At 47.9% G+C, this 143,774-nt stretch overlaps 1 protein-coding gene across 1 annotated transcript; it reads left to right on the forward strand.

Moving 5' to 3' along the window:
- Positions 1–1,443: 1,443 nt before the first annotated feature.
- Positions 1,444–58,954, forward strand: LOC132406653 (septin-7-like). Its single transcript, XM_059992472.1, has 12 exons — positions 1,444–1,601; positions 20,069–20,175; positions 32,953–33,053; positions 33,170–33,304; positions 39,653–39,770; positions 40,247–40,339; positions 48,603–48,699; positions 49,612–49,663; positions 50,928–51,053; positions 55,824–55,959; positions 56,246–56,391; positions 56,901–58,954. The coding sequence occupies exons 1-12, from the start codon at positions 1,466–1,468 to the stop codon at positions 56,938–56,940; spliced, it is 1,287 nt and encodes a 428-aa protein (XP_059848455.1). The 5' UTR covers positions 1,444–1,465; the 3' UTR covers positions 56,941–58,954.
- The last annotated feature ends 84,820 nt before the right edge of the window (positions 58,955–143,774 follow it).

Below are 143,774 nucleotides of genomic sequence, written 5' to 3' on the forward strand. Positions count from 1 at the left end.
AAATTCTGGTAATAGAGTACAGAGGAGATTTACTAGAATGTTACCTGGGTTTCAGCACCTAAGTTACAGAGAAAGGTTGAACAAGTTAGGTCTTTATTCTTTGGAGTGTAGAAGGTTGAGGGGGGACTTGATAGAGGTATTTAAAATTATGAGGGGGATAGATAGAGTTGACATGGATAGGCTTTTTCCATTGAGAGTAGGGAGGATTCAAACGAGGACATGAGTTGAGAGTTAAGGGACAAAAGTTTAGGGGTAACATGAGGGGGAATTTCTTTACTCAGAGAGTGGTAGCTGTGTGGAACGAGCTTCCAGTAGATGTGGTAGAGGCAGGTTCGATATTGTCATTAAAAAAAAATTGGATAGGTATATGGACAGGAAAGGAATGGAGGGTTATGGGCTGAGTGCAGGTCGGTGGGACTAGGTGAGAGTAAGCGTTTGGCACGGACTAGAAGGGCCGAGATGGCCTGTTTTCGTGCTGTAGTTGTTATATGGTTATATATATTCTTTTCCATAGCTGCTGCCTAACCTGCTGAGTTCCTTCATTTTATGTGTGGTGGCTCAGAACATATGTACTCACTTTGAAGGGCTCTTCATCTCATGTTCTCGATATCTAATGCTTATTTGTTTATTATTAGTATTTTTTTCTTTTGTATTTGGAGTTTTTTTGGTCTTTTGCACACTGGTTGTTCACTCTGTTGGCATGATTCTATTATGGTAATTGGATTTGCTGAGTATACGCATAAGGAAACAAATCTCAGGGTAGCATATGGTAATATATACTCTATGTATTTTAATAATAAATTAACTTTGAATTTTAAACCTCATTCCTTGAATTCTGAACTTGTTTAGATTTGGCTTTCCCAGTTAGAGTGAATTGTCATTTGTATGAAACGTTAAAACTGATTCTCCATAGATGTTATCTGATTCAATGGTATGTACTGTTAACACGTAAGTGCTTTAGTACCTAGTCTGTCCCTCGAAGCAACTACCTTGAAGTATGAACTAGACCATTTGTGAACTTGTTGCAGTATTACTTCTTGGGTTCTGCTTCTTGTCACAAATCCCTTGATCTCTACTTCTGCTGATTTTCATCATTATGACAATTGCTGCCTCAGCTTCAGCTAAAGCTAATCTGCTACTGAAGCCCATATCCATGCCTCGGTCACCACTAAACCAGATAATTCTTCTGCATCCCTACCTAATCTTCCCTCTATCTTCTGTAAACAGAAGTTATCTAAAATCATTACCCTGTCCTAACTGGCATCTGTTGACTGAGCAATGGTACTGATGACCCTCTCCCCTCTCTCCCCCCTGCTTTTTCTAATTGCTCTTGCTCAGCCTTTATTTCATACGAGAACTTTGGTTTGTTCTTTGAAACTAGGAAAAACATAGACCATGCATAAGAAGGTGAGAGTGAAACAGATTGGGAGTAGTAGCCAGGAGGGGCTGGAACAGGAAGAATGAGATGGATATAACTCTTCCCTCTTTTTACTTGCAGTATGCCCGTTCTGTGGAGGGATATGTGGGGTTTGCAAACCTTCCAAACCAAGTGTACAGGAAGTCAATAAAACGAGGCTTTGAGTTCACCCTTCTGGTTGTGGGTAAGTGTTTGGGGAAATAATTGGATGTTGTACACGTTTTATGAAATAACAAAATGCTGGGGATGCTCTTGAGTATACAAATTACTATGTTAATGAGGAGGGATAGAAACTCTGACTACCTTGCTTTCACACTTAATGACTTTGCCGAAGTTGAATATGCCATCATGTAAATCCTAAGGTTGTTAACTGGATAAACCCATAAATACTGTAGCTAGAAGATTAAGTCAGTAACCTTATACTGTGGCAGATGTTGTGCTCACTGGCTTACCAAGTTCTTCACTTGCCCAGGTGAATTCAGCTGTATTAGTGTCTGCATTATCATAGAACAGCGTAGTATAGACCCTACAGCCCACTATGTTGTGCTGAACTAATTGAACTGGTAACTAAATGCCTAACTAATCCCTTCTGCTTATACAATGTTCATATCCTTTCATTTCATGCACACATGTGCTATCGAAGAGCCTCTTAAATGTTTATTTAGTATTTAACTCCACTGCTGCGCCTTTGCATCCAAAATACCCACCACTCTCAATATAAAGGGAAGAAGCTTAACCTGCACATCTCCACTGAATTCCCCATCCTCCGTTGCTCCTGAGGAAGCAGCTCAAGTGTGCCCATCCTCTCCCTATAGCACATGCCCTTTATTCCAGGTGGCAATCTGGTTACACTTTTCTGTATCCTCCCCATCCTTCCTACAATGGGGTGACAAGATTGAATGCAATGCTTAAGATGCAGCCTAACTAGATTAATATAAAACTGCAAAATAAGTTTCCATCTTTTGAATTCATAGCCTTGACTCATAACACTGCAGTTAACTTTATATTTGAGCTCTCAAAGTGCAACACCTCACATTTGGCTGGATTACACTCCATCTTCCATTTCTCTGTCCAATATCTGCACCTAATCTATAACCCTTAATCTCTTTTGGCAATTTGTAACACTATCCAGAACACCAAACTTTCTATCATTTGCAGACTTACTAGCCCACCCTTATTCATTTTCTTCCAGTCCTTTATGTAAATCAGAAACATAGGTTCCAGCATGGATCCCTGCAGAGCCTCAGTATAGTCTAGCTCATTGAAGCACTGCTATCTGCAGATGGATCTCCAATTCGTACACTATTACTTTTCCAAGTTGTTGTTGGGTGTGAATTCTGTCACTTTAATGATGGATACAGTATTGGTAGGGATGGGTCTGTCACTAAAACATGATGCAGTACTGGCTAGTCTGTCACTTTAACATTGGGACACAGTCATATTAATGGGGCTACCAGGTATAACATGAAGTGCTGAGCAATTCTCTGTTACTAGGTTCATGTATGAGCTGATACGACTATGATCAACTTTTAGCTTCCTCAAATCGCCATCACTGCCACAAGCTCCCTCCCATAAGTTCCTCTAATTGGAGATATTTATCTGTGAATGAATGATAAATATGGACCTGATTGAGGTTAGAGAAGGTTGTGCCCAAATATTCCTGATTTTGAAGAGTGGATAATGTGTACCTTCTGAGAGGAACATGTCAGCTGAAGTTTGCATGTTGCATTATGTATTTTTATGAATGAGTTGGAGAAAACAAGACAGGCATGATTGCTCTTTAGAGGATGTAGTCAAAGTTCAGGAGGATGTTGCTGGGAATATCCATTTCAGTTATGAAGAGAGAGATTGGATAGGTTGATTTATTTTGTTTTAGGCAATTAGAGCACCAGGCACAGATTGAGCATGAGCAGTAGAATCAGTTTATCATCACTGACTTGTATGAAATGAAATTTGTTTGGTGGCAGCATTGCAGTGCAAAAATATTAAATTTCTATAAATTTACAAAATCGTGCAAAAACAATTTCAAGCTGGTGTTCATGAAATCTGATGGTGAAAAGGAAGAAGCTGTTTATGAATCATTGAGTGTGGAACTTCGGGTTCCTGTACCACCACCCTGATCTTAGTAACAAGAAGAGGATGTCCCAGATGGTGAGAATCCTTAATGATGGATGCCACCCACCTCAGGCACTGCCTCTTGAAGATCGCCTCAATGGTGCAAGGATTGCGCCCATGACAGCTTGCTACGGCCTCTTGTGTTCCTGTGCACTGGAGCCTGTATACCAGGCTGTGACGCAACCAATCAAAATGCTCTCTACTGTACAACTATAGAAATTTGTAGGAGTCCTTGACGTATTGAATCTTCCAAAGCCCATAACAAAATATAACCATTGGTCCACCTTTGTGATTGCATCAATATATTAGGTCCAGAATAAGTCCTCAAGGATGTTAGTACTCAGGAAATTGAAGCAGCTTACCCTTTCCACTGCTAACCCTTTTCTGAAGTCTGCAATTAATTCCTTGACCCAGCCAATCTATCTTACTCCAGTGTGCTGTCTTGTCAATGTTTGAAATTCTACCAGCAACAAGTGTGCCACAGCTGAATTCATAGATGACGTTTAAGTTGTGTTTAGCTTCACAGTCATGAATGTATAGAAAGTAAAACTCTGTAAGTAGTTTAGAGGGGATCTGAGGAAGCACTTTTCACTTGGATTGTGGTTGTAACCTGGAGAAGCCTGCCTGATGGGGTGGTGGAGGCAGGTACATTTAGGAACAGTGATTTGCTGCATTGCAATAGTTTTGCATTAGCATCAAGAAGGCACTGGTGATACAGGCCATGTTTTGTGGGCAGCTTACAAAATTTCTAGATAAACTTCTAATCTACTATTGTTGCAACCTGCAGCCTGTAATTTCCCTTTAAGAAACATACATTTGAACAGTTTAAACAAACTAGTGATTTTACTAGTTTCCTGAAGAACTCGGTCAACTTAACTCTCAGAAATGAAGGTTTGGCACCTTTAAGCGGATGAAGGTCCATCGCTATAGCTGGAAGAGAGGTTGGCGGAGATTACTTCAAGCCAAGCCAAAGTGTTGGGATATGAAACTTCCTCTGCACAGTAACTTGTTAGCTAATGTACATTTTCTGGAAAACAAGATAGAGTATCTAAGAGCAAAATTGCTGTATTGGAGGGAGATAGGGGATTACTGCATTTTCTGTTTCACTGAGACATGGCTCACTCAAGATATGCCTGATATGGTGATCATGCATGAGGGCTTCTCAATTTAGCAGATGGACTGATCTGCAAACTGATCGGGGAAAGCAAATGGATTGGGTCTGTGTTTCATGATAAGTTCTTCATGGTACTCAGATGTAGCAGTCTTGCAGCACTCTTGTTCTCCCAACCTGGAACATCTAATAATTAAATGCCGTCCATTCTGCTTACCAAGGGAATTCTCCTCCGTGATCCTGACTGTAGTTTACATACTACCAAAGGCAGGTGTTAAGCAAGCGCTTGATGTATGAGTGCCTTGAAAACATGTAATCTTTCACATCATTACTGAGACTTCAATCAGGCTTGCTTGAAGAAATCTCTGTCCAATTATCTTCAACATATTACCTGTAACACCGGAGATCCCAACATATTTTTTTTTAAGCCAATATGTTGTTGATTTGCCCTTGTTTTTAGGATCATTGTCTTGTTGCATTATCCAACTTCTATTAAGCTTCAGGTGATGGACTGTTACCCTGACACTCACCTGTAATATGTCTTTTGATTTCATTGCTCCCTCAATGGTTGCAAGCTGTCCAGGCCCTGAGCAGGAAAGCAGCCCCAGACCATGATGCTCTTTCCACCATGTTTCACAGTTGAGATGAGGTTTTGGTGTTAGTGTACAGTGCCCTTTTCCCCTCAAACATAGATAGCAATGTACATTTCTGCCAAAAAGTTCAACTTTTGTCTAATCTATCCACAGCACATTGTCCCAGAAATGTTGTAGAACATCCTGGTGGCCTTTTGCACACTTGAGACATACAGCAATGTTTCTTGTTTGGAGATCAGTGGTCTCCTCTGTAGTCGCCTTCCACGAACACCATTCTTTTTTAGTGTTTTTCTTATAGTGGACACATGAACAGAGACTTTAGCAAGTTCTTGAGATTTATGCAGGTCCTTTGCTGTTACCCTTGGGTTCTTTTTCACCACATTCAGCATTGCATGCTATGTTGTTGATGTGATCTTTGCAGGATGTCCATTCCTAGGAAGATCATCAGCAGTATTGAGTTTCCTCCATTTGTATACAATTTCTCTTACTGTAGACTGATGTGCACTCAGGTCTTCAGAAAAGCTTGTGTAGCCTTTTCTAGCTTCATGCAACTCTACATTTCTTTTTCTAAGGACCAGTGGAAGTTGTTGGATTGAGGCATGGTGCACAGAGATCTTTCTTGAGAAGAGCAGGCTCTGTCAGTAACCAGACTTACTGTGTCATTTTCATAGGGCAGGGCACCTATACAACACACACCTCCAATCTCATCTCATTGATTGAATTTGATCCCTTATTCATATAAACTCTGACATGAGCACAGTTAGAGAGTGAGAACGCAAAATAAATGCTATAAAATATAGGGTTGCAGGACATGCCAACAGGGTAGGCTGATGATGAATGTTAATGGAAAGAAGCAAAACTGAGCCAGTATCACAGATGGGTGATTTGGCTTATTCGAATGCTGGTGGAGTAAGCAGGTAACCTGAAGTTGTTGGATTTGATACTGAGTTGAGAATGCTCCATCATGTCTAGACAGAAGAAGATAAACTGCTGGTCAAATTAGCCTTATAGTGTAAGAAAACACAAACATATTTGAGTGGGATGGTGAATTAAAGTGACACTAAATGCCTACACAATATTTAAAATATTAAGAATCAACCTACTATGAACTAAAATCAGGATTTAAATAGCATTTCTTACTCAGCTCATCATGATGAGGCTTTTAAACAAACCCTTGTTAGTGACTGAGGCTTAGAGTAGTCAATCCTACATACCAAGCGCACTTAGAAAATAACCACATTTTCCAAAGTAACCAGAGATCAGCTCTGCTTGATAGCAGGTACCAACTGCAGACATTTCGCTCACATCTTTTCATTGAGTCTTTGAATGTTTGAGCTCTGGATTATTTCTTTCTTTTCTTTTCCAATCTTTTATGAATATCAAAATAGTAAATATAACATGGTATTGCTACACAATTATTGGGATTACATTGTTAATGGTTACATATAAAAATATATAATCAGTTAATACAAGGGTAATAAACCTCCCAAAATTATTCAAATACAAATTATACATTAAAAAAGGATTAACATATCCAAAAAGAAGAAAAAAAGAAAAAATATATACCCCCAAAAACGCTAATCTAAACAATACTAACCAAAAGGTAAGCAAATGAAAAGAACATGGGCTGTTTGTAACATCAAAGAAGAACCATTAGTGTCATGAACTCCGAACTTCTCTGCATATATTAAAACATGAGAATAGGTTTGGAAAAAGGTCAAATCACATCATATGAAAGTGTTGAATAAAAGACCTCCAAGTCTTTTGAAATTTACTGGATGGATCATATATAACACTTCTGATTTTTTTCTAAGTTTAAACATAACGTAGTTTGAGAGAACCAATGAAATGTGGTGGGAGGATTAATCTCTTTCCAATTCAGCAAAATAGATCCTTTATCCATTAATGTAAGAAATGCGATCATCCGACGCGCTGAAGAGGTTAAGTGATGTGGTTCTATCATTGGTAAACCAAATATTGCAGTAATAGGATGAGGTTGTAAGTCAATATTCAATACAGTTGAAATAATATCAGAAATATCTTCCCAATATTTTTTCAAATAGGAACATGACCAAAACATATGGTTTAAAGAGGCTGTCTCAGAATGTCATCTATCACACACTGGACATGTATGAGAATAATAAGCTAATTTATCCTTAAACATAAGGGCTCTGTGGACTACTTTAAACTGTATCAATGAATGTTTAGCACATATAGAGGATGAATTAGCTAATTGAAGAATTTTTTCCCATTTTTCAATAGGTAAGGTAAGCTTAAGTTCCCTTTTCCAATCATTTTTAAATTTTATTAGATACATCTAAACAGATTTTCATAATTATATTGTAGATAGTTACTATTGCACCTTTCTGAAAAGGGTTTAAATCTAAATTTTTTTCCAAACTATCCATAGAATATAGTTTTGGGAAAGTAGGAAGAACGGTATTTAAAAAGTTTCTAACCTGTAAATAATCTAAAGAAATAGGATCTAGGTAAATTATATTTGTTAGCTAATTGTTCAAAGGACATGAGACAATTATCCAAAAATAAATCACAAAATCATAATATACCTTTAGTTTTCCAAGTCAAATAGGCTTGGTTCATAATAGAGGAGTTAAAAAAAAAGTTAGATGCAATAGAACTTGCTAAAATAAATTGATACAACCCAAAAAATTTCCAAAATTGAAACTATATTTGTTAATTGTATGTAACTATTGGATTATCCAAATGTTTATACAATTTAGAAAGAACAAAGGAAAGTGAAGTCCCTAGAATAGAACCCAGTGAAAACCCTTGAACAGATTTACATTCGAGATGTACCCAATAAGGACTTGAAGTTGTATCCAAGTCCCATAGCCAAAATTTCAAATAGTGGATATTAATTGCCCAATAATAAAATCTAAAATTTGGCAGTGCCAGAACACCCTTTTTTTTAGACTTCTGTATATTTTACCTAGCCTAGGATTTTTATTCTGCCAAATATATGAAAACATTTTAGAATCAACACTATCAAAAAAAAGATTTCAGAATAAAAATTGGTACTGCTTGAAATAGATATAAAAATTTAGGTAATATAATCATCTCGATAGCATTGATCTGACTATCAATAACAAAGACATTGGTGACCAATAGGTAAATAAATGTTTAATCAATTAAAGGTAAAAAATTAGCCTTAAATAAATCCTTATTTTTTTTGTAATTTTAACCCCTAAATATATAAAATAGTCAGTAACCAATCTGAAAGGTAAATGTCCATAAATTGGAACCTGCATATTTAGAGGAAACAGTTCGCACTTAAGGTTCAGTTTGTAACCCAAAAAATTACTGAACTGAGCCAACAAAGATGAAACTGCAGGGATAGATTCCTCAGGATTAGAAGTATATAATAATAAATCATCTGCATGTAATGATAGTTTATGTATCTCATTCCCACAGGTAATACCAAATATACTAGGTGATTCTCAAATAGCAATTGCTAAAGGTTCCAGAGCAATATCAAATAGTAATGGACTAAAAGGACAACCTTGCCTGGTGCCCCGAAATAAACGAAAAAAGGGAGATCTTTGATTACCAGTAATAACCGAAGCTGCTGGGGTATGATATATCAATTTAATCCAAGATATAAATATCGAACTGATTAAAATTCTCGAGCACAGTAAATAAATATGGCCATTCAACTCGGTCAAATGCTATCTCAGCATCTAATGAAATTACACATTCTGGAATACTATGTGAGGGAGTGTAAACAATATTCATTAATCTCCTAACATTAAAAGAAGAGTAATGGTTTTTAATAAATCCAGTTTGATCCACATATATAATTCGAAGTAACACCTTCTCCAACCTAGTCGCCAATATCTTAGAAAAAAATCTTAGAATCTACATTCAACAAAGATATCAGTCTATATGATGTATAATCAGTAGGATCTTTTTTTTAAATTAAAGAAATGGAAGCCCTATAAAATGATTGTGGTAATTTACTTAATCTAATTGCTTCTTTAAAATCTCTACCTAACCAAGGAGAGAGAATAGAAGAAATACACGTAAAGAATTCAACTGTATAACCATCTGGACCTGGTGCTCTACCAGAATTCATTGAAGAAATAACACCTTTTATTTCATCATCTGTAAAGGGAGTTTCTAGTATTAAACGTTTTTTGGTTGATAGTTTCGGAAAATTCAATTTCCTTAAAAAGTCATACATGAAATTAGGATCATCGGGAAATTCAGAGTTATATAAAGAGGTACAAAACTCTTGAAAAGATTTGTTTATTTCATCATGATTAACTGTCAAATTATCATCTTGTTTATGAATCTTAATAATTTGGCGTTTAACCGAGGCAGTTTTCAGGTGATTAGCTAATAATTTACCCAATTTATCACTATGTATATAAAACTCACTTCTAGTTTTCATTAATTGATTTTCAATCGAGGATGTAAGTAATAAATTATGTTCCATTTGAAGCTCGACTCTTTGTTTATAAAGCTCCTTACTAGGAGCGATGGAATATTTCTTATCAATTTCTTTAATCTTATCAACCAATAATAATTTTTTTATTCTTAATACTTTTCCTCAAACCAACAGAATAGGAAATTAATCTGACCATGGATCTATGCCTTAAAAGTGTCCCAAAGTGTCCCGTTGGAAATTTCCTCTGTAACATTAGTTGAAAAAAGGAAATCGATCTATTCCTTCATAAACTTAACAAAATCCGAGTCTTGAAACAGATTAGAATTAAATCGCCATTGTCTAATACTAGGAGCTGTATCCATCCATTAATTTGTTAGAAAGTTTCATTGGAGCATGATCAGAAATGGCAATAATGTCATAGTTACAGTCAATCACAGATGGGATGAGATGTGAGTCAATAAAAAAAAAGTAATCAATTCTAGAGTAAGAATGGTAATCGTGAAAAAAATGAAAACACTTTATCCTTGGGGTGTTGAAATCTCCAAATATTGAAAATTCCAGAATCATTCATGAAGGAGTTGATAAGAGTAGCCAACTTGTTTGGTAAGGCTTGAGTAGATATAGATCTATCCATCAAGGGATTCAAACAACAATTAAAATCACCACCCATTATCAGCATATATTCATTTAGATCAGGGAAAGCAGTAAATAAATTCTTTAAAAATTCAGGATAATCCACATTTGGAGCATAAACATGAGCCATAACCACTTTTTTATTAAAAAGTAACCCAGCAATAAACAAAAATCTGCCTTTCGGGTCCAAAACAGTATCATGGTAAACAAATGTTATTGAGGACTCTATAAAAATTGAAACTCCTCTCTCTTTAGCATGCGAATTCAAATGAAACTTTTGTTCCTTCCAAAACCTGAAAAAACAGATTATCCTCTTTCCTCACATGAGTTTCTTGTACAAAAATAATATGAGCATTCAGTCTTTGGAATACTTTAAAAGTCTTCTTCCGTTTAATCGGATGGTTTAAACCATTTGTATTCCAAGAGACAAAATTAATAATCTGAGCCATAATTTCATAGAATCAACCCTTTGGTGTGCAAAGAGTTAACCATAATGCAATCTCATGAACCTGGAAGAGGAACAAAAGTTCGGGGAGGAACCGGAGGTGATGACACTGCAGACATGTTTGTAGTTCTAAGTCAGCCCAAATAAGAAAAATAAAAATAATATAGAAAACCCCCCACCCACCACCTGCAAAGACCCAAAAGTAAGCCTAAAGAAGGCCAGAAAGAGAAATAACATTAAATCTACCCCCATTTCTCTAGAAGGCAACTCCAAAAATATATGTTAAAAAAGAAAGACCATCCGAAATCCAAAAAAAATTAAGAATTATACTATAACAATCTTAAAGTGGTTTCTAAAAAAGGAAAAAAGAGTAAACGTCAGCATATTATTAATCAGAAAAAAAACATAAACAACTGAAAATAACACTTCAAAAAACTAAAACACATTATGGGAAGAAGGTGAAAAAAAGAAATAGCGAAGTAAAAGAACAAGAGAAAATATGAGATAAGAAAATCGAACCACCTTCTTGATTAAACGAAACAAAAAGAAAAATCCACTGTCAGATCATTAATCAAAATGTCAAAAATCAAATAATTAAAAAAAGATTAGGAAAATTAAAAAGAAAAAAAGACGAGTACATCAACCAAAAAAAAACTATAGTTAAAATGTACCAGTAACCACAGACGAGCTTAAGCTTATGAAGATCGAACTTCATAGGAAAATTGTAGGCTTTGAAAAAAAGCACATAAGTACAGAGCCAGGACTACAAAACCATAGATTGATTAAAACAGTGTCCGAAACAGATGGATAATGTTCATCCAAGAAACTTCGAGTTGCACTCGTAGAGAGGAAGAAATGGCGTCGTCCTTCCGAAGCGGAAATTCTGAGTCATGCAGGATATAATAACGCTGGTTTGAGACCCTTTTCATGACATTCTGCCATCAAAGATTTAAAAGCTAACTGCGCCTTCATCACTTCTGGGCTATAATCCTCCACGAGACGGAATTGATAATTTTAAAATTTAATCACACCTTGCCGATGAGTAATGCAGATAAGATGTTCTTTAACATGCACGTAATGAAACCAGACAATCACTGCTCGGGGTCTGGACCCGGGGACAGGTCTTCGAGGAAAGGAGCAGAGGGGCGCTGTCAAGTAATGGAGGGTTGTTTGGGAGTTCAGAGGTAAACGCATCTTTTAAAAGTTTAGAAAAGAATTTCAAAGGGTCCCCTTTCGCGACATCTTCGGGGAGACTGATTATGTGTAAATTCTGACTTCTAGATCGATTTTCAAAATCGATAATCTTGGATTTAAAACTCTCCAACTGTTTAGCTGTCGAAGACAGAGTTTATTCCAAGCAATCAATTTTCTGATCTTTCTTCCGAGCTTCGTCCTGTGGTTCTGTGATTTTGGATTGTTGTTGTTTAACTTCATGACCAAGCGCATCCAAAGAATCCTGGAGTGCCTTAAAATCGTCTTTAATATTTTGGTGTAGTTCAATAGATTGTGCATTTAAAAGTTCCAACATTGTACAATAAGTTAATTCAGTATGCTCAGGTTCACCTCTTTTCTTCTTATTGTTACCATCGGTGTCTTCCCAGTCTTTTGAATCTGGCCCTTTAGATCTTGTACTCATTGTACTAATTTCTGTGCTCATTTCTTCAAAAGTTCACAATTAAAACTTGGAAAAAAAACTTCAAAAATAAAAATCTGCCAGCGTAGATAAAAAAAAGATTAAATAAGGGTGATCATGGGTTAAAAAAATAACAGTAATGGAGAGAAGCCGAATCAAACCTCACTCCATGAGCACCTAGTGGAGAATCCTGGATTATTTCTTATCTTCAAATTATTATTTGAAATTAGAACTTAGTATAAATAAACTATTTGTCATGAAGACTTTGTGCCAGTGAAGACTGGAATATTTGGAGCTTGCAAAAATGTTGTCAGAGCTGATTTTGGAGTGGTGGAGGTTGGTGAACTTTTCAGATTGGATCAGTGAGGTTGATTACAGTCTTTGAAGAGAGTGGAAGACAGACAAATGAAGACTGTCATTATATTCAAACAAACACGAGGAAATCTGCAGATGCTGAAATTCAAACAACACACACAAAATTCTGGTGGAACACAGCAGGCCAGGCAGCATTTATCAGGAGAAACACTGTCGACGTTTCAGGCCGAGACCCTGGCCTGCTGTGTTCCACCAGCATTTTGTGTGTGTTGTTTGACATTATATTCCTTCCACTTGTTCCCTCAATATTCCAAACTTGGACAACTATAGTTGAAGCTGGGTTGGGTGTGAAGCAGTTAAAAATTTCCACCAAGCAGTGTGTTGTCTACTGCAGCACCGTCTTTGCTGAGGAAAGACACAGCCTGAATCTTGGGCTGTAAAGTTCGACTTCACACCGTGTTCCAATTCCAACCTCACTCCTTCCAAACGATCTGCTCTCTGCTCCCTCCGCACCAATCGCAACCTCACTATAAAACCTGCTGATAAGGGAGGAGCTGTTGTAGTCTGGCGTACTGATCTCTACCTGGCCGAGGCACAGCAACAACTCTCTGATACCTCCTCTTATTTACCCCTTGATCATGACCCCACTAAGGAGCACCAGGCCACTGTCTCCTATACCATCACCAACCTTATCAACTCTGGAGATCTCCCATCCACTGTCACCAACTTCATAGTTCCCACACCCTGCACTTTCCGTTTCTATCTCCTACCCAAGATCCACAAACCTGCCTGTCCAGGTAGACCCATTGTCTCAGATGCTTCTGCCCCACCGAACTTTATTTCTGCATACCTTGACACTGTTTTATCCACACTTGTTCAATCCCTTCCCACCTATGTTTGTGACACTTCTCACGCTTTGAATTTTTTGAATGATTTTAAGTTCTCTGGCCACCACCATCTTATTTTCACCATGGATGTCTAGTCCCTATATACCTCCATCCCCCACTGAGATGGTCTCGAAGCTCTTCGCTTTTTTTGGATTCCAGACCTAACCAATTCCCCTCTACCACCACTCTCCTCCGTCTAGCGGAATTAGTTCTTACTCTCAATAATTTCTCCTTTGGCTCCTCCCACTTCCTCCAAACCAAGGGTGTAGCCATGGGCACCCACATGGGTCCCAGTTATGCCTGCCTTTTTGTTGGCTTTGTGGAACAGTCCATGTTCCAAGTCTATACGGGTATCCGTCCCCCTCTTTTCCTTCGCTACATCGACGATTGCATTGGCGTTGCCTCCTGCACGCATGCTGAGCTCGTTGACTTCATTAACTTTGCCTCCAACTTTCACCCTGCCCTCAAATTTACCTGGTCCATTTCCGACACCTCCCTCCCCTTCCTTGATCTTTCTGTCTCCATATCTGGAGATGGCTTATCTACTTATATCTACTATAAGCCTACAGACTCTCACAGCTACGTGGACTATTCCTCTTCCCACCGTCTCTTGCAAAAATGCTATCCCCTTCTCACAATTCCTCCGCCTCCACCGCATCTGCTCTCAGGATGAGGCTTTTCATTCCAAGACGAAGGAGGTGTCTTCCTTTTTTAAACAAAGGGGCTTCCCTTCGTCCACCATCAACTCTGCTTTCAAATGCATCTCCCGTTTCCCTAACATCTGCCCTCTCCTCATCCGCCCACCACCCCACTCAGGATAGGGTTCCCCTTGTCCTCACCTACCACCCCACCAGCCTCCGGGTCTAATATATAATTCTCCGTAACTTCTGCCACCTCCAATGGGATCCCACTACCAAGCACATCTTTCCCTCCCCCCCCCCCCCCCCCGCTTCTCACAGGGATCGCTCCCTATGCGACTCCCTTGTCCATTCGTCCCCCCCATCCCTTCCCACCAATCTTCCTCCTGGCACTTATCTTTGCAAACGGAACAAGTGCTACACCTGCCCTTACACTTCCTCCCTCACCACCATTCAGAGCCCCAGACAGTCCTTCCAGATGAAGCAACACTTCACCTGTGAGTCAGCTGGTGTGGTATACTGCGTCCAGTGCTCTTGGTGTGGCCTTTTATATATTGGCGAGACCTGATGCTGACTGGGAGATTGTTTCGCTGAACATCTATGCTCTGTCTGCCAGAGAAAGCAGAATCTCCCAGTGGCCACACATTTTAATTCCAAGTCCCATTCCCATTCTGATAGGTCTATCCATGGCCTCCTCTACTGTCAAGATGAAGCCATACTCAGGTTGGAGGAACAACACCCTATATACCAGCTGAGTAGCCTCCAACCTGATGGCATGGACGTTGACTTCTCTAACTTCTGTTAATGCCCCTCCTCCCCTTCTTACCCCATCCCTGATATAGTTAGTTTTCCCCCCTCCTTTTTTTTTTCCTCTCTGCCAATCACTCTGCCTGTTCTCCATCTCCCTCTGGTGCTCCCCTCCCTCTTTCTTCCTAGGCCTCCTGTCCCGTGATCCTTTCCCTTCTCTAGCTCTGTATCCCTTTTGCCAATCACCTTTCTGGCTCTCAGCTTCATCCCACCCCCTCTGGTATTCTCCTATCATTTCTCATTTTCCCCTCTCCCACTACTTTCAAATCTCTTACTATCTTTCCTTTCAGTTAGTCCTGATGAAGGGTCTCGGCCCGAAACGTCGACAGTGCTTCTCCTTATAGATGCTGCCTATCCTGCTGTGTTCCACCAACATTTTGTGTCTGTTGCTGTAAAGTTTACTGTTTGATTTTCATGAGCAAGTCTTACAGTGGCCTCTATCAACTCATAAACTTTATGGATTAAGTTTTGAAATAACATGGCATTTTCCAGGTATTAGGGTATTTGTGAGCTGAAAAGTGCTGGCAGAGACAACTGTAAACAATAGCAGGCAAATAATACTAATGAAAGTTCAGACTTTTGGCAGTTGTTTTGGGAACACTTTAAAATGATGAGTCTTGTTTGTGGTTACCTGCTGAATGCCTAATAAATTAACATTGTATATGATGGGGTTAATGATAGGATGCTAACATGTGCCACATTTAAACATGAACATGTGGTGACCCACTTCCTAGCGCACTCGAACGGGCGCCAGCATAAAGGCCAGTCCCAAAAGGGTGCCAAGTCTGCTTCACCAGCAAGGGGAAAAGCCCGCGCGGGACTGTGAATACATGCCCCCTACAGCATCCGCGTGCGGGACAGGACTGTGAATACGTGCCTCCTACAGCATCTGTGCCCGGGGAGGGCGGGATCAGGAAGGCTTTAAGCGAGGCCGCAAAGTTCGAATAAAATCTTTTTGTAACTGCAGTTCATCGACTCCGTGTCGTAATTTCAGCGCTGCGTGTAGCACACCACTACAAACATTTAATTTTAAGCAGCGAATATTTTAGCATTGTTGGAGACATTGAAAAGCTATAGATGTTGTGAGCTTGGAGCAATGCAAACAGTGCTGAAGAAACTTAGTGGGTCATGCAGCATCTGTGGAGGGATATAAGCACTCAGTGTTTCGGTTGAGATTCTTCATTTGGACTGGGAGGAAAGAGGGAAAGAAGGCAGTATAACAAGGTATGGGAAGAAGGGGTGGTGCAAGAGCTGGGCTGTGGTAGGTGAGGGAGTAGGAGAGTGAGAATAATGTAAGAAGTTGGAGGTTGATAGATAAAGTAACAAAGTAGATGGAATCTGATAGGAGAGGATATTGGACCATGGAATACAGGTAGTCCCCGAGTTACGAACATCCGACTTACGGACAACTCGTACTTACGAACCAAGGAAGGAGAACGTTGTCTGCCATTTTAAGTCAGATTGCGATGCTGTCCGCCATTGTAAGTCGGTTCACCACGCCATCTGCCATTTTAATTCATTGTCATTGACACTGTGTTGTGTTTAACTTTGAATTTAGCGTAAAATTTTCTTAGTAAGATTCACCTTGACCCCGCCCCCCCCCCCCCTTTCCGGTTGGTTGGTGGCACAGTGAGATCAGTGTGTTCGATCCAGTGTCAGACTGCTCCCGTGCCGGGTTGATGTCGATCCAGTGACTCCGGTACCATCCTTGCTGGGTTGATGTTGAGCCTGCAACTCGACCTCATTAAAAAAAAGACTACCACCTCCAGTTTAAATACCCATGCAGAATATTGTGGAGGATCAAATACCCAAACCCAGCACAGCCCCCACCTGTCCCATTTAGCCTGTCTCAGTGTGGTGGTCCTTAGGACCCAGCGGACCTCGGGAGCCAGTGGAGGTTGGGACCCGCTGCCCGCAATGTTTCTGTTCCATTGATGGGAAGTGATCATGATTGAAAATAAAGTGGAAATAATAGTGTTTGGAAAGAGGTGAAATGCCATCAGTCATTGGAGAAGTGTTAGGCTACAGTCTGTCAACGATCGGAACAATTTTAAAGGTTAACGGATAAAGTGAGAATAATAGAGCGTGTGAAAGGCGCTGCCCCAATTAAAGCTACAATTATTACTAAGCAACGCAGTGGTTTAATTATTGGAATACATATGTTTCTTAAGTGTTTTATATGCATAGAAAGGTAAAATATATACTAAGACAAACGTTTGACTAGCTTACACTAAATAATACCAGATGTACTTGTTCCGACTTCTGTACAAATCCAACTTAAAGACGGACTCAGGAACGGAACTCGTACGTAACCTGGGGACTGCTTGTATTAGTATATTCCTGTCACATGTACTGAGATAATGTTTTCTTTTAATGTGATATGCAATTACATTGAGGTAGTACAAAAAAAAAGCATAATACAGAATATACTGTTGAATCTCGTAATAATGCATTTCCCTAGAGCAGGGGTTTAGATGGAGTGCAGTTAGGTGTTTTCAGGAAGGTTTCTTGACACAATATGTAAATAAGCCTACAAGAGTAGAGACTACTTGATTTGCTATTGGGAAATGAACCTGGTCAGGTGTTAGATCTCTCAGTGGGAGAGCGTTTTGGAGATAGTGATGACAATTCTATCTCCTTTACAGTAGCATTGGAGAGAGATAGGAACAGACAAGTTAGAAAACCATTTAATTGGAGTAAGGGGAATTAGGAGAGTATCAGGCAGGAACATGGAAGCTTAAATTGGGAGCAGATGTTCTCAGGGAAAGTTACAGAAATGTGGCAAATGTTCAGGGGATATTTGTGTGTTTTGCATAAGTACGTTCCAATGAGACAGGGAAGTTATGGTAGGGTACAGGAACCGTGGTGTACAAAGGCTGTAGTAAATCTAGTCAAAAAGAAAAGAAAAGCTTATGAAAGTTTCAGAGAGCTAGGCAATGTTAGAGATTTAGAAGATTATAAGGTTAACAGGAAGGAGCTTAAGAAGGAAATTAGGAGAGCCAGAAGGGGCCATGGTGAGCAGGATTAAGGAAAACCCCAAGTCATTCCACAAGTATGTGAAGAGCACTAGGATAAGACGTGAAAGAATAGGACCTATCAAGTGTGACAGTGGGAAAGTGTGTATGGAACCAGAGGAAATAGCAGAGGTACTTAATGAATACTTTACTTCAGTATTCACTATGGAAAAGGATCTTGGTGATTGTAGTGATGACTTGCAGCAGACTGAAAAGCTTGAGTATGTAGATAATAAGAAAGAGGATGTTCTGGAGCTTTTGAAAAGCATCAAATTGGATAAGTCACCGGGACCAGATCAGATGTACCCCAAGCTACTGTGGGAGGCGAGAGAGGAGATTGCTGAGCCTCTGGCAATGATCTTTGAATCATCAATGGGAACAGGAGATGTTCCGGAGGATTGGAGGGTTGCGGGTATTGTTCCCTTATTCAAGAAAGGGAGTAGAGATAGCCCAGGAAATTATAGACCAGCGAGTCTTACCTCAGTGGTTGGTAAGTTGATGGAGAAGATCCTAAGAAGCAGGATTTATGGACATTTGGAGAGGTATAATGTGATTAGGAGTAGTCAGCATGACTTTGTCAATGGCAGGTCGTGCCTTATGAGCCTGATTGAATTTGAATTTTTTGAGGATGTGATTAAACACATTGATGAAGGAAAAGGTAGATGTAGTGTATATGGATTTCAGCAAGGCATTTGATAGGGTATCCCATGCAAGGCTTATTGAGAAAGTAAGGGGGCATGGGATCCAAGGGGACATTGCTTTGTGGATCTAGAACTGACTTGCACACGGAAGGCGAAGAGTGGTTGTAGACGGGTCATATTCTGCATGGAGGTTGGTGACCTGTGTGTGCCTCAGGGATCTGTTCTGGGACCCTTACTCTTCGTGATTTTTATAAATGACCTGGATGAGGAAGTGGAGGGATGAGTTAGTAAGTTTGCTGATGACACAAAGGTTGGGGGTGTTGTGGATAGTGTGGAGGGCTGTCAGAGGTCACAGCAGGACATTGATACAATGCAAAACTGGGCTGAGAAGTGGCAGATGGAGTTCAATTCAGATAAGTGTGAAGTGGTTCATTTTGATAGGTCAAATATGATGGCAGAATATAGCATTAATGGTAAGACTCTTGGCAGTGCGGAGGATCAGAGGGATTTTGGGGTCCGGGTCCTTGGGACGCTCAAAGCAGCTGCGCAGGTTGACTCTGTGGTTAAGAAGTCATATGGTGTATTGGCCTTCATCAATCATGGAATTGAATTTAGGAGCCAAGAGGTAATGTTGAAGCTATATAGGACCATGGTCAGACCCCGCTTAGAGTACTGTGTTCAGTTCCGGTCACCTCACTGCAGGAAGGATGTGGAAACCATAGAAAGGCTGCAGAGGAGATTTACAAGGTTGTTGCCTGGATTGGGGAGCATGCCTCATGAAAACAGGTTGAGTTAACATGGCCTTTACTCCTTGGAGTGATGGAGGATGAGAGGTGACCTGATTGAGGTGTATGTGACGAGAGGCATTGGTTGTTTGGATAGCCAGAGGCTTTTTCCCAGTGCTGAAATGGCTGTTACAAGAGGACACAGGTTTAAAGTGCTTGGGAGTAGGTGCAGAGGAGATGTCAGCAGTGAGTTTTTTTACGCAGAGAGTGGTGAGTGCGTGGAACGGGCTGCCGGCAACGGTGGTGGAGCTGGATACGATAGGGTCTTTTAAGAGACTTTTGGATAGGTACATGGAGTTTAGAAAAATAGAGGGCTATGGGTAACCTAGTAATTTCTAAGACAGGGACATGCTCGGCACAACTTTGTGGGCCAAAGGGCCTGTATTGTGCTGTAGGTTTTCTGTGTTTCTAGTTCAAAGTCATATAGTAAATAGTTTCTTCAGCTGGGTGTAAATTCTATAGATGCACAGAATAGGTAGAGTTTATGCTAAACTGAGAAGGTTGTAACCAACTCCAAGCATCTTGTCAACTGGTTCTTTGGAAAAGGGTGAATGTGTGTTAGACATGGATAACCACATTAAACCCATGCTTGACTGTTTTTGACTGCATTATCTTTTCTCCAACAGGTGAGTCGGGTCTTGGCAAATCAACATTGATCAATTCACTCTTTCTGTCAGAACTGTATTCTAAAGAATACCCCGGTCCATCACTCAGGATCAAGAAAACTGTACAGGTAATCAAAAAACTGGAGATGTTGAGTATTTGAAATAAAAACAATGTGCTGGAAATATTCAGCAGATCAGGTAACATCCGTGGAAAGTGAAACAGTTCTAATGAAGGGTCGGATTGAGACATTAATAATGCTGTCTAATCTCCCAATATTTTCTGTTTTTAAAACTGTGCAAGAGATATGCTGCTGTCTGAGTTTTGCCTTCTACTTTCATGAGTGTATTTCATGAGTGTGTATTCACACCGAAAGGAAGTGGAAGTTTGTCACCACCTCCTCCATGGAGCTGGTCTTTCACCTTAGGCACTTTTCTACATTCTCTCTTCTTTCTGCCTTTACAGCTTTGACATCCTTAAAGTGTGGTCCAAGAATTCAGTGCACTCATCCAGCATTCTTACCTTAATTAAGAGTACAAGACCAAATGTTTTAACTTACCAAATTTCTCAGCTCCTGCATGTCTTTTGTATCGTGTTCATATTGACCCTTTTTTGTCTTTTAATCAACGGATGTCATTTTGTGTTCTGTGTTAAATTGTGTCCATTTTGAGTTTGCCCTTCCATTTAGTATCGTTTATGACCTCCTGAAGTTTATTGCAATTCTGCAGAGTATATTATGTGTAAGCTTTGATATTATGCCCTGTTTACCAACTCCAAATCAGCAATGTTATCAAAATACTAATGTAGCTACACTGGCTGATTAATTTGTCTGGATCTTTCCTCGCCTTTCTGCAAGTGGAAACCGCTCTTTGTCGCATGTTTATTTTCCTTGTGACTAATGGTGGTGCAGATAGATGTTCACTGTTCAAGTTCAATTATCTTTCAGCTGTCCATGAATACACCCAAATGAAACAGCATTACACTGGGGACAAGATACAAAACATGTTACCAACAGTCATATACAGCACAAAGCACAAATAGCACTTATAAGATGGCAATAAAATACAGGCACACAAAAAATATATAGTTAAAGTCCCCGAGTCGATGAATGTTGCAGCAGGCGGTAGTCAAACACAATACAACTTGTCTTTGGCTGAGCAAACTGGAGGGCAACACGGGTAGCATGGATGCTGTGCCATGCCACCTCCAGCACATACTCCAACACTTCTGTCCTCAGAGTTTGCAAGTAGGCAACACTACGGCTTGAGGCATAGCCTAAAGTATGACCAAAGCCACAAACTGTCCTGCTGTCGGTCTCACCAATAAACTAGTGAATCAGAATTGTAATGTGTGTAACATTGTGTAACATTCCACATTAGCTATGTGGTCATAAGAGTCTTGCGATCATAACAAAAGTAACTAAGACAATCAGTTGCTGTTAGATTGTACACCACCTTTGATATCTCTCTGTGGTAGGAGCAACATGTTCTGCACTAAGTCCAGCTTTTTCGATTTCTCTGCCAACGAGCAACTGGCTGATGGGGTAGACCTGCGGAACTTTAAGTTCTTAATGTTCAGCATAGTCTTGTGATCATACAAAAATGTTTTAAAAAGGGAATAACATCCTTGGTTGGCCCTGTAGAAGCCACTGTTTCCAAGAGCACCGCTTTCCTACCGGATGATTCACAATTTCACAGCAGCTCTGTGGAACTTAGATGTCAACCATGTCGTTGCTTAACTCGACCTATTGATAATGCTTTTGGGTTTAACATTTTCTAATGCAGCTCGGGAAGTTTGACACAGCTGCTTCTGGTGGTACTGTAACCATATATTTCTACACTTTTTGAACTGGATAATGGTATTATAGTGATGTGCTACATGCAGCGCTGAAATAACGACACGGAGTTGGTGAGCTGCAGTTACAAAAAGATTTTATTCAAACTTCGCGGCCTCGCTTTAAAGCTTTCCTGATCCCGCCCTCCCCGGGCACGGATGCTGTAGGGGCACGTATTCACAGTCCTGTCCCGCACGCGGATGCTGTAGGGGGCATGTATTCACAGTCCCGTAGGGGCTTTTCCCCTTGCTGGTGAAGCAGACTTGGCACCCTTTTGGAACTGGCCTTTATGCCGGCACGCTGGCTATTTGTGAGCCCATTTGAGTGCGCTAGGAAGTGGGTCGCCACATAACCCCCCCCCCACCCCAAGAACCGGCGATACACCCCCCCAATGTCCACAGTCTGGGCTGGAACCTGTTTGGGAGGTGGGCCTCTGCGCCGTGGTGCCGGAAACCCGACCGGTTGCACCAGGTCCACATGGGCCGGTTTGAGTCAGTCCACCGTGAAAACCTCCTCTCTTCCCCCAACGTCCAGCACAAACGTGGACCTGTTGTTCCAGTACCCCACCGACTGCCGTGTTAGATGTGTCCACTGTGAGGGCGGTAGGGACGTCCATTCTGGGGTGCACTAGCATCACGGCGTTTGCCAAGGCTTCTTTCGTTTTAATGAAAGCGGTGGTGGACTCCTCGTCCCACGTAATGTCCTTGCCCGGACCCGACATCAGGGCGAACAGGGGGCGCATGATTCGGGCAGCTGAAGGGAAGAAGCGGTGGTAGAAGTTTACCATACCTACGAATTCCTGAAGGCCTTTGATTGTGGTGGGTCGGGAGAAATGGCGGACCGTGTCTACCTTAGCGGGCAGAGGGGTTGCCCCATCTGTAGTGATCCTGTGGCCCAGGAAGTCAATGGTGTCGAGCCCGAACTGGCACTTGGCCGGGTTGATTGTCAGGCCATATTCACTCAGTCGGGCATAGAGTTGACGGAGGTGGGACAGATGCTCCTGACGACTACTGCTGGCTATGAGAATGTCGTCCAAATAGATGAAAGCGAAGTCCAGGTCGCGTCCCACCGCGTCCATTAACCACTGAAACATCTGTGCGGCATTCTTCAGGCCAAACGACATGTGGAGGAACTCGAAAAGGCCGAACAGGGTGATGAGTGCCGTTTTGGGGTCGTCATCCGGATGCATCGGGATTTGATGGTATCCCCGGACAAGGTTTACCTTGGAGAAGATCCGTGCGTCGTGCAGGTTTGCTGCAAAGTCCTGAATGTGCGGCACAGGGTAGCGGTCCGGTGTTGTAGCCTCGTTCAGCCTGCGGTAGTCGCCGCATGGTCTCCAGCCCCCTGTCACTTTGGGCACCATGTGCAGGGTGGAGGCCCATGGGCTGTCAGAACGCCGTATGATCCCCAATTCCTCCATCCTCTCGAATTCCTCCTTCGCCAGTCGGAGCTTGTCCGGGGGAAGCCTTCGAGCACGGGCGTGGAGGGGTGGTCCCTGTGTCGGGATGTGGTGCTGTACGCCGTGTCTGGGCATGGCTGCCGTGAACTGCAGTGCCAGAACCGATGGGAAATCTGCCAGGACTCTGGTGAAGTCGTTGTCGGACAGCGTGATGGAGTTGAGGTGTGGGGCTGGCAACTGGGCTTCACCCAGGGAGAACGTTTGAAAAGTCTCGGCGTGAAAAAGTCTCTGCCTCGGCAGGTCGACCAGTAGGCTGTGAGACCACAAAAAATCCGCACCCAGAAGCGGTTGGGGTACGGCGGCCAGTGTGAAGTCCCACGCGAACTGGCTGGAGCCGAACTGTAGCTGCACTGTACGGGTGCCGTAGTTCCTTACTGTGCTGCCATTCACGGCCCTCGGGGAGGACCCGGTGCCCTGTTGCGGGTGTCGTAACTCGTCGGAGGTAAGAAGCTGATCTCGGCACCAGTGTCGACCAAAAAAACGGCGTCCCGACTGCTTGTCCCACACATACAGGAGGCTATCCCGATGACCAGCCGCCGTAGCCATCAGCGGCGGCTGGCCCTGACGTTTCCCGGGAACTTGCAGGGCGGGCTACAGCAGCGGGCTTCTGCGCCCCACCACTGGTGGTAGAAGCACCATTGTTTGTTGGTCACCTCACCCCTCCCTCTGGGGCTAGTGGGCTCTGCTGCTGGGAGCGTGGCCTGGTGATCTGTGCGACGGACACCCCACTCTCCTTCTTGGAGTTCCACAGCATGTCCGCCCGGGCCGCCACCTTCCAGGGGTCGCTGAAATCTGCGTCGGACAGCAGCAGGCATATGTCCTCGGGCAGCTGCTCCAGGAATGCCTGCTCAAACATGAGGCAGGGCTTGTGTCCTCCGGCTAGAGACAAAATCTCATTCATTAAAGCCGATGGAGGTCTGTCTCCCAAACCATCCAGGTGCAGTAAGTGGGCAGCCCACTCACGCCGTGAGAGTCCGAAAGTCCTTATGAGCAGGGCTTTGAATTCCGTATATTTGCCGTCCGCTTGGGGAGACTGTATGAACTCCTCAACCTGGGCCGCTGTGTCCTGGTCGAGGGAGCTCACCACGTAGTAGTAACGTGTGTCCTCCAAGGTTATCTGCCGAAAGTGGAATTGGGCTTCTGCTTGCTGGAACCATAGGTGAGGTTGCAGCGTCCAGAAGCTTGGCAGTTTCAACGAAACTGCATGAACAGATGCGGCGTCGGTCATCTTTGGCCCAAATATCGTTTGGGCCGTTGGGGTGACCAATTGTAGCGATATGCTACATGCAGCGCTGAAATAACGACACGGAGTCGGTGAATTGCAGTTACAAAATGATTTTATTCGAATTTCGCGGTCTCGCTTTAAAGCCTTCCTAATCCCGCCCTCCCCGGGCGCGGATGCTGTAGGGGCACGTATTCACAGTCCCGCGCGGGCTTTTCCCCTTGCTGGTGAAGCAGACTTGACACCCTTTTGGGACTGGCCTTTATGCCGGCGCGCTGGCCATTTGTGAGCCGGTTCGAGTGCACTAGGAAGTTGGTCGCCATGGTATAGTGATTGATTTATCAGCTCATTATGCTAGAGCACAAGTTTCTGTGATTAATGGCCGTAACCAATTGGAATTGGTTTATTATTGTCACGTAGTGAAATACAGTGAAAAGATTGTCTTGTATACTGTTTATACACATCAATCATTACACAGTACTTTGAGGTAGAACAAGGTAAAACAATAACAATGCAGGATAAAGCATAATAGCGACAGAGAAAGTGCAAGTAAACAAGGTGCAAGATTAATGAGGTAAGATTGTGAGGTGAAGAGTATTTTATCATACTAGGGAACTATTTAGTCTTTGAATAGCAGGATAGAATCTTACTTTGAGTCTGGTGGTATATGCTTTCAAGTTTTTGTCCCTTTTGCCTAATAGAAGAGGGAAGGAGAGAGAATGTCATTAATACCCACTTTTTTGCTGCAAGATCTATTCTGAATTTGTCTCATGGTGAGCCCATGTGACAAGGTTGACGTTGCTCTTGGTGTAAGGATAGGGATTTGTCTCCACTGGGCAGTGGTCACTCTTAATACTGTCATATGTGGTATATGGATTAGTGAGATTTTGGTTGATTGTCTCACTTTTTGATGGACACCTATTATAACAATTTTGTTTTTCCGGAACATGATGGACTTGATCAGTAGTGTTCTTTGGTAATCTCAATAAAAAGCATTGAATCTCCTGCCTAGGGAATATTCTGTGTTCTTTGACAAAGAGCTCTGCTCTATCGGATAAAATTGGAATTTCCCTGTACACAATCATTTTAATCAGATTTCTATTGCCGTTCTGACATATCGTCCCTGACCACCTTGTGCTATGATGAAGCCACTCTCAGGATGGAGGAGGAACACCTCATATTCCATATGGGTAGCCTCCAACCTGATGGTATAAACATCAGTTTCTCCTTCCGGTAAAATAATCTTTCCGGGGTGGAGTTTCAAGATGGCGACGTAAACATCTGCCTTTAGGCGCTCTTCATTTTTTCAACTATAATCACCCCTTAATTAAATTTTTTCGAATTTAATCACATGGGTTGATACTTTTGATTAACTTTTTCTTCCTAAAATAATATTTGATCTAATCTCGACAAACTTAAAATGGCTACAAGCAAGAAATCGTCTAAGGAACCTGTATCCATTGACGCAATCTCTGCTCTTTTGGACGCTAAACTGGATATTAAACTTTCGAGTCTGGAAGGCAGATTGGATGGTAGATTGGGAAGCAGACTGACAAGTTTGGAAAATAAGCTTACCAGGAAAATATCCGAACTTGAAGAAGCTGATAGATCGTTTGAAATTAAACTTCAATCGCAGGCATCGGACATTCAGCGGCATGAAGATAACATCGCGACTCTTGAAAAATCCATTTGTGCAAAAGTACGTACAATTGAAGCGTTGGAGAAGAAGGTAGAGTCGAATGCTAAAACTATGGATCAGTATAAGTTTAAAATTACTGATCTCGAAAATCGATCTCGTAGACAGAATTTGCGTATCATCGGGTTCCCCGAAAAAGTTGAGTCCGGTGATTTAACTGAATTTTTCTCTAATTTACTATGGGAAACTTTCAGTGCTGAAGGTTTGCAAGCTAAACCTGTTATCGATCGTGTTCACAGAGTTGTGAGATTTTCGGCTCTGTCTGATAAACCACGAGCGGTGATTGTTCGCCTTCATTATCCTCGGGAGAAAGAGCTTTTAATTCGATTAGCTCGTAAAAAAGGCATGATTTCTTATAACACCAATTCATTTCGAATTGTTGAAGATTATTCTTTTGAAGTAATGAAATCAAGAATCGCTTTTAAACCAGTGATGGCAGAGATTTATTCGATTGGCCTTAAACAAGCTTTAATGTATCCAGCGAAGCTCAGAATTACGTTAAACGACAACAGTCAGCAATTTTTCAAAACACCGGAAGAAGCGAAGAAATTTGTTGAAGAATATAGATCTTCTAGTGCAACTTGAACTTTGTGTCATGTTGAAGATTCCTCGGAGAGAAGGTGCCATCTCATTTTAAGTAACCTACGAAGTTGGGTTATAACTTTCTATCCCGTTCCACGGGTCTGGCTCTTATTTTTCATTATTATCACTATTTTATGGATGCTTTTTTAACTTTTATAATATTTTTTTAATTCTTTTTCTGTTTTAGATATATACATCTATATCTTGTAATAATCATTTATTTTTTTCAAGATGTCGTTTCTTCTTCCCATAAGACTCTGCTTTTTATAAACATTTATTTGTTTGCCTGTACTTAGAAATGGGACGAATGTTTTGAATTTTTTTTTAGTTTTTTTTATATATATTGTAGTGTTTATTGAATCTTTTTTGATCCTATTTTGGTATTTTTTTACTATTAAACTTTTTTAATAGATTGTTGAATCTGCATTCATATTTTGTAAGATGGCTTTTTCAAAATGTCGTTTCTTCTTCCCATAAGTCTTTGCTTTTGAAACGTCATCTTTCTTGCATTTATATATGAAATTTTTTTAAAGGTATATTACACTTAAATTTTGATGTTTATTTTTTCTTGTTAAAGATTGTTTGTTTTATTATATTAGTTTTTTTCATTCTGATTGACATATATTTTCTTTTTGCAACCCTATATTTAAATATGGGTGTTACATAGTTTTTCTTTAAAAAACTTTTTATAGAGCTGCCATCTTGAAATGGGGGTAAGGTTAGTGTTAGATTATGCGCTTGCCGCTTGGCTTTTCTTCGAAGGGTGGGGGGAGGGGGTGGGGATCTTTTTTCACGCTTTTGCGTTTTTTTCTGCTTTTAGTTTATGGGCCAACTTTAAATTATTAATATTGTTGAGGTGTCATGTTCTCCGGTTGCTCCTGAATCTATTTTCCTTTTTCCTAAATTATGGGTTATGTGTCTTTTTAACCTATTATGATATACACAACTAATATTGGCATGATGGATAAATCTATTAATTTTATCTCTTGGAATACTAATGGTTTAAATCATCCGATTAAACGTAAAAAAATATTTAAGGTATTCCATAGATTGAATGCTAATATTATTTTTGCACAGGAAACCCATATTAGGAGGGAGGATAATCAAAGTTTTTTTAGGTTCTGGAAGGGTCAACAATTTAATTCGAATTGTACCACTAAAATTAGGGGTGTGTCTATTTTTATAGACCCCTCAATTTTGTTTATACATCACGAAATTATTTCTGATCCGCAGGGCAGATTTTTGTTGATAACTGGTTCACTTTTCAATCGGAAAGTGGTTCTAGTTAATATTTATGCCCCAAATTTTGACTGCCCTGAATTTTTTAAACGTTTATTTACTTCCCTTCCTAATCTGAATGAATATATGTTGATATTGGGTGGAGATTTTAATTGTTGTTTGAATCCTTTGATGGATAGATCTAAACCTATTCGAACTCTTCCGAATAGATCAGCCTTACTTATTAATTCTTTTATGGTTGATTCGGGAATTACAGAAATATGGCGGTTTTTGAACCCTAAAGATAAAGAATTTTCATTTTTTTCACATGTATATCATAGTTATTCTAGAATTGATTACTTTCTTATTGATCATCGGTTATTAACGGATGTTATTGATTGTAAATATGATTCTATTACTATTTCGGATCATGCACCTTTGAAGTTATCTATTAAGATTTCGGACTTTTCCAATAATGTTAGATCTTGGAGACTTAATGCTACTTTGCTTCAAGACCCAGAATTTGTCATCTATATAAAGCAGCAAATTGATTTGTTTTTCTCAACAAACTATACTGAAGAAATCGACAGAGGAATACTTTGGGACTCTTTTAAGGCTTTTATCCGTGGACAAATTATTTCGTATTTCGCTGGTAAAAGGAAACAAAGATATTTAGATATTGCTTTATTGGTGGATAAAATTAAGGAAATTGATAAGATTTATTCTGTGACTCCTACCATAGAACTTTATAAGAAGAGAGTTGAGCTTCAAATGGAACATAGTTTATTATTATCTTCTTCAATTGAAAATCAATTAATTAGGACTAGAGCTCAATTCTATATTCACAGTGATCAAACTGGTAAACTGTTAGCTAATCAATTAAAAGCTATATCGACCAGGCGACAAATTATTAAAATTCGTAAACAAGATGGTAATTTAACCACTGATCATAAAGAAATCAATAATACTTTTCAAGATTTTTATAAATCTTTATATCAATCAGAATTTGATGGTGATCTGTCCATGATGGATAATTTTTTTAACAATTTGAATATTCCTAAACTGATTGGTGAAGATCGTAGCTTGTTTGATGCTCCTATCTCTATGGCCGAAATAGGTGAGGCTGTCTCATCAATGAATTCAGGGAAGGCTCCTGGCCCTGATGGTTATATTGTAGAATTTTTCAAAACTTTTTCTTCTTTGCTTTCCCCTTGGTTATGTGAAATCTTTAATGATGCATTTGCTAAGAAGAGATTACCTCAGTCTTTTTATGAAGCTACTATCTCTCTAATTCTTAAAAAAGATAAAGATCCTACTCTATGTACATCTTATCGCCCTATATCACTATTAAATGTAGATTCTAAGATTCTTACAAAAATTTTAGCCACTAGATTAGAAAAGGTATTACCAAAGATTATTTCAGAAGATCAAACTGGTTTCATTAAGAATCGGTATTCTTTTTTTAATGTTAGAAAATTGATTAATATAATTCATACTTCATCACCCACAGTCCCAGAATGTGTTATCTCATTAGATGCTGAAAATGCCTTTGATAGAGTTGAATGGACATATTTATTTAATGCTTTGAGAAATTTTAATTTTAGTCCTAATTTTATATCATGGATTAAACTAATATACTATAAACCTGTTGCTTCTGTTCTTACAAATAATTATAGATCCTCCTTTTTTCAATTATCTCGTGGTACGAGACAAGGTTGTCCTTTAAGTCCTTTATTATTTAATATTGCGTTAGAACCTTTAGCCATTGCTATTCGTGAATCTCCTAATATTTTTGGTATTACTCGTAATGAGAAATTATATAAATTATCACTCTATGCTGATGATTTGCTGTTATATATTTCTGATCGTGATAGATCTATTCCCACTATTTTATCCTTGTTGGCTCAATTTGGTAGTTTTTCTGGTTACAAATTAAACTTAGATAAGAGTGAATTATTCCCTTTAAATGCGCAAACTTTATTGAATGACAGGATTCCGTTTAAAGTTGTTACTGATAATTTTACCTATTTAGGTATAAAAATTACCAAGAAATATAAAGATTTATTTAGACTGAATTTTTTACCTATGCTTCTTCAAATACAACATCTTACTACAAGATGGTCTCCCTTATTCTTATCATTAGTTGGTCGGATTAATGCTATTAAAATGATGATTTTACCGAAATTTTTATACTTATTTCAAGCCTTACCAATTTTTATTCCTAAATCCTTTTTTGACAACATTGATTCAAAAATTTCCTCATTTGTGTGGCAAAACAAAAACCCTAGGTTAAGTAAAAGGCAATTACAAAAATCTAAAAAAGATGGTGGTTTAGCTTTGCCTAATTTTAGATTTTATTATTGGGCGAATAATATTCGTAATTTAACGTATTGGAAATTGGATTTGGACTCATTATTGTGTCCGCAGTGGGTAAATTTGGAATGCAATGAAGTAAAGGGATATTCTTTATTCTCTGTTCTTGGTTCTTCTCTTCCTGCTGATTTAGTTAAATTTAATAAACAGATATCTAATCCTGTTATTAAACACACATTACGAATTTGGTTTCAATTTCGGAAATTCTTTACTTTGAAAAACATTGTGCTTGATAGCCCTATTTTATTTAATTTTTTCTTTAAACCTTCCTTGACAGATCAAGCCTTTAGCATATGGAAAAGGAAAGGTATAAAATGTTTTCGTGACCTTTTTTTTGAAGGTACTTTGATGTCTTTTGACCAACTTTCCAATAAATTTAAATTACCTAAATCTAATTTCTTCAGATATTTACAAATTAGAATTTTTTTACATAAAGTTTTATCATCTTTTCCCAACTCAACTTCAACGGAATTCTTAGATTTGATTTTTACCTTAAATCCTTGTCAGAAGGGATTAGTTGCTTTTATTTACAACATGATTATGAAGATACAACCAGAAATGTCTGATAGAATTAAACAACAATGGGAAAAAGAACTTCGCTACAATATACCAACAGATAAATGGGAAAAAATTTTACAAATGGTTAATTCTTCTTCTATATGTGCTAAACATGCTTTAATACAATTTAAAATTGTACATAGAGCTTATATGTCTAAAGATAAACTTGCTCGATTTTATTCTCATATTAACCCTCAATGTGATAGATGTCATTCAGAAGTGGCTTCACTGACCCATATGTTTTGGTCATGTCCTACTTTACATAATTATTGGAAGGACATATTCGTTACCATTTCCTCAATTTGGAACATTGATTTACAACCTAACTTTATTACTGCAATCTTTGGTATACCAAATGAGGATGGTAATCAGTTTTCTCCTTCAATCAGACGAATGATTGCTTTTGTAACATTAATGGCCAGAAGGTCTATATTACAAAATTGGAAAGAAGTAAACCCTCCTACCACGTCTCAGTGGCTTTTTCAAACTATTTCTTATCTGAGTTTGGAAAAAATTAGGAGCACAATTTTTGACTCGTCAATTAAATTTGAAGAAACTTGGGGACCGTTTATCCGACATTTTCATGTGAATTAATTTGGCCTTTCCCAGACCTTCTCTTTGTTTATTCTTGTTCAGGTATGGAGTTCCGGAGTTCTTTGACACTATCATATACTTATAAACTGTTATTATTGCCCATGTTAGTTTTAGTTTAGTGCTTGTTTCATATATATATTTTCTTTCACACATTTTAAATTTTTTTTTCTTTTTCTTTGGATGATTAGTTTTGTTTTTTTTCATATATAATTATATAGACTTGATTGATTAATGTACTTTTTTGTTGTTGATGTTTAATAGGATATTATTATCCTATTATTAATGTAATCTTAAGTCTATTGTATTCATAACCTATTCATTATTTTGTTATGTTTTTTTTATATTTATATGAAACTCAATAAAAAGATTGAAAAAGAAGAAAAGAAAATAATCTTTCCCTCTTTTTCTGTTCCCCACTCTGGCCTCTTAACCTCTTCTCATCTGCCAAGCATCCTCCTCCTTTCTCCCATGGTCCACTCACCTCTCTCATCAGATTCCTTCATCTCCATCCCTTCCTCACCCACCTGGCTTCATTATCACCTTCGAGGCATCCTTCTTCCCCACACCCTCACCTTTTTATTCTGGCATCTTCCCCCTTCCTTTCCAGTCCTGAAGAAGATCTTCCAACGTCAACTAATTGTTCAATTCCATAGATGCTGCCTGGCCTACTGAGTTCCCTCATTTTGTGTATGTTGTTTCGAATTTCCAGAATTAACAAAATTTATTGTGTTTATATTTGGTGTTCTTGGTGCTTTCCTTGTTTTTTTCTGTACTGTGCAATCAATGTAGGATATAGAGTAATCACTAAAGAGAGGCAGTTGGTGGTGATCAGCAAGAGGTTTCTTTGTCCATGATGGATCTAATTTCATGAGATGTTATAGGGACCCACTATTTCTGTTGTTAACTCTTAGGGCCACACCCTTTTGTTATATAGTGTTTGTCAGTGTGTGTCTGCTTGTGGAGATGTTCATGCTGTGTGTGTGTGTGGGGTGGAGAGCAATGTCTGATATGTTTGGGTGGGTTGCTTGTATTTGTGCAGGGACCGGTAGTGCTGATGGGTTAGTCCATTGCAGGAAGTTTTCAGCCTTTCAAATTGCTTTTGTGTGGTCACCCTCACCTGACCCCTGACTTGTTAGAGCTTTAGTAGGTATTTTTAGTTTGGGCCTGTGTGTCTCTAAAAGCTCCAAAACTCACCACTTAAACAGCACGTGTGTGCGCTGACTCTGTTTGGCTTCAGAATCCCATAATCGCCTGCCTATTCACTTTTATGTGTTCTTCTGCAGATTTGCCCTGCATTCTTCCTCATCGATTTGTCTGCAAAGGTTGCTTTAGTTGGCCAATCTCCTGAGTGCTGTTTTTCTATGTTTCCAGGTTGAACATGCAAAAGTTCAGATCAAAGAAGGAGGAGTGCAGCTTACGTTGACCATTGTCGACACCCCAGGGTTTGGAGATGCGGTGGACAATAGTAACTGGTACGTCAGGGTTTACTCCCATCTTATGTAAACTGCACTCTTGGAAAGTTGCCTTATCACCCAGAGGAGTGATTGTGTCTCATCAATGATTGATGCTTTATCTGGTTTCCTTGCAGTTGGCAGCCGGTTGTGAATTACATCGACAGCAAGTTTGAAGATTTCCTGAACTCTGAGTCCCGAGTGAACCGGCGTCAGATGGCAGACACACGGGTGCACTGCTGCCTATACTTCATTGCACCCTCAGGACATGGGTGAGCCTTGGGCAGGGCAGGATTAGGCACTATCTCACTGCTTCAACAGCTCCCTGGGTCAGTGGATCATTCTTGGTCAGTGACTGGAGAAGTGGTTATTGCAGATTGATGAGAAGTGACAGGATCAATTTTGTAAGAGGGGACTAGTTTGGGAAGCTTTTATACTTGCTCATTCCTATAATACCATGGGCTCTTATCTTGGATGCATCTTATCTTAGCAGGGATGATGGCAAAACAGTAGTGGTTGGAGTTTCTGGGTAGAATTTGGAAGATACAGGATAAATACATCCCAAAGAAGTGATATTCTTAAGGGGCATTGAGACAACTGTGCCTGACAGAAGTCAAAAACAGCATAAAAGCACAAGAGAGGGCATATACTGCAATATAGCAAAAAAAAAAAATAGAAGTTAGAAGATTAGGAAGCTTTTAAAAACCAACAGAAGGCAACTAAAAACAGCTGTAAGGAGAAAATAGCTGAAATATGAAGCCAAGTTAGCCAATAATTTCAAAGAGGTTACTAAAAGATCTTTCAGATATATAAAGAATAAAAGAGAGCAAGACTGGATATTGGACTGCTAGAAAATGATGCTGGAGAGGTAGCAACTGTGGACAAATAAATGGTGGATGAAATTAAGTACTTTGCATCAGTCTTTACTGTGAAAGACACTAGCAGTATGACAGAAATTTGGAAGTGTCAGAGGGCAGAAGTGAGTGACATTGCTGCTGCTAAGGAGAAGGTGCTTGGGATGCTGAACGGTGTGAAGGTAGATCAGTCACCTGGTCTGGATGGACTGCACTCCAAGGTTCTGAAAGAGGTAGCTGTGGAGACTGAATGCATTAGTAATGAGCTTTCAAGAATCACTAGATTCTGGAATGGGTTCATGAGGACTTGGAAATTGCAAATGTCACTCCACTCCTTAAGAAGGCAGGCAGAAGAAAGTAAATAGTAGGCCAGTTAGCCTGACTTCAAAGGTTGGGAAGATGTCAGAGTCCATTATTAAGGATGAGGTTTATTGCTACTTGGAGGTGCATAATGAAATGGGCCAGTTGGCATGGTTTTCTTAAGGGGGAAATCATGCCCGACAAATCTATTGGAATTCTTTGAGGGAATAACAGGCAAGAGATACAAAGGAGACTCAGTGGATGTTGTTTTCTTAGATTTTCCAAAGGCCTTTGACAAGCTGCCATATGTGAGGCTGCTTAACAAGATAAGAGCCCATGGTATTACAGGAAAGATAGGAGCAAGTATAAAAGATTGGTTGATTGCCAGGAGGCAAAGTGCTGGAATAAAGGAGGCCCACATTGGGATTGCTTTTTATGTTCTGTGTCAGTGATCTGGATTATTCAGTTGTGTCTTTGTGGCCAAGTTTGCAGACAAAAAAAAATAGTTGGAGAGGCAGGTATTACTGAGGAAGCAAGGAAGTCTGTGGAAGGACAGATTGGGAGAATGAGCAAGTAAGTGGCAGATGGAATAAAGCTGTAGACTATTTTCTAAATGGAGAGTAAATATCAGAGATGCAAGGGGACTTGGGAGACCTTGTGCAGGGTTCCCTAAAGGTCAACTGGCAGGTTGAGTTGGTGATAAAGAAGAAAAATTCAATTCAAGAGTACTGCTACAGAACAGGAAGTCTGTGATGTTAAGGCTTTATAGGGTACAGGTCAAAGCATCTTGGAGTATTGTGAATAGTTTTGGGGTCCTTACCTAAATGAGGTGTTGTCATTGAAGAGGGTCCAGAGGAGCTTCACAAGAATGATTCTGGGAATGAAAGGATTAGTGTATTGGAAATCCAGGCCTATACTTGTGGGTGTTTATAAGAGTGGTAGTGGATCTCATTGAAAGCTGTCAAATATGAAAGGCCTAGGTAGAGTGGACGTGGAAAAGATGGACCAGAGGGCACAACCACAGAATAGAGGGACATCCATTTAGAATAGTGATTAGAAGGAATTTCCTTACATGAATCTCTGGAGTTCATTGCCAGGGATGGCTATGGAGGCAAAGTCTTTAGACCATAAGATATAGGAGCAGAATTAGGCCATGTGGCCCCTTGAGTCTGCTCCACCATTTCATCGTGGATTATCCATTTTGTCTCTCAGCCCCAATCTCCTGTCTTCTCCTCATATCCCTCCATGCCCTGACCAATGAAAAAAAGTCTGTCAAACTCTACCTTAAATATATGTAAAGACTTGGTCTCCACAGACTCCTGCAGCAACGGTTTCCACAGATTCACTACTCTTTGGCTAAAGAAATTCCTCACCATCTCCATTCTAAAACTACACCCCTCTATTCTGAGGCTGTGTTCTCTAGTCCTAGACTCTCACACCATAGCAAACATCCTCTCCACATCCACTCTATCTAGGTCTTTCAACATTCAATAGGTTTCAATTAGGTCACTCCTCATTCTTCTGAATTCCAGTGAGTAGAGGCGAAGAACCATCAAATGCTTTATATATGACAAGCCGTTTGATGCTAGAATCATTTTCATGATCCCCCTTTGAATCCTGTCCAGTGTCAGCGCATCCTTTCTAAGATAAGTGACTCAAAATTGCTCTGAATACTCTGAGGCCTCACCAAGTAAAACCTCAACATTACATTGCCTATAAAAAGTATTCACACACCCCCCCAGAGGATTTTGGGTTTTATTATTTTACAACATTGAATCACAGTGGATTTAATTTGGCGCTTTATAACACTTATTAACAGTAAAATTCTCTTTTGTGTCAAAGTGAAAACAAATTTCTAAGAAGTGATCTAAATTAATCACAAATATAAAACAAAAATAATTGATTGCATAAGTATTCGCCCCCTTTGATATGCCACACCAAATCATCACTGGTGCAGCAATTGCTTTCAGAAGTCACATAATTAGATAAATGAAAATCACCTGTGTATAGATTATAGTAAAAGTACACCTATATCTGGAAGGTCCAGACACTGGTAAGACAGTATCCTGCTAAAAATTACTCCATCAAGACAAAAGAACATTCCAGGCAATTCCTCGAAAAGGTTCTTGAAAAACAGAAGTCAGGAGATAGATACAAGAAAATTTCCAAGTTGCTGAATATCCCTTGGAGTACAGTTGTCAATCATCAAGAAATAGAAAGAATATGGCACAGCTGTAAATCTGCATAGAGAAAGTAGTCCTCAAAAACTGAGTGATTGTGCAAGAAGGAGACTAGTGAGGGAGGCCACCAAGAGACCTATGACAACTCTGGAGGAGTTACAAGCTTCAATGGCTGAGATGGGAGAGCCTGTGCATACAACCACTGTTGCCTGGGTGCTTCATCAGTCACAGCTTTATGGGAGATTGGCAAAGAGAAAGCCTCCATTGAAAATATCTCAAAATAACACATCAAATCTCAGCTAGAGTTTGCCAGAAGGTATGTAGGAGACTCTGAAGTCAACTGTAAGAAGGTTCTATGGTCTGGTGAAACCAAAATTGCGCTTTTTGGCCACGTGACTAATTGCTATGCTTGACATAAGCCAAACACCATACCAGCAAGTGCACACCATCCCCACCATGAAGCTTGTTGGTGGCTGCATCTTGCTGTGGGGATGTTTCACTGCAGCAGGCACTGGAAGGCTTGTGAAGGTAGAGGTAAACTGTATGCAGCAAAATACAGTGAAATCCTGGAGGAAAACCTGACGCAGTCTGCAAGAGAACTGCGACTTGGGAGAAGATTTGTTTTCTAGCAAGACAATGAACCCAAGCATAAAGCCAGAGCTACACAAGAATGGCTTAAAAATAACAAAGTTAATGTCCAGGAATGGCCATAGTAACAGTCTAGTCCTCAATCTCATAGGGAATTTGTGGCTGGACTCAAAAGGTTATTCATTCATGATCCCCATGTAATCTGAATCTGACAGAGGTTGAGCAATTTTGTAAAGAAGAATGGGGAAAAATTGCAGGGTCTAAATGTGTAAAATTAGTAGAGACCTCTCTACACAGATTCAAGGCTCTAATTGCTGCCAAAGGTGCATCTACTGGGTACTGACTTGTTGATCAGTGTCAAAAAAGCCAAATTAAATCCACTGTGATTCAATGTTGTAAAACAATAAAGCATGAAAACTTCCGGGGTTGGGGCGTGAATACTTTTTATAGGCACTGTTTATTCTAGTTTTCTTGAAACGAATTTCCACATCACATTTATCTTCCTCATCACCAACTCAACCTGCAAACTGATCTTTAGGGAATCCTGCATAAGCTCTCCCAAGTCGCTTTTGTGCCTGATTTTTGAATTTTCTCTCCATTTAGAAAATGTCTTCTACCAAAGTGCATGACGATGCACTTCCCGACGCTGTATTCCATCTGCCACTTCTTTGTCCATTCTCCTAATCTGTCTAGATCCTCTCTTTGTATCATCCACAAATTTTGCAAATAAGCCATCAATTTTGTTATGAAAGTCATTGACATATAACATAAAAAGAAGTGGTTGCAACACAGACTCCTGTGAAACACCATCAATCACCGGCAGCCAACCAGAAAGGGTTCCTTTTATTCCCACTCTTTGCCTCCTGCCAATCAGCCACTTCTTTATCCATACTGGTATCTTTCCTTAATATCATGAGCTCTTAACTTGTTAAGCAACCTCATGTGTGGCACCTTGTCAAAGGCCTTCTGAAAATGCAAGTACACAATATCCACTCTTTTTTTTCTATCCTGCTTGTTATTTCTTCAAATAATTCTTACAAATCTGTCGGGCAAGATTTTCCCTTGAGGAAACTATGCTAATTACATCCTATTTTATCATGTGCCTCCAAGTACCCCGAAACCACATCCCTAACAATTGACTCCAATATCTTCCCAACCACTGAAGTTAGACTAACTGACCTATAATTTCCTTTCTTCAGCCTTTCGCCCTTCTTGAAGAATGGAGTGACATTTGTAATCTTCCAGACTTCCCAAATCTAGTGATTTTTGAAAGATCATTACTAATGCTTCTGCAATCTCTTCAGCCACCTCTTTCAGAAGCTGGTCCAGGTGACTTATCTACCTTAACACTTTTCCATTTCCAAAGAAGCTTCTCCCTGGTAGTGGCAACTTCTGACCCCAGACACTTTTAAACTTCAGCATACTGCTAGTGGTTACACAGTGAAGACAGATGTAAAATACTTATTCAGTTCATCTGGCATTTCCTTATCCACCATTAGTTCCTTTCCAGCGCCGTTTTCCAATGGTCCGATATCCAATCTCACTCTCTTTTACAATTTCTGTCTGAAGAACCCTTTTCTATCTTTCTAATATTTCTTTTGCATTACATATTTTCCCACTTAAAGACTTTTTTGGTTGCCTTCTCTTGGTTTTTAAAAGCTTGCTGCCAGTCCTCTAACTCCCCACTAGTTTTTGCTCTATTATATGCTCTCCCTTTGGCTTTTATGTTGGCTTTGACTTCTCTTGTTGGCCATGGTTGTGTCAACTTGCCTTTAGAATACTACTTCCTCTTTGGGATGTATACATCCTGTGCCTTCTGAACCACTTCCAAAAATTCCCACCATTGCTGCTCTGCTGCCATCCCTGCCATTGTTCTTTTCCAATTCATTTCGGCCAGCTTTGTAGTTCCTTTACTCTTATACTGATACATTTGACTTTAGCTTCTTTTCAAATTTCAGAGAAAATTCAATCATATTGTTATCACTTTCTCCTAAGGTTTCTTTTACATTAAGTTCTCTAATCAATCCCAGTTCATTGCACAACTCCCAGTCCAGAATAGCTGATCCTCTAGTGGGATCAACCTCAAGCTGCTCTAAAAATCCATCTCGTAGGCATTCAAGAAATTCCCCTCTTGGGTTTCAGAATGATTCTGATTTTCCAAATCTACCTGCATATTGAAATCCTCCAGTCCTCCATATTGTAATGTTACCCTTTTGGCATTCATTTTATAACTTCTGTTATAATTTATAGACCACATCCTTTCTGCTGTTTAAGTATATTTTAAAGCAGAGGTTGATAAGTTATTGGTTAGTCAGAGCTTAGAGGTTATGAAGAGAAGTGTTAGAATGGGTTTGAGAGCGATAATAAATCAGCTATAATATAGTAGCTGAGCAGACTCGATGAGCTGAGTGCCCTAATTATGTCTTCTGGTCCCTTAAAGCTCCCAACCCCCTTGCAGTTGGTATCTAATCTGACACTCCTCCTCATGTGCTTGCTATGCTCTCTCCATTCACCAAGCCCAGATCGAAGATATTCCACAACTGTGTTAGTGTCTAATAAGCCACGAGTCAGAGTTGCCAGAGTAGTCGGGGGTTATGAGGGTGGTTTGAAGAAGATACATGAAAGCCAGAGAGGATAGTGTTGTAACCCCAGCAGTCTCTATCACAGCTCTCAGTCTAAATGTCTCACTGTCTTACAGCCTGAAGCCACTGGATATTGAATTCATGAAGCGTTTACATGAGAAGGTGAATATTATTCCACTCATAGCTAAAGCAGATACACTCACTCCTGAAGAGTGCCAGCACTTCAAAAAACAGGTAACGGCAACCCTGAGAGTGTGATCTTAACAACAGCAACGGTATAACCAGAGTGTGTCATTTGGGGAGTGATCAAGGCGCGACTGGTGTCTGTCCCTGTGGTGGCAGTCGCAGAGACAGATACTACTTAAACTATAGTGATCACAGTGTAAAAGGTATATGTCCCTGGAGGTGTTCACAATGTGACATGCTTGTCACAATTTAAGTAGGGTCTGTTCCTGAGGGTGTAAGTGTTAGACAGTGAGCCTGTGAAACAGCAGCGAGAGCAATGTTTGCCCCTCATTTGGAGAACAAGTGCATTATCTAATTGTCATGTAGTGAATCAGACCAATATGTAGATTATTTCCTGTTGAGTGGAGGGAATTGGTGTTGGGCACATGATTTGCCTTGACTTGTGGAGTTAGCATTGCTATTGTTCACCTGTGAGACGAATATGGAATTTTTTCTGCTATTGTGAGTTTTCTGCATTGCCACAGATTATGAAGGAAATCAAAGAGCAGAAGATTAAGATTTATGAATTCCCAAATACAGAAGAGGAAGATGATAATAAACCTCTTAACAAGATTAAGGTAATGCTTATCTTCCTGTTTATTTTGTGCCCTTTATTGGGAATGTTTTACACTGCATTCTGATTGCAAGCATTTGATGAAAACGTTATTTTCACTTACATGTAACTGAGTTGAGCGTACTCATTTACTGAGCCCCAACTTCATAGCCAAGCCCACTACTCTGTTGTATTCTATCCATCTGAAAGCTGATTTGTGAATACAGATTCTTGGAGAGTCACCTGTCACATCCTGGCAATTTTAGTCCATGCCCTTTATTACTCACATTTTAATTTTCCATTAAGTTATTGATCTAAACTTACAGGTAACCTCTAATCGATACCCTGCCATTCATGTTCATAATCTTTTACCTGGAAATTAAATTCTTATTAGGATTCCATGTATAAATAAGTCATATGAAATATACTCTGGGTGATTGATAGGTTCATGGCCTAAGGTAAAAGGAGTGAATTTTAGAAAACCTAGCACATTTATTTTTCAACATAGTCCCCTCCTACATGTACACATATAGTCCAGTGGTCATGGAGTATATAGATCCTTTCTTTGTAGAAGTGGTCCATGGCAGGGGTGATTGATAGGTTCATGGCCGAAGGTAGAAGGAAATGAGTTATTAACTTCAAACTTTCTACATTATCAAAGAGTTGAACTGCACATGTGTGTAACGAGAGTATCTTGGACCTCCAGGTGACCCTCAGAAGGGGTGATTGATAAGTTCATGGCCTAAGGTAGAAGGAGATGAGTTATACAGCTCTCATTACATGCACGTGCAGGTCAACTCTGAGTGAAAATGCAGGAAGTTTGAGGTTAATAATTCTCCTACCTTAGGCCATGAACTTATCAATCACCCCTCATTATATTGAAATGAGTCAGCATATCCTTTACGTAACCTGGAGGCTGAAAATCTGTTTTGCAGCCTTGAACATACCTGGTAATTGGGAGCCCACAGTTTTGTGGGAAAAGGAACTCCAAGGATATCCATCCCATTCTTAGTCTGTTCTCTTCTCTAAGCTTCATCCTGAAATTATAGGCATTTTTCTTGGACCTCCTACCAGTGAAACCAGTCTCTACATTGCTCTGTTCAACCCCTTTTACATCTTGCATGTGTCATTTATTCCAAATTTTAGTGACTTCAGATACAGACAGTTCCCATATTTGGTATCATCTATCACATGCCAGCTTGTATTCTTTCCCTTTCCCCCACTTTCTTACTCTGGCTTCTGTCCCTTTACAGTTCTGAAGGGTCTCGGCCTAAAAAGTTGATCGTTTACTTCTCTCCATAGAGCTGCCTGAGTTGCTGTGTTCCATTAGCATTTTGTACATGTGGCCAGTGGAGACTAGTTTCCATAATGTGTTGAGCTGGATCTATAACTCACTGCAGTTTGTAGTCATGGGTAGAGCAGCCATGATTCATCAGGATAGGATGCTTTTTATAGTATATTGATTTTAAAAATTCCTGAGTGTTAAAGTGCACTTGCCAAATATCTTCAGCATCCTGGGGCAGAGGAGGAATTGTGCACTTTCTTGGTCATGACACCGACAGTGCCTATAAAAAGTATTCACCCCTCTTGGAAGTTTTCATGTTTTATTGTTTTACAACATTGAATCACAGTGGATTTAATTTGGCTTTTTTGATATTGATCTGAAGAAAAAGACTCTTTTGTATCAAAGTGAACAGATCTCTACAAAGTGATCTAAATTAATTACAAATATAAAGCACGAAGCAATTGATTGCATAAGAAGTGGCAGATGGAATACAGTGTCAGAAAGTGCATCGTCATGCACTTTGGTAGAAGACATTTTCTAAATGGAGAGAAAATCCAAAAATCGGGCACAAAGGGACTTGGAAGTACTTATGCAGGATTCCCTTGCAGGTTGAGTCGGTGATGAGGAAGGCAAATGCGATGTGGAAATTCGTTTCAAGAATACTAGAATATACAGTGCCTACAAAAAGTATTCACACCCCAACCCCAGAAGTTTTCATGCTTTATTGTTTTACAATATTGTATCACAGTGGATTTAATTTGGTTGTTTTGACACTGATAAACAAAAAAGACTTGCGTGGCAAAGTGAAAATAACTTTCTACATATTGGTTTAAGTTTATTACAATTATTAAATACAAAACTATTGATTGTGTAGTTACTCACCCCCTTCAAGTCAGCATTACAACCTTGAGTCTCTATCAGCTTTGCACATCTGGACACTTCAGTTTTTTCCTCATTCTTTTTTACAAAACTTCTCAAAATTTATCAAATTGTATAGGGATCATGAGTGAACAGCCCTTTTCAATTCCAGCCACAAATTCTTAATTGGATTGAGGTCTAGTCTCTGACTTGGCCTCTCCATGTCATTAACTTTGTTTTTTTTTAACCATTCTTGTGTAGCTCTGGCTTTATGCTTGGGTTCATTGTCTTGCTAGAAAACAAACCTTCTCCCAAGTCGCAGTTCTCTTGCAGACTGCGTCAGGTTTCCCTCCAGGATTTCACTGTATTTTGCTGCATACAGTTTACCTCTACCTTCACAAGCCTTCCAGTGCCTGCTGCAGTGAAACATCCCCACAGCATGATGCAGCCACCAACAAGCTTCATGGTAGGGATGGTGTGCACTTGCTGGTATGGTGTTTGGCTTATGTCAAACATAATAATTAGTCTGGTGGCCAAAAAGCTCAATTTTGGTTTCACCAGACCATAAAACCTTCTTACAGCTGACTTCAAAGTTTCCTACTTGCCTTCTGGCAAACTCCAGCTGAGACTTCATGTGTTATTTTATGAGTTATTTTCAACAGAGGCTTTCTTTTTGCCACTCTCCCAGAAAGCTGGGACTGATGAATCATCCAAGTAACAATTGTATGCACAGTTTCTCCCATCTCAGCTACTGAAGCTTGTAACTCCAACAGAGATGCCATAGGTCTCTTGATGGCCTCCCTCAATAGCCCCCTTCTTGTATGATCACTCAGTTTTTGAGGACGTCCTGTTCTTGGCAGATTTACAGCTGTGCCATATTCCTTCCATCTCTTGATGATTGACTTAACTGTACTGGAAGGGATATTCAGTGACTTGGAAATTTTCTTGTATCCATCATCTCATTTGTGCTTTTCAATAACCTTACATGGAGTTGTTTGGAGTGTTCTTTTGTCCTCTTATTGTAGTTTTTGCCAGAATACTGCCTCACCAGCAGTTAGATCTTCCAGCTGCAGGTGCATTTTTACTACAATCAATTGAAACACCTTGACTGCACACTGGTGATCTCTATTTAACTAATTATGTGACTTGTAAAACCAGTTGGCTGCGCCATGATGAATTGATGTGATATTAAAGGTGGATGAATACCTATGCAATCAATTATTTTTGTAATTAATTTAGATCATTGTGTAGAGATCTATTTTCATTTTGACATAAAAGAGTTTTTTCTTTTGATCAGTGTCAAAAAAGCCAAATTAAATCTGAAATTGAAAACTTCCAAGGAGTTGAATACTTTCTATAGGCACTGTACATGGCTGGACCAGGAGAGACTGGAATGTATGCTTTTCAGGATTTGGAAGTTTTCATCCTTCTTGACTTCATCTTTGCTATAGGTAGGAGCATGTGTGTCACCTCTCCTTAAGACAATGTACAGCTCTTTTGTTTTGCTGACATTGAGATGTCATGATATCATGTCACTAGCTTCTCCATTTCCTTCCTGTACTCTGGCTTATTATTTGATATTTGGTCCACTACAGTGGTGTCTAGCTAGAGGAGAATCTGACCACGCAGTCATTATAAGAGTTAGAGTGAGAGGTTGAAGATAATCACAGCAGTGATGTTACTGCCTGTCCTTATTGATTGTGGTGTGTTAGTCAAGAAACCAGTGTTCCAGTTGCAAAGCGATGTGTTGAGTCTCTCAGCTCCAGAAGTTTGGAGATGAGTTTACTTGAAATTAGAAGGTGGAATTGTAGTCAATAAACAATTGTCTGATACTGTTTTTACTGTTGAGATGCTTTAGATATGAGTGTAGAGCCCAGGAGATGGAGTTTGCCATAGATCTATTTCAACAGTAAATAAATTCCAGTTGGTCAAGATTGTGTGAGAGGCTGGAGTTGATGATGTAATGACCAGCTTATCTAAGCACTTTATGATGGTGAATATCAAAGCCATCAGGCAATAGTCATTAGGGGATATTATTTTTATTTTATTTAGAGATTATAGCATTGTAATAGGCCCTGGTGGCCCCAAGATCCTGTGCTACACAATTACACTCTTGTGATCAGTTAACCTGCTAACCCTCATACATCTTTGAAATATGGAAGGAAACTGGAGCACCTGTAGGTACAAACTCCTTACATTTAGCAGTAGAACTGAACCCAGTTGACTGGCATTGTAATGGTGATACACTTAACTGCTATGCTACCGTGTAGCCCTTAACTTTTTTTTAGATAAAAGGATGATAGTGTTTTAAAACAAGTGGAAACCCGAGATTGACCCAAGGAAAGGTTAAAACAGCCCACAAATATCCCCTCCTGCTGATCTCACAGGATTTGAGCATACTGTAAGGGACACCATCTGGGCCAAATGCTTTCTGGAAGACTAATCTCATGTCTGCAATAGCAACTGTGGATTCTGGTTCATTGAGGATGGGTGGTGATGTTTTTGGATAATGTCCAGAGAATGCATTGATTTCATTAGGGAAGGATGAGCTGTCATCAGCAATGCTGCCCGACTTGATTTTTTTAGTCCGTTATAGAGTGTAAACTCTACCACAATTAATCTCTGGACTCTGTTGGATTATTATTGTCACTTGGTATCCCTCATAGTTTTCAAAGGATATTTCTTGATTACTTGCGTAGATTAGGGTCACCTGATTTTAGCACTAAGGCCCTGGATGTCAGTAGGAAGTGGATCTTCTGGTTTATCTAAAGGTTCTGGTTTGGGAACACCTGGATTAAATTCTTCATACCCAAGAACTTATTGTGCAGTTTTCTGCATATTGCTAGTATAGTTGGTAATAGTAATGACATATTTTTCTAGATTGGCTGCTGACTCGCGTAATTCCTCAGACTAGCACTGTATGATGTCCTGTATTGGATCCTAGTGTTTAATTTTTGCATATACTTCACTCCTGGCTCAGTACTGGAAAAATGTCAGAGGATTGGGAAGTGGCAAATGTTCATATAGGGATGTAATGACTTCCCTGGCAACTATTGGCCAGTCATTTAACATCAAAGGTGATTAAAGTTTCAGAAATAGTCAGGGAACTAAATTAAGTTTTAATTTAGTTTTAATGAATTAAATTAAATTTTTTTATTGGACTTTTACTCTGACTTTAAAAAATATTAACAACCCTTAGAGAAGTTTATGTTAATTTTACAAAGCCAACACAGATTTGTAAAAGGTTAGATCATGTTTGACTGAATGGTTATTGCAGATCTAAAGGGCCAAAGTGCCTGGTAGCATGTTGATTCCAAAATTCTATGTTCAAAGTAAATTTGTTGTCAAAGAATAATACCATTTGTTACCATATGCAACCCTGAGATTAATTTTCTTGCAAACATTTCCAATAAATTGCTAATAGATTAATAAATATAATAGAATCACTGAAAGACTGTACAACTTGGGGTTTCAACCAGTGTGTAAAAGACACCAAACTGTGCAAATAAAAAGAAATAAATAATAATGAATAAGTAATAAATACCAGAAGATAAGTAACAAGACTAGAATATAAAAGTAAGGATGTAATGTCAAAACTTTATAAAGCATTGGTGAGGCCTCACTTGGAGTATTGTAAGAAAGGGTGTGCTGACTTTGGAGAGGGTTCAAAGGAAGATCATGAAAATGATTCTGGTATTGAAAGAATTCTCATATGAGGAGCATTTGATGGCTCTGGGACTCTACTCACTGGAATTCAGAAGAATGAGGGAGGACCTCATTGAAATATATCAAATGTTAAAAGGCCTCAACAGAGAGGATGTTTCCTAGGTGAGGGACTCAAAGACCAGAGGATGCAGCCTCAGAATAGAGGAATGTCTATTGAGAATGGAGATGAGGAATTTCTTTTGCCAGAGAGTGGTGAATCTGTGGAACTTATTGCCACAGGTGGCTGTGGAGACCAAATTACTGGGTATATTTAAGGCAGGGGATGATAGATTATTGATTAGTCAGGGCATGAAGGGATGCAAGGAAAAGGCAAGGGATTGGGGTCAAGAGGGAAAATGGAACAGCCATGATTAAGTGGCAGAGGAGACTCGATCAACCAAATGGCCTAATTCTGCTTCTATATCTTATGAAAAATGAGATGAAATGTCCTTGAAAGTGAGTCCATGGGTTGTAAGAGTATTTCAGTGATCGGGCAAGTGAAGTTGAGTGAAATTATCCCCTTTGGTTCAAGAGCCTGACGGCTGATGGGTAATATCTGTTCTCGAACCTTGTGGGAAGGGTGCTGAGGCTCCTGTACCACCTTCCTGATGGCAGCAGTGAGAAGAGAGTATGCCCTAGATGGTGAGGGTCCACAAATAAACTAAGTAACACATTACACAGTACCTTTCCTGCAAACTTCATATTCAAAGTATTGTACATTTTATTGAGGCCTTTTTTTTAAGCTATTACGCTGAGAATGATTTGTCAGAGGAGAAAATTGGCACACTGGCCTTCTACAGGTGTATTGAGAAATGCAGAGTTCTGGAGTGGAGAGAGAACCATGAACTAACTTCATGCCTGGATATCCTGCTTCTACAATTGTAAACTTGCACTGTCAGATTGACTTTACCCCCTTCAGACAGACAGACATACTTTATTGATCCCAAGGGAAATTGGGTTTCATTACACTCGCACCAACCAAGGATAGTGTAGAAATATAGCAATATAAACCATAAATAATTAAATAATAATGTTAATTATTCCAAGTGAAAATAAGTCCAGGATCAGCCTTTTGGCTCAGGTTGTCTGACACTCCGAGGGGGGAGTTGTAAAGTTTGATGGCCACAGGTCCATTACCGAGTGGATGGGAGACATTGTCCAAGATGGCATGCAACTTGGACAGCATCCTCTTTTCAGACACCACCGTCAGAGAATCCAGTTCCACCCCACAACATCACTGGCCTTACGAATGAGTTTGTTGATTCCGTTGGTGTCTGCTACCCTCAGCCTGCTGCCCCAGCACTCAACAGCAAACATGATAGCACTGGCCACCACAGACTCGTAAAACATCCTCAGCATCATCTGGCAGATGTTAAAGGACCTCAGTCTCCTCAGGAAATAGAGACGGCTCTGACCCTCTTGTCGACAGCCTCAGTGTTCTTTGACCAGTCCAGTTTATTGTCCATTCGTATCCCCGGGTATTTGTAATCTTCCAGCATGTCCACACTGACCCCTTGGATGGAAACAGGGGTCACCGGTGCCTTGGCCCTCCTCAGGTCCACCACCAGCTCCTTAGTCTTTTTCACATTAAGCTGCAGATGATTCTGCTCTCACCATGTGACAAAGTTTCCCACCGTAGCCCTGTACTCAGCCTTGCTGATGCATTCAACTATGGCAGAGTCATCAGAAAACTTCTGAAGATGGCAAGACTCTGTGTAGTAGTTGAAGTCATGTCCTTTACATTAAATTGAAGATGTAGTTTGTTGAATTGGTTTGTTCTTTGAAATTAAACCTCTTGAATTTGATCCCACAAAGAATTCTACTTTGGCACATACATTATGTACTGTAATTTCTTTTTCATAGAGGGATTTGCTATTTTTGTGGATTTATCATTGAAGTTATGTCTCTAGTTATAAATGGTGTTTGGGGAGGGGAGCAACATAAATCCATTGAAAATGCCAAACCACTGTTGGCTTGTGGCTTTGATGTCAAAATTAGCATTTGTTGGAAGTTTAATGCAGATTATAAACAATAAGTTTTATCAAATGATTGACTTTCTTGAGAATGGTAGTGGTAAAATACATACCTGTAAGCATTCCCTTAACTGCCACAGTGATTAGTTCTAAGGAACTTCCCTCTATTGGCTCAGGTACTTGTGTACCTTTATGTATAATTATATCTAATAACTTCTGGTCTAATAGGCCAACCATTTTAAAATTTGAAAAACATGAAAGAACTAGCCTATAGGATTAACACTATTGTTCATGTTCATTATGACCGAAAGTGGAAACACTGCTCAAAGTGTGTGACCACATTTGCCACAGTACTCCTGGACTAGACATTGGACCCTGAGTTTGTCATCCACTATTTATTGTGTACAGGCGTTAGAACCTGTGGTCCCTTGGATATGATAACTCATGATGGTATCTTCTCTCCTAAGGATCGAATACCTTTGGCAGTTGTTGGAAGCAATCTTGTCTTTGAGGTCAGTGGGAAAAAGGTCAGAGGTCGGCAGTATCCATGGGGAGTGGCAGAAGGTAAAAATTCTGTTCAGTTTAAGTTGGGCTCTCGATTTTCCTATTGTTCTGTGTTAAAGGTCATCTGGATTTCAGCCTTAAACCACTTTCCCCAAAACCAATTCACAATAGGAACAGGATTAGGTAATACAACTTCAGTTCAATTTCACCATTCAGTGGCCCAAAAGCACACCAATATAAACTAGTAATTAACTTAATAATTTACATTTGAGATGGTTTGATTGTAATTAAGTAATGAGGCAAAAAAAAGGTTTGGAAATATCACAGGTGACTGTAGATGTTGTTTTCTAGAACAACAAGCAATCTGCTGGATGAACTCTGGGTCAAGCTGTATCTGTAGGAGGTAAACACTCAACAGGATTAGGTAACAGTGGATCAGTCCTGATGCAGGGTTTCAAGCTGAAATGCCAGCAAGTTATTTCCTATCATAGATGCTGAGTTCTGAGTTCTTCCAGCTGATTGTGTCTTTGGGAATATGTTCTTCCCCAGTCTCTCAAGATCATGAATCTTCTCCTTGTATATATTTGTCCTGTAATTGATAAAATTGTCTCCTGATGAGTTTACCATTCGGTAGAGCAGCTTCAAATCAGTGTGTGATCATAAAAAAACAGAATTTTTGTATATAAATATTACATCCCCAGTTAAGCATTAAATCCTGTTACACTGTTTAGTAACAGATTCCTCTATATTAGTGGCACAGACAGAGAGAAGGACACAGAATAAACAGGCTCCTGTTCATTATTTATCCAAATTCAAAGTACATTTATTATCGAAGTATTATACATTATAGAACCTTGAGATTCATCTCCTTAGAGGTAGCTACGAAAAAACAAGAAATTGCTAGTATCAGATATATAGCTCAGTCTGTGTGTTGAAGATATAAACAAATTTATTTTTCTCAATGTTTTACAGTTGAAAATGGCGACCACTGCGATTTCTCCATTTTACGCAACCTGCTGATCAGGTAAAGCTCATCAAACAAGGAACAATGAATCACTGAATCATATTTTTTTCATCAAAGGCTGCCTGCTTTGTAGCTCTATTTAGTGACACATTATTCTTTCACTGCAGCCAACTAAATTGTTTTCCTTTTATTAACATTTTAATTTTCATGTGAAAGTACTTCAGCATCCTTAAATGCAACCAGTTGTTTTACATAACACTAAATAATCTCTGACCATGAGCTATGTATATACAGTATTTCACTGTCATTTACTGGGCTGTGTTTTTGGGTTGTAGGGAGTAAGTTGTTTGCCCTGAAGGGTGAAGTTGATCTGGTAATAATCTGCATTTTTGGCATGTTTTATGTAAGAGAATTGGGCCATGTTTCTTGGAAGGGGGATCTCTGTTCCTAGGATAATGTTGTTCTGATGTACAGTGCTGTGTTCCTTGAGAGCTGATGATCTGATAGTGAACACCTGTGAATATTAGATCAGGGACGTATTTATTTCCTGTGATGCTATGGATTATTGAGGAATGAATTGTAATCCTGAAAATCTGAAACAAAATGAAAAAATGCCTGAAGCACTTGGCAGGTCATTCACAATTATGAAAGAGAAACTGTATTAATATTTTTGTGGAGCCCTTGATCAGAACTGAGTGATAGAATGCAGAAGAGATTTGCCAGGATGTTGCCTGGCATGGAGGAGTGTAGGTATAAGGAGAGATTGGATAATAGGAGTTTATTCTCACTGTAACATTGCAAACAGAGGAATGTCCTTGTAATTTGTAGTCATGAGGAGCATGGGGCCTTTTGTCCTCATGCCAGGGCAGTCTAGAACTAGAGGATCTAGGTTTAAGAGGAGAGAAGAAACTTGAAGGTGGTCTGAGGGATAAGCTTTCCACAAAGAATGGTGAAAATTTGGAACAAGCTGTCAGGTGAGGCATTTGGTCAAGTACTTGGTTAGGAATGGCAGAGGGATACAGACCTAATGCAGACAAATGGATTAGTGTAGATAGACTTCACAGTGGGCATAGATAAGTTGGACTGTATATTTCTGTATGTTGTTGGGATAATTTTGGCCATTGGAGAATGAGCAGTTGAAGTAGATCGACCATGATATTGCTAAATAGTGCTGCAGATTTAGGAGCTTTGATTTTGTGGGCGCTGTGTGGGCTGTGTTTCTAGGCTTGGCACAGCTACAAATGAAAGTGCATATAGTGTTGAGTTTTGTTCTGTTCAGATATTTCAGGAGCTTTAAGCTGTGGTATTTGTACTCCTATTGTAGGACACACATGCAGGATCTGAAGGAGATCACTAACAATGTCCACTATGAGAACTATCGAAGTCGGAAGCTGGCAGCTGTGACGGGTAATGGGGTTGATGTCAGTAAGGCAAAAGGCCGCCTTACCAGGTAAGTCAGTAACAAGTCCCGTGAGGAATACATGCTGTCTGTAACCAAGTTATCTTGCTACACATGTCCAACGTAATTTTATGCGTGTGTGCCAGTAAACAATAAGATTATAGGGATAACACACGCAAAATACTGGAGCAAACACAAGGAAATCTGCAGATGCTGGAAATTCAAACAACAACACACACAAAATGCTGGTGGAACACAGCAGGCCAGGCAGCATCTATAGGGAGAAGCGCTGTCGACGTTTCGGGCCGAGACCCTTCGTCAGGACATACTGGAGGAACTCAACAACTCAGTCAGCATCTATGGAGAGGAATGAAGAGCCAACATTTTGGAGTCAGACCCTTCAATGGAACTGTCTTAGGGCATTATAATTTTCCCAGTTTTGACTGAAATTTCCAGTACAAAGGGCTTAGGTGGCAAGGAATTCATGAGATATGTTCAAGAGGATTTTCTAGAGCAAAATGTAGAGAACTCAAGCAGGGAGAGTCTATACTTAACCTGATGGAATGAGAATGTACAAGTAATTCAAGTGTCAATGGAGGAATCCTATGAGAACTGTGGTCATAGTTCAGTAAGCCTTGTGATGGAGAGAGATAAGGTTGTTCCTCAGATTAGGACCATAAACTTTGGGAAGGCGGATTTTGAATGTATAAGACGAAACAAGCGAGACGTAGAATTGTGAGCAGCTGATGGGGAGGAGACAAGCAACACCGTTAAAAGTGGAATAGTAAATGTTCAGAGTCAACATGCAAAGCTGAGAAGCAAACATAGTAAGTCAAGGAAACCACGGCTAGCAAAAGATATTGAAGGTTTGATCAGAGAAATGGAAACATATCAGGTGTAGGAAATTGGTATGGAATAAAGTTTATAGGAGATACAGGAGAAAACTTAAAGGAACAATGGAGGGCGAAAGGGGCCAGTAAATGATTTTGGCGAGTAGGATTAAAGAAAATCCTAAAAACACTAATACGTATAGTAGAAGAGGGAGAGCAGTGGAGGTGATGATCACAATTCTACCTACTTTACCATTGCACTGGAGAGGGATAGTAACAGACGTTAGAAAAACGTTTAATTGGAATAAGGAGAAATATGAGGCTATCAAGCAGGAACTTGGAAGGATAAATTGGGAACAGATGTTCTATGGGAAAGGTACAGCAGAAATATGGCAAATGTTCAGGAGATATTTGCTTGGTGTTCTGCATACTTATGTTCCAGTGAGACAGGAAAAGGATGGGAGGGTACAGGAACCAAGGTGTACAAAGACTTTTGAAAATCTAGTCAAGAAGAAAAGAAAAGCTTTTGAAAGGTTCATAAGAAATGATGTAATGATGAAGATGAAGAAAATTATGAGGCTAACAGGAAGGAGCTTAAGAAGGAAATTAGGAGAGCCAGAAGGCGCCATGAGAAGGCCTTGGCAAAGCAGGGTTAAGGAAAACCCCAAGACATTCCAGAAGTATGTGAAGAGCAAGAGGATAAGATGTGAGAGAATAGGACCAATCAAGTGGGACAGTGGAAAAGTCTGTATGGAACCAGAGGAGATAATGGAGGTACTTAATACTTTACTTCAGTATTCACTATGGAAAAGGACCTTGGCGATTGTAGTGCAGACTTGCAACGGACTGAAAATAGACATTAAGAAAGAGGATGTGCTGGAGCTTTTGGAAAGCTTCAAGTTAGATAAGTCATCAGGATCGGACGAGATATACCCCAGGCTACTGTGGGAGGCAAGGGAGGAAATTGCTAAGCCTCTGGCAATGATTTTTGCATCATCAATGGGGAAGGGAGAGATTTTGAAGGATTGGAGGGTTGCAGATGTTGTTCCCTTACTCAAGAAAGGGAGTAGAGATAGCTCAGGGAATTATAGATCAGTAAGTCTTGCTTCAGTAGTTGGTAAGTTGATGGAGAAGATCCTGAGAGACCGGATTTATAAACATTTGGAGAGGCATAATATGATCAGGAATAGTCAGCATGGTTTTGTCAAAGGCAGGTGATCCCTTACGAGCTTTATTGAATTTTTTGAGGATGCGACTAAACACATTGATGAAGGTAGAACAGTAGATGTAGTGTATATGGATTTCAACAAGGCATTTGATAAGGTATCCCATGCAAGGCTTGTTGAGAAAGTAAGGAGGCATGAGATCCAAGGGGACCTTGCTTTGTGGGTCCAGAATTGGCTTGCCCACAAAAGGCAAAGAGTGGTTGTAGATAGGTCATATTCTGCATGGAGGCTGGTGACCAGTGGTGTGCCTTAGGGATCTGTTCTGGGACCCCTTCTCTTCATTTTATCAATGACCTGGATGAGGAAGTGGAGGGATGGGTTAGTAAATTTCCTAATGACACAAAGGTTGGGGGTGGTGTGGAGGCCTGTCAGATGTAATACAATGTGATGTAATCAGATTGATAGGATGCAAAACTAGGCAGATGGAGTTCAACCCAGGTAAGTGTGAGGTGGTTCAGTTTGGTAGGTTAAGTATGATGGCAGAAAATAGTATTAATGGTAAGACTGTTGGCATTGTGGAGGATCAGAGTGATCTTGGGGTCCAAGTCCATAGGACACTCTGCTACTGCAGAGGTTGACTCTGGTTAAGAAGGCATACCGTGCATTGGCCTTCATCAACCGTGGGATTTTCAAGAGCCAAGAGGTATAGGGCCCTGGTCAGACCCCACTTGGAGTCCTGTGGTCAGTTCTGGTCATCTTACTGTAGGAAGGATGTGGAAACTATAGAAAGAGTGCAGAGGACATTTACAAGAATGTTGCCTGAATTGGAGAGCATGCCTTATGAGAATAGATTGAGTGAACTTGACCTTTTCTCCTTGGAGTGTTGGAGAATGAGTGGTGACCTGATAGAGGTATATAAGATGATGAGAGGCATTGATTGTGTGGATAGTCAGAGGCTTTTTCCAAGGGCTGAAATGGCTAACATGAGAGGACAAAGTTTTAAGGTGCTTGGAAGTAGGTGCAGAGGGAATATCAGGGGCAAGTTCTTTTTAACCTTGAGAGTGTTAAGTGCGTGTGGAATGGGCTGCTGGCGACTGTGGTGGAGGCTTTTTCAGTAGGCGCTTTTAAAAGAATCCTGGTGATTGGTGATTAATGGTGATTAGAAAAATAGAGGGCATGGGTAACTGCAGATTTCTAAAGTAAGTACATGTTCATCACAGTATTGTGGGCCGAAGGACCTGTATTGTGCTGTATGTTTTTTATGTTTCTATTTTTCTAGAAGCAAGGGGATAGCTAAGGAATGGATTCATCCCGTCAGAGATGTGAGGTGTAATCTATGGAGCCAGGGGATATGAGCGAAGTCCCAAATGAATACTTGGGTCAGTGGTGGGGAATTTGTTAGAAAAGATTCTGAGGGATGACATTTATGTTGACTGGAGAGACAGGGTTTGGTTAGAAAATGTCAGCATGGTTTTGTGCAAGGATATCATTTCTCACAAATCAGATTGAAACTTTTGAGGAAGTGATAGCAAAGTGGTTGACTTGGTTTACATGGGCATCATTAAGGCATTTCACAAGGTTCCAAGTACTAGGCTGGCCTAGAAGGTTCAAGCAAGAGCTATCTGAAGTGTTGGCATACTGAATTTAAAAACATTTTTATGAGGGGATGTACAGGTAGTGGTGGATGGGTATTTTTCTGATTGGAAGCCTGTATAGCAGGGATTGTTGCTGGGGCCTTTATTATATTCTAATATAAATCACTTGAATGAGAATATATGGGCTATGATTAGTTAATATGTAGACCATATGAAAGCAGGTGGAGTGGTAGCACGAAAGATAGTTTATATACAGTGGGACATGGATTAGCTGGAAAGTTGAATAAGATGATGGTAGATGAAATTTATTCCAGATATGTAGGTAATATACTGGGAAATCAAGTTCTGTTAGGACAGATGGAGTAAATGGTTAATAGCACTGAGGGATCTCAGCTGACAAGTCCATAACTCCCTGAAATTGGTAACATATTGTAGATAGACAAGGTAGTGATGCTTGGGGCATCATGTCGCAGCTGTACAAAATATTGAGCAAGCCCTGTTTGGAGTATTGTGTACAGTTGTAGTCATCACCCTAGAGGAAGGCTGTTGTAGAAGTAGAGTGCAGAAGAGATTCACCAGGATGGAGGCTTGAGTTCTTTGGAGGCATTGGATTGGCTGAGTTTGTCTGACTGGAGCATGGGAGGCTGAAGAATGACCTTACAAAGATTTGTAAAATTGTAAGGAGCATAATAGAATTTTTGTTCCTCAAGGAAGAAAGTTTAAATCTAGAGTGATATAGGAATGAATGAATGATCTTTATTGTCATTATACATAGATACAATGAATACAGCCTAGAGCAGACAAGATAGGGTCAGTGTAAACAGGCATCATACTTGACATGGAAAAATGGGCTGAAAGGCCCATTTCTCTGTTTTACAGCTCTTGATTTTTTCAGCAGCATTGAGTTGCTGAGCTGTATACATGACCTTGCTGTACCAGGATTGGAATGCTTGAAGGGAAACCCTGAATGGAGCTCCCCAATTTGAGGATCTCTGCCTGAAACTTCCTCATGGAAAGTTGTTCCAAGGATTAGTAATGGGTTGCTTAGATACTGCCATTTTGGCTTGACTTTGTTTGGTAACCCTTGATCTGGTCTGTACTCTTTTCCATAGATGCTGCCTGGCCTGCTGAGTTCCTCCAGCATTGTGTGTGTGTTGCTTGGTATATCTCATTTACTGCCTGCCCAACACAGGTAAAAGTTAAGAAGATAATTGGCTTTCATTAATACAGGAGCCCTCTGGCTGAGATGGAGGAAGAGCGTCAAGAGCATGTGGCCAAGATGAAGAAGATGGAGATGGAGATGGAACAAGTTTTTGAGATGAAGGTCAAGGAGAAGAAGCAGAAACTGAAGGACTCAGAGCATGAGGTGAGCCATCCTCTTACTCCCTCTAACCATCTTTTCATCATCGTATCCTCACTTCCTGGAACCCCTCCTTCCCATGCCATATAGCTCCTTCTCCCTCACTTCTTCCTGTCTGTTGCGGTCAATCCTCTTGCTCTTTGCCTCGCTTTTCTTCCCATCTCCCATCTTGTTTCCTCTACCTCAACTCTACATTTTCTCCCTCCTCTCCCTTCCCCACCACTGCAGCGCCTTTCCTGCCATTGCCTAATTGTCTTCCACCCCCACCCTCATTACCACTATGCACCTGCAGCTGCAGCGTCGACATGAACAGATGAAGAAGAATCTGGAGGCTCAGTACAAGGAACTGGAGGAGAAGAGGAAGCAGTTTGAGGAAGAGAAAACATCCTGGGAGGCAGAGCAACGTATACTGGAACAGCAGAAATTGGATGCATCAAAGTTAGTGGTATTTGTATCAAAGAGAGTCAGTGTGCATTTAGGATGAATATGTGAAAGAAAGGTGGATTGACGTGTAGGTGGGGATCATGTGTGTGTGTTGGAGTAAATTGCTGAGAGGTTTGTGTGAGGAAATGGAAGGTGTAATGGTGAGTGTGATGGGCTGCGTGTGTTGATAAGGAGTGGGAATGGGAAGAAAATGTTCTGAGCTAAGAACATAATGGAATAGAGGGAGCAGTGTACAATAGTGACTGAAGGGTGAAGTGGAAATAAGGGAACATGTGGGGCATCAGTGTGGGTAGGGGAGAGGGAGAGGTAAGCATTAGTTGGTAGCAATCTGTTGTAGGACAGAGTGAGGATGTGTCCATGTGAATGTGGGCAGGGATACTCATGCAAGCTATGTTCTCACAGCCCTATCCCACTGCTCATCCGAAACTGTCTCTGCTCTGTGTGCCAGGTGTAGCTAGGTCTGAGAGATTAAAACCCTTTCTTTCTCTTTCTGTCCTCCACAGAACAATGGAGAAGAACAAGAAGAAAGGGAAGATCTTCTGAAGACGTTTACTTTGAGTGCAAATATTTGAAGGCTCATGCGTTTGGCCACACTGCAGTGTAGGGACATTGCTTATACCTGCTCATCAGATGGCTACTTAGCTTGCTGCAGGCCCAGAACTGGTGAAAAAGCAGTAAATCTTTATAGGATCCTTTGCAATGGGCCTCGTATTGTGCATCTTAAAATCCTGCAAATCCAAAGCTGTGTAGTGGTGGTGATGCTCCTTCTACTAGCCTCCATTGTCTGTGTTGGTAAGTGTGGAAGGCACAAAACTTCATTTTCTGTCTGCTTGGTGTCTGAATGCATCCACTCACTCACACAGCCCAAGGTCTGCAGTGAGGCTCCATCCAATTTGTCCATTTGATCCTCTCCCAGTAAAATTTTGCTGAGAGTGTTGGAGCCGAGTAGTTCCAATGCTGTCAATTGTAACCTACATGGGGTCTGCAGTCTAATTATAGAGACAAGCCACTGTCAAGATCACAGTGTTGATGTTGATTATTCCACACAACATAACTGAACAACTTCTGTTAGTGCTTGAAGTTGGGTAGTGTTTAGTGAGTAGGTTAAATGTGGCCTAGAAGCTCACACAATAAGAATCACTTCAAGTGGAATGGGCAGAAAAGAATAGCTAATTCTCTGTTTGAACTAGTGTTTTACCTGCTCAAATGTCCCATGGATTAAGGATTGGTTAGTTATAAAGGGGAAGCTGTTTGGTCTCCTTGGTGTGGGGTACAGTGATGCAATGGTATCCTTATATTGTGGAGTTCCCTGGGTAGGGGTGACATCTTCTCTAATTGGGTTGGCAATCCGTCCTCCATTAAGAAGCAGTTCTAGGCTGCCCTTCACTTGTCTTGGCTGCAAATGCATATGTTGATCTGTAGCCAAACATCAACAAATTTCACATCCAGTCTGAAGGAGCTAATGCTTTTCTGTCCAGACTTTATTGGAGGCACATATGTTGTGGAAGCTTGCTGTGCATCTCTGCAGCCTATGAATCCTGGGAAGCCCCCTAACTTCCCTTGCCGTTATACTTACTGTGTCTATTGAAGTGGCAGCATTCCTACTTCTCCCTTCAGTGTTTTGCTATTTCCGTGCCTAGTTTTGCATGCGAAGAACCAAGTGCAGGCACTGATTATATCCGAGTGCTTATTGATCAGTCCCAATCAATGTGCTAGTGAAGTTGGTGTTATCTCGTGACTCAGCTTTAGCTGCAGACGATATTGAAAACCATGAATGACACAAGAGCCAGAAGATTTGCAGCATTTTTCTCTCACTGATATGGCATATGAAAAGTTGGAAAATGTTTCTGTTCAGCCAACAAACCTCACCTCGGCTCTGCTTTGTGACTACGTCTCCACCCAAATCATTTTGCTGTGGTTTCTCTGCACTGGGTCATGCCTTGACTCTCCATCTTTGCCCCTATTTTTTGCCTTTTTAATATTATCTATATTTTCTGATTTCAACTTGTCCATATCTGCTTCTCTCGCTGCACTGGTTGCCTCCTTATCATTGTTGGTACATCAGCCCTGGGATGGGTACCTCTAACCTTTGTGCTATTTCATGCATGCTCTGCATTGGGGTCGCTCTGTATCTGTTTCAGTGTTGGGAACAGGGACCTCCTTTCTTTACTTCCTGCTCTGGGTCTCTCACCAATACCCTCACCTATTCACCACCTCCTGGCAATGGTTTTCATTGTCTGTACCATGGTTCTTTTGATTTTAGCTGACTGGGCAGCAAGCTCTCCCTTTGTGGTACACTCTGCTGTGTGAAGTGCCATAGTCCCTTGCATTGTCTGCCAATATTCCAGTGCTGCACTATAATGAACTACTAGGGAGAGTGGAGGAAGAGATGGGGTCATACTCAGGAAGGAGTCCTGGAGCAGACAAGTTGAATAGGGATGCATGTATTATTACATGTATTATTTTTGTTTAAGAAATAAGCTTTACCTAATGTTTTATTGTTATCACTACCACATAGTATAAATATAAAATAAATAGTAACCTCTGGTATTATGCATTCACTTGGAGATATTTCTGTTTTTGTATTATACAAGTTCAGTCTGCACCTCTGGGGTGGAAGGAGTGGATATTTTTCCCAACAATTACTTTTCCTCACTCTACTCTGATCATCTGACTCTCTTCCCAGTACCCAACAGACACTTTTGGCAGCAATCAATAAAACAGGTGGATGTCTATGTCTTGACAAACTGCAGGAATTGGGGATGCAGAAAGTTATGTAGAGTCGATATTGAAGGTATGGCAGAGAAATGGACAGAATGGTAAGTTTAGTCTATCTGGAAGATGTGAATTGTCATCCAAAAGTCTGAGGGTGCAGAGAAGCAACTGTGTATACATCTACTGAAAGTGTGAAAGAGTTAGATTGCACCTTGCAGATCGTGCTGTAAAAGGAGTGGCTGTGCAGATAAAGGAATGGTAAATGATGGAGCTAGTGGGTCAGCTGATGATGTCAACCCAGAGGATCCAGTACAACCAAGAGCTTTGCTAGTGATAAATACGAGCATCTCACTTGTACAGCAAGTGAGGAAGGCAAGAGATTGGAGCCAAGAGGAAAATCAGATCAGCCATGATGAAATGATGGAGCAGACCCAAATGGCCTAACTCTGCTCCTATATCTTGTGGTCTTTTGATTAATGGATTTCCACAACACCTTTGTGCGAACTCCCAACATTGATTAATTTTATTCAATGCTGATGGCCTCTAAATGCTGGCATTTGTTTATATGAATGAGCAGCAGTTCACTCAAGGAAGTTTTTGGGGGAGCAGTTCTGTTTTGCCCTCAGATATCTGTGGATTACTGAACAAGGTTAGCTGACTGACCTTTGTCCAGTATATGGATGATGTCTTGAAAATTAGAATACTGCAGATGCTGGAAATGAGAAATAAAATTGTCCACAGCCTGGTCTCCCAGAAAGACACCATCTCGTCTCTCTAGGGAGGTGGAACCCCTTTTCCTGCCCTGCGAGATGGTGGCACAGTGGAGTGCTCTTCATTTGCACCTCACACAGGTGATGGCTATGAGTTTGCCCTTTAATTGCTGCTCAGGTTGTAAAAACTGCATGTTTATACTGATCAAAACAATGCAAAGTGAACTGAGGTAAAACAATGAATTTGAATTTATTTAAATCTTACATCTGTCCCACAACACAAGGGAGTAAAAATCTTTGCGGTATGGCTCCATCGCAATGTACAGACGTGAATTTAAAAGTCTAATGGCTTGTAGAAAGAAGCTGTCCTGTAGCCTGTTGGTCCTGGCTTCAACGTTGCGGTAGTATTTGCCAGATGGAAGTAGCTGAAATAGTTTATGGTTGGGGTGACTGGTGTCCACGATGATCTTCCAGGCTTTCTTTCTGCACCTGCTACTGTAAATGACCTCAATGAAGGGAAGTTCACATCTACAGATGCACTGGGCTGTCCCATACCACTCTCTGCAGTGCCCAGTGATTAAGATTAGTGTAGTTCCTGTACCAGGCGGTGATGCAGCAAGTCAGGATACTCTCAATGTTGCTCCTATAGAAGGTCTTGAGGAATTGGGGGTTCATGTCAAACTACTTCAGTCACCTGAGGTGGAAGACATAAGGTTGTGCTTTTTTTTGTCACACAGCCAGTGTGTACAGTCCATGTGAGATCATGGGTGAAGTGTATACCAAGGAATGAGAAAATTTAAACTACTCACCCTCTCAACTGCAGTCCCATTAATATTAATTGGGGTGAGCCTATCTCTGTTCCTCTTGTAATCGACGATCAGCTCTTTTGATTTTTGGACATTGAGGGAGAGGTTGTTATCTTGGCACCACTGTGTTATGGTGTTAACCTCACCTATGTAGGCAGTCTCATCACTGCTAGAAATCAGGCTGATCAAAGCTGTGTCATGTGCAAATTTGATCATCAGATTGGAGCAGCACAGTCATGGTGTAAAGGGAGCAGAGGACGGGACGCGACACAACCCTGTTGAGATGAGGGAGCCCATCCTTGCCACCTGTCAGTTACCCAATAGAAATCTAGAATCCAGCTGCACAAGGTCTGCTTCCTGTCAAGTCTGGAGGGAATTATGGTATTGAATGCTGAACTGTAGTTCAGGAAAGTATTCTAACATATACATCCCTCTTCTTCAGGGTAGTGAGAATGTAGTGCTGTGGTGTCATCAGTAGACGGTTCCGTCGGTAGGCAAATTGCAGGGGTTTCAGTGTGGGTGGTAGCATGCTGCAGATGTTGTCTTTAACCTGCAATGGTAATGCAGAATGAAGTGTAAAGGCTACAGAAAAAGTGCGCTGCAGGTGAACAATAAAGTGGAAGATCATAATGCGGCCAATTGTGAGGTCAGGTGTCCATCTTATTGTACTGTAAATGCATTCCAGGGTCTGATAACAGTGGGGTAGAATAACTTTCACTTCTCATGGATGCAGCTGTGACATTAATATTCACAATTTAATTCATTTGCATTAGTTGTTCCAGTGTTTTGTAACCAGCCCAGACTGGCTTCCTTCAGTGAGAGCCCACTGGGCTGGGCTTTGGGTTGTGGATTGCCCTAACCTCATTGAAGAACCCATGCAAATCATGCTTGCCAACAAATTGCTAGGCTCTGGACTCCTTACACTGTTTTAGGTCACAGTGGTGTTTCTGCTGTGATAACCTATTGGGGGATTAGAACTTATGACAAAGAGGACACCTTGAGCCTGCACGCAGCAGTCAGACCACAAAAGATGCTGAAACGCCAGAGAAATGTACAAATTTTTCACTGGTGTTTGCAGTTTTATTGGATAAGGTTCCCCGTACAAAGCTCATTCAGAAAGTAAAGAGTCATGGGATCCATGGAGACCTCGCTTTGTGGATCCAGAATTGCTTGCCCATAGAAGGGAAAGGGTGGTTGTAGATGGTTCATATTCTGCATGGAGGTCGGTGACCATTGTTGTTCTGTAGGGATCCGTTCTGAGACCCCTCCGCTTTGTGATTTTTATAAATGATCTGGATGAGGAAGTAGAAGGGTGGATTAATAAGTTTGCTGATGACAAAAAGTTGGTGTTAAGGATAAGCTGGAAGATTTATCAGAGGTTACAGCAGGACATTGATGGGATGCAGAACTGGGCAGAGAAGTGGCAGATGGAGTTCAACCCAGATTTGTGTTAAGTGGTTCATTTTGGTAGGTCAAATTTGAAAATAATATAGTATTAATGGTAAGACTCTTGGCAATGTGGAGGATCAGAGAGATCTTGGGATCCATATCTACAGGATACTCAAAGCTGCTACGCAAGTTGACAGTGTTGCTAAGAAGGCATATGGTGTGTTGGCATTTATCAACCGTGGGACTGAGTTCAAGAGCCGTGAGGTAATGTTACAGCTGTATAAGACCTTGGTCTGACCCCACTTGGAGTACTGTGTTCAGTTCTGGTCACTCCCCTACAGTAAGGGTGTGGGAAGTATAGAAAGAGTACAGAGATTTACAAGGATATCACCTGGATTGGGGAGCATGCCTTATGAGAATAAATTGAGTGGACTTGGTCTCTCTCCTTGAAGTGACAGAGGATGAGAGGTGACCTGATAGAAGTGTATAAGTTGACATCTCCCCTGTACCTTCTTCCTAGCACCTTAAAACTGTGCCCTCTTGTGTTACCCATTTCAGCCCTGGGAAAAAGCCTCTGACAATCCACATGATCAATGCCTCTCATCATCTCATACAACTCTATCATGTCACCTCCTATTCTCCATTGCTCCAAGGAGAAAAGGCAGAGTTCACTCAACCTGTTTTCATAAAGGCCCCCAATCCAGTCAACATCCTTGTAAATCTACTCTGCACCCTTTCTATAGTTTCCACATCCTTTCTGTAGTGAGGTGACCAGAACTGAGAACAGTTCAAGTGGAGTCTGACCAGAGTCCTATATAACTGCAACATTATCTCTCAGCTCTTGAAAATCCCATGATTGATGAAGGCCAATGCACCGTATGCCTTCTTAACCACACAGTCAACCTGCGCAACAGCTTTGAGTGTCCTTTGGACTCAGACCCCAAGATCCCTCTGATCCTTCACACCGCCAAGAGTCTTACCATTAATACTATATTCTGCCATCATATTTGACCTACCAAAATGAACCACCTCACTCTTATCTGGGTTCTTAGCCCAGTTTTGCATCCTATCGATGTCTCGCTATAACCTCTGACAGCCCTCCACTCTATCCTTGGTCAGGCCCCAATTTAACCACCCTATTCTTGCCATAGAGAGAGTACAAAGAAGGTTCACCAGGTTGATTCCTGGGATGGCAGGACTTTCATATGAAGAAAGACTGGATTGACTAGGCTTATACTCGCTGGAATTCAGAAGATTGAGGGGGGATCTTATTGAAACGTATAAAATTCTAAAGGGATTGGACAGGCTAGATGCAGGAAGATTGTTCCCAATGTCGGGGAAGTCCAGAATGAGGAGTCACAGTTTAAGGATAAAGGGGAAGCCTTTTAGGACCGAGATGAGGAAAAACTTCTTCACACAGAGAATGGTGAATCTGGAATTCTCTGCCACAGGAAACAATTGAGGCCAGTTTATTGCCTATATTTAAGAGGGATTTAGATATGGCCCTTGTGGCTAAAGGGATCAGGGGGTATGGAGAGAAAGCAGGTACAGGGTTCTGAGTTGGATGATCAGCCATGATAATACTGAATGGCGGTGCAGGCTCGAAAGGCGGAATGGCCTACTCCTGCACCTATTTTCTATGTTTCTATCCACAACATCCCCAAACTGTCCTGTATTATGCTCTGTTCTTCATTTCAACAACTCCTAAAAATGACATCAAGGAGCATTTGAGTTGGAAAACATAAATAAATATGAAGAACAAAGGTTTAGAAGGGTCCTTTCAACAAAATAGTTTGCAGGTCCATATCTCCCTGAATGCCATTCTATTATCTTCCAGGAAGAGGTGACACAGGTGGATAGGGTAGTGAAAGGGGCATTTGACATTTTTTTAATTCATAGGTTCAGGCACTGAGTTTGGAGAACTGTACAAAACATTGGTTGGACTGCACTTGCATTATGCGTCCCACCACGGCCAATGTGACAGTAACAGGAAAAATGTAGAAGAGATTCACCAGGCTCTTGCCTGGAATGGATGTCTTTACTTACTAGAAACAATAGGACAATCTAGGTTTATTTTCATTGGAAAGTGAGAGTAACCTTGAGGTTTATAAAACTGAGGCTTGTAAATGGCCTAGACTAAATATTTTTCCCCAGGGGTGTCCTGAACTAAACAACATGGGTTTAAAGCAAGGGGGAGATGTTTAACAGAAATACAACAGGTTTGTTTCTCATTCAAGGGATGGTGGTAATTTGGAATGCAATGCCAAAAGAAGGAGTTATAATGTTCATTGTTTGGACAGTTAGTGTGATATCTTTAGCATAGACATCAGGGTTGATCCCATTCCTATGCTGTACAATTCTTTAATGTTGGAAGGGATCACTAGCAGCAAAGTTAACCATCCAAGAAGAATTACTTTGAGATTAAATGGAATAATATGATAAAATGGGTTCACAAATGGATGCTTGATCTCACGATCTTACCTAATTAGTAGGGTAATTGGTCATTGGAAGTTCTCCTGTGATTAGGCTAGGGTTAGATAGATGGGTTGCTGTGTAGTGGGCCTCGTCCGTGCTGTATCTCTAAATAAATAAACAATCGTAGACATAGCACCCTCAGATTCCCTCTGCAACTTAAATTTTGTAACCATTCACTTGGCTCACCCTAGATCTCGTGATCAATCCCCCAGGACCATCCAAGGGCCTTGTAAAAAGCCTTACTCAGGATGTAGAATCCTTCTTCATCGATTGCTAGGGTCCCTGCAATTTCTGCATTAGACTCACAATTTCAGAGGGAACACCTTGTCAGATTTTAGGGCGTTAACTACCGCAATTTGCTGCAAGACAGCAAACACCTCCTCTGTCATCTGTACACCGTCCATGACTGCACTGCCTCTTTCACTCATTTCTGTAGACTCTGTATCCTTCTCCTGCATAAATACAAATACAAGGAATGCATTTAAGATCTCCCCCAGCTCTTTAGGCTCCACTCTGATCTTCAAGAGGGTGAATTCTGTCCTTTGCAATCCCTTTACTCATAATAGTGTTACATACCCCATAACTGGGTGTCAGACCAGCAAAGACAGAAGAATCCGTTGGAGTCTGGTGGTACCAAAAACTAAAGATGTTTATTAGTAAACTACACAGTACAGTATCAAAAATGCAAATATACATATAAAACAAGTTAGCAGTAATAAACCTAAAAGTGTAGGAATAATAATAAGCAATAATAAACAAGCTCTATCGATGTCTAGGGGTAAATGAATTGTCATAGAAAAGTATAAAGTTCAGTGCAGTTCATACATGCTGAGGTAGTTATGGTTGTTGTGTTGAAATTGTTGGAGAGAGAGAGAGCGAGCGAGAAGTAACAGCTACAGCAGGCAAACCTTCCGTTGCTTTCTTAATCCATCGTGTCGTTGTGGCCATTCAGTTATGACCCCTCTGTCCTTCAGCTAGACCGTTCTTCTGTGGTGGACTCGTCACTCTGGCATGAGTGGACACACACACACACAAGTCCCCACCGGCCCTGCTGTAACACTGTGAGCTTTACTGACCGATCTCCTGTTTCGGTCTCCGAAGCCCCCACCTTCCTTGTGGGTTCACAACACTCAGTCAGTGTCCACTGGTGTGTCTGAAGGGTGTCTCTTCAGACCTGTCTTTTATCCCAACTAACGGGGTCTCAGCTATCCATCAACTCTGATTGACTGTGTCCATCAAATCAGGCCACTCCTGCTGTCTCCTGAGGAATGTTAATGAGCAAAGTAAAGTCCTTGTAGTGAAAGGTAGATAATCCAGGAAGAGTCAAAATACAATAAATCAACAGCCCTTCTCTCTCCCTCTTATCTGTAGCAGATGTTCTTGCCTGTGTTTCATCTCTCTCTCTCTCATGAGCTGCGTAGCAACAGCAATAGTTTGTGGTTCTCGGGGGGGGGGGGATGGTTAACTCTGCACCCCATTGTCCATCAGGTCTGTTCATCACTCATAACAATAGGTACATTTAATGTCAGAGAAATATATACAATATACATTCTGAAATTCTTTTTCTTTGCAATCCATGAAAACAGAGGAGTGCCCCAAAATAAATGTTAAAACCCCTAACCCCCCTACCCCAGCATCCCCCTCCCATACATAAGCAGCATCAAAGCAATGGCCCCCCTTCCCCACCAGCAAAAAAAAGCATGTGCACCCTCCCCCGAGCACTCAAGCATGCAGCAAAGCATCAATAAAGACACAGACCTGCAGTAGCCGAAAGACTACGCATTAACCCGGTAATTTGACATACCACTCACACTCACTCACTCCCACTCTCACACACTCTCTCTCACTCTCATTCACACACTCTCTCTCTCTCTCCTGCCCTCCCCCTCTCCCTCTAATAAGGGAAAAAGGAGTGTCTCCATTTCAAAGCGAGAGGGGGAGACATAACAAAACAACTCGCTGATATATGGTGCTAAAAGTTTGTTGCGTTGCTTTTTCCAAGCTCTGTGCCCAAAGAACTTGGGTCTCTGGGCACACAGCCAGCAGTCAGCTCACTGCTTTCGATCTTCTGTGTACTCCCAAGACACATCAGGCAGCGACACTGACCTAAAATCCGCCTGCCTCCAGAGCCACAAAAATCTGGCACCCTGAAGGTGCGCTAGTCTTTCCAGGCTGTGTCCTTGGCATATCGAAAAGTGGTCGGTCATGAGAGAGGGTCCCATTTCCACAAAAAAACCAAAGTCAGCATATAACTCCAATTCAGGGTCTTAAAAAGAACCCTGAAAAGGAAGAAAAGAGATATTAAAGATAGATGCTCTTGGGATTCTCCTTCACCTTGTCTGCTAGAACAACCTCATGCCTCCTTTTAGCCTCCCTGATTTCCTTAAGAGTTCTCTTACATTCCTTGTACTCCTAAAGCAACTCATTTGTTCCTTTCTGCCTATACCTGCTATGCAACTCCATCATCTTAACCAGGGCTGCAGTATCTCCCAAAATCCAAGGTTCCCTAAACTTATTAGCTTTGCCTTTTATTCTGACAGGAAGATACAAGCTCTGTTGTCTCAAAATTTACCTTACGGCCTCCCACTTCCCAGCACATCTTTGCATGAAAACAACCTGTCCCAATCCCATTTGCCAGATTCCTTCTTATGCCATCAAAATTGATTTTTCTTCAAATTGGAATCTCAACCTGAAGACCAGACCTACCCTTGCCCATAATTATATTGAAACTAATGGTATTATGATCACTAAATACTTTGTGTACTTCTGTGACTGACCTGTGTCATTCCCTAATAGCACATCTAGTATCCATAGCCTTTTGTTGGGACCTCAATGTTTTGATTCAGGAAACTTTCCTAAATTGATTTGGCAAACTCCATCCCATCCAGCCTTTTTACAGTTTTTGGAAGTTAAAATCTGTGAGATTAATTTGTGAGACTATTTCCTTTCTGCTAAGTGCTACTGACTTATTCATAATCCTTCCTCATCTTTTTGAAGGCAGGTAGGTCCTGTCCTTTCTATAGATCCCTGGCCGGACCTTAAAGTCATTCTTAAAAACACAACGTTAACTCTGGCTTTAACTGGAGTAATGCATGGAAGCAGGCCCCATGGATTTATTCTTGCTCAATGTGCCGTAAGACAACCAGTACCTTCTCTGTTTTAGTGTGGATATGTTCCAATGCATTACCATTTTGTTGCCACCATATCCTTCCTCACTGTGACAGTAATATAGAAATATTTAAGATCTCCCCATCACTTGTGATACCACACATCGTTGGTCATACTGATCCCAAAGGAGACCTATTATTTCCTTAGACCCCTGTTTGCTCTTAATGTATGCAAGATCTCTAAGGAACCTACTTCACCTTATCTGCCAGAGCTACTGAGTATGTCCTGAACTGTCATTTTACTCCTGATTAGAGTTCAGTCTTCCTGAGTATAACGGTGTGAGAATCTGTTAAAGGTACAAAAAAAAATCACAATCGCGATATTTTTCTGTGATGCTGTTGATTATAATAACTCCTATTTTAAGTTTACTTACTTCATACTGTAATCAGTTATAAAACTCACAAGATGATTTAGTATGCCAATGATCACTGCAGGAATGTCTTGCAAGCTTGATAATAATTTTGTTCATCAGTATTCTGTTTTATTGAATGCTGTAAAGTACTCTCAGTTGGATCTAAACACCCGGCGGTCTCTGCTGATTCGCAGATGCTGAACAAGCCACAACATCATCGAATTTCAAAGCATGAACGAGGGCACAAGAATTCCACTCCTGCTCCCATTCCATATTTTTCTCCTATCTTTGTAACATTTCTTTAGATTATGAGGACTCTCAGTCCTCATTTATCGTCATTTAGTAATGCATGCATTAAGAAATGATAGAATTTTCCTCCAGTATGATATCACAGAAACACAAGACAGACCAAGACTAACTGACAAAAACTACATAATTATAACATATAATTACAACAGTGCAGAGCAATACCATAATTTGATAAAGAGCAGACCATGGGTACAGTAAAAAAAAGTCTCAAAGTCCCCGATAGCCCATCATTTCACGCAGACGGTAGAAGGAAGAAAAACTCTTCCTGCCATGAACCTCCAGCGCCGCAAAACTTCCCGATGCAGCCTCTGGAAGCACCCGACCACAGCCAACTCCGAGTCTGTCCAAAAACTTCGCGCCTCCGACCAGCCCTCCAACACCAAGCACCATCTCTGTCCAGCGCTTCGACCCCAGCCCCAGCTGCCAAGCAACAGGCAAAGCCAAGGATTCGGGGCCTTCCTCTCCGGAGATTTTTTGATCGCACAGTAGCAGCGGCAGTGAAACAGGCATGTCAGAAATTTCACCAGATGTTCCTCCGTGCTTCTCACGTCCGTCCTCATCAAATCAGGATTGTGCACGGCACGCTACTTAACAGATAACAGATATTCATCCTGGCGTGGCTGCTGCGTGCTGACGTCACACCACCATCTTCTCAGATCTTCTAAACTACTGATGCCGCGATCAATGAAAAGAATGTTTTCTCAACGATCCACAGCCATGCTCACGGGCTGTTTGTAGTTACCATTTATTCAGCTGACAATGTGTGCTCTGGGTTGTGCACTGGTCATCGGCAGAGGGCATCTCATTGACCTTTCATCATGCCTCACAAACCGCAGCTGACCCTCCCTTGTCTGCTGGTATCCCACGTGCGGAAATGCTCAAATGGCAAAAATGGAAATACTTAAAGCAGCTGAACCAGCATGTTGGGCCCAGACAGCTCATCTGCACAAAGATCTTTTTTTACTAAAAGCAAGGATCATGCGTCTTTCAATCTGTTGTTGTAAGCAACCATTGCATTTTCATCTGAGCTCTAAGATTCTGTTGCTTCTCCAACCTGGCTGCTCCCGGTGCAGTCTGTTGCCGTGCCTAAAGTGTCATAGAACACAGAAGAGTACACCACAACAATGCTAAGCCGAACAAGCTAAAAAGCGAATCAAAAACACACATTTCATTCAACCACGATTCAGAGTAAAAACTTGCCCCTTACATCCCCCTTGAACCTATCCCATCTCACCTTCAATGAATGCCCTCTGTTATTAGACATTTCAACCCTGGGAAGCAGATACACCCTGTCCATTCCATCTATGCCTCTCATAATCTTGTAAACCTCTATTAGATCTTCCCTCAGCCTCCGATGCTTCAGAGAAAACAACCCACATTTATGGTGCTATCACTTCTCTCACTATCACCAGTAAGGCTTATTCCAGCACCTTCATTAGTACCTTAAGTGACATACGTGGTTAAAAGAACAGCTGCAGGGAACTTGCACTAGCTGCCTGCCCCTCCTGGTGAATCCCCATTATCTGACTGTACCTATTGTGTAGCCACTTCCCTGGAACTCCTACTTATAACATGCTCTGTCTCCTGTCTGCTCCTCAGTGAGTTCAACAGCTCTACAAACTGATCCATGCGGCCTAAGAGGAACTGCAGTGGGAGACACTACCCACAAATGTAGTCACCAGGGGCACTTTTACCACATCTTATCTTCCAAATCTGACAAGGCGAACATAACAATGATGTTACTGACCTGTTAATAAATAGTGGAATAAAAAAAAACAGAAAAAAAACCTTGCCTTCCCTGGTTGCTACTTGCTCATGTCACCAAAGCTCGGCTTTCATCAAAGTCAGCAATTTGACCTCAGCAGTAGCCGTTTGAAACTCAAGCCAACCCTACTCAATATATTTACTCTCTCCGTCTGTCTCTCTTTTTTTGCTGATAGGCCCCGCAGTAAACAATCCAATATTTCATCACCTCAAACGAGCCTATTATGTTGGAGACCAGTGTAAAATTGTAGAAATGAAACCAATGCCTTTTCATATTTATACCCAAGATTTCAAAGTTCATTTATTTATTTCTTTTTCAATTTTCTGGTTAGCTTTTGTCATTCAGGAGCAACAACAACAATTAAAGGGAAGTGGTTATATGGCATCACATATATAAACTATGGTTAGTGGTAAACTGTAAATCAGCATATTATAACATAGGAACATGACAACTTTTATTCATCCATTTAAAAGAGGACCAGGAAGCTCTATGATCAAGTCCTGCACCATCAATTGTATGACCTATATTGACTTCCACACCTTCTCCAATTCACTTAGACTACTTCTGACACCTCTCTCCATCTGAAGGGACATCTATTATGAACCCACTGACTCCAACAGCCCACCTTGTCTCTTGTATGGTTGCTGTATTTATTTCTGTCAATTTCTCCATCTCCTTTCTAAAACATTTGAAAATTTTTTTCAAGTAACATGATTTCCCCTTACTGTGTTCAATACTGTGTTCATTTCATCCATTTCTCAGAGTTCTGTTCTCACACTGACATCAACCCCCACCCCCCCAAAATTGCAAAGATGGAGTTTCCCTTAATTCTCAATAATCACCCCGTCACCAACTCCAATAAGATTCTGTCACCCACCCACCTCTTCCCCTGCCTTGCCTTTTCCACCTTTCAGAGGGTCCACCCCCTCAACATCCCTTCCCCTCCCCCCCCCCCCCCGGGCATTTCACCTGCAACCAAAGGGCAGCATTTCTTTCTGCAATGAAGACTCGGATCCTGGAAGTACATTCTTGATATATTTCAGCACAGAAGGTCTATTAGTCCAAACACTGAGTCATGCAGCTGCAGTGCAAATTCTTCCTCAATAATGTGTTCATATGGCTTGTCATTGTATCAGCTCTGAACTCCACACGAGGCATGAAAACTGAATTCAATTGAGCTACCCTAGATTGCTATTCCTTTTCATGCAATGTGACACATCGGTGGCATTTTTGCCAATTCCATAGCATTTATCTTATTTATGAGGCTGATTAGCTAGCTCAATGTTCAACACAGCAGGGATGGAAAGCGTGTGAGGAGCCAATTAGATTCAAACTCTGGACCATTCGCCTCGAAGTCTAGTGCTCATGCCGCCACACTACCGGCCAGCTATCCCTAGATTTTTCCATGATAAGAGCACTGTGCACCTGAGTGTGCATGTTGTGCAACAATAGGTAGGTCACTGCTCCATAAACATCTGTGTTTGCATCTGTAAAGTGGTGCTGAGGCTGTGCAGCAGTAACTTCAAGATATATGGGCTTCAAACATCTAACAGCCTTGAAGTTTTCCAACTGGCAGAGATCTTCTACTGATGAACAACTGATGTTGGTATAGTGTCATCCCAGTCAAGCTCTTTCCTGCATAGGTTTTATAGGATCATCTTAGCAAATGTCATCACTGGAGTGAAGATTCCTAAAGGATCATAGATGGAACTCTTTCTTTTCTCTTTTCAATATTTTTATTAATTTCTACATAGAAGAATACAGAGTTCAAGAAAATACATATAAAACAAAAGAAAGATATAATATCAAATACATTATATTTGAACACATTGATGAACTCCTTACCCTATATTCATGTAGATTAGATTAATTTGTATGTTGAGATATAAATAATTTTTTATGTATAGAAAAAAATATACCTACTACCAAAGCAGAAGCTGTTTGGTAAAGAGAAAAAGGGGAGAAAAAACCTTATCAGATAGTGAAATATGCTATTAACCAGCATCTGTACTTTAACGGGAAATCAAAGGTTTTGAAAATAATTCAACTACGGTCCCCACAAATTTTGAAAATCTTGGTTACATTCAGAAATTGCACAATGAATGTTTTCTAAATTTAAGCATGCTGTAACATCCTGTAACCACTGAGCATGACTAGGCAGAGCAGCATCCTTCCATTTAAACAAGAGCGCCCTCCTAGCCATAAGAGAGATAAAAGCCAGAATGTGCAAGTCAGATGTTTTCAAAATGATATCTTTCCCTCCAACAATACCAATTAAGGTGGTCAAAGGATTAGGCTTAAAATTTACTTTAAAAAGTACAGAAAAAGTTTACAATACTTCCTTCCAATATTTTTCAAGACATGGACATGTCCAAAACATATGAATGAATGATGCTTCTCCATTGTTACACCTATCACAGTAGGGAGATATATCCATCTAAAAACGAGATAGCTTATCCTTGGTCATATAAGCCCTATGGACCACTTTAAATTGTAGGAGGGAATGACGGGCACATAATGATGAAGTATTAACAGGTTTAAAAATTTCATTCCAAGTTTCTTCAGAAATTGAAGTGTATAAATCTTGTTCCCAAAGATTTTTGATTTTGTCTAAAGAATCATTTCTTATTCCCATCAACACATCATAAATTTTGGACACTGAACCATTATAAAAAGGTTTCAAATTAAGAATTTCATCCAATAAGTTCTTACCAGGACTTTTAGGAAATGTATATAATTGAGATCGCAAAAAGTCTCTCATTTGTAAAATTGAGGAAAGTGGGTTTTTGGTAAACTGTATTTAGTTGACAGTTGTTCGAATGAAGAAAGACTTCCTCCAACAAACAGATCCTGGAAACATTTAATGCCCAGTCTATCCCAATGTTTAAAAACTACTTCAGTCATGGAGGGCTTAAAAAATAATCTCAATAAACCAAAGTGTTTTCTAAATTGTATCCAGATCCTCAAGGTATGTTTAACTACCACATTTTCAGTTATTTAAAGATAAAGCAAGTGAATATCCCAAAAGAGAGATGATAGAGAATTTACTAACAGAGTTAGCTTCTAAAGAAACCCACCCTGGACAGTCCTCATGATTAATATAATATAGCCAAAACATAAGATTCTGTATATTAGCTGCCCGATAATAAAACCTAAAATTTAGTAAAGCTAAACCTCCATTCTTTTTAACTTTCTGGCGATGAACTTTATTCTGTCGAGGATGTTTATTTTTCCATATATAAGAGGATAAAATAGAGTCAAGAGAATCAAAAAAGGATTTAGGAATAAGGACGGGTAAGACCTGGAAGAGGTATATAAATTTGGGTAAGATATTCATTTTAATAAAACTAACTGTGTAGAGGATCCCCCTTCTGGAGAGTGATTTATTTTGGATTGTGATCTTAAACTTGAAAGTATCAGAGTGAATGCATGATTGCACACCCAGGATGGTCTCCACTGAAGGTATATCTTGATCAAGTCCAAATCCTTCATATCTTTAGCTCTTTGCTCTTCTGGTGTCACAACTAGCACTCTATGTCTATTACTTATCCGCTTTGATAGTCGAAAACCACTTTTAGCACAAATGGATACAAGATCTTGATAGACACCGCTTCTCCTTAAGAGGACATTGACACGTCAGTCATCAACATAAAAGCTACGAAAAACATTATCCATCGTCTCATAGCTGAAATGCTCTTCATTGACTTCTGTGCATTTCCTAAGGGTGAAGTTGGTGATGAAAGAAATGCACCACCATTCTAAAGTCCATGATATCTTGACTAATGTTGCCATGAAGCCACGGGAGAAACCTCAGCAGATCTGTATCTTCTGCAGATTCTTTAACATGAAGAAATATTGATTCAATATCTGCCATGATCACCACTGGTTCATTTTCTGAATATGGTTATGACTCCATTTAATGAACTAGTAAGCTCATTAATGCTGAGCATTAAGTGAATTCCCCTGAAAAGTGGCTCCGCAGTCAAATGCAACATGAAGTTCCCTTTTTCTGGAGTGGTAAACACCATGATGTGGAATACACTGGACTTCCACATCACTGTGTTCAAGATCCTCTGCTGGCTCTCTTTTAGCATAACCTTTGAAGACTATGTTCTTAATGAAAGCTGTGTAGTTGGTGTGAAATGACAAATCCTTTTTGAACTTCTTCCTTGGATCTAGAGCATGCTATTCTGCAACCTTATCATTTGGCATGCTAACTTCCTTCTTTCTCAAAGGTAAACTAGTCTGGTAGTGGGCATGCACCAGATTTGCTGAATTCATAGCCAGCTCAAACCAGGTTGATCATCGTGACTACATTCATGAAGTCTGCCTCAAACTGCCGCTGCAAAAGCTCATCAAAGTTCAAGACTGAGATCCCGTTAACTGTCAGCTCTGCCTGTGCACATTCTCTCATATCACCATTATCACTTTTCAGTGTTCCATTCATAGTCCAACTCAACACTATTCTAATTGCATGAAGTCCATTATTAACTCTGTGAATCATTTGCAATATCTCCACATTTGTCCATGTCAGCAGCTCAATTTCCATATCAATCTCTGGTAAATGGGTATGTTTCAGGGGTGACCATCCCTGGAGGTTCCTCTGTCGGGTGTTCCTTTCGTGGAATGAGATACCTTCCTGTGTATTGTTATGAACCCCGTAACTGGGTTACTTACCAGCAAAGATAGAGACGTGCGTTGGAGTCTGATGATACTATTTTTAACAGTATTTATTAGTAAAAACACACAAAAATAATATCAATGCAAATATACAGATAATATACGTCGTCAATACTAAACCTAAAAGTGCGGGTTTAATAATAATCAATAAGAAAGAAGCTCTATCGTTGTCTAGGGGATAATGAATTGTCCGATGGAAATATAAAGTTCGCTGCAGTTCATACAAGCTGCCACCGTTTGGTTGTCGCTGTGTTGCAATTGTTGGAGAGAGAGGAATCGAATGGGAACAGTTACCGCTATGGGTTTTGCCAACCTTCCTTTATGGTTTAGATCCGTCAGGTGTCTCGTTGGTGTGGCCATTCAAGTGTAACCTTTCCTTTAGCTAAACCGTTCTTCCGTGATGAGCCCGGCACCCAGGCAAGGGAGGACGCACACGAGCTCCCACCGGCTTTCGCTATAAAACGCTGTCACTGGATTTCTAGCGTTTCTCCTGGAGCATCTGAAGGGGTGTTTCCCAGACCCCTCTTTTATCCTTACTCACGGGGTCTCAGATGTCAATCAGGTTGGGATGATGCAATCCCTCAACCAGACCACTCTGGTTGTCCCCTGAGGGGTTTCAATGAATAGTACAGTACTCAATACACAATTCCTTCTCCAAGAGACAATAGCAGTAGTCAGTGGTTCCGTTCCCCTTATGTCAGGAGATATTCCAAACCTTGTGTATTCTGCGTCTCTCTCTCTCTCATGATGTGTATCTCTCTCATTTCCTGGGTCTCAGACCCGAAATAATAGCGATCTTGCGATTCTCAAACAGGAGGGGGCGACTTTGCACCCTTCGGCCCCTCAGAGTTGCTCCACATTCGTAACAGTATAGATATTCGGTAGTTCACAATAGTTTTCACCATCTCAGCCAGCCACTCCAATTCTGAAACAATGAAGCCTTGATCCATGCTGCATTAGAGAATGCATATCATTTTTCTTGTGAGGTTGAGCTTGTTAATGAAGTTCTGTGCACAAAACCACTGTACTCCCTAACCTACTAATCACTGTATTCACTGTCTTGTTACCCTTCTTGGACTTCACTTGTACTACAATTATCCGAAGCTTACAAACATGATCCCCTGCCCCTGTAAGGCCATGGGATACCTGGACACTACTGCACTGCTGTGTTTGATACTTTCATGGCTTGTTTTGATTCTCCACATCTTTCTTGAGTGAATATGAAGTATGCTGGGATGCTTGCTACTGCATATGTTGCATGAAAGATGCTACTTATAATCCTTCTCGTTGTGTCCTGTACACAAACAGCCAAAACATACACCATTTTCTCTCAGGAAGGCAATCTTCTCACTATGAGCCATTTTCTCCAGCTGAGGACGCGAAACCAATGTGTATTCACCCTTGCAGAACAGTCAGTGCCCTTTCACTAAGACCATTTCCCTTCTATTAGTTCCAAGTTCCGTTTTAGCTTTACTTCTCACAGTAGCCACAATAGTGGCAAAGCTGCTTCCTTGAGCTTCATGGCAAAATTGAGACTTAGTTTTTTTTCACACCCTTGGTTATTGCTGGTCTTGGAGCATCCTGCATATTCCCATATCCTGTGTCTGTATCATAGAACATAGAATAGTACAGCACATTACAGGCCCTTCAGCCCACAATGTTGTGCTGACCCTCAAACCCTGCCTCCCATATAACCCCCACCTTAAATTCCTCCAAATACCTGTCTAGTAGTCTCTTAAACTTCACTAGTATCAATCTTTACTTGCCTTTCAATAAAATCTTCCATGTCAGTGAAAGTAGTCTTACAGTTGTGCAGTTTATAGACCAGTGTTCTCCATTTATCCCTAGGAATATAGGGTGATTTCTTTACAACAATCAACATATTAGGAGGCATATCCAACTCATCCATTTCTTCCATGGGATTGCAACAGCCTCTAAGAAAATGACTGTAATCTTCAAGACCTTTCACATCAGCTTTCAGATTTGATAGGTATCAAGAAAGAGCCATTTGCATGTAGGTGGATGCAAGTTTTCTGTTCATTACCAAAATGTTGCTGTAGTGAAGTATTAGCTTTGCATACAGTATCCTTTCTTAGGGTTGATATGCTGGCAACCTCTTGTGGCGACCCATTTCCTGGCACATCCGAACCGACTCACAATTAGATAGCCTACGGGGGTTTGCGAGCACAGAGCTTTGGAGCCTCTGCGCCATGGGGGGGCAGGTTGAGGGAGGCTTAAAAGTGAGGCTGAAGTTTTCGAATAAAGTTTTTTCCTTCGACTGCAGTTACCGACTCCGTGTCGTAATTTTAGCGCTGCGTGTAGCACACCGCTACAATTGGTGACCCCGACAGTCCAAACGATTTTTGGACCAGAAATGACCGACGCCGCCTCTGTTCATGCGGTTTCGTTGAAACTGCCGGGTTTCTGGACACAGCGCCCGAACCTATAGTTCCAGCAAGCCGAAGCCCAATTCCACGTTCGCCAGATCACCTCAGAAGACACCCGCTACTACTACGTGGTGAGTTCCCTCGACCAGGACACAGCGGCCCAGGTCGCGGAGTTCGTACAGTCGCCCCCGGCAGACGGCAAGTACACGGAATTCAAAGCCCTGCTCCTCAGGACTTTCGGACTCTCACGGCGTGAGTGGGCTGCCCACTTACTGCACCTGGATGGCTTGGGCGACAGACCTCCATCGGCTTTAATGAATGAGATGTTGTCTCTCTCCGACGGACACTCACCCTGCCTCATGTTTGAGCAGGCATTCCTGGAGCAGCTGCCCGAGGACATACACCTGCTGCTGTCCGACGCAGATTTCAGTGACCCCCGGAAGGTGGCAGCCCGGGTGGACTTGCTGTGGAACGCCAAAAAGGTGAGCGGGGCGTCCATCGCACAGATCTCCCAGCCACGCTCCCGGCAGCAAACCAGTCCAGGCCCGGCCACAGAGCCCGCCAACCCCCGTCCCAATGAACACTGGTGCTTCTACCACCAGCGGTGGGGCGCAGAAGCCCGCCGTTGTCGCCCGCCCTGCAAGTTCCCGGGAAACGCCAGGGCCAGCCGCCGCTGATGGCTACGGCGGCTGGCCATCGGGATAGCCTCCTGTATGTGTGGGATAGACGGTCGGGACGCCGGTTTTTGGTCGATACTGGGGCTGAGATCAGCGTTTTACCCCCGACGAGTTACAACACCCGCAGCAGGGCACCGGGTCCCCCCCTGAGGGCCGTGAATGGCTGCACAGTAAGGACCTATGGCACCCGTCAGGTGCAGCTACAGTTCAGCTCCAGCCAGTTCGCGTGGGACTTCACACTGGCCGCCGTAGCCCAACCGCTTCTGGGTGCGGATTTTTTGTGGGCTCACAGCCTGCTGGTCGACCTGCTCAGGAAGAGACTGGTACACGCCGAGACCTTTCAGATGTTCTCCCTGGGTGCAGCCCAGTTGCCAGCCCCTCACCTCGGCTCCATCACGCTGTCCGACAACGACTTCACCAGGGTCCTGGCGGAGTTCCCATCGGTTCTGGCACCACAGTTCACAGCGGCCATGCCCAGGCACGGCGTACAGCACCACATCCCGACCCAGGGACCACCCCTCCACGCCCGCGCTCGGCGGCTTCCCCCGGACAAGCTCCGACTGGCGAAGGAGGAGTTCCAGAGGATGGAGGAATTGGGGATCATCCGGCGGTCCAACAGCCCATGGGCCTCCCCACTGCACATGGTGCCCAAAGCGACGGGGGGCTGGAGACCGTGCGGCGACTACCGCAGGCTGAACGAGGCTACCACACCGGACCGCTACCCTGTGCCGCACATTCAGGACTTTGCAGCAAACCTGCACGGCGCACGGATCTTCTCCAATGTAGACCTCGTCCGAGGGTACCATCAAATCCCGATGCATCCTGACGACGTCCCCAAAACGGCTCTCATCACCCCTTTTGGCCTTTTCGAGTTCCTCCGCATGCCGTTCGGCCTGAAGAATGCCACACAGACGTTCCAGCGGTTAATGGACGCGGTGGGACGGGACCTGGACTTCGCGTTCATCAATTTGGATGACATCCTCATAGCCAGCAGCAGTCGTCAGGAGCATCTGTCCCACCTCCGTCAACTCTGCGCCCGACTGAGTGAGTACGGTCTTACAATCAACCCCGCCAAATGCCAGTTCGGACTCGATACCATTGACTTCCTGGGCCACAGGATTACTAAAGACGGGGCAACCCCTCTGCCCGCTAAGGTAGATGCGGTCCGCCTCTTTCCCCGACCAAAAGGTTATGATCAAAGGTTATGATTCCCACGATCAAAGGCCTTCAGGAATTCGTAGGTATGGTCAATTTCTACCGCCGCTTCCTCCCTTCAGCTGCCCGGATCATGCGCCCCCGTTCGCCCTGATGTCGGGTCCGAGCAAGGACAATACCTGGGACGAGGAGTCCGCCGCCGCTTTCGTTCAAACGAAGGAAGCTTTGGCGAACGCCGCAATGCTAGTACATCCCAGAATGGACGCCCCTACCGCCCTCACAGTGGACGCATCTAACACGGCAGTCGGTGGGGTGCTGGAGCAACTCATCGCAGGTCGCTGGCAACCCCTGGCGTTTTTCAGCAAACACCTGCGACCACCCGAGCTCAAATACAGTGCTTTCGACCGGGAACTGTTGGCGCTCTACCTGGCAATCCGGCATTTCAGGTACTTCCTAGAAGGTCGGCCCTTCACCGCGTTCACGGACCACAAACTGCTTACCTTTGCGTTTACGAAAGCGTCCGACCCCTGGTCGTCCCGCCAGCAACGCCACCTGTCCTACATCTCTGAATACACCATGGATGTCCGGCACGTCTCGGGTAAGGACAATGTCGTGGCGGATGCGCTCTCTCGCCCTACCATTCATGCCCTTTCCCAAGGAGTAGACCTTGAGGCACTGGCAGAGGCACAGCAGGCAGATGAGGAGATTCCGAGTTACAGAACCGCAGTCTCCGGTTTGCAGCTCCAGGACCTCCCCGTAGGCCCGGGTGAGAGGACCCTACTCTGTGACGTCGCCACCGGCCAGCCCCGTCCCGTCGTCCCGACAGCCTGGCGGCGCCGCATTTTCGACTCCATTCATAACTTGGCGCATTCCTCCATCCGGACAACTGTCCAGATGGTTTCCAGCAGGTTCGTTTGGCACGGACTCCGCAAACGTGCATGCACTGCCAGACGGCCAAGGTGCAGCGGCACACCAAAGCCCCACCGCAGCAGTTCCATCCCGCCCACCGGCGTTTCGACCACATTCATGTGGATATCGTGGGCCCCCCGCCAGTGTCGCGCAGAGCGCGGCACCTCCTGACTATTGTGGACTGGTTCACAAGATGGCCAGAGGCGGTCCCGCTCACCGACACCACCTCCGAATCTTGCGCCCGAGCCCTGATCGCCACCTGGATATCTCGCTTTGGTGTACCGGCCCACATTACCTCCGACAGAGGCGCCCAGTTCACCTCCAGCCTGTGGTCAGCTATGGCCAGCCTTTTGGGGACTCAGCTGCACCACACCACTGCCTACCACCCACAGTCGAACGGGCTAGTGGAGCGTTTCCACCGTCACCTGAAGTCGGCCCTCATGGCCCGCCTGCGAGGAGCCAACTGGGCGGACGAGCTTCCCTGGGTCCTACTCGGCATCCGCACAGCGCCCAAGGACGACCTGCACGCCTCGTCGGCCGAGTTGGTATACGGCGTGCCCCTGGTCGTCCCCGGGGAGTTCCTACCAGCCCCAAAGGGGCAAGAGGAAGATCCCGCAGCAATCCTGGGCAGACTACGCGAGAAGCTCGGTAACCTGGCCCCCAAACCCACTTCACAGCACGGGCGGCACCCGACCTGCGTACCCAAAGACCTACAGAACTGTAAGTTTGTGTTTGTACGAAGGGGCGGGCAGCGGCCATTCGAGGGGCAGTTTATGGTGCTCCGGAACAACGGGTCCACGTTCGTGCTGGACGTTGGGGGGAAAGAGGAGGTTTTCACGGTGGACCACCTCAAACCGGCCCATGTGGACCTGGCGCAACCGGCAGAGTTTCAGGCACCTCGGCGCAGAGGCCGACCTCCCAAGCAGGTTCTGGCCCAGACTGTGGACATTGGGGGGTGTATCGCCGATTCTGGGGGGGTGGAGTGGGGTTATGTGGCGACCCATTTCCTGGCACATCCGAACCGACTCACAATTAGATAGCCTACGGGGGTTTGCGAGCACAGAGCTTCGGAGCCTCTGCGCCATGGGGGGCAGGTTGAGGGAGGCTTAAAAGTGAGGCTGAAGTTTTCGAATAAAGTTTTTTCCTTCGACTGTAGTTACCGACTCCGTGTCGTAATTTTAGCGCTGCGTGTAGCACACCGCTACACTCTGACATGTTCTCTAGGACAACCCCTCGTGTACTGTTTAAGGAAATAGGCAGTCACTATGATATCAGTCTTGCCTTCAACACTCTTTTCAAAAACCTTCATGAATGCATGAAACTACAATGAAGCTCCATCAAAGATTTGAATCTCGCTTTTAGGCAGATATGAAATGCATTGTTGATGTGCCAATAAGGATATTATTATTTTAGCTTCCTCATAATATCAATAATACTATTTTGACTTCTATCGTCTGAAATGAGAGTGTTTCCATGCTGTAAGTGATTGTCCCCATGAACCCCTTGAGCTGTTGGATATGACACAGGTTTGGAGTGACTCATTAGTACAGGCTGAGTGTAAGCATCCTGAACTGGGGATAGAAACACAGAAACATAGGAAACCTACAGCACAATTCAGGCCCTTCTGCCCACAAAGCTGTGCCAAACATGTCCCTACCTTAAAACTACCTCGGCTTTACCATAGCCCTCTATTTTTCGAAGCTCCATGTACCCATTCAGGAGTCTCTTAAAAGACCCTATCGTTTCCGCCTCCACCATTGCCACTGGCAGCCCATTCCGTGCACTCACCACTCTGCGTAAAAAACCTACCCCTGACTTCCCCTTTGTATCTACTTCCAAGCACCTTAAAACTATAACCTCTCGTGCAAGCCATTTTAGCCCTGGGGAAAAGCCTCTGACGATACACACAATCAATGCCTCCCAATATCTTGTACACCTCTATCAGGTCACCTCTCATCCTCCATTGCTCCAAGGAGAAAAGGCCAAGTTCACTCAACCTATTCTCATAAGGCATGCTCCCCATTCCAGGCAACATCCTTGTAAATCCCTTCTGCACCCTTTCTATGGTTTCCATATCCTTCTTGTAGTGAAATGACCAGAACTGAGCACACTACTCCAAGTGGGGTCTAACTAGGGTCCTATATAGCTGTAACATTACCTCTTGGCTCTAAGCACAATCCCATGGTTGATGAAGGCCAATGCACCATATGCTTTCTTAACCACAGAGTCAACCTGCGCAGCTGTTTTGAGCGTCCATATTGCCAAGAGTCTTAACATTAATGCTATATTTTGCCAACATATTTGACCTACAAAAATGAACCACCTCACACTCATCTGGGTTAAACTCCATCTGCCACTTCTCAGCCCAATTTTGCATCCTATCAACGTCCCTCTGTACCCTCTGACAGCCCTCCACACTATCCACAACACCTCCAGACTTTGTGACATCAGCAAATTTACTAACCCATCCCTCCACTTCCTCATCCAGGTCACTTATAAAAATCACAAAGAGTAGGGGTCCCAGAACAGATCCCTGAAGCACACCACTGGTCACCAGCCTCCATGCAGAATATGACTCGTCTACCACCACTCTTTGCCTTCTGTGGGCAAGCCAGTTCTGGATCCACAAAGCAATGTTCCCTTGGATCCCATGTCTCCTTACTTTCTCAATAAGCCTTGCATGGGGTACTTTATCAAATGCCTTGCTAAGATCCATATATCCTAAATCTACAGCTCTATCTTCATCAATGTGTTTAGTCTCATCCCCAAAAAATTCAATCAGGCTTGTAAGGCACGACCTGCCTTTGACAAAGCTATGCTGACTATTCATAATCATATTATGCCTTTCCAAATGTTCATAAATCCTGCCTTGCAGGATCTTCTCCATTAACATACCAACCACTGAAGTAAGACTGTCCTGGACTATCCCTACTCCCTTTCTTGAAAAAGGGAACAACATCTGCAACCCTCCAATCCTCTGGAAACTCTCCCATTCTCATTGATGATGCAAAGATCATTGCCAGAGATTCAGTAATCTCCTCCCTCACCTCTCACAGTAGCATGGGCTACATCCCGTCTGGTCCTGGTGACTTATCCAACAATGCTTTCCAAAAGCTCCAGCTCATCCTCTTCCTTAATATCTACATGCTCAAGCTTTTCAGTCCATTGCAACTCATCCCTACAATCACCAAGATCCTTTTCTGTAGTGAATATTGATTCATTAAGTACCTCTGCTATTCCCTACGGTTCCATACACACATTTTTCCACTGCCACCCTTGATTGGTCCTATTCTCTCACTTCTTATTCTCTTACTCTTCACATACTTGTAGAATGCCTTGGTGTTTTCCTTAATCCTGTCTGCCAAGGCCTTCTCATGGCCCCTTCTGGCTCTCCTAATTTCATTCTTAAGCTCCTTCCTGCTAGCCTTATAATCTTCTAGATTCCTATCATTACCTAATTTTTTGAACCTTTTGTAAGTGCTTCTTTTCTCCTTACTGGATATTCAACAGCCACTTTGTACACTACAGTTCCTATACCCTACCATCCTTTCCCTGTCGCATTGGAACATACCTACTCAGAATGCCACGCAAATATCCCCTGAACATTTGCCACATTTCTTCCATACATTTCCATACATGAGAACATCTATTTCCAATTTAAGTTTCCAAGTTCCTACCAGCCTCATATTTCCCCTTACTCCAATTAAATGTTTCCCTAACTTGTCTGTTCCTATCCCTCTCCAATGCTCTGGTGAAGAAGCCATTGTAAAGGAGACAGAATTGTGATCACTATCACCAAAATGCTCTCCCACTGAGAGATCTGACACTGGACCAGGTGCAATTCCCAATGCCAGATCAAGTACAGCCTCTCCTCTTGTAGGCTTATCTACATATTGTGTCAAGAAACCTTCCTGAACACACCTATCAAACTCTACCCCATCTAAACCCCTCACTCTAGGCAGATGCCAATCAATATTTGGGAAGTTAAAATCTCCAACCACAACAACCCTGTTATTATTACTCCTTCCCAGAATCTGTTTCCCTATCTGCTCCTCGATGTCCCTGTTACTATTGGGTAGTCTATAAAACACACCCAGTAGAGTTATTGGTCCCTTCCTATTCCTATCTTCCACGCACAGAAACTCCATAGACAACCCCTCCATGACTTGCTCATGTGTCCCAAACACCCGAGGAAGAAATAAATCAATGTTAATATTGCGCAGTAGCGGTGTGCTACATGCAGCGTTGAAATAACAACATGGAGTCGGTAAACTGCAGTTAAAGAAGATTTTGTTTGAACTTCGCGGCTTCGCTTTAAAGCCTTCCTGATCCCGCCCTCCCCGGGCGCAGATGCTATAGGGGGCACGTACTCACAGTCCAGCACAGGCTTTTCCCTTTGTTGGTGAAGCAGACCTGGCGCCCTTTTGGGACTGGCCTTTGTGCCGGCGCGCTGGCTATTTGTGAGCCGGTTCGAGTGCGCTAGGAAGTGGGTCACCACAGCGCTTTTGTTTTTCTCTGTACCATTTCAACATTGGACATCACACCATACTGCTCCCTGCTGGAACAATTTTAGCACTCTCCACACTTTAGCCATTTGTGTGCCCACTCCATATTTCCATAGCAATTAATCGTTCCTCTTGCTCCTCCAGCGCATGTTTTCCCTTCAATAATTCTTGATGTACTATTAATGCAGCTAAATTAGTCTGTTTTAATGTGTGCAGACGAGGTGGTAGATACAGCATAATTTTTTCCTGTGGCAGAGCTTCAAGTGCTGACATTTAACACATTGTAACTCGAATTCACATCATCTTGTGGGTCATCTGCTATATGCGTAATGTGAACAATTCTTGCGATTTGTGAAACATTTTCTGTTGGAAGGTGAAACACATTCACTTTCCTACAGCCACATGATCTTCACTATAACATGTTTGGGTCAAACATTGTTTCACACCCAAAATGAACGCACTGCTATAGCTCTTACTGCTTGAAAAATGTTCATTCTGTTTTTACCTTTTCATCCTTGTGAAGTAATCTGAGGAAAGACATTCTTGCCATAGAGGGAGTACAGGGAAGGTTCACCAGATTGATTCCTGGGATGGCAGGACTTTCATATGAAGAAAGACTGGATCGACTGGGCTTGTATTCGCTGGAATTTAGAAGATTGAGGGGGGATTTTATTGAAACGTATAAAATTCTAAAGGGATTGGACAGGCTAGATGCAGGAAGATTGTTTCCGATGTTGGGGAAGTCCCGAATGAGGGGTCACAGTTTAAGGATAAAGGGGAAGCCTTTTAGGACCGAGATGAGGAAAAACTTCTTCACACAGAGAGTGGAGAATCTGTGGAATTCTCTGCCACAGGAAACAGTTGAGGGTGGTTCATTGGTTATATTTAAGGGGAGGTTAGATATGGCCCTTGTGGCTAAAGGGACCGGGGGTATGGAGAGAAAGCAGGTACAGGGTTCTGAGTTGGATGATCAGCCATGATCACACTGAATGGTGGTGCAGGCTCGAAGGGCCGAATGGCCTACTCCTGCACCTATCTTCTATGTTTCTAAGTAGTAACATTAATATTTGATATTGCTCAGAACAACTTCACAGAGATTATTCAAGCTCTCAGAACAAGATACCCCTGTGAGGTATTTTCTTTATTTTTCCTAGCATTCTTAATTGATGGTATTAAACATTTAGTTTTGTTCACATTTGTTTTATACTTCTTTTGAGATTTTTAAATTCTACCCGCAAAACTAACAATAAGTTTAACGTCTCTTTTGCCAGGCCCAGCTTCAGGGTTGCTGATGCCAGTTTCATGCCTTGACTCACTCATGTTACATTCTTCCTATTGTGTAACTTGCAATTAACTCTTTGTTCGCCCAGGAAGAGGACAGGGTTTAGAAAAAATTAGAAGTGTTGTTTTTGATCCTTCAGTTAAATTTGAAGAAACTTGGAGACCATTTATTCAACATTTTCATATGAGTTAAATTGTCTTTTCCTAAACCTCACTTTTATTATCCTTAATTATTTGGATGGAGGTTCAGAGTTATTGGCACTACTGTATATATCTGACATTATGCAATGGCCCATTTTGGTTAGTGTTTTTTTCTTCTCTTTTTTTGGGTATTTTTTAAAATTTCTTTTGTTCATAAATACTATGAGTTTGGGAGGTTATATATATTGATTCTCATATGTCTGAATGCCTATTTAAACTATTAACTATGTACTCTCAAACTGTCTGTATTCATGTTTCATTTATGTTTGCTTAAAAATTAATACAAAGATTTAAAAAGAAAGGAAGAGGACAGGGAAAAAAAACCTGAAGTTAGTGGAGAACAGTGAAATAATTTACCTACGTGACAATTTAGCTCAGCAACTGAGAAGTGTTGGTGTTCAGAGAGAGCTGGATGTCCCTGTAATGGATGATGTTGACGGTGTAAGTTCAAATTTCAAAGTTATTCCTTCAGAAGTTTATTAATAAATGAATACATGTATCACTTGTAGAAACATAGAAAAGCTACAGCACAATACAGGCTGTTTGGCCCACAATGCTGTTCCAAATATATACTTACTTTAGAAATTACGTAGGGTTACCAACTTTTCTAAGCTCCATGTACCTATCCAGGAGTCTCTTAAAAGACCCTATCGTATCCGCCTCCACCACTGTTGCTGGAAGCCTATTCCAGGCTCTCACCACTCTCTGCGTAAAAATCTTACCCCTGACATCTCTGCACCTACTTCCAAGCACCATAAAACTGTTCCCTCTTGTGATAGACATTTCAGCCCTGGGGAAAAAAGCCTCTGACTATCCACTCAATCAATACCTCTCATCATCTTATACACCTCTATCAGGTCACCTCTCATCCTCCATCGCTCCAAGGAGAAAAGGCCAAATTCACTTAACCTATTCTCGTAAGGCATGTTCCCCAATCCAGGCAACATCCTTATAAATCTCCTCTGCACCCTTTCTATAGTTTCTACATCCTATATGTAGCGTGGTGACCACAACTGAGCGCAGTACAGCAAGCAGGGTCTGAGCTTCATCTACTCTACCTTTCGTCAATTTGTTTAGTCACATCCTCAAGAAATCCAATCAGGCTCATAAGGCACGACCTGCCCTTGACAAAGCCATGCTGACTACTCCTAATCATATTATGCCTCTCCAAGTGTTCATAAATCCTGCCTCTCGGGATCTTTTTCATCAACTTACCAACCACTGAAGCAAGATTCCATACACATCTTTGAGATTAGTTTTTCTTGTGGGCATACAAAATAAATCCAAGGATCACAATAAAATAACTCAAAGACAACATCCAACAGGATGGACAACCTAAATGCAAAAGACATGAAACAGCTACAAAATAATTAATAATAGTAGTAGTAATAATAATAATAATAATAATAAAGACAGGGTCAGGCAGCAGCAGCACCAGTGCGACAGAATGAGACGACAGCACCAGCCTACGCCAACAGAAGGCACAGTTTGGATGACTCACTGGACGGTATGCCGCCTGGACTCGGAGGACAGGTGAGGATCCAGCACTTTTGGACTCTGCTGGATGGTCTGGGATGCTGCGACAAGGTGCATGGAGTGGACATCTATTGGTGTAAAATCAGCTGCCCCCCCACCTCCCAAAGTCCCGAAACAGATCCAGTCATGTCTGTACCCAGCTCTGGTCAGCATCTGCTCTCCATGTTAGGGACAGCTGAAACTAAAACCTGCTTATAGGTGTGAAAAGCAATATCCTCTTGCTTTAGAAATGGAGAGAATTTGACCAAATAGAATGATAAAGACACTGTCTGGGAATCACCAGGACATGGCTGGAGTGAGTGTTGGGTATGACAGTAAGTGAACCACTGGTGGTGCCCTGCTGAATAGACAAGCAGGTACCGGGAAACCCAAAATAGATACTGCCAACATTCAAAGTAGCCAACCAGCATCACATGCTGCGACTGCTGCAAGTGTTTCTCAGGGGAGCAGTTGACTTACAGCATTAATGGTAAAACTCTTGGCAGTGAGGAAGATCAGAGGGATCTTGGGGCCCGATCCCACTAAGACACTCAAAGCTGCCATGCAGGTTGACTCTGTGGTTAAGGAGGCAAATGGTGCATTGGACTTTATCAATTGTGGTATTGAATTTAGGAGTGGAGAGGTAAGACCCCACTTGGAGTATTCTGCTCAGTTCTGGTAGCCTCACTACAGGAAAGATGTAGAAGCCATAGAAAGGGTGCAAAGGAAATTTACAAGGATGTTGTCTAGATTGGAGAGCATGCCTTATGAGAATAGGTTGAGTGAACTCGGCCTTTTCTCCTTGTAGTGACGGAGGATGAGAGGTGGCCTGATAGAGGTGTACAAGATAATGGGAAGCATTGATCAGGTGGATAGTCAGAGGATTTTTCCTAGGGCTGAAATGGCTAACACAAGAGGGAACAGATTTATGGAGCTTGGAAGTAGGTACAGAGGATATGTCAGGGGTATGTTTTTTATGCAGAGAGTGGTGAGTGTGTGTAATGGGCTGCCAATAGCAGTGGTGGAGGTGGATACGATAGGGTCTTTTAAGAGACTCCTGGATAGGTACATGGAGCTTAGAAAAATAGAGGGCTATGGGTAAGCCTAGGTAGTTTTAAGGTAAGGACATATTCGGCACAGCTTTGTGGGCCAAAGGGCCTGTATTGTGCTGTAGGTTTTCAATGTTCTGCTTTCTATGTTCTATGTCTTACAATGGAAACACTCAAGCAGTTTAGACAAGAAAGACGCATATGAAATGTTCATTAGAGGTAAACCCATTCATAATGCATGTATATTATCAAGTAATGGAGCTTGAGACTGATCTGACAGCATATCATCAACAGTTTATAGTGCAATATCTCTCCATGCAAGTAAGTATATAACGAATTGCAGATTAATGTAGAGTAATAGTAAAAACTAACTTAATCCTTATAGATATGCTAATCCAAATAAAACATTAAGTTGCATAAGAGCTAGACAAACTAAAGACCATGACAACACTGGGCAAAAATATAATAAAGTTGCAACCCACCAAAGCACTGATGAAAATGCAATTGTTTCAACTGCTTACAATCGAATATTGACATCAACAACACAGATCTAGACCCTTCGCAAAATGCTCATGACGAAATTGAGGTTACAGACAAAATTATCCTAATATCTAACACCACACAACCAGAATATATGGAGATCACCGAACCAAAAAAAAATCCCACCTCTGTACCTAAACAAAATAAATCATCAAAATTTGCAAAAGTTGTTAATACTCTCAACAATATTATATTACCATAATATACAGGCAAACTTGAAACATTTGAAGAACTACTGTTATGAATGTGCCACAACTCTGAGGGGCCGAAGGGTACAAAGTAGCCCTCTCCTTTTTGAGAATCGCAAGATTGCTATTAATTTGGGTCTTTTGATCTAGTATTGATGACGTATAGTGTCAGTATGTTTGCATTGATACTATTTTTGTGTATTTTTACCAATAAATACTGTTAAAATAGTACCATCAGACTTCAACGGACCTCTCTATCTTTGCTGGTAAGTTACCCAGTTATGGGGTACATAACAACCTGGGGGCTCATCCGGGATTTGATACCAAATTGGGTTAGGGTGAATCGGGCTTGTAAGTCCAAACTTGGATCTGGTTGCGCAGGTAGCCAGACGGGAAACCAGAAAAGATGGATGTGGATGAATTTATAGAAAACCCGACTCTGGAGGCGCTAGAGGCGGCCACCAAGTCAGAATTAATAAATATTGTGAAAGGACTAAGTCTCGCAGAGGTGAGGTTGTCGATGAAAAAGCGGGAGGTGTGGAGGGCCATACCTCAGTATTATATTGTGAAGAATGTGTTTTCTGCTGAGGTATTGGAAAATATCCCTGAAAAGGTACCAGCCAGTGGGATGGCTCAGTTAGAGTTGGAGAAATTAAGGTTGGAACATGAAATTAAATTAAAGCATCTGGAAGCAGCTGAGAAAGAGAAAGAAAGAGCCGACAAGGAAAAAGAGCAGCAAAGAGCCGAGAAGCAAAGGGAGCATGCCCTCCATCTAAAGGAGTTAGAGGTGAAAAGGGAGCAGGACAGAGCTGAGAAACAAATGGAGCATTCAGTTAAAACAGCTGGAAGCAGCTGAAAAGGAGAGAGAAAGGGCCGAGAAAGAGAAGGAGAGAGCCGAGGAGAGAGAGTATGGGGAGGGAGACAGAGAAACAGAGGCAACATGACTTGGATATGGAGAAGTTAAGGCAAGAGGGAAGAGCTCAAGGGTCAGACCAAGAGGAGCGGTTTGATGTTAGTCGGGAGTTGAGGGTAGTACCTCCATTCGAGGAGACGGATGTTGATAGTTATTTATTGCTTTTTGAAAAGGTGGCAGTGAATCAGAAGTGGCCCAAAGAGCAGTGGGTGGCGCTGTTACAAAGTGTGTTAAAAGGGAAGGCACAACGGGCATATGCGGCCTTGTCCCTGGAGGAGGAAGAGGCGGAGAGTTATGAAAAAGTAAAGGAGGCCATTCTTCAGACTTACGAATTGGTACCTGAAGCGTATAGACAAAAGTTCAGAAATTTAAAGAAAGGGTGGAATCAGACGTATACCGAGTTTGCCTATGAGAAGGGTGTGCTGTTGGATCATTGGTGTGCAGCAGAAATAGTGGATGAAGATTCAGGGAGTTAATTCTGATTGAGGAAATTAAAGGTTGTGATTCGGAGGATATCCAGATGTATTTGAATGAGAAGCTGAATAAGTCCATCTCCGAATTTGCTAAGTTCGCAGATGAATATGCCCTAACCCACAAGACAAAGTTTTCCTCGAATAAAAGTTCCCAGAGAGACCGTGGGAATGATAGAGAAAGCCCACCAGCTGAGGCAGAGGTCCCGCCGGGAGCTAGTGGTAAGATTAAGGAGGAGAGGCAAGATGGCCAGAGATTTCCGGGCTTGACCTGTTTTAATTGTGGAAAGGGGGGACATATTGCATCTAGGTGCTTTGCTCTGAGGAAGGAGACAGGAAAATGGAAAGCAGCAGTCCCTATAGGATGTGCCGTGGTGATCAGTAAATTGACAAGAGAGCCCCGGGTAGACAGAGTACGAGAAGGGTCTGAGACTTGTATATTAAACGGAACCGTGTCTGTGAGAGAGGGAGACCCACCAGTTCCAGTGTGGATCTGGAGAGACACGGGTGCTGAACTGTCATTGATTAGCAGTAAAGTACTGGATTTTGGTTGCAAGACAGGAATGGTAGCTTTGAAAGGAATAGGAAAAGGGACAGAAATGGTGCCCTTGCATAGGATCATTATAAATTGTGAGTTGGTATCTGGACCAGTTGAAATAGGGGTGCGATCAGAATTCCCGAGAACTGACGCGGACGTCCTTCTTGGTAACGATTTAGCTAGTGGTAAGGTTTGGTCAGCAATGAAGCTGACAAGCCAGCCTGTGAGTGTTGAGGTCCGGCCCCTAGATTCCAAGATCTACCCCGGATGCACGATCACTTGCAGCATGTCAAGAAAGGCAGCTGAGAATGAGAGCAGTTTAAATCCGGCCAGTATCGATTTGGCCGAGACATTTTTTAACGACCCTGTACCACGAGGGTTTAGAGGGTGGCAAAACGAAGACTAGTAAAGTGAAAGAGAGTAAGGGAAAGGAGGGCAGGAGGAGAAAAGTTATAGAGGCACGAAATAAAGATGAGAAACAGATAAAGCTGTTAAAAGGTCCAGAGTTGGACATGGATGATCTGTCTGGTTTGGTAGAATTGTTTGAAGAAGTTGAAAATTCTAAAGGTGTTCCCGATAATGAAATGAGGGCAATCCTAGATGAAAAGGGTGCCCTTGCCTTGAAGAAGTCTGCTGGGTTGGCAGATGAGGTTGTTTCAGCCCGCGGGGTTGAGTTTACTCCGGAAGGGAGTTGCCCAGAGAGTAGCTGGGAGGATCAGGGGAATTTAGAATTTGAAAAGGGTATGGGTATTGAAAGCCTGGAAGAGGCAAATGTCCTGCTTGAGTGTGTCCAAGATGTGGGTGCACGTGGTACTGAACCTAGTAATGGAGCTCAGAAAAAGTCTGAGGTATTTGATTCAGTTGAAAAGGAATGCAGTCCTTGTGGGTCAGATGGACTTGGTTCAGTGAAGAAAGGGTTAACCTTGGTAAGAGTGGGAGTTCCCAGTTGTTTGTGCTCGAAGCTTCGTTAAAAGTTAGTTAGGAGATCAAAGGTGGTGAGCTGAATATTATTATTGAAGGAAAAGGGAAGAGTGTAGTTCCCAAATTGAATGAAGAAAATTTAAAGTCTGGACTGATGTCAGAAGCAGCAACCAGACTACAGAGACAATGGCTTGGTACCGCGGTACCTGTGAATCAATTACAGGTTGAGTTGGAAGGTAAAGGGGCCCCACAAGCTATTGTTATTCCAGAGTGTGGTGTGAAACCGCAGAATTCGAAATGCTGTTTGAACAAAGAGGGATCGCTGGCATTGAAAACTAATAGCCTGAAGGGTCCTGAAGAGAAAACTAGCAACTTGTGTAAAATTAAAGAATTGTGTGGAAATTCAGAAAATGGTCTAAGTTTGGAACACATTGTTGATAAAATAACTCCTATGAAAGGAGCGGGCGAAAGCCTATTTCACCAGGGTGCACAAGCTCCCCACGTGGGAATTAACTGGAAAAAAGGCGAGGGTTAATGGGACGCCATTTTTAAATAGCAGAAGCCGGTCTTAAGGGATTTCGACAAAGCATGTGAATAATAAAGACAACCCCCATGGAAGCTTGACTGTTAAGTTTGAAAGTAACATAAAGATTAGTATTTGCATGAACTTTTGTAGTATACACGTAAGCTAAGATCACAACTCTTTAGTTTTTGTTTGCTGAAGGAAAGAAATAAAAATAGGTGGTTATTAAATTGAAGTCTGATGCTACAGGACTTTAGTAAGGTACAAGATGTTAAGATATTAAAGGAAGTGACACTGTAATCGTTAACTGTTTAGATGCTGAATTGAATGTATAACTGTATTACTCTGTAGAAAAAAAAACGTTTGTATTGTGTTAGATTCCAAAATCCTGTAAGACTCTGTACTTCTTCATTTTCACCGCTGGTGAAAACGCTTTGAAGAAAGGGGGTGCTATGAATGTGCCACAACTCTGAGGGGCCAAAGGGTGCAAAGTAGTCCCCTTTTTGAGAATCACAAGATCGCTATTAATTCGGGTCTGGGACCCAGGAAATAGGAGAGAGACACGCAGGATCCTCAAGGTTTGGAATGTGTCCTGGGCCTCCGAAAGACAAAGCCACGGATAATGGCCATTGTCTCTGGGAGATGGAATTGTGTATTGAGTACTGTACTATTCATTGAAGCCCTCAGGGAATGACCAGAGTGGGCTGGTTGAGGGATGGCATCATCCCAACCTGATTGACATCTAAGACCCCGTGAGTAAGGATAAAAGAGGGTCTGGGGAACAACACCTTTAGACGCACCAGGAGAAACGCTAGAAATCCCGTGACAGCATTTACTAGCGACAGCCGGTGGGACTCGCGTGCGTCCTTTTCCTTTGCCTAGGAATTGGCGGGCAACCACGGAACAATTTAGCTAAAGGACTGACTACAAAAACGGAACTCTCAAAGGATCGACATCATAAAAAGGAAAAACTGGCAAGTTCTAAAAATCTGTCTCCCTCTCCAACCAAGAGCTGCAGCCTGAATGAACTTGAGTGACTTTTATATTTCCATCGGAAAACACATTATCCCCTAGACAACGATAGAGCTATTTCTTATTGATTATTATTATACCCGCACCTTTTGATCTAGTATTGAAGACATATAGTATCTGTATGTTTGCATTGATATTATTTTTGTGTATTTTTACCAATAAATACTGTTAAAATAGTACCATCAGACTTCAATGGACCTCTCTATTTTCGCCAGTAAGTTACCCAGTTACGGGGTACGTAACACTACACACAATGACATAGAGTGCGGTATTAACTGCAGTGCAGTGCAATGCACCAAATTAGAGGCACTCAAAACTGAGTAATGAAATGAGAACACTGAAGTGACAGAAGAGATTAAACACAAACTTGAAACCTAAAGAGCACAAAGCCTGCCTAATGGAGTATAAAATGGATAACCTGAGCAAGAAAGTTAAGGGAAAAGCTAAGGAAATATAAGGTCCATAGAAGATACGATCAACCTAACAAAAGCACTGTAGAATTTTTTAGGTACACTAGAACAAAACTTTGGTGCATATTAAAGCAGAACTAAACAGGTACATGAAATGCACCAGATGAAGAAAACGGAATTATGAGTTCAGAAACAATGAAAATCGTTTATACAGGGCAATGAAGTGAAATTTGACTTACTAAGATTTCATCAACCCAGGCCACAGAATTACCAACAAACACAGAGATGATGAATTTTGTTCAAATATCTGGTCAAACAGGGTGATGCACAATGAAGAAGCAAGCTGGATTAGGGAGGAATAAGTATCCACACATGATTGAAGAAATGCAAATACCTGAAGTTACAATGGATATGCTGAAAGAGGTTATAAAGAATACCCACAGTTGGAAAAGCACTGGCAGTGATAATATTCTTAATTGTTGCTATTAAAAATTGACTGGTCTTCGTCAACAATTTTCTTAAAAATCCTGAAAAAGTATCTGAATTTTTGACAGAAGGTACAACATATCTTTTCCCTAAAGAGGAAATCAGAAAAGATTCATCAAATTATCAGCCTATTATCTGTTCACAAACTTTATGTAAAATTGTAACATCATGTATCTCACAACTAATCACCGTTCACTTAGATAATCACAATATACTCACAGAAGGGCAAAAAGGATGCCATGAGGGTATGAAAGGATGTAAAGACCAACTGATAATAGATTTTGTAATTTTCAATCGAGCCTGGCGGAAACGCAGAAATACTTCATGTTTCTACATTGACGACTGTGGAGGAATTTTACCATACTAAGGGCTCATACCTTTGCACGACTATAGCCCTGCTCTATGCATAGATCAGCAGAAATTGGGTACTGCCCTTCAGTCTACTGGTGTCAGTCACAAGATTATATGAGTGACTTGAGTGGTTTTGGGTGTTTGTATTCAGTTGAACAATGTCTGGGGTAAATTTCCAATTTTATCACTAATGATCATACTTGCTAAAATGTGTAATTATGCTGTCCGCATGTCCGACATACTGTATTATATAAAGGGACTCTCTGTAACAAAAGGCAATGTCTCTGCTCTCAGGAGGGATGCCTCTACGTGTCACGTACAATAAGGAGTCTCTTGAATACCTGGCTCTGAGTCTGGTGTGGAAATAACATTTCCTTAGCAATCTGTCGATGAGGATGGGATCCCCTATATATGGGATCTGACTGTACACCGACCGAGAATTTGGCCGCTCATGAAGGATTTGAGACCCTACCTGTGAGACATCTCCAAAAGATGGGAGTCAAGGTCAGGCTCAGCGTGAGACGTGAGGTACATTGTCCATAACCAGCCAGTGTATCAGTTCCTGAGTCCAGTTAGAATGAAAAGGAAACTGGGAGAAGGAGATTAGACCTAATAGACAAAATATTTTATGAACTTTAATAGGATTTGGGTATTCATTTAAGGTAATCAGCTAGAGTACTAATAATTAAAGGGTGAGTATACGGCAAATGGGTAAGCCCCCATTGTAAAAGAATAAGTGACCCACACACGAGCGACAACCGGCCAATCCGATCACGAAAGCTCCAATGAATAAAGACACAGACAAGAATACTGCAAAGGGAAGAAGCGCAAAGTGACAGTTGTGCGACCTTCCAGTTCCCTGACAAAGTTCAGTTGGCTCATGCAGACCTGCAGATGTTTAACCCACTGCCTGGTGACTTACGGACGCCCCTCCGTATAATCTATGGAACCATATGGGGGGGGGGGGCTGGAAGCCATTTTCCACGAGTCAATGAAACCCCCATGAGTGACTGGAAGTTGGCAGCCCCACAGGGGTCAGGATGGCCATAGAGACATGGATGCACATTAAAGACTCCATTCCTGTGGCAGCCAGCAACACAGGGACTTCGGAGAGGTTACCTACTCTAGGCAAAAAGGCAGCAGGGGTAAAGGGTCACTGACTTCGTGGGCCAATTCAAACATAGCTGAGAGGAGAGTGTCATGGTCCGGTCCAGGAATTCTGCGTTCTGGTTCACCGTCTGGTCCATGGACTCCAGACTTCGCGTCTTCTGGCTGTCTCTTGTTTCATTTGGGCTTAATCACAGGCACCTGATTCTCGTCTTGGGGCGGGGAATGTAAGAGGCCATAGGTTCAAGTGTAGGTGCAGCTTCATCTCATCGGTATCCTGCCCTCACCTCTGCTGGGTAAGCCAGGCCGTTTTTACCGTTACCCTGAGGATGGACTGTTCCCTTGCCTTACTCTTCTTTCTGCAAACCATGCCTGAAGCCTTGCCTGCAACATTGCCTGTGTCCTCACCTGTATCGCCGTCAAGTTCAGCTGCTGGAGTGAGACCGGAGCCCTGCCACGCCAACAGAAGGAACTATCTATCGTTGAGCTTGGAACTGTCTCTTTGTGTCCCCGTGTATGATTCCCAGCCCTACATCCTGTCCCCAAGGAGGGGTCCTGACTCTGTGTAAAGCCCCGGCCTACATCCTGTCCCCAAGGAGGGGTCTTGACTCTGTGTAAAGCCCCGGCCTACATCCTGTCCCCAAGGAGGGGTCCTGACTCTGTGTAAATCCCCGGCCTACATCCTGTCCCCAAGGAGGGGTCCTGACTCTGTGTAAAGCCCCAGCCTACATCCTGTCCCCAAGGAGGGGTCCTGATTCTGTGTAAAGCCCCAGCCTACATCCTGTCCCCAAGGAGGGGTCCTGATTCTGTGTAAAGCCCCGGCCTACATCCTGTCCCCAAGGAGGGGTCCTGACTCTGTGTAAAGCCTCGGCCTACATCCTGTCCCCAAGGAGGGGTCCTGGCTTTGTGTTCCGTGTATGAGTACCGGCCCTACGTCCTCTCCCCAAGGAGGGGTCCTGACTCTGTGTAAAGCCCCAGCCTACATCCTGTCCCCAAGGAGGGGTCCTGACTCTGTGTAAAGCCCCAGCCTACATCCTGTCCCCAAGGAGGGGTCCTGACTCTATGTAAAGCCCCGGCCTTGCATCCTGTCCCCAAGGAGGGGTCCTGACTCTGTGTAAAGCCCCGGCCTACATCCTGTCCCCAAGGAGGGGTCCTGACTCTGTGTAAAGCCCCGGCCTACATCCTGTCCCCAAGGAGGGGTCCTGACTCTGTGTAAAGCCCCGGCCTACATCCTGTCCCCAAGGAGGGGTCCTGACTCTGTGTAAAGCCCCAGCCTACATCCTGTCCCCAAGGAGGGGTCCAGACACTGTGTAAAGCCCCGGCCTACATCCTGTCCCCAAGGAGGGGTCCTGACTCTTTGTAAAGCCCCGGCCTACATCCTGTCCCCAAGGAGGGGTCCTGACTCTGTGTAAAGCCCCAGCCTACGTCCTGTCCCCAAGTAGGGGTCCTGACTCTGTGTAAAGCCCCAGCCTACATCCTGTCCCCAAGGAGGGGTCCTGACTCTTTGTAAAGCCCCGGCCTACATCCTGTCCCCAAGGAGGGGTCCTGACTCTGTGTAAAGCCCCAGCCTACGTCCTGTCCCCAAGTAGGGGTCCTAACTCTGTGTAAAGCCCCAGCCTACATCCTGTCCCCAAGGAGGGGTCCTGACTCTTTGTAAAGCCCCAGCCTACATCCTGTCCCCAAGGAGGGGTCCTGACTCTGTGTAAAGCCCCGGCCTACATCCTGTCCCCAGGAGGGGTCCTGACTCTGTGTAAAGCCCCGGCCTACATCCTGTCCCCAAGGAGGGGTCCTGACTCTGTGTAAAGCCCCGGCCTACATCCTGTCCCCAAGGAGGGGTCCTGACTCTGTGTAAAGCCCCGGCCTACATCCTGTCCCCAAGGAGGGGTCCTGACTCTTTGTAAAGCCCCGGCCTACGTCCTGTCCCCAAGGAAGGGTCCTGACTCTGTGTAAAGCCCCGGCCTACATCCTGTCCCCAAGGAGGGGTCCTGACTCTGTGTAAAGCCCCGGCCTACATCCTGTCCCCAAGCAGGGGTCCTCACTCTGTGTAAAGCCACAGCCTACGTCCTGTCCCCAAGGAGGGGTCCTGACTCTGTGTAAAGCCCCAGCCTACATCCTGTCCCCAAGGAGGGGTCCTGACTCTTTGTAAAGCCCCAGCATACATCCTGTCCCCAAGGAGGGGTCCTGACTCTGTGTAAAGCCCCGGCCTACATCCTGTCCCCAAGGAGGGGTCCTGACTCTGTGTAAAGCCCCGGCCCTACATCCTGTCCCCAAGGAGGGGTCCTGACTCTGTGTAAAGCCCCGGCCTACATCCTGTCCCCAAGGAGGGGTCCTGACTCTGTGTAAAGCCCCAGCCTACATCCTGTCCCCAAGGAGGGGTCCTGACTCTGTGTAAAGCCCCGGCCCTACGTCCTGTCCCCAAGGAGGGGTCTTGGCTCTCTGTAAAGCCCTGGCCCTACATCCTGTCCCCAAGGAGGGGTCCTGACTCTGTGTAAAGCCCCGGCCCTACATCCTGTCCCCAAGGAGGGGTCCTGACTCTGTGTAAAGCCCCGGCCTACATCCTGTCCCCAAGGAGGGGTCCTGACTCTGTGTAAAGCCCCGGCCTACATCCTGTCCCCAAGGACGGATCCTGGCTGTGTGTTCCGTATATGAGTCCCGGCCCTACGTCCTCTTCCCAAGGAGGGGTCCTGACTCTGTGTAAAGACCCGGCCTACATCCTGTCCCCAAGGAGGGGTCCTGACGCTATGTAAAGTCCCGGCCCTACATCCTGTCCCCAAGGAGGGGTCCTGACTCTGTGTAAAGCCCCGGCCTACATCCTGTCCCCAAGGACGGATCCTGGCTGTGTGTTCCGTATATGAGTCCCGGCCCTACGTCCTCTCCCCAAGGAGGGGTCCTGACTCTGTGTAAAGCCCCAGCCTACATCCTGTCCCCAAGGAGGGGTCCTGACTCTGTGTAAAGCCCCAGCCTACATCCTGTCCCCAAGGAGGGGTCCTGACTCTGTGTAAAGACCCGGCCTACATCCTGTCCCCAAGGAGGGGTCCTGACTCTGTGTAAAGCCCCGGCCTACATCCTGTCCCCAAGGAGGGGTCCTGACTCTGTGTAAAGCCCCGGCCTACATCCTGTCCCCAAGGAGGGGTCCTGACTCTGTGTAAAGCCCCGGCCTACATCCTGTCCCCAAGGAGGGGTCCTGACTCTGTGTAAAGCCCCGGCCTACGTCCTGTCCCCAAGGAGGGGTCCTGACTCTGTGTAAAGCCCCAGCCTACATCCTGTCCCCAAGGAGGGGTCCTGATTCTTTGTAAAGCCCCAGCCTACATCCTGTCCCCAAGGTGGGGTCCTGACTCTGTGTAAAGCCTCGGCCTACATCCTGTCCCCAAGGAGGGGTCCTGATTCTGTGTAAAGCCCCGGCCTACATCCTGTCCCCAAGGAGGGGTCCTGACTCTGTGTAAAGACCCGGCCTACATCCTGTCCCCAAGGAGGGGTCCTGACTCTGTAAAGCCGCGGCCTACATCCTGTCCCCAGGGAGGGGTCCTGACACTATGTAAAGTCCCGGCCCTACATCCTGTCCCCAAGGAGGGGCCCTGACTCTGTGTAAAGCCCCGGCCTACATCCTGTCCCCAAGGAGGGGTCCTGACTCTGTGTAAAGCCCCAGCCTACATCCTGTCCCCAAGGAGGGGTCCTGACGCTATGTAAAGTCCCGGCCCTACATCCTGTCCCCAAGGAGGGGTCCTGACTCTGTGTAAAGCCCCGGCCTACATCCTGTCCCCAAGGACGGATCCTGGCTGTGTGTTCCGTATATGAGTCCCGGCCCTACGTCCTCTCCCCAAGGAGGGGTCCTGACTCTGTGTAAAGCCCCAGCCTACATCCTGTCCCCAAGGAGGGGTCCTGACTCTGTGTAAAGCCCCAGCCTACATCCTGTCCCCAAGGAGGGGTCCTGACTCTGTGTAAAGCCCCGGCCTACATCCTGTCCCCAAGGAGGGGTCCTGACTCTGTGTAAAGCCCCGGCCTACATCCTGTCCCCAAGGAGGGGTCCTGACTCTGTGTAAAGCCCCGGCCTACATCCTGTCCCCAAGGAGGGGTCCTGACTCTGTGTAAAGCCCCGGCCTACATCCTGTCCCCAAGGAGGGGTCCTGACTCTGTGTAAAGCCCCGGCCTACGTCCTGTCCCCAAGGAGGGGTCCTGACTCTGTGTAAAGCCCCAGCCTACATCCTGTCCCCAAGGAGGGGTCCTGATTCTTTGTAAAGCCCCAGCCTACATCCTGTCCCCAAGGTGGGGTCCTGACTCTGTGTAAAGCCTCGGCCTACATCCTGTCCCCAAGGAGGGGTCCTGATTCTGTGTAAAGCCCCGGCCTACATCCTGTCCCCAAGGAGGGGTCCTGACTCTGTGTAAAGCCCCAGCCTACATCCTGTCCCCAAGGAGGGGTCCTGACTCTGTGTAAAGCCCCGGCCTACATCCTGTCCCCAAGGAGGGTTCCTGACTCTGTGTAAAGCCCCAGCCTACATCCTGTCCCCAAGGAGGGGTCCTGACTCTTTGTAAAGCCCCGGCCCTACATCCTGTCCCCAAGGAGGGGTCCTGACTCTGTGTAAAGCCCCGGCCTACATCCTGTCCCCAAGGAGGGGTCCTGACTCTGTGTAAAGCCCCGGCCTACATCCTGTCCCCAAGGAGGGGTCCTGACTCTGTGTAAAGCCCCGGCCCTACGTCCTGTCCCCAAGGAGGGGTCCTGATTCTGTGTAAAGCCCCGGCCTACATCCTGTCCCCAAGGAGGGGTCCTGGCTTTGTGTTCCGTGTATGAGTCCCGGCCCTACGTCCTCTCCCCAAGGAGGGGTCCTGACTCTGTGTAAAGCCCCAGCCTACATCCTGTCCACAAGGAGGGGTCCTGACTCTGTGTAATGCCCCAGCCTACATCCTGTCCCCAAGGAGGGGTCCTGACTGTGTAAAGCCCCGGCCAACATCCTGTCCCCAAGGAGGGGTCCTGACTCTGTGTAAAGCCCCGGCCCTACATCCTGTCTCCAAGGAGGGGTCCTGACTCTCTGTAAAGCCCCGGCCCTATGTCCTGTTCCCAAGGAGGGGTCCTGACTCTATGTAAAGCCCCGGCCCTACATCCTGTCCCCAAGGAGGGGTCCTGACTCTGTGTAAAGCCCCGGCCTACATCCTGTCCCCAAGGACGGATCCTGGCTGTGTGTTCCGTATATGAGTCCCGGCCCTACGTCCTGTCCCCAAGGAGGGGTCCTGACGCTTTGTAAAGCCCCAGCCTACATCCTGTCCCCAAGGATGGGTGCTGACTCTGTGTAAAGCCCCAGCCTACATCCTGTCCCCAAGGAGGGGTCCTGACTCTGTGTAAAGCCCCAGCCTACATCCTGTCCCCAAGGAGGGGTCCTGACGCTTTGTAAAGCCCCAGCCTACATCCTGTCCCCAAGGATGGGTGCTGACTCTGTGTAAAGCCCCAGCCTACATCCTGTCCCCAAGGAGGGGTCCTGACTCTGTGTAAAGCCCCAGCCTACATCCTGTCCCCAAGGAGGGGTCCTGACTCTGTGTAAAGCCCCGGCCCTACGTCCTGTCCCCAAGGAGGGGTCTTGGCTCTCTGTAAAGCCCTGGCCGTACATCCTGTCCCCAAGGAGGGGTCCTGACTCTGTGTAAAGCCCCGGCCCTACATCCTGTCCCCAAGGAGGGGTCCTGACTCTGTGTAAAGCCCCGGCCTACATCCTGTCCCCAAGGAGGGGTCCTGACTCTGTGTAAAGCCCCGGCCTACATCCTGTCCCCAAGGACGGATCCTGGCTGTGTGTTCCGTATATGAGTCCCGGCCCTACGTCCTCTTCCCAAGGAGGGGTCCTGACTCTGTGTAAAGACCCGGCCTACATCCTGTCCCCAAGGAGGGGTCCTGACTCTGTAAAGCCGCGGCCTACATCCTGTCCCCAGGGAGGGGTCCTGACACTATGTAAAGTCCCGGCCCTACATCCTGTCCCCAAGGAGGGGCCCTGACTCTGTGTAAAGCCCCGGCCTACATCCTGTCCCCAAGGAGGGGTCCTGACTCTGTGTAAAGCCCCAGCCTACATCCTGTCCCCAAGGAGGGGTCCTGACTCTGTGTAAAGCCCCAGCCTACATCCTGTCCCCAAGGAGGGGTCCTGACTCTGTGTAAAGCCCCGGCCTACATCCTGTCCCCAAGGAGGGGTCCTGACTCTGTGTAAAGCCCCGGCCTACGTCCTGTCCCCAAGGAGGGGTCCTGACTCTGTGTAAAGCCCCAGCCTACATCCTGTCCCCAAGGAGGGGTCCTGATTCTGTGTAAAGCCCCGGCCTACATCCTGTCCCCAAGGAGGTGTCCTGGCTTTGTGTTCTGTGTATGAGTCCCGGCCCTACGTCCTCTCCCCAAGGAGGGGTCCTGAATCTGTGTAAAGCCCCAGCCTACATCCTGTCCCCAAGGAGGGGTCCTGATTCTGTGTAATGCCCCAGCCTACATCCTGTCCCCAAGGAGGGGTCCTGACTGTGTAAAGCCCCGGCCTACATCCTGTCCCCAAGGAGGGGTCCTGACTCTGTGTAAAGCCCCGGCCTACATCCTGTCCCCAAGGAGGGGTCCTGACTCTGTGTAAAGCCCCGGCCTACATCCTGTCCCCAAGGAGGGGTCCTGACTCTGTGTAAAGCCCCGGCCCTACATCCTGTCTCCAAGGAGGGGTCCTGACTCTCTGTAAAGCCCCGGCCCTATGTCCTGTTCCCAAGGAGGGGTCCTGACTCTATGTAAAGCCCCGGCCATACATCCTGTCCCCAAGGAGGGGTCCTGACTCTGTGTAAAGCCCCGGCCTACATCCTGACCCTAAGGAGGGGTCCTGACGCTTTGTAAAGCCCCAGCCTACATCCTGTCCCCAAGGAGGGGTGCTGACTCTGTGTAAAGCCCCAGCCTACATCCTGTCCCCAAGGAGGGGTCCTGACTCTGTGTAAAGCCCCAGCCTACATCCTGTCCCCAAGGAGGGGTCCTGACTCTGTGTAAAGCCCCGGCCCTACGTCCTGTCCCCAAGGAGGGGTCTTGGCTCTCTGTAAAGCCCTGGCCGTACATCCTGTCCCCAAGGAGGGGTCCTGACTCTGTGTAAAGCCCCGGCCCTACATCCTGTCCCCAAGGAGGGGTCCTGACTCTGTGTAAAGCCCCGGCCTACATCCTGTCCCCAAGGAGGGGTCCTGACTCTGTGCAAAGCCCCGGCCTACATCCTGTCCCCAAGGACGGATCCTGGCTGTGTGTTCCGTATATGAGTCCCGGCCCTACGTCCTCTTCCCAAGGAGGGGTCCTGACTCTGTGTAAAGCCCCGGCCTACATCCTGTCCCCAAGGAGGGGTCCTGACACTATGTAAAGTCCCGGCCCTACATCCTGTCCCCAAGGAGGGGCCCTGACTCTGTGTAAAGCCCCGGCCTACATCCTGTCCCCAAGGAGGGGTCCTGACTCTGTGTAAAGCCCCAGCCTACATCCTGTCCCCAAGGAGGGGTCCTGACTCTGTGTAAAGCCCCGGCCTACATCCTGTCCCCAAGGAGGGGTCCTGACTCTGTGTAAAGCCCCAGCCTACGTCCTGTCCCCAAGGAGGGGTCCTGACTCTGTGTAAAGCCCCAGCCTACATCCTGTCCCCAAGGAGGGGTCCTGATTCTTTGTAAAGCCCCAGCCTACATCCTATCCCCAAGGAGGGGTCCTGACTCTGTGTAAAGCCCCGGCCCTACATCCTGTCCCCAAGGAGGGTTCCTGACTCTGTGTAAAGCCCCGGCCTACATCCTGTCCCCAAGGAGGGGTCCTGACTCTGTGTAAAGCCCCGGCCTACATCCAGTCCCCAAGGAGGGGTCCTGACTCTGTGTAAAGCCCCGGCCTACATCCTGTCCCCAAGGAGGGGTCCTGGCTTTGTGTTCCGTGTATGAGTCCCGGCCCTACGTCCTCTCCCCAAGGAGGGGTCCTGACTCTGTGTAAAGCCCCAGCCTACATCCTGTCCCCAAGGAGGGGTCCTGACGCTTTGTAAAGCCCCAGCCTACATCCTGTCCCCAAGGATGGGTGCTGACTCTGTGTAAAGCCCCAGCCTACATCCTGTCCCCAAGGAGGGGTCCTGACTCTGTGTAAAGCCCCGGCCCTACGTCCTGTCCCCAAGGAGGGGTCTTGGCTCTCTGTAAAGCCCTGGCCGTACATCCTGTCCCCAAGGAGGGGTCCTGACTCTGTGTAAAGCCCCGGCCCTACATCCTGGCCCCAAGGAGGGGTCCTGACTCTGTGTAAAGCCCCGGCCTACATCCTGTCCCCAAGGACGGATCCTGGCTGTGTGTTCCGTATATGAGTCCCGGCCCTACGTCCTGTCCCCAAGGAGGGGTCCTGACTCTGTGTAAAGCCCCGGCCTACATCCTGTCCCCAAGGACGGATCCTGGCTGTGTGTTCCGTATATGAGTCCCGGCCCTACGTCCTCTTCCCAAGGAGGGGTCCTGACGCTGTGTAAAGACCCGGCCTACATCCTGTCCCCAAAGAGGGGTCCTGACGCTTTGTAAAGCCCCAGCCTACATCCTGTCCCCAAGGAGGGGTCCTGACTCTGTGTAAAGCCCCGTCCTACATCCTATCCCCAAGGAGGGGTCCTGACTCTGTGTAAAGCCCCGGCCTACATCCTGTCCCCAAGGAGGGGTCCTGACTCTGTGTAAAGCCCCCGCCCTACGTCCTGTCCCCAAGGAGGGGTCCTGACGCTTTGTAAAGCCCCAGCCTACATCCTGTCCCCAAGGATGGGTGCTGACTCTGTGTAAAGCCCCAGCCTACATCCTGTCCCCAAGGAGGGGTCCTGACTCTGTGTAAAGCCCCAGCCTACATCCTGTCCCCAAGGAGGGGTCCTGACGCTTTGTAAAGCCCCAGCCTACATCCTGTCCCCAAGGATGGGTGCTGACTCTGTGTAAAGCCCCAGCCTACATCCTGTCCCCAAGGAGGGGTCCTGACTCTGTGTAAAGCCCCAGCCTACATCCTGTCCCCAAGGAGGGGTCCTGACTCTGTGTAAAGTCCCGGCCCTACGTCCTGTCCCCAAGGAGGGGTCTTGGCTCTCTGTAAAGCCCTGGCCGTACATCCTGTTCCCAAGGAGGGGTCCTGACTCTGTGTAAAGCCCCGGCCCTACATCCTGTCCCCAAGGAGGGGTCCTGACTCTGTGTAAAGCCCCGGCCTACATCCTGTCCCCAAGGAGGGGTCCTGACTCTGTGTAAAGCCCCGGCCTACATCCTGTCCCCAAGGACGGATCCTGGCTGTGTGTTCTGTATATGAGTCCCGGCCCTACGTCCTCTTCCCAAGGAGGGGTCCTGACTCTGTGTAAAGACCCGGCCTACATCCTGTCCCCAAGGAGGGGTCCTGACTCTGTGTAAAGCCGCGGCCTACGTCCTGTCCCCAAGGAGGGGTCCTGACACTATGTAAAGTCCCGGCCCTACATCCTGTCCCCAAGGAGGGGCCCTGACTCTGTGTAAAGCCCCAGCCTACATCCTGTCCCCAAGGAGGGGTCCTGACTCTGTGTAAAGCCCCAGCCTACATCCTGTCCCCAAGGAGGGGTCCTGACTCTGTGTAAAGCCCCAGCCTACATCCTGTCCCCAAGGAGGGGTCCTGACTCTGTGTAAAGCCCCAGCCTACATCCTGTCCCCAAGGAGGGGTCCTGACTCTGTGTAAAGCCCCGGCCTACATCCTGTCCCCAAGGAGGGGTCCTGACTCTGTGTAAAGCCCCGGCCTACGTCCTGTCCCCAAGGAGGGGTCCTAACTCTGTGTAAAGCCCCAGCCTACATCCTGTCCCCAAGGAGGGGTCCTGATTCTGTGTAAAGCCCCGTCCTACATCCTGTCCCCAAGGAGGTGTCCTGGCTTTGTGTTCTGTGTATGAGTCCCGGCCCTACGTCCTCTCCCCAAGGAGGGGTCCTGACTCTGTGTAAAGCCCCAGCCTACATCCTGTCCCCAAGGAGGGGTCCTGACTCTGTGTAATGCCCCAGCCTACATCCTGTCCCCAAGGAGTGGTCCTGACTGTGTAAAGCCCCGGCCTACATCCTGTCCCCAAGGAGGGGTCCTGACTCTGTGTAAAGCCCCGGCCTACATCCTGTCCCCAAGGAGGGGTCCTGACTCTGTGTAAAGCCCCGGCCTACATCCTGTCCCCAAGGAGGGGTCCTGACTCTGTGTAAAGCCCCGGCCCTACATCCTGTCTCCAAGGAGGGGTCCTGACTCTCTGTAAAGCCCCGGCCCTATGTCCTGTTCCCAAGGAGGGGTCCTGACTCTATGTAAAGCCCCGGCCATACATCCTGTCCCCAAGGAGGGGTCCTGACTCTGTGTAAAGCCCCAGCCTACATCCTGACCCTAAGGAGGGGTCCTGATGCTTTGTAAAGCCCCAGCCTACATCCTGTCCCCAAGGAGGGGTGCTGACTCTGTGTAAAGCCCCAGCCTACATCCTGTCCCCAAGGAGGGGTCCTGACTCTGTGTAAAGCCCCAGCCTACATCCTGTCCCCAAGGAGGGGTCCTGACTCTGTGTAAAGCCCCGGCCCTACGTCCTGTCCCCAAGGAGGGGTCTTGGCTCTCTGTAAAGCCCTGGCCGTACATCCTGTCCCCAAGGAGGGGTCCTGACTCTGTGTAAAGCCCCGGCCCTACATCCTGTCCCCAAGGAGGGGTCCTGACTCTGTGTAAAGCCCCGGCCTACATCCTGTCCCCAAGGACGGGTCCTGACTCTGTGCAAAGCCCCGGCCTACATCCTGTCCCCAAGGACGGATCCTGGCTGTGTGTTCCGTATATGAGTCCCGGCCCTACGTCCTCTTCCCAAGGAGGGGTCCTGACTCTGTGTAAAGCCCCGGCCTACATCCTGTCCCCAAGGAGGGGTCCTGACACTATGTAAAGTCCCGGCCCTACATCCTGTCCCCAAGGAGGGGCCCTGACTCTGTGTAAAGCCCCGGCCTACATCCTGTCCCCAAGGAGGGGTCCTGACTCTGTGTAAAGCCCCAGCCTACATCCTGTCCCCAAGGAGGGGTCCTGACTCTGTGTAAAGCCCCGGCCTACATCCTGTCCCCAAGGAGGGGTCCTGACTCTGTGTAAAGCCCCAGCCTACGTCCTGTCCCCAAGGAGGGGTCCTGACTCTGTGTAAAGCCCCAGCCTACATCCTGTCCCCAAGGAGGGGTCCTGATTCTTTGTAAAGCCCCAGCCTACATCCTGTCCCCAAGGAGGGGTCCTGACTCTGTGTAAAGCCCCGGCCCTACATCCTGTCCCCAAGGAGGGTTCCTGACTCTGTGTAAAGCCCCGGCCTAAATCCTGTCCCCAAGGAGGGGTCCTGACTCTGTGTAAAGCCCCGGCCTACATCCTGTCCCCAAGGAGGGGTCCTGACTCTGTGTAAAGCCCCGGCCTACATCCTGTCCCCAAGGAGGGGTCCTGGCTTTGTGTTCCGTGTATGAGTCCCGGCCCTACGTCCTCTCCCCAAGGAGGGGTCCTGACTCTGTGTAAAGCCCCAGCCTACATCCTGTCCCCAAGGAGGGGTCCTGACGCTTTGTAAAGCCCCAGCCTACATCCTGTCCCCAAGGATGGGTGCTGACTCTGTGTAAAGCCCCAGCCTACATCCTGTCCCCAAGGAGGGGTCCTGACTCTGTGTAAAGCCCCGGCCCTACGTCCTGTCCCCAAGGAGGGGTCTTGGCTCTCTGTAAAGCCCTGGCCGTACATCCTGTCCCCAAGGAGGGGTCCTGACTCTGTGTAAAGCCCCGGCCCTACATCCTGTCCCCAAGGAGGGGTCCTGACTCTGTGTAAAGCCCCGGCCTACATCCTGTCCCCAAGGACGGATCCTGGCTGTGTGTTCCGTATATGAGTCCCGGCCCTACGTCCTGTCCCCAAGGAGGGGTCCTGACTCTGTGTAAAGCCCCGGCCTACATCCTGTCCCCAAGGACGGATCCTGGCTGTGTGTTCCGTATATGAGTCCCGGCCCTACGTCCTCTTCCCAAGGAGGGGTCCTGACGCTGTGTAAAGACCCGGCCTACATCCTGTCCCCAAAGAGGGGTCCTGACGCTTTGTAAAGCCCCAGCCTACATCCTGTCCCCAAGGAGGGGTCCTGACTCTGTGTAAAGCCCCGTCCTACATCCTATCCCCAAGGAGGGGTCCTGACTCTGTGTAAAGCCCCGGCCTACATCCTGTCCCCAAGGAGGGGTCCTGACTCTGTGTAAAGCCCCCGCCCTACGTCCTGTCCCCAAGGAGGGGTCCTGACGCTTTGTAAAGCCCCAGCCTACATCCTGTCCCCAAGGATGGGTGCTGACTCTGTGTAAAGCCCCAGCCTACATCCTGTCCCCAAGGAGGGGTCCTGACTCTGTGTAAAGCCCCAGCCTACATCCTGTCCCCAAGGAGGGGTCCTGACGCTTTGTAAAGCCCCAGCCTACATCCTGTCCCCAAGGATGGGTGCTGACTCTGTGTAAAGCCCCAGCCTACATCCTGTCCCCAAGGAGGGGTCCTGACTCTGTGTAAAGCCCCAGCCTACATCCTGTCCCCAAGGAGGGGTCCTGACTCTGTGTAAAGTCCCGGCCCTACGTCCTGTCCCCAAGGAGAGGTCTTGGCTCTCTGTAAAGCCCTGGCCGTACATCCTGTTCCCAAGGAGGGGTCCTGACTCTGTGTAAAGCCCCGGCCCTACATCCTGTCCCCAAGGAGGGGTCCTGACTCTGTGTAAAGCCCCGGCCTACATCCTGTCCCCAAGGAGGGGTCCTGACTCTGTGTAAAGCCCCGGCCTACATCCTGTCCCCAAGGACGGATCCTGGCTGTGTGTTCCGTATATGAGTCCCGGCCCTACGTCCTCTTCCCAAGGAGGGGTCCTGACTCTGTGTAAAGACCCGGCCTACATCCTGTCCCCAAGGAGGGGTCCTGACTCTGTGTAAAGCCGCGGCCTACGTCCTGTCCCCAAGGAGGGGTCCTGACACTATGTAAAGTCCCGGCCCTACATCCTGTCCCCAAGGAGGGGCCCTGACTCTGTGTAAAGCCCCAGCCTACATCATGTCCCCAAGGAGGGGTCCTGACTCTGTGTAAAGCCCCAGCCTACATCCTGTCCCCAAGGAGGGGTCCTGACTCTGTGTAAAGCCCCAGCCTACATCCTGTCCCCAAGGAGGGGTCCTGACTCTGTGTAAAGCCCCGGCCTACATCCTGTCCCCAAGGAGGGGTCCTGACTCTGTGTAAAGCCCCGGCCTACGTCCTGTCCCCAAGGAGGGGTCCTGACTCTGTGTAAAGCCCCAGCCTACATCCTGTCCCCAAGGAGGGGTCCTGATTCTGTGTAAAGCCCCGGCCTACATCCTGTCCCCAAGGAGGTGTCCTGGCTTTGTGTTCTGTGTATGAGTCCCGGCCCTACGTCCTCTCCCCAAGGAGGGGTCCTGACTCTGTGTAAAGCCCCAGCCTACATCCTGTCCCCAAGGAGGGGTCCTGACTCTGTGTAATGCCCCAGCCTACATCCTGTCCCCAAGGAGGGGTCCTGACTGTGTAAAGCCCCGGCCTACATCCTGTCCCCAAGGAGGGGTCCTGACTCTGTGTAAAGCCCCGGCCTACATCCTGTCCCCAAGGAGGGGTCCTGACTCTGTGTAAAGCCCCGGCCTACATCCTGTCCCCAAGGAGGGGTCCTGACTCTGTGTAAAGCCCCGGCCCTACATCCTGTCTCCAAGGAGGGGTCCTGACTCTCTGTAAAGCCCCGGCCCTATGTCCTGTTCCCAAGGAGGGGTCCTGACTCTATGTAAAGCCCCGGCCATACATCCTGTCCCCAAGGAGGGGTCCTGACTCTGTGTAAAGCCCCGGCCTACATCCTGACCCTAAGGAGGGGTCCTGACGCTTTGTAAAGCCCCAGCCTACATCCTGTCCCCAAGGAGGGGTGCTGACTCTGTGTAAAGCCCCAGCCTACATCCTGTCCCCAAGGAGGGGTCCTGACTCTGTGTAAAGCCCCAGCCTACATCCTGTCCCCAAGGAGGGGTCCTGACTCTGTGTAAAGCCCCGGCCCTACGTCCTGTCCCCAAGGAGGGGTCTTGGCTCTCTGTAAAGCCCTGGCCGTACATCCTGTCCCCAAGGAGGGGTCCTGACTCTGTGTAAAGCCCCGGCCCTACATCCTGTCCCCAAGGAGGGGTCCTGACTCTGTGTAAAGCCCCGGCCTACATCCTGTCCCCAAGGACGGGTCCTGACTCTGTGCAAAGCCCCGGCCTACATCCTGTCCCCAAGGACGGATCCTGGCTGTGTGTTCCGTATATGAGTCCCGGCCCTACGTCCTCTTCCCAAGGAGGGGTCCTGACTCTGTGTAAAGCCCCGGCCTACATCCTGTCCCCAAGGAGGGGTCCTGACACTATGTAAAGTCCCGGCCCTACATCCTGTCCCCAAGGAGGGGCCCTGACTCTGTGTAAAGCCCCGGCCTACATCCTGTCCCCAAGGAGGGGTCCTGACTCTGTGTAAAGCCCCAGCCTACATCCTGTCCCCAAGGAGGGGTCCTGACTCTGTGTAAAGCCCCGGCCTACATCCTGTCCCCAAGGAGGGGTCCTGACTCTGTGTAAAGCCCCAGCCTACGTCCTGTCCCCAAGGAGGGGTCCTGACTCTGTGTAAAGCCCCAGCCTACATCCTGTCCCCAAGGAGGGGTCCTGATTCTTTGTAAAGCCCCAGCCTACATCCTGTCCCCAAGGAGGGGTCCTGACTCTGTGTAAAGCCCCGGCCCTACATCCTGTCCCCAAGGAGGGTTCCTGACTCTGTGTAAAGCCCCGGCCTACATCCTGTCCCCAAGGAGGGGTCCTGACTCTGTGTAAAGCCCCGGCCTACATCCTGTCCCCAAGGAGGGGTCCTGACTCTGTGTAAAGCCCCGGCCTACATCCTGTCCCCAAGGAGGGGTCCTGGCTTTGTGTTCCGTGTATGAGTCCCGGCCCTACGTCCTCTCCCCAAGGAGGGGTCCTGACTCTGTGTAAAGCCCCAGCCTACATCCTGTCCCCAAGGAGGGGTCCTGACTCTGTGTAAAGCCCCAGCCTACATCCTGTCCCCAAGGAGGGGTCCTGACGCTTTGTAAAGCCCCAGCCTACATCCTGTCCCCAAGGATGGGTGCTGACTCTGTGTAAAGCCCCAGCCTACATCCTGTCCCCAAGGAGGGGTCCTGACTCTGTGTAAAGCCCCGGCCCTACGTCCTGTCCCCAAGGAGGGGTCTTGGCTCTCTGTAAAGCCCTGGCCGTACATCCTGTCCCCAAGGAGGGGTCCTGACTCTGTGTAAAGCCCCGGCCCTACATCCTGTCCCCAAGGAGGGGTCCTGACTCTGTGTAAAGCCCCGGCCTACATCCTGTCCCCAAGGACGGATCCTGGCTGTGTGTTCCGTATATGAGTCCCGGCCCTACGTCCTGTCCCCAAGGAGGGGTCCTGACTCTGTGTAAAGCCCCGGCCTACATCCTGTCCCCAAGGACGGATCCTGGCTGTGTGTTCCGTATATGAGTCCCGGCCCTACGTCCTCTTCCCAAGGAGGGGTCCTGACTCTGTGTAAAGACCCGGCCTACATCCTGTCCCCAAAGAGGGGTCCTGACGCTTTGTAAAGCCCCAGCCTACATCCTGTCCCCAAGGAGGGGTCCTGACTCTGTGTAAAGCCCCGTCCTACATCCTATCCCCAAGGAGGGGTCCTGACTCTGTGTAAAGCCCCGGCCTACATCCTGTCCCCAAGGAGGGGTCCTGACTCTGTGTAAAGCCCCCGCCCTACGTCCTGTCCCCAAGGAGGGGTCCTGACGCTTTGTAAAGCCCCAGCCTACATCCTGTCCCCAAGGATGGGTGCTGACTCTGTGTAAAGCCCCAGCCTACATCCTGTCCCCAAGGAGGGGTCCTGACTCTGTGTAAAGCCCCAGCCTACATCCTGTCCCCAAGGAGGGGTCCTGACGCTTTGTAAAGCCCCAGCCTACATCCTGTCCCCAAGGATGGGTGCTGACTCTGTGTAAAGCCCCAGCCTACATCCTGTCCCCAAGGAGGGGTCCTGACTCTGTGTAAAGCCCCAGCCTACATCCTGTCCCCAAGGAGGGGTCCTGACTCTGTGTAAAGCCCCGGCCCTACGTCCTGTCCCCAAGGAGGGGTCTTGGCTCTCTGTAAAGCCCTGGCCGTACATCCTGTCCCCAAGGAGGGGTCCTGACTCTGTGTAAAGCCCCGGCCCTACATCCTGTCCCCAAGGAGGGGTCCTGACTCTGTGTAAAGCCCCGGCCTACATCCTGTCCCCAAGGAGGGGTCCTGACTCTGTGTAAAGCCCCGGCCTACATCCTGTCCCCAAGGACGGATCCTGGCTGTGTGTTCCGTATATGAGTCCCGGCCTTACGTCCTCTTCCCAAGGAGGGGTCCTGACTCTGTGTAAAGACCCGGCCTACATCCTGTCCCCAAGGAGGGGTCCTGACTCTGTGTAAAGCCGCGGCCTACGTCCTGTCCCCAAGGAGGGGTCCTGACACTATGTAAAGTCCCGGCCCTACATCCTGTCCCCAAGGAGGGGCCCTGACTCTGTGTAAAGCCCCAGCCTACATCCTGTCCCCAAGGAGGGGTCCTGACTCTGTGTAAAGCCCCAGCCTACATCCTGTCCCCAAGGAGGGGTCCTGACTCTGTGTAAAGCCCCGGCCTACATCCTGTCCCCAAGGAGGGGTCCTGACTCTGTGTAAAGCCCCGGCCTACGTCCTGTCCCCAAGGAGGGGTCCTGACTCTGTGTAAAGCCCCAGCCTACATCCTGTCCCCAAGGAGGGGTCCTGATTCTGTGTAAAGCCCCTGCCTACATCCTGTCCCCAAGGAGGGGTCCTGGCTTTGTGTTCCGTGTATGAGTCCCGGCCCTACGTCCTCTCCCCAAGGAGGGGTCCTGACTCTGTGTAAAGCCCCAGCCTACATCCTGTCCCCAAGGAGGGGTCCTGACTCTGTGTAATGCCCCAGCCTACATCCTGTCCCCAAGGAGGGGTCCTGACTGTGTAAGGCCCCGGCCTACATCCTGTCCCCAAGGAGGGGTCCTGACTCTGTGTAAAGCCCCGGCCTACATCCTGTCCCCAAGGAGGGGTCCTGACTCTGTGTAAAGCCCCGGCCTACATCCTGTCCCCAAGGAGGGGTCCTGACTCTGTGTAAAGCCCCGGCCCTACATCCTGTCTCCAAGGAGGGGTCCTGACTCTCTGTAAAGCCCCGGCCCTATGTCCTGTTCCCAAGGAGGGGTCCTGACTCTATGTAAAGCCCCGGCCCTACATCCTGTCCCCAAGGAGGGGTCCTGACTCTGTGTAAAGCCCCGGCCTACATCCTGACCCTAAGGAGGGGTCCTGACGCTTTGTAAAGCCCCAGCCTACATCCTGTCCCCAAGGAGGGGTGCTGACTCTGTGTAAAGCCCCAGCCTACATTCTGTCCCCAAGGAGGGGTCCTGACTCTGTGTAAAGCCCCAGCCTACATCCTGTCCCCAAGGAGGGGTCCTGACTCTGTGTAAAGCCCCGGCCCTACGTCCTGTCCCCAAGGAGGGGTCTTGGCTCTCTGTAAAGCCCTGGCCGTACATCCTGTCCCCAAGGAGGGGTCCTGACTCTGTGTAAAGCCCCGGCCCTACATCCTGTCCCCAAGGAGGGGTCCTGACTCTGTGTAAAGCCCCGGCCTACATCCTGTCCCCAAGGAGGGGTCCTGACTCTGTGCAAAGCCCCGGCCTACATCCTGTCCCCAAGGACGGATCCTGGCTGTGTGTTCCGTATATGAGTCCCGGCCCTACGTCCTCTTCCCAAGGAGGGGTCCTGACTCTGTGTAAAGCCCCGGCCTACATCCTGTCCCCAAGGAGGGGTCCTGACACTATGTAAAGTCCCGGCCCTACATCCTGTCCCCAAGGAGGGGCCCTGACTCTGTGTAAAGCCCCGGCCTACATCCTGTCCCCAAGGAGGGGTCCTGACTCTGTGTAAAGCCCCAGCCTACATCCTGTCCCCAAGGAGGGGTCCTGACTCTGTGTAAAGCCCCGGCCTACATCCTGTCCCCAAGGAGGGGTCCTGACTCTGTGTAAAGCCCCAGCCTACGTCCTGTCCCCAAGGAGGGGTCCTGACTCTGTGTAAAGCCCCAGCCTACATCCTGTCCCCAAGGAGGGGTCCTGATTCTTTGTAAAGCCCCAGCCTACATCCTGTCCCCAAGGAGGGGTCCTGACTCTGTGTAAAGCCCCGGCCCTACATCCTGTCCCCAAGGAGGGTTCCTGACTCTGTGTAAAGCCCCGGCCTACATCCTGTCCCCAAGGAGGGGTCCTGACTCTGTGTAAAGCCCCGGCCTACATCCTGTCTCCAAGGAGGGGTCCTGACTCTCTGTAAAGCCCCGGCCCTATGTCCTGTTCCCAAGGAGGGGTCCTGACTCTATGTAAAGCCCCGGCCATACATCCTGTCCCCAAGGAGGGGTCCTGACTCTGTGTAAAGCCCCGGCCTACATCCTGACCCTAAGGAGGGGTCCTGACGCTTTGTAAAGCCCCAGCCTACATCCTGTCCCCAAGGAGGGGTGCTGACTCTGTGTAAAGCCCCAGCCTACATCCTGTCCCCAAGGAGGGGTCCTGACTCTGTGTAAAGCCCCAGCCTACATCCTGTCCCCAAGGAGGGGTCCTGACTCTGTGTAAAGCCCCGGCCCTACGTCCTGTCCCCAAGGAGGGGTCTTGGCTCTCTGTAAAGCCCTGGCCGTACATCCTGTCCCCAAGGAGGGGTCCTGACTCTGTGTAAAGCCCCGGCCCTACATCCTGTCCCCAAGGAGGGGTCCTGACTCTGTGTAAAGCCCCGGCCTACATCCTGTCCCCAAGGAGGGGTCCTGACTCTGTGCAAAGCCCCGGCCTACATCCTGTCCCCAAGGACGGATCCTGGCTGTGTGTTCCGTATATGAGTCCCGGCCCTACGTCCTCTTCCCAAGGAGGGGTCCTGACTCTGTGTAAAGCCCCGGCCTACATCCTGTCCCCAAGGAGGGGTCCTGACACTATGTAAAGTCCCGGCCCTACATCCTGTCCCCAAGGAGGGGCCCTGACTCTGTGTAAAGCCCCGGCCTACATCCTGTCCCCAAGGAGGGGTCCTGACTCTGTGTAAAGCCCCAGCCTACATCCTGTCCCCAAGGAGGGGTCCTGACTCTGTGTAAAGCCCCGGCCTACATCCTGTCCCCAAGGAGGGGTCCTGACTCTGTGTAAAGCCCCAGCCTACGTCCTGTCCCCAAGGAGGGGTCCTGACTCTGTGTAAAGCCCCAGCCTACATCCTGTCCCCAAGGAGGGGTCCTGACTCTGTGTAATGCCCCAGCCTACATCCTGTCCCCAAGGAGGGGTCCTGACGCTTTGTAAAGCCCCAGCCTACATCCTGTCCCCAAGGATGGGTGCTGACTCTGTGTAAAGCCCCAGCCTACATCCTGTCCCCAAGGAGGGGTCCTGACTCTGTGTAAAGCCCCAGCCTACATCCTGTCCCCAAGGAGGGGTCCTGACTCTGTGTAAAGCCCCGGCCCTACGTCCTGTCCCCAAGGAGGGGTCTTGGCTCTCTGTAAAGCCCTGGCCGTACATCCTGTCCCCAAGGAGGGGTCCTGACTCTGTGTAAAGCCCCGGCCCTACATCCTGTCCCCAAGGAGGGGTCCTGACTCTGTGTAAAGCCCCGGCCTACATCCTGTCCCCAAGGACGGATCCTGGCTGTGTGTTCCGTATATGAGTCCCGGCCCTACGTCCTGTCCCCAAGGAGGGGTCCTGACTCTGTGTAAAGCCCCGGCCTACATCCTGTCCCCAAGGACGGATCCTGGCTGTGTGTTCCGTATATGAGTCCCGGCCCTACGTCCTCTTCCCAAGGAGGGGTCCTGACTCTGTGTAAAGACCCAGCCTACATCCTGTCCCCAAGTAGGGGCCCTGACTCTGTGTAAAGCCCCGGCCTACATCCTGTCCCCAAGGAGGGGTCCTGACTCTGTGTAAAGCCCCAGCCTACATCCTATCCCCAAGGATGGGTCCTGGCTCTGTGTAAAGCCCCGGCCTACATCCTGTCCCCAAGGAGGGGTCCTGACTCTGTGTAAAGCCCCGGCCTACGTCCTGTCCCCAAGGAGGGGTCCTGACTCTGTGTAAAGCCCCAGCCTACATCCTGTCCCCAAGGAGGGGTCCTGACTCTGTGTAAAGCCCCGGCCTACATCCTGTCCCGAAGGAGGGGTCCTGACTCTCTGTAAAGCCCCGGCCCTATGTCCTGTTCCCAAGGAGGGGTCCTGACTCTATGTAAAGCCCCGGCCCTACATCCTGTCCCCAAGGAGGGGTCCTGACTCTGTGTAAAGCCCCGGCCTACATCCTGACCCTAAGGAGGGGTCCTGACTCTGTGTAAAGCCCCGGCCGTACGTCCTGTCCTCAAGGAGGGGTCTTGGCTCTCTGTAAAGCCCCGGCCCTACGTCCTCTCCCCAAGGAGGGGTCCTGACTCTGTGTAAAGCCCCAGCCTACATCCTGTCCCTAAGGAGGGGTCCTGACTCTGTGTAAAGCCCCGGCCTACATCCTGTCCCCATGGAGGGGTCCTGACTCTGTGTAAAGCCCCAGCCTACATCCTGTCCCCAAGGAGGGTTCCTGACTCTGTGTAAAGCCCCGGCCTACATCCTGTCCCCAAGGAGGGGTCCTGACTCTGTGTAAAGCCCCGGCCTACGTCCTGTCCCCAAGGAGGGGTCCTGACTCTGTGTAAAGCCCCGGCCTACGTCCTGTCCCCAAGGAGGGGTCCTGACTCTGTGTAAAGCCCCAGCCTACATCCTGTCCCCAAGGAGGGGTCCTGACGCTGTGTAAAGCCCCGGCCTACATCCTGTCCCCAAGGAGGGGTCCTGGCTTTGTGTTCCGTGTATGAGTCCCGGCCCTACGTCCTCTCCCCAAGGAGGGGTCCTGACTCTGTGTAAAGCCCCAGCCTACATCCTGTCCCCAAGGAGGGGTCCTGACGCTTTGTAAAGCCCCAGCCTACATCCTGTCCCCAAGGATGGGTGCTGACTCTGTGTAAAGTCCCAGCCTACATCCTGTCCCCAAGGAGGGGTCCTGACTCTGTGTAAAGCCCCAGCCTACATCCTGTCCCCAAGGAGGGGTCCTGACTCTGTGTAAAGCCCCGGCCCTACGTCCTGTCCCCAAGGAGGGGTCTTGGCTCTCTGTAAAGCCCTGGCCATACATCCTGTCCCCAAGGAGGGGTCCTGACTCTGTGTAAAGCCCCAGCCTACATCCTGTCCCCAAGGAGGGGTCCTGACTCTGTGTAAAGCCCCGGCCTACATCCTGTCCCCAAGGACGGATCCTGGCTGTGTGTTCCGTATATGAGTCCCGGCCCTACGTCCTCTTCCCAAGGAGGGGTCCTGACTCTGTGTAAAGACCCGGCCTACATCCTGTCCCCAAGGAGGGGCCCTGACTCTGTGTAAAGCCCCGGCCTACATCCTGTCCCCAAGGAGGGGTCCTGACTCTGTGTAAAGCCCCAGCCTACATCCTGTCCCCAAGGAGGGGTCCTGACTCTGTGTAAAGCCCCGGCCTACATCCTGTCCCCAAGGAGGGGTCCTGACTCTGTGTAAAGCCCCGGCCTACATCCTATCCCCAAGGAGGGGTCCTGACTCTGTGTAAAGCCCCGGCCTACATCCTGTCCCCAAGGAGGGGTCCTGACTCTCTGTAAAGCCCCGGCCCTATGTCCTGTTCCCAAGGAGGGGTCCTGACTCTATGTAAAGCCCCGGCCCTACATCCTGTCCCCAAGGAGGGGTCCTGACTCTGTGTAAAGCCCCGGCCTACATCCTGACCCTAAGGAGGGGTCCTGACTCTGTGTAAAGCCCCGGCCGTACGTCCTGTCCTCAAGGAGGGGTCTTGGCTCTCTGTAAAGCCCCGGCCCTACGTCCTCTCCCCAAGGAGGGGTCCTGACTCTGTGTAAAGCCCCAGCCTACATCCTGTCCCCAAGGAGGGGTCCTGACTCTGTGTAAAGCCCCAGCCTACATCCTGTCCCCAAGGAGGGGTCCTGACTCTGTGTAAAGCCCCGGCCTACATCCTGTCCCCAAGGAGGGGTCCTGACTCTGTGTAAAGCCCCGGCCTACATCCTGTCCCCAAGGAGGGGTCCTGACTCTGTGTAAAGCCCCGGCCCTACATCCTGTCCCCAAGGAGGGGTCCTGACTCTGTGTAAAGCCCCGGCCTACATCCTGTCCCCAAGGAGGGGTCCTGACTCTGTGCAAAGCCCCGGCCTACATCCTGTCCCCAAGGACGGATCCTGGCTGTGTGTTCCGTATATGAGTCCCGGCCCTACGTCCTCTTCCCAAGGAGGGGTCCTGACTCTGTGTAAAGCCCCGGCCTACATCCTGTCCCCAAGGAGGGGTCCTGACACTATGTAAAGTCCCGGCCCTACATCCTGTCCCCAAGGAGGGGCCCTGACTCTGTGTAAAGCCCCGGCCTACATCCTGTCCCCAAGGAGGGGTCCTGACTCTGTGTAAAGCCCCAGCCTACATCCTGTCCCCAAGGAGGGGTCCTGACTCTGTGTAAAGCCCCGGCCTACATCCTGTCCCCAAGGAGGGGTCCTGACTCTGTGTAAAGCCCCAGCCTACGTCCTGTCCCCAAGGAGGGGTCCTGACTCTGTGTAAAGCCCCAGCCTACATCCTGTCCCCAAGGAGGGGTCCTGATTCTTTGTAAAGCCCCAGCCTACATCCTGTCCCCAAGGAGGGGTCCTGACTCTGTGTAAAGCCCCGGCCCTACATCCTGTCCCCAAGGAGGGTTCCTGACTCTGTGTAAAGCCCCGGCCTACATCCTGTCCCCAAGGAGGGGTCCTGACTCTGTGTAAAGCCCCGGCCTACATCCTGTCCCCAAGGAGGGGTCCTGACTCTGTGTAAAGCCCCGGCCTACATCCTGTCCCCAAGGAGGGGTCCTGGCTTTGTGTTCCGTGTATGAGTCCCGGCCCTACGTCCTCTCCCCAAGGAGGGGTCCTGACTCTGTGTAAAGCCCCAGCCTACATCCTGTCCCCAAGGAGGGGTCCTGACGCTTTGTAAAGCCCCAGCCTACATCCTGTCCCCAAGGATGGGTGCTGACTCTGTGTAAAGCCCCAGCCTACATCCTGTCCCCAAGGAGGGGTCCTGACTCTGTGTAAAGCCCCAGCCTACATCCTGTCCCCAAGGAGGGGTCCTGACTCTGTGTAAAGCCCCGGCCCTACGTCCTGTCCCCAAGGAGGGGTCTTGGCACTCTGTAAAGCCCTGGCCGTACATCCTGTCCCCAAGGAGGGGTCCTGACTCTGTGTAAAGCCCCGGCCCTACATCCTGTCCCCAAGGAGGGGTCCTGACTCTGTGTAAAGCCCCGGCCTACATCCTGTCCCCAAGGACGGATCCTGGCTGTGTGTTCCGTATATGAGTCCCGGCCCTACGTCCTCTTCCCAAGGAGGGGTCCTGACTCTGTGTAAAGACCCAGCCTACATCCTGTCCCCAAGGAGGGGCCCTGACTCTGTGTAAAGCCCCGGCCTACATCCTGTCCCCAAGGAGGGGTCCTGACTCTGTGTAAAGCCCCAGCCTACATCCTGTCCCCAAGGAGGGGTCCTGGCTCTGTGTAAAGCCCCGGCCTACATCCTGTCCCCAAGGAGGGGTCCTGACTCTGTGTAAAGCCCCGGCCTACGTCCTGTCCCCAAGGAGGGGTCCTGACTCTGTGTAAAGCCCCGGCCTACATCCTGTCCCCAAGGACGGGTCCTGACTCTGTGTAAAGCCCCGGCCTACATCCTGTCCCGAAGGAGGGGTCCTGACTCTCTGTAAAGCCCCGGCCCTATGTCCTGTTCCCAAGGAGGGGTCCTGACTCTATGTAAAGCCCCGGCCCTACATCCTGTCCCCAAGGAGGGGTCCTGACTCTGTGTAAAGCCCCGGCCTACATCCTGACCCTAAGGAGGGGTCCTGACTCTGTGTAAAGCCCCGGCCGTACGTCCTGTCCTCAAGGAGGGGTCTTGGCTCTCTGTAAAGCCCCGGCCCTACGTCCTCTCCCCAAGGAGGGGTCCTGACTCTGTGTAAAGCCCCAGCCTACATCCTGTCCCCAAGGAGGGGTCCTGACTCTGTGTAAAGCCCCGGCCTACATCCTGTCCCCAAGGAGGGGTCCTGACTCTGTGTAAAGCCCCAGCCTACGTCCTGTCCCCAAGGAGGGGTCCTGACTCTGTGTAAAGCCCCAGCCTACATCCTGTCCCCAAGGAGGGGTCCTGATTCTTTGTAAAGCCCCAGCCTACATCCTGTCCCCAAGGAGGGGTCCTGACTCTGTGTAAAGCCTCGGCCTACATCCTGTCCCCAAGGAGGGGTCCTGACTCTGTGTAAAGCCCCAGCCTACATCCTGTCCCCAAGGAGGGTTCCTGACTCTGTGTAAAGCCCCGGCCTACATCCTGTCCCCAAGGAGGGGTCCTGACTCTGTGTAAAGCCCCGGCCTACGTCCTGTCCCCAAGGAGGGGTCCTGACTCTGTGTAAAGCCCCGGCCTACGTCCTGTCCCCAAGGAGGGGTCTTGGCTCTCTGTAAAGCCCTGGCCGTACATCCTGTCCCCAAGGAGGGGTCCTGACTCTGTGTAAAGCCCCGGCCCTACATCCTGTCCCCAAGGAGGGGTCCTGACTCTGTGTAAAGCCCCGGCCTACATCCTGTCCCCAAGGACGGATCCTGGCTGTGTGTTCCGTATATGAGTCCCGGCCCTACGTCCTGTCCCCAAGGAGGGGTCCTGACTCTGTGTAAAGCCCCGGCCTACATCCTGTCCCCAAGGACGGATCCTGGCTGTGTGTTCCGTATATGAGTCCCGGCCCTACGTCCTCTTCCCAAGGAGGGGTCCTGACTCTGTGTAAAGACCCAGCCTACATCCTGTCCCCAAGGAGGGGCCCTGACTCTGTGTAAAGCCCCGGCCTACATCCTGTCCCCAAGGAGGGGTCCTGACTCTGTGTAAAGCCCCAGCCTACATCCTGTCCCCAAGGAGGGGTCCTGGCTCTGTGTAAAGCCCCGGCCTACATCCTGTCCCCAAGGAGGGGTCCTGACTCTGTGTAAAGCCCCGGCCTACGTCCTGTCCCCAAGGAGGTGTCCTGACTCTGTGTAAAGCCCCAGCCTACATCCTGTCCCCAAGGAGGGGTCCTGACTCTGTGTAAAGCCCCGGCCTACATCCTGTCCCGAAGGAGGGGTCCTGACTCTCTGTAAAGCCCCGGCCCTATGTCCTGTTCCCAAGGAGGGGTCCTGACTCTATGTAAAGCCCCGGCCCTACATCCTGTCCCCAAGGAGGGGTCCTGACTCTGTGTAAAGCCCCGGCCTACATCCTGACCCTAAGGAGGGGTCCTGACTCTGTGTAAAGCCCCGGCCGTACGTCCTGTCCTCAAGGAGGGGTCTTGGCTCTCTGTAAAGCCCCGGCCCTACGTCCTCTCCCCAAGGAGGGGTCCTGACTCTGTGTAAAGCCCCAGCCTACATCCTGTCCCCAAGGAGGGGTCCTGACTCTGTGTAAAGCCCCGGCCTACATCCTGTCCCCAAGGAGGGGTCCTGACTCTGTGTAAAGCCCCAGCCTACGTCCTGTCCCCAAGGAGGGGTCCTGACTCTGTGTAAAGCCCCAGCCTACATCCTGTCCCCAAGGAGGGGTCCTGATTCTTTGTAAAGCCCCAGCCTACATCCTGTCCCCAAGGAGGGGTCCTGACGCTGTGTAAAGCCTCGGCCTACATCCTGTCCCCAAGGAGGGGTCCTGACTCTGTGTAAAGCCCCAGCCTACATCCTGTCCCCAAGGAGGGTTCCTGACTCTGTGTAAAGCCCCGGCCTACATCCTGTCCCCAAGGAGGGGTCCTGACTCTGTGTAAAGCCCCGGCCTACGTCCTGTCCCCAAGGAGGGGTCCTGACTCTGTGTAAAGCCCCGGCCTACGTCCTGTCCCCAAGGAGGGGTCCTGACTCTGTGTAAAGCCCCAGCCTACATCCTGTCCCCAAGGAGGGGTCCTGACGCTGTGTAAAGCCACGGCCTACATCCTGTCCCCAAGGAGGGGTCCTGGCTTTGTGTTCCGTGTATGAGTCCCGGCCCTACGTCCTCTCCCCAAGGAGGGGTCCTGACTCTGTGTAAAGCCCCAGCCTACATCCTGTCCCCAAGGAGGGGTCCTGACGCTTTGTAAAGCCCCAGCCTACATCCTGTCCCCAAGGATGGGTGCTGACTCTGTGTAAAGTCCCAGCCTACATCCTGTCCCCAAGGAGGGGTCCTGACTCTGTGTAAAGCCCCAGCCTACATCCTTTCCCCAAGGAGGGGTCCTGACTCTGTGTAAAGCCCCGGCCCTACGTCCTGTCCCCAAGGAGGGGTCTTGGCTCTCTGTAAAGCCCTGGCCATACATCCTGTCCCCAAGGAGGGGTCCTGACTCTGTGTAAAGCCCCGGCCTACATCCTGTCCCCAAGGAGGGGTCCTGACTCTGTGTAAAGCCCCGGCCTACATCCTGTCCCCAAGGACGGATCCTGGCTGTGTGTTCCGTATATGAGTCCCGGCCCTACGTCCTCTTCCCAAGGAGGGGTCCTGACTCTGTGTAAAGACCCGGCCTACATCCTGTCCCCAAGGAGGGGCCCTGACTCTGTGTAAAGCCCCGGCCTACATCCTGTCCCCAAGGAGGGGTCCTGACTCTGTGTAAAGCCCCAGCCTACATCCTGTCCCCAAGGAGGGGTCCTGACTCTGTGTAAAGCCCCGGCCTACATCCTGTCCCCAAGGAGGGGTCCTGACTCTGTGTAAAGCCCCGGCCTACATCCTATCCCCAAGGAGGGGTCCTGACTCTGTGTAAAGCCCCGGCCTACATCCTGTCCCCAAGGAGGGGTCCTGACTCTCTGTAAAGCCCCGGCCCTATGTCCTGTTCCCAAGGAGGGGTCCTGACTCTATGTAAAGCCCCGGCCCTACATCCTGTCCCCAAGGAGGGGTCCTGACTCTGTGTAAAGCCCCGGCCTACATCCTGACCCTAAGGAGGGGTCCTGACTCTGTGTAAAGCCCCGGCCGTACGTCCTGTCCTCAAGGAGGGGTCTTGGCTCTCTGTAAAGCCCCGGCCCTACGTCCTCTCCCCAAGGAGGGGTCCTGACTCTGTGTAAAGCCCCAGCCTACATCCTGTCCCCAAGGAGGGGTCCTGACTCTGTGTAAAGCCCCAGCCTACATCCTGTCCCCAAGGAGGGGTCCTGACTCTGTGTAAAGCCCCGGCCTACATCCTGTCCCCAAGGAGGGGTCCTGACTCTGTGTAAAGCCCCGGCCTACATCCTGTCCCCAAGGAGGGGTCCTGACTCTGTGTAAAGCCCCGGCCCTACGTCCTCTCCCCAAGGAGGGGTCCTGACTCTGTGTAAAGCCCCGGCCTACATCCTGTCCCCAAGGAGGGGTCCTGACTCTGTGTAAAGCCCCGGCCTACGTCCTGTCCCCAAGGAGGGGTCCTGACTCTGTGTAAAGCCCCAGCCTACATCCTGTCCCCAAGGAGGGGTCCTGACTCTGTGTAAAGCCCCGGCCTACATCCTATCCCCAAGGAGGGGTCCTGACTCTGTGTAAAGCCCCGGCCTACATCCTGTCCCCAAGGAGGTGTCCTGACTCTGTGTAAAGCCCCCGCCCTACGTCCTGTCCCCAAGGAGGGGTCCTGACTCTGTGTAAAGCCCCGGCCTACATCCTGTCCCCAAGGAGGGGTCCTGACTCTGTGTAAAGCCTCGGCTTACATCCTGTCCCCAAGGAGGGGTCCTGACTCTGTGTAAAGCCCCGGCCTACGTCCTGTCCCCAAGGAGGGGTCCTGACTCTGTGTAAAGCCCCGGCCTACGTCCTGTCCCCAAGGAGGGGTCCTGACTCTGTGTAAAGCCCCGGCCTACGTCCTGTCCCCAAGGAGGGGTCCTGACTCTGTGTAAAGCCCCAGCCTACATCCTGTCCCCAAGGAGGGGTCCTGACTCTTTGTAAAGCCCCGGCCGTACGTCCTGTCCTCAAGGAGGGGTCTTGGCTCTCTGTAAAGCCCCGGCCCTACATCCTGTCCCCAAGGAGGGGTCCTGACTCTGTGTAAAGCCCCAGCCTACGTCCTGTCCCCAAGGAGGGGTCCTGACTCTGTGTAAAGCCCCAGCCTACATCCTGTCCCCAAGGAGGGGTCCTGACTCTGTGTAAAGCCCCAGCCTACATCCTGTCCCCAAGGAGGGGTCCTGACGCTTTGTAAAGCCCCGGCCTACATCCTGTCCCCAAGGAGGGGTCCTGACTCTGTGTAAAGCCCCGGCCTACATCCTGTCCCCAAGGAGGGGTCCTGACTCTGTGTAAAGCCCCGGCCTACATCCTATCCCCAAGGAGGGGTCCTGACTTTGTGTAAAGCCCCGGCCTACATCCTGTCCCCAAGGAGGGGTCCTGACTCTCTGTAAAGCCCCGGCCCTATGTCCTGTTCCCAAGGAGGGGTCCTGACTCTATGTAAAGCCCCGGCCCTACATCCTGTCCCCAAGGAGGGGTCCTGACTCTGTGTAAAGCCCCAGCCTACGTCCTGTCCCCAAGGAGGGGTCCTGACTCTGTGTAAAGCCCCAGCCTACATCCTGTCCCCAAGGAGGGGTCCTGATTCTTTGTAAAGCCCCAGCCTACATCCTGTCCCCAAGGAGGGGTCCTGACTCTGTGTAAAGCCCCGGCCCTACATCCTGTCCCCAAGGAGGGTTCCTGACTCTGTGTAAAGCCCCGGCCTACATCCTGTCCCCAAGGAGGGGTCCTGACTCTGTGTAAAGCCCCGGCCTACATCCTGTCCCCAAGGAGGGGTCCTGACTCTGTGTAAAGCCCCGGCCTACATCCTGTCCCCAAGGAGGGGTCCTGGCTTTGTGTTCCGTGTATGAGTCCCGGCCCTACGTCCTCTCCCCAAGGAGGGGTCCTGACTCTGTGTAAAGCCCCAGCCTACATCCTGTCCCCAAGGAGGGGTCCTGACGCTTTGTAAAGCCCCAGCCTACATCCTGTCCCCAAGGATGGGTGCTGACTCTGTGTAAAGCCCCAGCCTACATCCTGTCCCCAAGGAGGGGTCCTGACTCTGTGTAAAGCCCCAGCCTACATCCTGTCCCCAAGGAGGGGTCCTGACTCTGTGTAAAGCCCCGGCCCTACGTCCTGTCCCCAAGGAGGGGTCTTGGCTCTCTGTAAAGCCCTGGCCGTACATCCTGTCCCCAAGGAGGGGTCCTGACTCTGTGTAAAGCCCCGGCCCTACATCCTGTCCCCAAGGAGGGGTCCTGACTCTGTGTAAAGCCCCGGCCTACATCCTGTCCCCAAGGACGGATCCTGGCTGTGTGTTCCGTATATGAGTCCCGGCCCTACGTCCTCTTCCCAAGGAGGGGTCCTGACTCTGTGTAAAGACCCAGCCTACATCCTGTCCCCAAGGAGGGGCCCTGACTCTGTGTAAAGCCCCGGCCTACATCCTGTCCCCAAGGAGGGGTCCTGACTCTGTGTAAAGCCCCAGCCTACATCCTGTCCCCAAGGAGGGGTCCTGGCTCTGTGTAAAGCCCCGGCCTACATCCTGTCCCCAAGGAGGGGTCCTGACTCTGTGTAAAGCCCCGGCCTACGTCCTGTCCCCAAGGAGGGGTCCTGACTCTGTGTAAAGCCCCAGCCTACATCCTGTCCCCAAGGACGGGTCCTGACTCTGTGTAAAGCCCCGGCCTACATCCTGTCCCGAAGGAGGGGTCCTGACTCTCTGTAAAGCCCCGGCCCTATGTCCTGTTCCCAAGGAGGGGTCCTGACTCTATGTAAAGCCCCGGCCCTACATCCTGTCCCCAAGGAGGGGTCCTGACTCTGTGTAAAGCCCCGGCCTACATCCTGACCCTAAGGAGGGGTCCTGACTCTGTGTAAAGCCCCGGCCGTACGTCCTGTCCTCAAGGAGGGGTCTTGGCTCTCTGTAAAGCCCCGGCCCTACGTCCTCTCCCCAAGGAGGGGTCCTGACTCTGTGTAAAGCCCCAGCCTACATCCTGTCCCCAAGGAGGGGTCCTGACTCTGTGTAAAGCCCCGGCCTACATCCTGTCCCCAAGGAGGGGTCCTGACTCTGTGTAAAGCCCCAGCCTACGTCCTGTCCCCAAGGAGGGGTCCTGACTCTGTGTAAAGCCCCAGCCTACATCCTGTCCCCAAGGAGGGGTCCTGATTCTTTGTAAAGCCCCAGCCTACATCCTGTCCCCAAGGAGGGGTCCTGACTCTGTGTAAAGCCTCGGCCTACATCCTGTCCCCAAGGAGGGGTCCTGACTCTGTGTAAAGCCCCAGCCTACATCCTGTCCCCAAGGAGGGTTCCTGACTCTGTGTAAAGCCCCGGCCTACATCCTGTCCCCAAGGAGGGGTCCTGACTCTGTGTAAAGCCCCGGCCTACGTCCTGTCCCCAAGGAGGGGTCCTGACTCTGTGTAAAGCCCCGGCCTACGTCCTGTCCCCAAGGAGGGGTCTTGGCTCTCTGTAAAGCCCTGGCCGTACATCCTGTCCCCAAGGAGGGGTCCTGACTCTGTGTAAAGCCCCGGCCCTACATCCTGTCCCCAAGGAGGGGTCCTGACTCTGTGTAAAGCCCCGGCCTACATCCTGTCCCCAAGGACGGATCCTGGCTGTGTGTTCCGTATATGAGTCCCGGCCCTACGTCCTGTCCCCAAGGAGGGGTCCTGACTCTGTGTAAAGCCCCGGCCTACATCCTGTCCCCAAGGACGGATCCTGGCTGTGTGTTCCGTATATGAGTCCCGGCCCTACGTCCTCTTCCCAAGGAGGGGTCCTGACTCTGTGTAAAGACCCAGCCTACATCCTGTCCCCAAGGAGGGGCCCTGACTCTGTGTAAAGCCCCGGCCTACATCCTGTCCCCAAGGAGGGGTCCTGACTCTGTGTAAAGCCCCAGCCTACATCCTGTCCCCAAGGAGGGGTCCTGGCTCTGTGTAAAGCCCCGGCCTACATCCTGTCCCCAAGGAGGGGTCCTGACTCTGTGTAAAGCCCCGGCCTACGTCCTGTCCCCAAGGAGGGGTCCTGACTCTGTGTAAAGCCCCAGCCTACATCCTGTCCCCAAGGAGGGGTCCTGACTCTGTGTAAAGCCCCGGCCTACATCCTGTCCCGAAGGAGGGGTCCTGACTCTCTGTAAAGCCCCGGCCCTATGTCCTGTTCCCAAGGAGGGGTCCTGACTCTATGTAAAGCCCCGGCCCTACATCCTGTCCCCAAGGAGGGGTCCTGACTCTGTGTAAAGCCCCGGCCGTACGTCCTGTCCTCAAGGAGGGGTCTTGGCTCTCTGTAAAGCCCCGGCCCTACGTCCTCTCCCCAAGGAGGGGTCCTGACTCTGTGTAAAGCCCCAGCCTACATCCTGTCCCCAAGGAGGGGTCCTGACTCTGTGTAAAGCCCCGGCCTACATCCTGTCCCCAAGGAGGGGTCCTGACTCTGTGTAAAGCCCCAGCCTACGTCCTGTCCCCAAGGAGGGGTCCTGACTCTGTGTAAAGCCCCAGCCTACATCCTGTCCCCAAGGAGGGGTCCTGATTCTTTGTAAAGCCCCAGCCTACATCCTGTCCCCAAGGAGGGGTCCTGACTCTGTGTAAAGCCTCGGCCTACATCCTGTCCCCAAGGAGGGGTCCTGACTCTGTGTAAAGCCCCAGCCTACATCCTGTCCCCAAGGAGGGTTCCTGACTCTGTGTAAAGCCCCGGCCTACATCCTGTCCCCAAGGAGGGGTCCTGACTCTGTGTAAAGCCCCGGCCTACGTCCTGTCCCCAAGGAGGGGTCCTGACTCTGTGTAAAGCCCCGGCCTACGTCCTGTCCCCAAGGAGGGGTCCTGACTCTGTGTAAAGCCCCAGCCTACATCCTGTCCCCAAGGAGGGGTCCTGACGCTGTGTAAAGCCACGGCCTACATCCTGTCCCCAAGGAGGGGTCCTGGCTTTGTGTTCCGTGTATGAGTCCCGGCCCTACGTCCTCTCCCCAAGGAGGGGTCCTGACTCTGTGTAAAGCCCCAGCCTACATCCTGTCCCCAAGGAGGGGTCCTGACGCTTTGTAAAGCCCCAGCCTACATCCTGTCCCCAAGGATGGGTGCTGACTCTGTGTAAAGTCCCAGCCTACATCCTGTCCCCAAGGAGGGGTCCTGACTCTGTGTAAAGCCCCAGCCTACATCCTGTCCCCAAGGAGGGGTCCTGACTCTGTGTAAAGCCCCGGCCCTACGTCCTGTCCCCAAGGAGGGGTCTTGGCTCTCTGTAAAGCCCTGGCCATACATCCTGTCCCCAAGGAGGGGTCCTGACTCTGTGTAAAGCCCCGGCCTACATCCTGTCCCCAAGGAGGGGTCCTGACTCTGTGTAAAGCCCCGGCCTACATCCTGTCCCCAAGGACGGATCCTGGCTGTGTGTTCCGTATATGAGTCCCGGCCCTACGTCCTCTTCCCAAGGAGGGGTCCTGACTCTGTGTAAAGACCCGGCCTACATCCTGTCCCCAAGGAGGGGCCCTGACTCTGTGTAAAGCCCCGGCCTACATCCTGTCCCCAAGGAGGGGTCCTGACTCTGTGTAAAGCCCCAGCCTACATCCTGTCCCCAAGGAGGGGTCCTGACTCTGTGTGAAGCCCCGGCCTACATCCTGTCCCCAAGGAGGGGTCCTGACTCTGTGTAAAGCCCCGGCCTACATCCTATCCCCAAGGAGGGGTCCTGACTCTGTGTAAAGCCCCGGCCTACATCCTGTCCCCAAGGAGGGGTCCTGACTCTCTGTAAAGCCCCGGCCCTATGTCCTGTTCCCAAGGAGGGGTCCTGACTCTATGTAAAGCCCCGGCCCTACATCCTGTCCCCAAGGAGGGGTCCTGACTCTGTGTAAAGCCCCGGCCTACATCCTGACCCTAAGGAGGGGTCCTGACTCTGTGTAAAGCCCCGGCCGTACGTCCTGTCCTCAAGGAGGGGTCTTGGCTCTCTGTAAAGCCCCGGCCCTACGTCCTCTCCCCAAGGAGGGGTCCTGACTCTGTGTAAAGCCCCAGCCTACATCCTGTCCCCAAGGAGGGGTCCTGACTCTGTGTAAAGCCCCAGCCTACATCCTGTCCCCAAGGAGGGGTCCTGACTCTGTGTAAAGCCCCGGCCTACATCCTGTCCCCAAGGAGGGGTCCTGACTCTGTGTAAAGCCCCGGCCTACATCCTGTCCCCAAGGAGGGGTCCTGACTCTGTGTAAAGCCCCGGCCCTACGTCCTCTCCCCAAGGAGGGGTCCTGACTCTGTGTAAAGCCCCGGCCTACATCCTGTCCCCAAGGAGGGGTCCTGACTCTGTGTAAAGCCCCGGCCTACGTCCTGTCCCCAAGGAGGGGTCCTGACTCTGTGTAAAGCCCCAGCCTACATCCTGTCCCCAAGGAGGGGTCCTGACTCTGTGTAAAGCCCCGGCCTACATCCTATCCCCAAGGAGGGGTCCTGACTCTGTGTAAAGCCCCGGCCTACATCCTGTCCCCAAGGAGGTGTCCTGACTCTGTGTAAAGCCCCCGCCCTACGTCCTGTCCCCAAGGAGGGGTCCTGACTCTGTGTAAAGCCCCGGCCTACATCCTGTCCCCAAGGAGGGGTCCTGACTCTGTGTAAAGCCTCGGCTTACATCCTGTCCCCAAGGAGGGGTCCTGACTCTGTGTAAAGCCCCGGCCTACGTCCTGTCCCCAAGGAGGGGTCCTGACTCTGTGTAAAGCCCCGGCCTACGTCCTGTCCCCAAGGAGGGGTCCTGACTCTGTGTAAAGCCCCGGCCTACGTCCTGTCCCCAAGGAGGGGTCCTGACTCTGTGTAAAGCCCCAGCCTACATCCTGTCCCCAAGGAGGGGTCCTGACTCTTTGTAAAGCCCCGGCCGTACGTCCTGTCCTCAAGGAGGGGTCTTGGCTCTCTGTAAAGCCCCGGCCCTACATCCTGTCCCCAAGGAGGGGTCCTGACTCTGTGTAAAGCCCCAGCCTACGTCCTGTCCCCAAGGAGGGGTCCTGACTCTGTGTAAAGCCCCAGCCTACATCCTGTCCCCAAGGAGGGGTCCTGACTCTGTGTAAAGCCCCAGCCTACATCCTGTCCCCAAGGAGGGGTCCTGACGCTTTGTAAAGCCCCGGCCTACATCCTGTCCCCAAGGAGGGGTCCTGACTCTGTGTAAAGCCCCGGCCTACATCCTGTCCCCAAGGAGGGGTCCTGACTCTGTGTAAAGCCCCGGCCTACATCCTATCCCCAAGGAGGGGTCCTGACTTTGTGTAAAGCCCCGGCCTACATCCTGTCCCCAAGGAGGGGTCCTGACTCTCTGTAAAGCCCCGGCCCTATGTCCTGTTCCCAAGGAGGGGTCCTGACTCTATGTAAAGCCCCGGCCCTACATCCTGTCCCCAAGGAGGGGTCCTGACTCTGTGTAAAGCCCCGGCCTACATCCTGACCCTAAGGAGGGGTCCTGACTCTGTGTAAAGCCCCGGCCGTACGTCCTGTCCTCAAGGAGGGGTCTTGGCTCTCTGTAAAGCCCCGGCCCTACGTCCTCTCCCCAAGGAGGGGTCCTGACTCTGTGTAAAGCCCCAGCCTACATCCTGTCCCCAAGGAGGGGTCCTGACTCTGTGTAAAGCCCCAGCCTACATCCTGTCCCCAAGGAGGGGTCCTGACTCTGTGTAAAGCCCCGGCCTACATCCTGTCCCCAAGGAGGGGTCCTGACTCTGTGTAAAGCCCCGGCCTACATCCTGTCCCCAAGGAGGGGTCCTGACTCTGTGTAAAGCCCCGGCCCTACGTCCTCTCCCCAAGGAGGGGTCCTGACTCTGTGTAAAGCCCCGGCCTACATCCTGTCCCCAAGGAGGGGTCCTGACTCTGTGTAAAGCCCCGGCCTACGTCCTGTCCCCAAGGAGGGGTCCTGACTCTGTGTAAAGCCCCGGCCTACGTCCTGTCCCCAAGGAGGGGTCCTGACTCTGTGTAAAGCCCCAGCCTACATCCTGTCCCCAAGGAGGGGTCCTGACTCTGTGTAAAGCCCCGGCCTACATCCTATCCCCAAGGAGGGGTCCTGACTCTGTGTAAAGCCCCGGCCTACATCCTGTCCCCAAGGAGGTGTCCTGACTCTGTGTAAAGCCCCCGCCCTACGTCCTGTCCCCAAGGAGGGGTCCTGACTCTGTGTAAAGCCCCGGCCTACATCCTGTCCCCAAGGAGGGGTCCTGACTCTGTGTAAAGCCTCGGCTTACATCCTGTCCCCAAGGAGGGGTCCTGACTCTGTGTAAAGCCCCGGCCTACGTCCTGTCCCCAAGGAGGGGTCCTGACTCTGTGTAAAGCCCCGGCCTACGTCCTGTCCCCAAGGAGGGGTCCTGACTCTGTGTAAAGCCCCGGCCTACGTCCTGTCCCCAAGGAGGGGTCCTGACTCTGTGTAAAGCCCCAGCCTACATCCTGTCCCCAAGGAGGGGTCCTGACTCTTTGTAAAGCCCCGGCCGTACGTCCTGTCCTCAAGGAGGGGTCTTGGCTCTCTGTAAAGCCCCGGCCCTACATCCTGTCCCCAAGGAGGGGTCCTGACTCTGTGTAAAGCCCCAGCCTACGTCCTGTCCCCAAGGAGGGGTCCTGACTCTGTGTAAAGCCCCAGCCTACATCCTGTCCCCAAGGAGGGGTCCTGACTCTGTGTAAAGCCCCAGCCTACATCCTGTCCCCAAGGAGGGGTCCTGACGCTTTGTAAAGCCCCGGCCTACATCCTGTCCCCAAGGAGGGGTGCTGACTCTGTGTAAAGCCCCAGCCTACATCCTGTCCCCAAGGAGGGGTCCTGACTCTGTGTAAAGCCCCAGCCTACATCCTGTCCCCAAGGAGGGGTCCTGACTCTGTGTAAAGCCCCGGCCTACATCCTGTCCCCAAGGAGGGGTCCTGACTCTGTGTAAAGCCCCAGCCTACGTCCTGTCCCCAAGGAGGGGTCCTGACTCTGTGTAAAGCGCTAGCCTACATCCTGTCCCCAAGGAGGGGTCCTGATTCTTTGTAAAGCCCCAGCCTACATCCTGTCCCCAAGGAGGGGTCCTGACTCTGTGTAAAGCCCCGGCCCTACATCCTGTCCCCAAGGAGGGTTCCTGACTCTGTGTAAAGCCCCGGCCTACATCCTGTCCCCAAGGAGGGGTCCTGACTCTGTGTAAAGCCCCGGCCTACATCCTGTCCCCAAGGAGGGGTCCTGACTCTGTGTAAAGCCCCGGCCTACATCCTGTCCCCAAGGAGGGGTCCTGGCTTTGTGTTCCGTGTATGAGTCCCGGCCCTACGTCCTCTCCCCAAGGAGGGGTCCTGACTCTGTGTAAAGCCCCAGCCTACATCCTGTCCCCAAGGAGGGGTCCTGACGCTTTGTAAAGCCCCAGCCTACATCCTGTCCCCAAGGATGGGTGCTGACTCTGTGTAAAGCCCCAGCCTACATCCTGTCCCCAAGGAGGGGTCCTGACTCTGTGTAAAGCCCCAGCCTACATCCTGTCCCCAAGGAGGGGTCCTGACTCTGTGTAAAGCCCCGGCCCTACGTCCTGTCCCCAAGGAGGGGTCTTGGCTCTCTGTAAAGCCCTGGCCGTACATCCTGTCCCCAAGGAGGGGTCCTGACTCTGTGTAAAGCCCCGGCCCTACATCCTGTCCCCAAGGAGGGGTCCTGACTCTGTGTAAAGCCCCGGCCTACATCCTGTCCCCAAGGACGGATCCTGGCTGTGTGTTCCGTATATGAGTCCCGGCCCTACGTCCTGTCCCCAAGGAGGGGTCCTGACTCTGTGTAAAGCCCCGGCCTACATCCTGTACCCAAGGACGGATCCTGGCTGTGTGTTCCGTATATGAGTCCCGGCCCTACGTCCTCTTCCCAAGGAGGGGTCCTGACTCTGTGTAAAGACCCAGCCTACATCCTGTCCCCAAGGAGGGGCCCTGACTCTGTGTAAAGCCCCGGCCTACATCCTGTCCCCAAGGAGGGGTCCTGACTCTGTGTAAAGCCCCAGCCTACATCCTATCCCCAAGGAGGGGTCCTGGCTCTGTGTAAAGCCCCGGCCTACATCCTGTCCCCAAGGAGGGGTCCTGACTCTGTGTAAAGCCCCGGCCTACGTCCTGTCCCCAAGGAGGGGTCCTGACTCTGTGTAAAGCCCCAGCCTACATCCTGTCCCCAAGGAGGGGTCCTGACTCTGTGTAAAGCCCCGGCCTACATCCTGTCCCGAAGGAGGGGTCCTGACTCTCTGTAAAGCCCCGGCCCTATGTCCTGTTCCCAAGGAGGGGTCCTGACTCTATGTAAAGCCCCGGCCCTACATCCTGTCCCCAAGGAGGGGTCCTGACTCTGTGTAAAGCCCCGGCCTACATCCTGACCCTAAGGAGGGGTCCTGACTCTGTGTAAAGCCCCGGCCGTACGTCCTGTCCTCAAGGAGGGGTCTTGGCTCTCTGTAAAGCCCCGGCCCTACGTCCTCTCCCCAAGGAGGGGTCCTGACTCTGTGTAAAGCCCCAGCCTACATCCTGTCCCCAAGGAGGGGTCCTGACTCTGTGTAAAGCCCCGGCCTACATCCTGTCCCCAAGGAGGGGTCCTGACTCTGTGTAAAGCCCCAGCCTACGTCCTGTCCCCAAGGAGGGGTCCTGACTCTGTGTAAAGCCCCAGCCTACATCCTGTCCCCAAGGAGGGGTCCTGATTCTTTGTAAAGCCCCAGCCTACATCCTGTCCCCAAGGAGGGGTCCTGACTCTGTGTAAAGCCTCGGCCTACATCCTGTCCCCAAGGAGGGGTCCTGACTCTGTGTAAAGCCCCAGCCTACATCCTGTCCCCAAGGAGGGTTCCTGACTCTGTGTAAAGCCCCGGCCTACATCCTGTCCCCAAGGAGGGGTCCTGACTCTGTGTAAAGCCCCGGCCTACGTCCTGTCCCCAAGGAGGGGTCCTGACTCTGTGTAAAGCCCCGGCCTACGTCCTGTCCCCAAGGAGGGGTCCTGACTCTGTGTAAAGCCCCAGCCTACATCCTGTCCCCAAGGAGGGGTCCTGACGCTGTGTAAAGCCCCGGCCTACATCCTGTCCCCAAGGAGGGGTCCTGGCTTTGTGTTCCGTGTATGAGTCCCGGCCCTACGTCCTCTCCCCAAGGAGGGGTCCTGACTCTGTGTAAAGCCCCAGCCTACATCCTGTCCCCAAGGAGGGGTCCTGACGCTTTGTAAAGCCCCAGCCTACATCCTGTCCCCAAGGATGGGTGCTGACTCTGTGTAAAGTCCCAGCCTACATCCTGTCCCCAAGGAGGGGTCCTGACTCTGTGTAAAGCCCCAGCCTACATCCTGTCCCCAAGGAGGGGTCCTGACTCTGTGTAAAGCCCCGGCCCTACGTCCTGTCCCCAAGGAGGGGTCTTGGCTCTCTGTAAAGCCCTGGCCATACATCCTGTCCCCAAGGAGGGGTCCTGACTCTGTGTAAAGCCCCGGCCTACATCCTGTCCCCAAGGAGGGGTCCTGACTCTGTGTAAAGCCCCGGCCTACATCCTGTCCCCAAGGACGGATCCTGGCTGTGTGTTCCGTATATGAGTCCTGGCCCTACGTCCTCTTCCCAAGGAGGGGTCCTGACTCTGTGTAAAGACCCGGCCTACATCCTGTCCCCAAGGAGGGGCCCTGACTCTGTGTAAAGCCCCGGCCTACATCCTGTCCCCAAGGAGGGGTCCTGACTCTGTGTAAAGCCCCAGCCTACATCCTGTCCCATAGGAGGGGTCCTGACTCTGTGTAAAGCCCCGGCCTACATCCTGTCCCCAAGGAGGGGTCCTGACTCTGTGTAAAGCCCCGGCCTACATCCTATCCCCAAGGAGGGGTCCTGACTCTGTGTAAAGCCCCGGCCTACATCCTGTCCCCAAGGAGGGGTCCTGACTCTCTGTAAAGCCCCGGCCCTATGTCCTGTTCCCAAGGAGGGGTCCTGACTCTATGTAAAGCCCCGGCCCTACATCCTGTCCCCAAGGAGGGGTCCTGACTCTGTGTAAAGCCCCGGCCTACATCCTGACCCTAAGGAGGGGTCCTGACTCTGTGTAAAGCCCCGGCCGTACGTCCTGTCCTCAAGGAGGGGTCTTGGCTCTCTGTAAAGCCCCGGCCCTACGTCCTCTCCCCAAGGAGGGGTCCTGACTCTGTGTAAAGCCCCAGCCTACATCCTGTCCCCAAGGAGGGGTCCTGACTCTGTGTAAAGCCCCAGCCTACATCCTGTCCCCAAGGAGGGGTCCTGACTCTGTGTAAAGCCCCGGCCTACATCCTGTCCCCAAGGAGGGGTCCTGACTCTGTGTAAAGCCCCGGCCTACATCCTGTCCCCAAGGAGGGGTCCTGACTCTGTGTAAAGCCCCGGCCCTACATCCTGTCCCCAAGGAGGGGTCCTGACTCTGTGTAAAGCCCCGGCCTACATCCTGTCCCCAAGGAGGGGTCCTGACTCTGTGCAAAGCCCCGGCCTACATCCTGTCCCCAAGGACGGATCCTGGCTGTGTGTTCCGTATATGAGTCCCGGCCCTACGTCCTCTTCCCAAGGAGGGGTCCTGACTCTGTGTAAAGCCCCGGCCTACATCCTGTCCCCAAGGAGGGGTCCTGACACTATGTAAAGTCCCGGCCCTACATCCTGTCCCCAAGGAGGGGCCCTGACTCTGTGTAAAGCCCCGTCCTACATCCTGTCCCCAAGGAGGGGTCCTGACTCTGTGTAAAGCCCCAGCCTACATCCTGTCCCCAAGGAGGGGTCCTGACTCTGTGTAAAGCCCCGGCCTACATCCTGTCCCCAAGGAGGGGTCCTGACTCTGTGTAAAGCCCCAGCCTACGTCCTGTCCCCAAGGAGGGGTCCTGACTCTGTGTAAAGCCCCAGCCTACATCCTGTCCCCAAGGAGGGGTCCTGATTCTTTGTAAAGCCCCAGCCTACATCCTGTCCCCAAGGAGGGGTCCTGACTCTGTGTAAAGCCCCGGCCCTACATCCTGTCCCCAAGGAGGGTTCCTGACTCTGTGTAAAGCCCCGGCCTACATCCTGTCCCCAAGGAGGGGTCCTGACTCTGTGTAAAGCCCCGGCCTACATCCTGTCCCCAAGGAGGGGTCCTGACTCTGTGTAAAGCCCCGGCCTACATCCTTTCCCCAAGGAGGGGTCCTGGCTTTGTGTTCCGTGTATGAGTCCCGGCCCTACGTCCTCTCCCCAAGGAGGGGTCCTGACTCTGTGTAAAGCCCCAGCCTACATCCTGTCCCCAAGGAGGGGTCCTGACGCTTTGTAAAGCCCCAGCCTACATCCTGTCCCCAAGGATGGGTGCTGACTCTGTGTAAAGCCCCAGCCTACATCCTGTCCCCAAGGAGGGGTCCTGACTCTGTGTAAAGCCCCAGCCTACATCCTGTCCCCAAGGAGGGGTCCTGACTCTGTGTAAAGCCCCGGCCCTACGTCCTGTCCCCAAGGAGGGGTCTTGGCTCTCTGTAAAGCCCTGGCCGTACATCCTGTCCCCAAGGAGGGGTCCTGACTCTGTGTAAAGCCCCGGCCCTACATCCTGTCCCCAAGGAGGGGTCCTGACTCTGTGTAAAGCCCCGGCCTACATCCTGTCCCCAAGGACGGATCCTGGCTGTGTGTTCCGTATATGAGTCCCGGCCCTACGTCCTGTCCCCAAGGAGGGGTCCTGACTCTGTGTAAAGCCCCGGCCTACATCCTGTCCCCAAGGACGGATCCTGGCTGTGTGTTCCGTATATGAGTCCCGGCCCTACGTCCTCTTCCCAAGGAGGGGTCCTGACTCTGTGTAAAGACCCAGCCTACATCCTGTCCCCAAGGAGGGGCCCTGACTCTGTGTAAAGCCCCGGCCTACATCCTGTCCCCAAGGAGGGGTCCTGACTCTGTGTAAAGCCCCAGCCTACATCCTGTCCCCAAGGAGGGGTCCTGGCTCTGTGTAAAGCCCCGGCCTACATCCTGTCCCCAAGGAGGGGTCCTGACTCTGTGTAAAGCCCCGGCCTACGTCCTGTCCCCAAGGAGGGGTCCTGACTCTGTGTAAAGCCCCAGCCTACATCCTGTCCCCAAGGAGGGGTCCTGACTCTGTGTAAAGCCCCGGCCTACATCCTGTCCCGAAGGAGGGGTCCTGACTCTCTGTAAAGCCCCGGCCCTATGTCCTGTTCCCAAGGAGGGGTCCTGACTCTATGTAAAGCCCCGGCCCTACATCCTGTCCCCAAGGAGGGGTCCTGACTCTGTGTAAAGCCCCGGCCTACATCCTGACCCTAAGGAGGGGTCCTGACTCTGTGTAAAGCCCCGGCCGTACGTCCTGTCCTCAAGGAGGGGTCTTGGCTCTCTGTAAAGCCCCGGCCCTACGTCATCTCCCCAAGGAGGGGTCCTGACTCTGTGTAAAGCCCCAGCCTACATCCTGTCCCCAAGGAGGGGTCCTGACTCTGTGTAAAGCCCCGGCCTACATCCTGTCCCCAAGGAGGGGTCCTGACTCTGTGTAAAGCCCCAGCCTACGTCCTGTCCCCAAGGAGGGGTCCTGACTCTGTGTAAAGCCCCAGCCTACATCCTGTCCCCAAGGAGGGGTCCTGATTCTTTGTAAAGCCCCAGCCTACATCCTGTCCCCAAGGAGGGGTCCTGACTCTGTGTAAAGCCTCGGCCTACATCCTGTCCCCAAGGAGGGGTCCTGACTCTGTGTAAAGCCCCAGCCTACATCCTGTCCCCAAGGAGGGTTCCTGACTCTGTGTAAAGCCCCGGCCTACATCCTGTCCCCAAGGAGGGGTCCTGACTCTGTGTAAAGCCCCGGCCTACGTCCTGTCCCCAAGGAGGGGTCCTGACTCTGTGTAAAGCCCCGGCCTACGTCCTGTCCCCAAGGAGGGGTCTTGGCTCTCTGTAAAGCCCTGGCCGTACATCCTGTCCCCAAGGAGGGGTCCTGACTCTGTGTAAAGCCCCGGCCCTACATCCTGTCCCCAAGGAGGGGTCCTGACTCTGTGTAAAGCCCCGGCCTACATCCTGTCCCCAAGGACGGATCCTGGCTGTGTGTTCCGTATATGAGTCCCGGCCCTACGTCCTGTCCCCAAGGAGGGGTCCTGACTCTGTGTAAAGCCCCGGCCTACATCCTGTCCCCAAGGACGGATCCTGGCTGTGTGTTCCGTATATGAGTCCCGGCCCTACGTCCTCTTCCCAAGGAGGGGTCCTGACTCTGTGTAAAGACCCAGCCTACATCCTGTCCCCAAGGAGGGGCCCTGACTCTGTGTAAAGCCCCGGCCTACATCCTGTCCCCAAGGAGGGGTCCTGACTGTGTAAAGCCCCAGCCTACATCCTGTCCCCAAGGAGGGGTCCTGGCTCTGTGTAAAGCCCCGGCCTACATCCTGTCCCCAAGGAGGGGTCCTGACTCTGTGTAAAGCCCCGGCCTACGTCCTGTCCCCAAGGAGGGGTCTGACTCTGTGTAAAGCCCCAGCCTACATCCTGTCCCCAAGGAGGGGTCCTGACTCTGTGTAAAGCCCCGGCCTACATCCTGTCCCGAAGGAGGGGTCCTGACTCTCTGTAAAGCCCCGGCCCTATGTCCTGTTCCCAAGGAGGGGTCCTGACTCTATGTAAAGCCCCGGCCCTACATCCTGTCCCCAAGGAGGGGTCCTGACTCTGTGTAAAGCCCCGGCCTACATCCTGACCCTAAGGAGGGGTCCTGACTCTGTGTAAAGCCCCGGCCGTACGTCCTGTCCTCAAGGAGGGGTCTTGGCTCTCTGTAAAGCCCCGGCCCTACGTCCTCTCCCCAAGGAGGGGTCCTGACTCTGTGTAAAGCCCCAGCCTACATCCTGTCCCCAAGGAGGGGTCCTGACTCTGTGTAAAGCCCCGGCCTACATCCTGTCCCCAAGGAGGGGTCCTGACTCTGTGTAAAGCCCCAGCCTACGTCCTGTCCCCAAGGAGGGGTCCTGACTCTGTGTAAAGCCCCAGCCTACATCCTGTCCCCAAGGAGGGGTCCTGATTCTTTGTAAAGCCCCAGCCTACATCCTGTCCCCAAGGAGGGGTCCTGACTCTGTGTAAAGCCTCGGCCTACATCCTGTCCCCAAGGAGGGTTCCTGACTCTGTGTAAAGCCCCGGCCTACATCCTGTCCCCAAGGAGGGGTCCTGACTCTGTGTAAAGCCCCGGCCTACGTCCTGTCCCCAAGGAGGGGTCCTGACTCTGTGTAAAGCCCCGGCCTACGTCCTGTCCCCAAGGAGGGGTCCTGACTCTGTGTAAAGCCCCAGCCTACATCCTGTCCCCAAGGAGGGGTCCTGACGCTGTGTAAAGCCCCGGCCTACATCCTGTCCCCAAGGAGGGGTCCTGGCTTTGTGTTCCGTGTATGAGTCCCGGCCCTACGTCCTCTCCCCAAGGAGGGGTCCTGACTCTGTGTAAAGCCCCAGCCTACATCCTGTCCCAAAGGAGGGGTCCTGACGCTTTGTAAAGCCCCAGCCTACATCCTGTCCCCAAGGATGGGTGCTGACTCTGTGTAAAGTCCCAGCCTACATCCTGTCCCCAAGGAGGGGTCCTGACTCTGTGTAAAGCCCCAGCCTACATCCTGTCCCCAAGGAGGGGTCCTGACTCTGTGTAAAGCCCCGGCCCTACGTCCTGTCCCCAAGGAGGGGTCTTGGCTGTCTGTAAAGCCCTGGCCATACATCCTGTCCCCAAGGAGGGGTCCTGACTCTGTGTAAAGCCCCGGCCTACATCCTGTCCCCAAGGAGGGGTCCTGACTCTGTGTAAAGCCCCGGCCTACATCCTGTCCCCAAGGACGGATCCTGGCTGTGTGTTCCGTATATGAGTCCCGGCCCTACGTCCTCTTCCCAAGGAGGGGTCCTGACTCTGTGTAAAGACCCGGCCTACATCCTGTCCCCAAGGAGGGGCCCTGACTCTGTGTAAAGCCCCGGCCTACATCCTGTCCCCAAGGAGGGGTCCTGACTCTGTGTAAAGCCCCAGCCTACATCCTGTCCCCAAGGAGGGGTCCTGACTCTGTGTAAAGCCCCGGCCTACATCCTGTCCCCAAGGAGGGGTCCTGACTCTGTGTAAAGCCCCGGCCTACATCCTATCCCCAAGGAGGGGTCCTGACTCTGTGTAAAGCCCCGGCCTACATCCTGTCCCCAAGGAGGGGTCCTGACTCTCTGTAAAGCCCCGGCCCTATGTCCTGTTCCCAAGGAGGGGTCCTGACTCTATGTAAAGCCCCGGCCCTACATCCTGTCCCCAAGGAGGGGTCCTGACTCTGTGTAAAGCCCCGGCCTACATCCTGACCCTAAGGAGGGGTCCTGACTCTGTGTAAAGCCCCGGCCGTACGTCCTGTCCTCAAGGAGGGGTCTTGGCTCTCTGTAAAGCCCCGGCCCTACGTCCTCTCCCCAAGGAGGGGTCCTGACTCTGTGTAAAGCCCCAGCCTACATCCTGTCCCCAAGGAGGGGTCCTGACTCTGTGTAAAGCCCCAGCCTACATCCTGTCCCCAAGGAGGGGTCCTGACTCTGTGTAAAGCCCCGGCCTACATCCTGTCCCCAAGGAGGGGTCCTGACTCTGTGTAAAGCCCCGGCCTACATCCTGTCCCCAAGGAGGGGTCCTGACTCTGTGTAAAGCCCCGGCCCTACGTCCTCTCCCCAAGGAGGGGTCCTGACTCTGTGTAAAGCCCCGGCCTACATCCTGTCCCCAAGGAGGGGTCCTGACTCTGTGTAAAGCCCCGGCCTACGTCCTGTCCCCAAGGAGGGGTCCTGACTCTGTGTAAAGCCCCAGCCTACATCCTGTCCCCAAGGAGGGGTCCTGACTCTGTGTAAAGCCCCGGCCGTACGTCCTGTCCTCAAGGAGGGGTCTTGGCTCTCTGTAAAGCCCCGGCCCTACGTCCTCTCCCCAAGGAGGGGTCCTGACTCTGTGTAAAGCCCCAGCCTACATCCTGTCCCCAAGGAGGGGTCCTGACTCTGTGTAAAGCCCCAGCCTACATCCTGTCCCCAAGGAGGGGTCCTGACTCTGTGTAAAGCCCCGGCCTACATCCTGTCCCCAAGGAGGGGTCCTGACTCTGTGTAAAGCCCCGGCCTACATCCTGTCCCCAAGGAGGGGTCCTGACTCTGTGTAAAGCCCCGGCCCTACGTCCTCTCCCCAAGGAGGGGTCCTGACTCTGTGTAAAGCCCCGGCCTACATCCTGTCCCCAAGGAGGGGTCCTGACGCTTTGTAAAGCCCCAGCCTACATCCTGTCCCCAAGGATGGGTGCTGACTCTGTGTAAAGCCCCAGCCTACATCCTGTCCCCAAGGAGGGGTCCTGACTCTGTGTAAAGCCCCGGCCTACATCCTATCCCCAAGGAGGGGTCCTGACTTTGTGTAAAGCCCCGGCCTACATCCTGTCCCCAAGGAGGGGTCCTGACTCTCTGTAAAGCCCCGGCCCTATGTCCTGTTCCCAAGGAGGGGTCCTGACTCTGTGTAAAGCCCCGGCCTACGTCCTGTCCCCAAGGAGGGGTCCTGACTCTGTGTAAAGCCCCGGCCTACGTCCTGTCCCCAAGGAGGGGTCCTGACTCTGTGTAAAGCCCCAGCCTACATCCTGTCCCCAAGGAGGGGTCCTGACTCTTTGTAAAGCCCCGGCCGTACGTCCTGTCCTCAAGGAGGGGTCTTGGCTCTCTGTAAAGCCCCGGCCCTACATCCTGTCCCCAAGGAGGGGTCCTGACTCTGTGTAAAGCCCCAGCCTACGTCCTGTCCCCAAGGAGGGGTCCTGACTCTGTGTAAAGCCCCAGCCTACATCCTGTCCCCAAGGAGGGGTCCTGACTCTGTGTAAAGCCCCAGCCTACATCCTGTCCCCAAGGAGGGGTCCTGACGCTTTGTAAAGCCCCGGCCTACATCCTGTCCCCAAGGAGGGGTCCTGACTCTGTGTAAAGCCCCGGCCTACATCCTGTCCCCAAGGAGGGGTCCTGACTCTGTGTAAAGCCCCGGCCTACATCCTATCCCCAAAGAGGGGTCCTGACTTTGTGTAAAGCCCCGGCCTACATCCTGTCCCCAAGGAAGGGTCCTGACTCTCTGTAAAGCCCCGGCCCTATGTCCTGTTCCCAAGGAGGGGTCCTGATTCTATGTAAAGCCCCGGCCCTACATCCTGTCCCCAAGGAGGGGTCCTGACTCTGTGTAAAGCCCCGGCCTACATCCTGACCCTAAGGAGGGGTCCTGACTCTGTGTAAAGCCCCGGCCGTACGTCCTGTCCTCAAGGAGGGGTCTTGGCTCTCTGTAAAGCCCCGGCCCTACGTCCTCTCCCCAAGGAGGGGTCCTGACTCTGTGTAAAGCCCCAGCCTACATCCTGTCCCCAAGGAGGGGTCCTGACTCTGTGTAAAGCCCCAGCCTACATCCTGTCCCCAAGGAGGGGTCCTGACTCTGTGTAAAGCCCCGGCCTACATCCTGTCCCCAAGGAGGGGTCCTGACTCTGTGTAAAGCCCCGGCCTACATCCTGTCCCCAAGGAGGGGTCCTGACTCTGTGTAAAGCCCCGGCCCTACGTCCTCTCCCCAAGGAGGGGTCCTGACTCTGTGTAAAGCCCCGGCCTACATCCTGTCCCCAAGGAGGGGTCCTGACTCTGTGTAAAGCCCCGGCCTACGTCCTGTCCCCAAGGAGGGGTCCTGACTCTGTGTAAAGCCCCAGCCTACATCCTGTCCCCAAGGAGGGGTCCTGACTCTGTGTAAAGCCCCGGCCTACATCCTATCCCCAAGGAGGGGTCCTGACTCTGTGTAAAGCCCCGGCCTACATCCTGTCCCCAAGGAGGTGTCCTGACTCTGTGTAAAGCCCCCGCCCTACGTCCTGTCCCCAAGGAGGGGTCCTGACTCTGTGTAAAGCCCCGGCCTACATCCTGTCCCCAAGGAGGGGTCCTGACTCTGTGTAAAGCCTCGGCTTACATCCTGTCCCCAAGGAGGGGTCCTGACTCTGTGTAAAGCCCCGGCCTACGTCCTGTCCCCAAGGAGGGGTCCTGACTCTGTGTAAAGCCCCGGCCTACGTCCTGTCCCCAAGGAGGGGTCCTGACTCTGTGTAAAGCCCCGGCCTACGTCCTGTCCCCAAGGAGGGGTCCTGACTCTGTGTAAAGCCCCAGCCTACATCCTGTCCCCAAGGAGGGGTCCTGACTCTTTGTAAAGCCCCGGCCGTACGTCCTGTCCTCAAGGAGGGGTCTTGGCTCTCTGTAAAGCCCCGGCCCTACATCCTGTCCCCAAGGAGGGGTCCTGACTCTGTGTAAAGCCCCAGCCTACGTCCTGTCCCCAAGGAGGGGTCCTGACTCTGTGTAAAGCCCCAGCCTACATCCTGTCCCCAAGGAGGGGTCCTGACTCTGTGTAAAGCCCCAGCCTACATCCTGTCCCCAAGGAGGGGTCCTGACGCTTTGTAAAGCCCCGGCCTACATCCTGTCCCCAAGGAGGGGTGCTGACTCTGTGTAAAGCCCCAGCCTAAATCCTGTCCCCATGGACGGGTCCTGACTCTGTGTAAAGCCCCAGCCTACATCCTGTCCCCAAGGAGGTGTCCTGACTCTGTGTAAAGCCCCGGCCCTACGTCCTGTCCCCAAGGAGGGGTCTTGGCTCTCTGTAAAGCCCCGGCCCTACATCCTGTCCCCAAGGAGGGGTCCTGACTCTGTGTAAAGCCCCGGCCCTACATCCTGTCCCCAAGGAGGGGTCCTGACTCTGTGTAAAGCCCCGGCCTACGTCCTGTCCGCAAGGAGTGGTCCTGACTCTGTGTAATGCCCCGGCCTACATCCTGTCCCCAAGGACGGATCCTGGCTGTGTGTTCCGTATATGAGTCCCGGCCCTACGTCTTCTTCCCAAGGAGGGGTCCTGACTCTGTGTAAAGCCCCGGCCTACATCGTGTCCCCAAGGAGGGGTCCTGACTCTGTGTAAAGCCCCAGCATACATCCTGTCCCCAAGGAGGGGTCCTGACTCTGTGTAAAGCCCCGGCCTACATCCTGTCCCCAAGGAGGGGTCCTGACTCTGTGTAAAGCCCCGGCCTACGTCCTGTCCCCAAGGAGGGGTCCTGACACTATGTAAAGCCCCAGCATACATCCTGTCCCCAAGGAGGGGTCCTGACTCTGTGTAAAGCCCCGGCCTACGTCCTGTCCCCAAGGAGGGGTCCTGACACTATGTAAAGCCCCAGCATACATCCTGTCCCCAAGGAGGGGTCCTGACTCTGTGTAAAGCCGCGGCCTACATCCTGTCCCCAAGGAGGGGTCCTGACTCTGTGTAAAGCCCCGGCCCTACATCCTGTCCCCAAGGAGGGGTCCTGACTCTGAGTAAAGCCCCGGCCTACATCCTGTCCCCAAGGAGGGGTCCTGACACTATGTAAAGTCCCGGCCT

The sequence above is a fragment of the Hypanus sabinus genome, chromosome 17 (assembly GCF_030144855.1).
Source record: "Hypanus sabinus isolate sHypSab1 chromosome 17, sHypSab1.hap1, whole genome shotgun sequence".
Classification (NCBI taxonomy): domain Eukaryota; kingdom Metazoa; phylum Chordata; class Chondrichthyes; order Myliobatiformes; family Dasyatidae; genus Hypanus; species Hypanus sabinus.

Excerpts from the sequence above, each read along its gene's own strand:
- LOC132406653 (XM_059992472.1), top strand. The coding sequence starts at position 1,466 with ATGGATATAACTCTTCCCTCTTTTTACTTGCAGTATGCCCGTTCTGTG. Across the intron at positions 48,700-49,611 it reads TCCATGGGGAGTGGCAGAAG|TTGAAAATGGCGACCACTGC; the intron begins GTAAAAATTCTG and ends AATGTTTTACAG. Across the intron at positions 55,960-56,245 it reads TGAAGGACTCAGAGCATGAG|CTGCAGCGTCGACATGAACA; the intron begins GTGAGCCATCCT and ends ATGCACCTGCAG.